We start from the raw sequence: 130404 nt of genomic DNA on the forward strand, positions 1-130404 counted from the left end.
ATATGTTTTGGACAAAAGGTTAGAGAGAGCAGACTTCGATGGTTTGGACTTGTTCAGAGGAAGACCAAAGAAAAGGTTGATGGATGTTGTGAGGGAGGACATGAGTACAGTGGTGTTCGAGAAGAAGATGCACAAGATAGGCTTAGATGGAAAAACCCTAATGGCACAAGCCGAAAGGAAAAGTTCAAGATATATATATATATATATATATATATATTAAACTTTATACTTTATAACTTTATACATATATATATATATATATATATATATATATATATATATATATATATATATATATATAGAGAGAGAGAGAGAGAGAGAGAGAGAGAGAGAGAGAGAGAGAGACACAGAGAGAGAGAGAGAGAGAGAGAGCTGTGTGATTGTGAGTGTCACTGTGATTGACTGGCAAACGTATCCTGCCTCCTGCCCGTTGACAGCTGGGATAGGGTCCAGGACTCCTGCAACCCCTTGTGAGGATAAGCGGATGGGGATATATATATATATATATATATATATATATATATATATATATATGTATATATATATATATATATATATATATGAAGAAGAAAGATGAAGAAAAAAGAAGAGAAAATGAGAATTTAAACACCCTGCTCTATTGCAGGTTCTCCCTGTCACGTCCCATCGGAAACGGGGGTAGGACCCAAATGCAGGAACTCGGAAGACGCAAGGTAGTTCAAGAAGAGACACGTTTATTGTATGCAGAGGTCGGGGATCGAGCAGGCAGTCCGGTGCAGCAGCGGTAGTTGTGACGTCGGGCGAAGAGAACAGATGAGCGGACAGGCAGGAGTCGGTACACGGGGAAACAATCAACGCAGGCAGAAGTATCAAGGAGTCAGGCTTACAAGGTTGGTCGGAGAACGAACGAAGGTCGGTACACACAGGTTCTATCAGGAATACGAGAGTGCTGGAACGGGACATAAAGCTCAACGAACTGGCGGAGGACCAGTCGTCACCGGGTCCTATATATACAGGGGATGATCAGCCCGCAGGAGGCGCAGGTGTGTGCCTCCCAATTAGCGCAGCCGCGCGGGCACCCGCACAGCTCGTGCTGAAGTGGCAGGATCATGACAGTACCCCCCCTCAAAGGCACGGCTCCCAGACGTGCCTAAACGAAAAAACAGACACTAATTAACACAGGCAGGGGTGGGCGGAAGAGGGTCCGGAGGAGGGCACGCCCCCCGCTGAACCCCAGACTGGTGGCCATCCAGGCCACCAAACACGAGGCGTCCGGGTGGACAGGTCAGGAGGACGACCCGGACGCCAAGCACCAGGGTCCCCACGGGGCGATTCGGGCGGACGACCTCTGTGAGGAACCAAACGGCAAGGTAGGAACCAGAACGAGGCAGCCAACTGCTCTGGATGAGAACCTCCCACGCCGTGGTTGCGAGACGACCAGGGACTGGTCGCCACCGAGGCTTGGTCAGGAAGCGGCTGGAAGCCATCTGGAGCGAATAGGATGATGGAGAGAAGGACCAGAGCAATGACCACCACCCTCCCATAGTCTCTCCAGCTCCAGGGTGGCTCCACAGAACTCCCCAGCTCCTCCTGGACAGGAACGTGAGAAGGCGGCGCCAGTACCGCCCCCTCCTGGACAGCAACTTGAGAAGGCGGCGCCAGTACCGCCCCCTCCTGGACAGCAACTTGAGAAGGCGGCGCCAGTACCGCCCCCTCCTGGACAGCAACGTGAGAAGGCAGCGCCAGTACCGCCCCCTCCTGGACAACAACTTGACAAGGCGGCGCCAGTACCGCCCCCTCCTGGACAGCAACTTGACAAGGCGGTGCCCCCCCCAGTACCGCCCCCTCCTGGACAGCAACTTGAGAAGGCGGCGCCAGTACCGCCCCCTCCTGGACAGCAACGTGAGAGGAAGGCATCCGGGCCCCCCAGTACCACCCCCTCCTGGACAGCAACTTGACAAGGCGGTGCCAGTACCGCCCCCTCCTGGACAGCAACTGAGAAGGCGGCGCCAGTACCGCCCCCTCCTGGACAGCAACGTGAGAAGGCGGCGCCAGTACCGCCCCCTCCTGGACAGCAACGTGAGAAGGCGGCGCCATACCGCCCCCTCCTGGACAGCAACTTGAGAAGGCGGCGCCAGTACCGCCCCCTCCTGGACAGCAACGTGAGAAGGCGGCGCCAGTACCGCCCCCTCCTGGACAGCAACTTGACAAGGCGGCGCCATACCGCCCCCTCCTGGACAGCAACTTGAGAAGGCGGCGCCAGTACCGCCCCCTCCTGGACAGCAACGTGAGAAGGCGGCACCAGTACCGCCCCCTCCTGGACAGCAACGTGAGAAGGCGGCGCCAGCACCGCCCCCTCCTGGACAGCAACTTGTGAAGGCAGCGACCCCGTCGCCGCCTCCTGGACAGGAACGTGAGAAGGCGACAGCAGCATCACCAACTCCACCTCCTCCAGGACGGGAGCGTGAGGCGGCTGGGGAACTGTCGCCACCTCCTGGACAGGAACGTATGGGCGTGCCCATCGCCGACAGAGCAGGAACGGGGAGTGACCGCGGGCCGGTCGCCGACAGAGCAGGAGTGTGGAGCGTCCGCGGGCCGGTCGCCACTGCCACTCCAGAGCACGGCCGAGAAGAGGCTGTGGAGACGTCGCCACCTCCTGGACAGCAACGTGAGGCGGCATCGGGTCGGTCCCCACTGCCACGTGAGCTTGCAGTGCATCCGTTGAAACAGCAACGTGGGCGTGGCGCGGTGGCGAATCCGTTTCCAGGGCAACGTGAACCTGAGTAGGCAGAGAGTCAGTCGAAACTGACACGTGGGCGTGTCTCGGGAGCGGGTCAGTTCCGACTGCCGCGTGAACTCTGCTCAGAACAGCCAAAACTGCGACGTGCACTTGAGGTGGCGAGTCCGTTCCCACTGCAGCGTTCACTTGAGATGGCGAGTCCGTTCCCACTGCGGCGTGCACTTGGCAAGGGGGCGGGTCGGTTTCCATGGCAACGTGAACCTGAGTCAGCAGTGAGTCCGTCGCCGTTGCGACGTCAGCGTAGCTCGGCTGGTTCGCCAATCCTTGCCGGACCTGGGCAGTGAGAGCCCCCAATTCGGCGCTCTGCCGCTCTATCTCTGCCCGCATTTCGCGGCAGAATGCCTCGTGATTTGGCGGCACCTCCTCCCTCTGGGCTGGAAGCTTCGCCACCAGCTGCGGGTCTGCGGGTTTCGCCGTTGCCGGCGAGGAGTGGGAGGACGGTGTCTTTGTTGCCGCGCAGGGGGAGGCGTCTCCTCTGGCCGCCACGCGGAGGTCCCGGGTAGATGGCCAAGCGGGTTCCCTCATACGGATTGGTGTACTTAAAACTATCGGGTGAAGACTTTCGGGTGCTTGAAACGCGGGGAGGTGAAACAAACTGACTGGGATGAAAGATCGGACGAGCAGATTCATAGTCAGAATAATCGGAGTCGTACTCCGCCAGCCGGTCATACAAATCACGGTCCTCCTCAAAAGTCAGAGTCCAGAAGAATACGAGGAGCCGGACGGGTCGTGTTCGGGACGTATTCATACCTCGCTGGCGGAGCGTAAGACATGGAAGTGGAGGACGTCAGGGAGCCTACCCGGATTGGACAGGCTTGGTCCTCCAGCAGACGGTCTACCTTCCGTCGGTCCCAGCGACGCCGGGTCTTTCCTGCTGGGTCCTGTATTGGCCAGTTCGTTCTGTCACATCCCATCGGAAACGAGAGTAGGACCCAAATGCAGGAACTCGGAAGACGCAAGGTAGTTCAAGAAGAGACACGTTTATTGTATGCAGAGGTCGGGGATCGAGCAGGCAGTCCGGTGCAGCAGCGGTAGTTGTGACGTCGGGCGAAGAGAACAGATGAGCGGACAGGCAGGAGTCGGTACACGGGGAAACAATCAACGCAGACAGAAGTATCAAGGAGTCAGGCTTACAAGGTTGGTCGGAGAACGGACGAAGGTCGGTACACACAGGTTCAATCAGGAATACGAGAGTGCTGGAATGGGACATAAAGCTCAACGAACTGGCGGAGGACCAGTCGTCACCGGGTCCTATATATACAGGGGATGATCAGCCCGCAGGAGGCGCAGGTGTGTGCCTCCCAATTAGCGCAGCCGCGCGGGCACCCGCACAGCTCGTGCTGACGCGGCAGGATCATGACACTCCCACTTAGAAATCATGGAGGGGTCTGAAATTTTCATCATAGATTAATGTCCACTTATAAATAATCTTAAAAGGAATATCCAGAAGTCCCAATGTATGATTTTTTTAAGGATTTTTGTGTGATACAGCTGCAAATAAGTATTTGAAGACCTGTCTATTAGCTAGAGTTCTGATCCTCAAAGACCTGTTAGTCCGCCTTTAAAAGTGTACCTCCACTCCATATATTATCCTGAACCAGATGAAGACACCTGTCCACCCCATACAATCAGTAAGACTCAAACTTGTAACATGGCCAAGACCGAAGAGCTGTCCAAAGACACCAGAGACAAAATTGTACAACTCCACACGGCTGGAAAGGGCTACTTGCCAAGCAGCTTGGTGAAAAAAGGTGTGCATTTGGAGCAATCATTCGAAAATGGAAGAAGGTAAACTTGACGGTCAATCTCAATCGGAATTCTCAATGTTTTTCGGCTTATGTGTCATGAGGCATGTTCGTTCCTCAAGAGGAAACCCTGGAAAAGGAATTCAACCTGCACTCTGCTGTGTATGAAATGCATTTTCTTTTCCTTTCAGCTTGTCCTGTTGGGGGTTGCCAATGTGCATCTTTGTCCATGCAAGCCCATCTCCTGCATCCTCTCTAAGACCAACAGCACCGATGTCTGCCCTCACAACATCCATCAACCTTCTCTTTGGTCTTCCTCTCGCTCTTTTGCGGACAGCTCCATCCTCAGCACCCTTCAACCAATATACTCAGTCTCTCGCCTCTGGACGTGTCCAAACTATTGAAGTCTTCTCTCTCGAACATTATCTCCTAAACATCTAACTTTGCTCTTCCTCTAATGAGCTCATTCCTAATCCTATCCAACATGTTCACTCCGGGACAGAACCTCAATATCTTCATTTCAGTCACCTCCAGCTCTGCTTCCTGTTGTCTTTTCAGTCCCACTGTCTCTAATGTGTACATCATGGCTGGCCTCATCCCGAATTTAGAAACTTGGCCCTTCATTCTAGCAGAAACTGACATGTCACAAAACACACCTGACACTTTCCGCCAGCTGTTCCAATCTGCTTACACCCATTTCTTAACTTCCTTACCACACTCACCATGGTTGACGAAGTATTTGAAGTCCTCCACCCTTGCTATCCCTTCTCCTAGCAGCTTCACTCTTCCACTTAGCCACTATCATTAATGCACATATATTATGTTTTACTTCAGCTAATCTTTGCTCCTCTCCTTTCCAGTACATGCCTACATCATTCTAACTGTTCCTTTACCTGCTCCCTGCTTTCACTCCAGATTACAATGTCATCTGCGAACATAATGGCCCAAGGGAATTTCCAGTCTAATCTCATTTGTCACGCTATCCTTTACCACTGCAAACAGGAAGGGGCTCAGAGCTGAACCCTGATGCAGTCCACCTCCACCTTAATTTCTTCTGTCACACCTACGGCAGACTTCACCACTGTCCTGCTCCCCTCATACAGTGAAGAAAATAAGTATTTGAACACTATGCTATATTGCAAGTTCTCCCACTTAGAAATCATGGAGGGGTCTGAAATTTTAATCGTAGGTGCATGTCCACTGTAAGGGAGATAATCTAAAAAGAAAAATCCAGAAATCACAATGTATGATTTTTTTAACGATTTGTATGGTACAGCTTCAAATAAGTATTTGAACAGCTGTCTATCACCTAGAATTCTGACCCTCAAAGACCTGTTAGTCTGCCTTTAAAAGTCCAGCTCCACTACATGTATTATCCTGAATCAGATGCACCTGTGTGTGGTCGTTAGCTGCATAAGGACACCTGTCCACCCCATACAATCAGTAAGACTCAAACTTGTAACATGGCCAAGACCAAAGAGCTGTCCAAAGACACCAGAAGAAGCTAAACACGACGGTCAGTTTCAATCGGTGTGGACCCCCATGCAAGATATCACCTTGTGGGGTCTCAAGGATCCTGACAAAGGTGACGAATCAGCCCAGAACTACACGACAGTACTTGATCAATGACCTGAAAAGAGCTGGGGACCGCCATTTCCAAGGTGACTGTTGGTAATACAAAAAGACGTCATGGTTTGAAATCATGCATGGCACGGAAGGTTCCCCTGCTGAAACCAGCACATGTCAAGGCCCGTCTTAAATTTGCCAATGACCATTTTGTTGATACAGAGGAGTCATAGGAGAAGGTTTTGTGGTCAGATGAGACCAAAATTGAACTTTTTGGTCATAATTCCACTAACTGTTTGGAGGAAGACGAAAGACAAGTTCCATCCCAAGAACACCATCCCTACTATGAAGCATGGTGGTGGTAGTATCATGCTTTGGGGGTGTTTTTCTGCACATGGGACAGGACGTCTGTACTGTATTAAGGAGAGGATGACAGCAGCCATGTATTTTGAGATTTTGGGGAACAACCTTAATTCCCTCAGTCGGAGCATTGAAGATGTGGCGTGGCTGTGTCTTTCAACGTGGTTTTCTCAGGTGTTCAAATACTTATTTACAGCTGTATCATACAAACAAAACATTTAAAAAATCATACATTGTGAATTCTGGATTTTTCTTTTTAGATTATCTCTCTCACAGTGGACATGCACCTACGATGAAAATTTCAGACCCCTCCATGATTTCTAACTGGGAGAACTTGCAATATAGCAGCGTGTCCAAATACTTATTTTCTTCACCGTATATATGACTTTGTCTTAAGATAACTTTTCAAGCTATGTATTATTATTCTCGAATAAGTATTGGTGGGTGTGTTTGTCTCGGAAAGCAGCAGTATTGCTAGGCCTGACAAGAAGATTCTTATCCTTCATGCACTGAACAGCCATGTCATTTGACCTCACTGTTGACTTTGTTCTTGCGCCTTGCCTTGTATTGTTGCACAATAATTTATGGCCCAGTGACGCATGCCACTCACACATTGCAGTCAAACTTCACAGAATTATCCTAAACAGTCCATCACAGCTTTGTTGACAGTCTTTCAGTTGTACTCAAGAGGAACTTGAACCAGATGTGTTCCTCACATCCACATAGATACAGAGGGCATGCCATATTGTCCATATGCTGGTCCCATTGTATTACAGCAGTAACAGTTCGTGTTACCTCCTGATTGTTACTTCCCATTGTGACGGCGTGATGGAGTGTTACTAATGAAGTGTCATTGTCCATGCTCCCTTGCAGTGGAGCATCCTCTGTAGACTCTTCTGTCTCCACACCAGCCTCAAGCTAATGCACAAGCTCAGGAGTGACTGGAGGTGCAACATCTGGCTCCTGCAAATGGTGATGGTATCTTAGCCCTTGAGTCCAGTAATGTTCTTCCTCATCTGAACTCTCTGACTCATCTGATGCTTGATGTGTTCTTGTCTCAGTTTGTCTTTTCCTTTGTTGACTCTGGGGTTTTTGTCCTCCCTAATCCACTACCCTCAACAGGTTGCTCCAGTAACAAACCATGGCAAGGCATCAACATGTTGCAATGGAGAATTCTTCCCCTCCCTGTTCCCCGTTCAGGTTTTACCTCATACACTGGTCTTTTCTTCTCCCTTTTGCGAGACAACATTGTGGATATGCTCTTCCTAGTGTGAGTGCAACTTCCCAGAGCCCCCACACTTTGACATATTTCTAACAAGAACCCTGTCTCCCAGAAAAAGCAATAAGGTTTGCCACTTTTGGTCATAGTTCATCTTTCCTTTTGCCGTAGTCCTGTTGATTGTTTTTGTTGCAATGTCATATGCTTCTTGTTTGTTTTTGCCATTTTTAAGCGTATTGTTTTTGTGACTTATATCTATCCTCGTCATTTATCCCAAAAATTAGATCAGTAGGAAAACGGGTATGTCTTCCAAAAAGAAAATTGAAGGGAGAAAACCCTGCTGCTTCACTAGTTGTGCAGTTGTAAGCATGTACCACTTTATTCACATAGTCACTCCAGTTTTTCTTTTTCTCTTCATCCAGGGTCCTCAGCATTGATAACAGGGTACGACTAAATTTTTCGAGTGGGTTCCCCTGTGGTTGGTAGAAACTGGTTCTTGAGTTGGCAATGCTACTGATCTTTTGTAACTGCCGAACAACTGATTCTCAAATTCAAAACCAAATTTCAAAGCAAAATCATCAAAAATCTTTGTTGCAGCAGTTTGGCTGATTTGTTACAGGTTGGGTAGGTTTGTGCAAACTTAGTGAAGTTATCAATGATCCCCACAATTTACTTATACCCTCCTCTGCTTTTTTCAAGGTGAAGATACTCTATAAAATCCATCTCAAATGGTGCTGTTGCAGGTACATGACACACGAGTACTTTACTTTGCACTGCAGTATTTTTGGGATGTTACATTTACAAACCTGAGTGATGAAAAATGCAATATCATTTTCCATTCCTAGCACAATAAAACCTGTTTCTAGTTAAATGCGAAACCTGTTTCACCTCCAGGTAACCCATTTCACAGTGAACATACTTGTACATCAGGTCTTTCTACTGATCATGTAGCACAACTTGAGTACAGGTCGCAGTTTTACGTTTCAACAGATCCTCTTGAGATATGAAAAATCTTTTCCATTCGTGCAACAGCTGCCTGACTTTTGCCATTTTTGTATTCATGACCATTTTTTTTGTTTGTTTTTTCGCCTCGCTTCTTCAATTCAATTGCATGAGATATGGCAGGATCTTGCAGTTGTGCAGTAGCTCATGAGGTGTTACTTGTATATCTGGCTGAGTATCTAGAGCTATTTCCTGGGCAAGTGGGCGACAGCTAATAGCTCAAATCCAACCCACTTCACAATGCTGTTGGTTTTCGACTGCACTGAATATTGCACCAAGCACCATCAGACACTGCTCTGTGCAGTCTTATGAAGGACTCTATGCTTACTGGTGTGCGGGATAGAAAGTCTGATTTTCGTTTGATTTTCCTGGACGATATTTCTGGGTGATGTTGAAATTAGCCAGCTCTGACACCCAGCATCGTCCTATATTCAGTTTAGCTGTGCTTAACACCTAAATGACAGGATTGTGATCACTGTATAATGTCACGGAGCGAGCTTAAAATCTCAAAACCTTTCTGTGACAGCCCACTTTAGCACTAGAAACTCTAGCTTCAATGAATGGAATCTTGAGATTTTTTTGTGCTTGTGTCAAAGTTCGCGAGCCGTGAGGGGCGCGGCGAGACCACTGCTCTGGGTGGTCCTACCTCTGACACCTGTCACAGGTGTTTCACATTCGGCACTCTAATTGACTAGGCCAGGGATGCTCAATCCGTCAATCGTGATCGATTGGCCGATCGCGGGGAAGTCTTGGTTGTTCGCGGGACGGCGTGCCAAAAAAAAAAAAGACAGAGTCGCCGCCGAGCCATGCCCATGAAGACCACATCTTGATGGTGACCAACTCCCAGCCGCCTTCTGTCCCTCTTTCGGCGGCAACCGACTCCCAGCCCCCTAATGACCACACCTCGGCAGCCACCAATCCATGGCCGCCTCACAACCATGCCTCGGCGGTGACCAATCCTCGGCTGCCCAATGACCACGTTCATGCTTCAGCGGCAACCGATCCTAAGCCGCCCGATGACCACGTTCACGCCTCATCGACGACCGATCCTCGGCTGCCCGATGACCACGTTCATGCCTCATCGGCGACCGATTCACAGCCGCCTCATGATCACGCCTCAGTGTCGACCGATCCTGGGCTGTCCGGTGACAACTAAACGTCCTGGGAGGTCTTCGTTGGTCACCTGCTCCCATTTGGTTCCTGCTATGCCTCCTCGAGGACGTCCACCCAAGTCGCCCCGCGGGGACCCTGGTGCTCCGCGTCCTGGCCGAACTCCTGACCTGCTCGGCTGGACGCCTCGCTTTGGGTGGCCTGGACAGCCACAAGACAGACTGGGGTAGTGGGGGGGGGGGGACTGAACTGTACAGAAATCCATTTTATTGGACAGTGCAAATATAAATGGGGATACACTCATACTGACCAGATGAGACGAATTTAACCCTTTGGGGCCTCACTATGGATGAGGAGGAATTATTAAAAGGTGTGCCTGATAATTTGTGGTCACAGGAACCATCATATGTAGGACTCATAATAGGAGCATTACTGCTGCAAATCAGACACAAAACCAAGTACAGACCCTGTGTGCGACAATATCCATTGAAACAGATGCACTCGAGGGAGTAAAACCAGTCCTCAATGTGTTGGTGAAGTGTAATGATTCACCATGCAGCACACCCATATTTCTTGTAAAAAAGGCCCCTCCTTCGGTGGGATGGAGGATGGTTAAGGATTTACAAGCAGTAAATTCAGCAGTAATACAAACAGCTCTCTGTGTCCCTGACCCACACACGTTGTTGAACAATCTGAGACCAGACGCTGCTGTATTCACAGTGGTAGATATAAGCGATGCCTTTTTCTCAGTCCTAGAAGACAAAGACAGACAGGTTTGGTTTACATTCACATTTGGAGGGAAAAAAATATACATTCCCAAGATTGCCCCAAGGGTATTGTGAAAGTCCAACATCCACTCACAAGTTATGACAGCAAGCACGTCCACGTTTCAGCCTTCAGGGGGCAGTCAAATCATAGTCTACGTAGATGATGTGCTTAGACAATATACAATAGCATTACTCAAGCATTTGGCAGAAGAAGGTCACAAATTAAGCAAGAGGAAACTGCAAATGTGTAGTGAATCAGTGAAGTATCGAGGTCACAGTTTGTGTTAGGGGGAAGAACAATTTTGAAATATAGACAACCATTCTACAAGCTCCAAGACCATTAAAAAAGAAGCAAATTATGTCATTTTAGGCCTCATAAATTATTGTAGGGCCTGGATACCAAATTTTGCAGATATAACGGTACCATAATCAAAAATAATGTATGAGGAAAATTTTAAAATGAGATCTCAAACAAAATGGATAGCTGGGGCAGAGCAGACTTTTTATGATATAAAACAAATCTTGGTGTCAAGTACAGCCTTAGCATTACCTGACTGTTCAAAACCCTTTGTACAAATGGTAGATTGCAAAGGAGAACATATGACATCAGTGTTGATTCAAGCGTTTGGAGAAAAAAAACAGTGACCAGTGGCATATTTCTCATCCAAATTGGCAAGTGTAGCATGTGCACTTCCTCATTGTGTTGGGGCTGTGGTTGCAGCCTCAATGACTCAGAGTAGTTCCTCTTGTGTACTCTTTCACCCGCTCAGACTAAGGGTGTCACATGCAGTTTAGTCCCAGCTCCTCCTGTATGGAATTGCATGTTCCCCCAATGCCTGTGTAGGTTTCCTTCGAGTGCTCCAGTTTCCTCCCGTGTCCCAGGAGCGTGCAACATTGATCGGACACTCTGGAGTGTCCCTCCGTATGATTGTGAGTGTGACTGCCATCTGTCTCGATGTGCCCTGCGATTGGCTGGCAGCCAGTTCAGGGTGTACCCTGCCTCCTGCCCGATGACAGCTGGGGTTGGCTCTGGCACTCCCGCGACCTTTATGAGGGTAAGCGGCTAAGAAAATTGAACTTATGAGAGGAACGGTACCTGATAATGAAGGAAAAAATGGGATTCTGTGTATACACTAACTTCTTATGAAAAACAAAACATTGTTTTCTAATGATTTACATCAAATTTATTGGAACCGCAAACAAATTGGGAAATTTATCAGCATTGATGTGTAAAACCATTTTTGTGATTGATAATTCATTTAAGTCATTGCCACATACAGACATCTGATGATGATGCGGGGGTATAAATTGGAAAAAAAAAATCAACAGGTTACTGTGCTTCAATAAGTTAATTATTGCCATTTGTCTGTTCATCCTATGTCTGTTTATGAATTTACATCTACTGTACATGCAGTTTTACCCTTGGTCGGAAGTGAAGCGGTATGGGAACGACAAGTGTTTTAACATACATCGACGCCACTGATGTTCCAAGTGAGTATAAATTGGCTGATCAATTTGGGAGCAGGATTTGAGTCCTCGGGCTGTTGGCGTGCAACCAACAAAAAGGTAGACAGAATCAACTCCATTCATCACAATGTACATGATTTGGGCAATTGGACACAGAGAGGGTTTGAACAGTTATCTGCTCATTTATGGCTTTCCGAAGCGGAGTTGCTGTTGACAGGTTGGCTGAGAGAGAAGAAATCTGTGCTATGTTCGGAGAACAATGTTGCACAGTGAAGGCCAACAGACAGCTATGGAGTCATGCCATGGAGGTGCTTTGAACATCGAACGGCTCGATCTGGTATTGACACCTCCGTGTGTGAGACCTGGATGAATGCCTTTGGAAGATGCACAGCCCTGCTGTCCTCAAATTTGGTAAATAGTGGATGTATTTCTGCCAATTTTGAATTTCTCGGGGCAATGTCAGTGGTTATAAGTCGATTAAGTGATGCCCTTATGCAAGCAATACAACAACATCCACACAATGTAAGAATAGCTGCAAACAAAGCTATAGAAACTCAGACAGAGAGTTTTTATTTTTACCAAACATTTTTTCCCACCAGTCAGACCAGGCGGATGTGTTCACACCAGAGAGCCCCTTCATCTTGTGGTTCTGGGTGCGGAGGCCTTCAATGGCCCTTGTGAGGGACCCGCCAGGTGCTGTGTTATTTGGAATAAACATACAACACTGGTCATGTTTTGGAGACAAGATTCGAGAGAGCAGACTTCGATGGTTTGGACATGTTCAGAGGCGAGAGAGTGAGTATATTGGTAGAAGGATGCTGAGGATGGAGCTCCCAGGCAAAAGAGCAAGAGGAAGACCAAAGAGAAGGTTTATGGATGTGGTGAGGGAAGACATGAGGGCAGTTGGGGTTAGAGAGGAAGATGCAGGAGATAGGCTAAGATGGCAAAAGATGACACGCTGTGGCGACCCCTAACGGGACAAGCCGAAAGGAAAAGAAGAGAAGAAGATTCAACACTGGTCACCAAACTTTTAACAGACGCCACCCTTTTCGGCCAGGAGCATGTCGACCACTATGCGGTTCTGGAACGCCATGAGTGAGGTTGCAGCTAGTTGTTCTCTTATCGCAATAAAACCTGCTTCCGTATAGTTACCTAGTTTCTGTACATTGTAATATATTCAGTTGATTCTGTCAAAATTTTAATTCGGGGTTATCCATAACAAGATGGGTTCCCATCCTGCAGCAATCTGGTTAACCAACTTATACTCATCTGGTACGCCTCGTGGGATGCCGATTGCATCAATGTATGCCGGATCTCCATCTTTCCAAGAGGACCTTCGCCTTCGGGAAAATACAAGTGGAGGTCCAAAGATGGGTGCACCCAATTGTATATCCTCTGGTGTGGATGGAAACACAGTCACAGGTAGGAGCAGTGATACCAGTGCACATGTTCCTGCTGCATTTATCAGTGTCTCTTCTTCTTTTCCTTTCGGCTTGTCCCGTTAGGGGTCGCCACAGCGTGTCATCTTTTGCCATCTTAGCCTATCTCCTGCATCTTCCTCTCTAACCCCAACTGCCCTCATGTCTTCCCTCACCACATCCATAAACCTTCTCTTTGGTCTTCCTCTCGCTCTTTTGCCTGGGAGCTCCATCCTCAGCATCCTTCTACCAATATACTCACTCTCTCGCCTCTGAACATGTCCAAACCATCGAAGTCTTCTCTCTCGAATCTTGTCTCCAAAACATCCAGCTTTGGCTGTCCCTCTAATGAGCTCATTTCTAATCCTATCCAACCTGGTCACTCCGAGCGAGAACCTAACCATCTTCATTTCTGCCACCTCCAGTTCAGATTCCTGTTGTTTCTTCAGTGCCACCGTCTCTAATCCGTACATCATGGCCGGCCTCACCACTGTTTTGTAAACTTTGCCCTTCATCCTAGCAGACACTCTTCTGTCACATAACACACCAGACACCTTTCGCCAGCTGTTCCAACCTGCTTGGACCCGTTTCTTCACTTCCTGACCACACTCTCCATTGCTCTGTATTGTTGACCCCAAGTATTTGAAGTCATCCACCCTCGCTATCTCTTCTCCCTGTAGCCTCACTCTTCCCCCTCTACTTTTCTCATTCACACACATATATTCTGTTTTACTTCGGCTAATCTTCATTCCTCTCCTTTCCAGTGCATGTCTCCATCTTTCCAATTGTTCCTCTGCATGCTCCCTGCTTTCACTGCATATGACAATATCATCTGCGAACATCATGGTCCAAGGGGATTCCAGTCTAACCTCATCTGTCAGCCTATCCATTACCACTGCAAACAGGAAGGGGCTCAGAGCTGATCCCTGATGCAGTCCCACCTCCACCTTAAATTCCTCTGTCACACCTAAGGCACACCTCACCATTGTTCTGCTGCCATCATACATGTCCTGTACTATTTTAACATACTTCTCTGCCACACCAGACTTACGCATGCAGTACCACAGTTCCTCTCTTGGTACTCTGTCATAGGCTTTCTCTAGATCCACAAAGACAAAATGTAGCTCCTTCTGACCTTCTCTGTACTTTTCCACGAGCATCCTCAAGGCAAATAATGCATCTGTGGTACTCTTTCTAGGCATGAAACCATACTGTTGCTCGCAGATACTTACTTCTGTCCTGAGTCTAGCCTCCACTACTCTTTCCCATAACTTCATTGTGTGGCTCATCAACTTTATTCCTCTATAGTTCCCACATCTCTGAACATCCCCTTTGTTCTTAAAAATGGGAACTAGAACACTTTTCCTCCATTCTTCAGGCATCTTTTCGCCCACTAGTATTCTGTTGAATAAGTTGGTCAAAAACTCCACAGCCATCTCTCCAAATTGCTTCCATACCTCTACCGGTATGTCATCAGGACCAACTGCCTTCCCATTTTTCATCCTATGTAATGCCTTTCTGACTTCCCCCTTAGTAATCATTTCCACTCCCTGGTCCTTCACTCTTGCCTCTTCAACTCTTCCTTCTCTCTCATTTTCTTCATTCATCAACTTCTCAAAGTATTCTTTCCATCTATTTAGCACACTACCGGCACCAGTCAACACATTTCCATCTCTATCCTTAATCACCCTAACCTTCTGCACATCCTTCCCATCTCTATCCCTCTGTCTGGCCAACCTGTAGAGATCCTTTTCTCCTTCTTTCGTGTCCAACCTGGTGTACATGTCTTCATATGCCTCTTGTTTAGCCTTTGCCACCTCTACCTTTGCCCTACGTCGCATCTCGATGTACTCCTTTCGCCTCTCCTCAGTCCTCTCAGTATCCCACTTCTTCTTCGCTAATCTCTTTCCTTGTATGACTCCCTGTATTATGGGGTTCCACCACCAAGTCTCCTTCTCCCCTTTCCTACCAGATGACACACCAAGTACTCTCCTGCCTGTCTCTCTGATCACCTTGGCTGTCGTCGTCCAGTCTTCCGGGAGCTTCGGTTGTCCATCGAGAGCCTGTCTCACCTCTTTCCGGAAGGCCGCACAACATTCTTCCTTTCTCAGCTTCCACCACATGGTTCTCTGCTCTACCTTTGTCTTCTTAATCTTCCTACCCACCACCAGAATCATCCTACATACTACCATCCTATGCTGACGAGCTACACTCTCCCCTACCACTACTTTACAGTCAGTAACCTCCTTCAGATTACATCGTCTGCACAAAATATAATCTACCTGCGTGGTTCTACCGCCGCTCTTGTAGGTCACTATATGTTCCTCCCTCTTTTGGAAATAAGTGTTCACTACAGCCATCTCCATCCTTTTTGCAAAGTCCACCACCATCTGCCCTTCAAAGTTCCTTTCCTGGATGCCGTACTTACCCATCACTTCTTCATCGCCCCTGTTTCCTTTACCAATATGTCCATTACAATCTGCACCAATCACAACTCTCTCGCTGTCTGGGATGCTCAGAACTACTTCATCTAGTTCCTTCCAGAATTTCTCTTTCAACTCTAGGTCACATCCTACCTGTGGTGCATAGCCGCTAACCACATTATACATAACACCTTCAATTTCAAATTTTAGTCTCATCACTCGATCTGATACTCTTTTCACCTCCAAGACATTCTTAGCCAGCTCTTCCTTTAAAATAACCCCTACTCCATTTCTCTTCCCATCTACTCCGTGGTAGAATAATTTAAACCCTGCTCCCAAACTTCTAGCCTTACTACCTTTCCACCTGCTCTCTTGGATGCACAGAATATCAACCTTTCTCCTAATCATCATGTCAACCAACTCCTGAGCTTTTCCTGTCATAGTCCCAACATTCAAAGTCCCTACACTCAGTTGTAGGCTCTGTGCATTCCTCTTTTTCTTCTGACGCTGGATCCGGTTTCCTCCTCTTCTTTGTCTTCGACCCACAGTAGCTGAATTTCCACCGACGCCCTGCAGGTTAGCAGTGCCGGGGGCGGGCGTTGTTAACCCGGGCCACGACCGATCCGGTATGGGATTCTTTAGATGAACGCTCATATTTGTTTGGCACAGTTTTTACGCTGGATGCCCTTCCTGACGCAACCCTCTGCATTTATCCGGGCTTGGGACCGGCCTACAGATTGCACTGGTTTGTGCCCCCATAGGGCTGCATTGCTGCATTTATCAGTGTGTCATACAAATTTTGACCAACACAGCACCACCACACATCGCTGCATGGGAGCAGTGGGGCAGTTTGCAGATGGATATCATGACACCATGTTTTGTTGAGACTTCCCACCTTAGAATCTGTCCCTGTAAAGCTAACCAAGGAGAAATTAGCAAATGCAACATTAGTAGAAATTATCAGTTTATCATTTCCTACCTTAATTGTTGGATAAACACTTTTCCATTTCTGACAAGTGGTGTTAGGAGTTGTTTTAGTCATTACCTCCAGTGTACACTGTGTTGGGATTTCTGCTGGAATGACATGCCTTAGTGGCCTAGGGCCCATGCATGTGATGTAACTATAGTTTACCTTGTTAGCTGCATTCTAGATTAATAACAACCAGTTTTTTTCCTATTTGTAAAAAAAAAAAAAAAAATGATAATAATAATGAGACCGGAACCGACAAAAACAGGCCGATAGATGGAGCATCCCAGAATTGTGGCTGAACAGGCAGACTGTTAGACAATGGTACATCACAGTACATCATGTTGTGTTTTTTTTTTTTATACACAAAGCAAATACCAGTGTAATCTTATCCCAAACTGAATAAAATTCCAGCATCCTGTAAAAGTGAAAATTTCCTGTTCATGGCTCTGCGGTTCTGTTATTTCCTTTAATGCAAACACGAGCACACGACTCTTAACTTATTTCTGGTCTGTGTTGTTTCTGACCACTTGGTGTGGAAATACATCATGTGGCACAATTGCAATAGTTTGGTCATGCAGGTGCTGCATAAAAGGTTGCAGTTTAATTTGATTAATTGAATTTATTATATTTTGTTTCACTTTTTTTGTTTATAATTCTACCTATAGCCTTTTGACCTAATTCAACCAATGCAGTAGCTCCATCAAGATATCAATGTGTTTATAAAACATCCCAGAATATTTGAATAAAATGTATACAATGGTGGCATCAAACAATTGTTTGAATGACTCTGTCTAGTCATTTCTGAACAAAATTCAGAAATGTACATTACATGAAAGAGATGTAACTTTTGCAAAGTGAAGAGTTATTATCTCAGATCAACTTGGTGTCACAGTTAATGTTTACGAAAGTGAAATGTGTGACACATAACGTGATCTCTATAATACCTTCTTAGCTCAAGCCATTACTATTTTTTATCTAACCAAGTTAATTGTGTGAATGCTCTCCATTTGCACAAATGTTATTTTACAAAACATCATTCATCAATAATCCAAAGAAGCCTATAGAGTATGTGTCCAAAACTTCTCTGAGAGTACTTATTGGAACGCTTTCAAGGCAAACTTCTCCCATAATTTTGTGATCCATGCTACATAATGCTGGTTATGTAAGCGATGACTGAAGTCCAAAGGTTGCCACAAATCAGAAATGTTTATCATGGTTGCCAAGGCTATGCTGCAAGTCTGCAGCATGACTGCGATAAGAGGGAATCTCTACAGTAAATCACACTGAATACACATTTCCCCGTAGCTCAGTGGTTAGATCACTGGTTTGGTGAACCAGAGGTTGTGTGTTCGGATCCCACTGGGGCCTCCATTCCCTGAGAAGAGTTGCGTCAGGAAGGGCATCTGGTGTAAAAATTGTGCCAAACATAAATATGCGTTCATCTGAGCTGACACGCTGTTGCGACCCTGAAAGGGACAAGCCGAAAGAAACACGCACACAATCAAATTGTGCTCATCACTTTCTGAATCCCTCTTGTATGTTTCTGATGACTGACTTTTACTCCCTACATTTGAAAACAGATGGAGATACTTCTTCCTTCGTCAAAATGGGACTTTTATTTTTTTAAAACTCAGTGGATGATGACACGACATAAAAAGAAATCTCAAAAGGTACAGTTAATTGTGGTTTTGATTGTGATTGATTAAGATCATGGGGACTCACTAAGAGGAGGGAATCACTGGAATGTGAACCAAGGAGCAATCATCACAATGGCACAACAGATTCAGTGAAGCAAACCAATTCCCATCCTAATTGTTCAGAAATTCTCTGGGAAAACACATCCATCCGTTTTCTTAGTCGGTCTCTTTTTCCTCTGCGTGCTCATTTGATTTCAGGTCGTGAGAATGTTGGTTAACCAAATAGAGGCTGGAGACGATGAACAGTTTCTTCAAATTTTTTAATTTGGATGATACAGAGGAGTCATGGGAGAAAGTTTTGTGGTCAGATGAGACCAAAATGGAACTTTTTGGTCATAATTCCATGAACTGTGTTTGGAGGAAGACGAATGGCGAGTTCCATCCCAAGAACACCATCCCCACTGTGAATCATGGTGGTGGTAGCGTCATGCTTTGGGGGTGTTTTTCTGCACATGGGACAGGACGACTGTACTGTATTAAGGAGAGGATGACAGCAGCCATGTATTGTGAGATTTGGGGGAACAACCTCTTTCCCTCAGTCGGAGCATTGAAGATGTGTTGTGGCTGTGTCTTTCAACATGGTTTTCTCAGGTGTTCAAATACTAATTTGCAGCTGTATCACACAAACAGATCGTTAAAAAAAATCATACATTGTGATTTCTGGATTTTTCTTTTTAGACTATTTCTCTCACAGTGGACATGCACCTACGATGAAAATTTCAGACCGCTCCATGACTTCTAAGAGGGAGAACTTGCAATATAGCAGCGTGTTCAAATACTTATTTTCTTCACCGTATATATGACTTTGTCTTAAAATAACTTTTGAATCTATGTATTATTATTCTCGAATAAGTGTTGGTGGGTGTGTTTGTCACGGAAAGCAGCAGTGTTGCTCGGCCTGACAAAAAGATTTTTATCCGTGCACTGAACAGCAATGTCGTTTGACCTCACTGTTAACTTTGTTCCTATACAATGGCTTGCCTTGTATTGTTGCACAGTAATTTATGGCCCAGTGACGCATGCCACCCACACGTTGCAGTCCAAACGCAGTTTGTATATAAAGGAGTGACGGTGCAGAAGCGCGAATTTAATTCACTAGCCCAACTCTGGGCAGATTGGATATCTCTGGGGGTTTTGGTGGAGCTTTGTTTGCTTTTACCTTTCACTTACTATTTTCCACCGACGTAGTGACTGCAGCAGTCGTGGTTGGACACAGGGGACAAACAGGTAAAGTGACAATCCAAACAAAAATGGCAAGAGTGCGAGATAAAACTTGACATTGTTGTGTGTTCAACATAGATGCCATCATTATTCATGTAGTGTGCCTCATTACAATGTGTTATTTACTCTATGTACAAAATGAAGTTTTTACAAACCCAGAAAACAAATTTACAAAGAATGAATCTGAGCGAAAGTGTCGATAGAAGAAGTGGTTGTATGACGCTGTGTAAATCTAATAGCCTTATTTTTTGTGAAAGCAGATATATCAAGAAGACGAGATATACCAAAGAGCTACTGCTTACAGAGTGGCTATTTTGGGGGGCTACATTTCCATGGCAATGGATGAACATGGAAAAAAGTTATATTGTAACTTGCTCATTTCTCAGTCCATTTTCATGAGCTTTACATTTACTTTTTGAGGTTTACTAAAGTGTCTAATATCAAAACAGAACATTTGAAAGAAGAACTCCAAAAATATTTTATCTGTGAAACGTTATTCCCAGTTTCCTTGTTGCTATTGACGTATTATGTGCGACTGTATGTCACACAATTCCCGCTTTATTATTTGGGTTTTCGGGTCATTCTCAACCCTGGAATATGGTTTGGTCCCTCTAGTTTTGTAATGTTGTGGGCACGCAGCTCAAAGTGTTGTCCATTGTTCATATATTTATGGTTGAAAATTGATCCATAATGCCTTCTGTCAGTGTATCTGTGTACTTATCCTCACAGGGGTCATGAGAGTGCTGGAGCCCATCCCACGTAATATGAAATAATAAATTTGTTTGTATCCATTTGACAATTTGACTGCAGATAATATTCAACTTGGATATGAACAATAGGTTTGCCGTTTGAGCTGTGTGCCTACACCTTGGTAACCTGAAATGTAGTTAGTATTGACTGACTGTCAATGATTTGTGTAAATACCATATATAATTCACTGAAGTAATGGTTTTATTAACAATGAAAAATTATATAATATAAATTTATTAATATATTATAATATTGAATTCATATTACAGATTACTTACTTCAAGCCCCCTAAATTGTTCAGCAAAGTGTTGTACTTTTGGGGTTCAAAGAAAATTCACTAACACCAAAAGAAAATCTAATTTTGTGCAAAGTCAAAGTTTTATTCTGAGGTGTTTTCAGTTCTTTTTCATTGTAGAAAAATTCTTCACCACCAACAATGGCCACCCTCAGCATCTCAAATACAACTTTTGCTCTGGAGCTGCTCCACACCCTTAGCCAAAGAAACCCTACGGGAAACATTTTTGTCTCCCCACTGAGCATCAGTTCAGCCTTAGCAATGGTCTACCTGGGAGCCAAAGGGGAAACTGCTGCACAGATGGCACGGGTAAAAAATAATTTCTTCAATTCAATGTAGTACTTTCTCATTGTTTCTGATTCAAGACAAAAGTCTATGCTGCAAAACCCTCCCCTAGGCCCTGTCATTTGGATCTAGTGAATCTGTCCATGCAGACTTCCAAGGTCTTAATGCAGATATCAATTCACCCTCTGCATCTTACATCCTGAAACTAGCCAATCGTCTTTATGGAGAAACTACTTCCCATTTCCAATCTGTGAGTTTTTGTCGTAGTTCTGGAAGTTATTGTTATTGTAGCGGAGAAAATATGCACTAAATGTATGAGCCATTATTTCTTTCCAGAAATTCATTGATAGCACACAGAAGTACTATAAAGCAGATCTGAAAACTGTTGATTTCATCGGGGCTCCAGAGGCTTCCAGGGCAGAGATTAACAGCTGGGTGGAGCAACAGACAGAGAGTAAGACCTCTGAAACAATGAATACTGTACAGTACAAATAGAGTACTAAATCATGAATGTCAAATGTATGAGGATTTCTGATTTTTCCATTCAGATAAGATTAAAGATCTTCTAAAACCAGGAACTGTCAGCAGTATGACAAGATTAGCTTTGGTCAATGCCATCTACTTCAAAGGGAACTGGAAGCACCGCTTCAATCCAGAAAACACCAAAGAGATGCTATTTAAAGTCAACCAGGTGAAAACTAATTTCTATTGTATATATCACTTATCATCATTCGTGTCTCTGGTGATCTGGTGCCAATCCCAGTTGACTTTGTGCGAGAAGCACGGCACACCATGGACTGGTCACCAGCCAGTGCACAAATCGACAAACAACTATTCACACTCATAGTCATACTTTGGGAGAATATAGAGCCTTCAACAAAGAAGTGCTGGGAATGTGGTTGGAAACTGGGAAGACCCTCAAAATGTATCCCTCAAAACTGGTGATTTCGTGTGAAGTTCTCTGTTCTCTTGATGTTTGCATACAAGCAAATCCATTGCCTTTTGACAAAATTCACTCTTTTGAACTCAAAATAGGCCATTTACCTGAATCGTGTGAGCTGATGAGTTTTTTATGGGTGGGGGCTCACCTTCATCATAGACCAGTTGTTCTCAAACTTTTTTTCCAGGGCCCCCCCTTTTGAAGATGAAATTATTTTCACACACCCCTCACACAACACACAAACACGCACACACTCACACACACATTTTTTTTTTACAAATACAGACAGGATTAGCTTCCAATAACCAATAATTACAGTAGTGGTCATTTTCAGTTGAAAAATTGGTGATTTTAGCAACCCACCAAGAATACACGGTTTCCTGCAAAAATGTAACATTTTTCATCCTTTTATTTAACATAATTTCTTTGGGTAGTGTGGGCGTATGTGCTTGGTAATAAAATTAGCAGCATCTGCTGGGTATAACTTAATAATGAAGTTTTCATGGTAGCCCCAATGCAGCCCTAAGCGAGCGCAAGCCAGTGCACTCTGTTGGCTGGTCCCAAGCCTGGATGAATGCAGAGGGTTATGCATGAGCGTTCATCGAAAGAATTCCATACTGGAAAACAACATCCGCCCCCGGCACCTCCCTGCCTGTGTGGAGTTTACATGTTCTCCTCGTTCCTGCAAGGATTTCCTCCAGGCACTCCAGTTTCCTCCCACATCCCAAAAACATGCAACATTAATTGGACACTCTAAATTACCCCCAAGTGTGAGTGTGTGTGTGTTTGTGTGTTGTGTGAGGGGTGTTTGTCTCGATGAGCCCTGGAATGGGCTGGCAACCAGTTCAGGGTGTACCCTGATTCCTACCCGTTGACAGGTGGGATAGGCTTCAGCACTCCCCGCAACCCTTGTGTGGATAAGCGGCTAAGAAAATGGATGAATGGATAGATTTGTTTAGTTTTAAACTTGCGGCACGATGGCGCAACTGTAAAGCGATGGCCTCACAGTTCTGACGTCCAAGGTTCAAACCCAGTCCTGCCTGTGTGGAGTTTGCATGTTTTCCCTGTGCTTGCAAGGGTTTTCTCTGGGGACTCCAGTTTCCTTCCACATCCCAAAAACATGCATTAATTGAACATCCTAAAATTGGCGTCTAGGTGTGATTGTGAGTGTGACTGTTGTCTCTCTTCATGTGCCCTGCGATTGGCTGCCAACCAGTGCAGGGTAGACCCTGCCTCCTCCCATTGACAGCTGGGATAGGCTCCAGCACAATGTAACCCTTGTGAGGATAATCAGCAGAAAATGGATGGATGGTTTTAAACCGAACGCAACATAGAACTCATCTCTTTGTGATATTGCAGTTAATTTATTCTGTTTGTTATTTTTGTTGTTGCCACTGTCTTGTTCCTTTCCTTTCGGCTTTTCCGGTTAGGGGTCGCCACAGCGTGTTATCATTTTCCATCTCAGATTATCTCCGACATCTTCTTCTCTAACACTAAGTGCCCTCACGTATTCCCTCACAACATCCATCAACCTGTTTTGCCTGGTAGCTCCATCCTCAGCACCCTTCTACCAATATACTCATTCTCTCGCCTCTAGACATGTCCAAACCATCGAATCCAAACCATCCTCCACCCCTGTCATTCACGCACATACAGTATATTCTGTTTTACTTCAGCTAATCTTCATTCCTCTCCTTTCCGGTGCATGCCTCCATCTTTCTAATTGTTCCTCTACCTGCTCCCTGCTTTCGCTGCATATCACAATATCATCTGCAAACATCATAGTCCGAGGGGATTCTCATCTGTCAGCCTATCCATTACCAGAGCAAACAGGAAGGGGCTCGAAGCTGATTCCTAATGCAGTCCCACCTCCACCTTAAATTCTTCTCTCACACCTACGGCACACCTCACCGCTGTTCTGCAGCCCTCATCCATGTCCTGTACTATTCTAACATATTTCTCTGTCATACCAGACCTTCACATGCAGTAACACAGTTCCTCTCTTGGTATTCTGTCATAGGGAAACATCACCTAAATCTGTATCAATTGTTTTTAAAGCCAGGTACTCTTCAAGAATACACAAGCTGCAGCTGTTTTCGTTCATCCAATATAAGCACGACAGCCATTTAAGTCTAGCTCACCAATCAAACAATACAAAAAAGTCACATGAACTCACATAACGTTTTCTTTTACGTTTCACGAGCATAGCAATTTAGACTAAATAAGACAGCCGGGTGATGGTCGTGCCCACATGGCAACCATGTTGGAAAGGTTGTCGTTATCATGAAGATACCGGCGCGCTCCTCATGTTTACATTTAGGCAAATGAAAACAACAGCTTTCATGTATTGTAATATTTTTCTTGCATCGTCTGCACAAACATGGATATTTCAGCTCACGAATAACTTGAGAAAACACAATGCAGTAAATAGCAAGTTTTTTTTGTAGTTTTGACAGTGCATATAGAAACACACATCCACGCACAAGTGAATTTGGAGGTTCACATTTTATTTTGTAATTCTTTTTTCACTAATGTTCATGCTGTAGTTAAAAAAATATCTGAAACTGCAATTTACTATGGTGGCCTGGAAGAGCAAAACAATATAAAAAAATATAAAACACTAATATTTCAGAAAGCACAAAAACAAAAGACAAAACACTAACATTTCAGTCCACACAAGTGGGACCAGGATCTGAACCCCAGTCCTAAGAGGGCAACATTCTACAGCTGCTCCACCGTGACGCCATCAATCTGTTCTTGAACGGTGTAAAAGAAAGTTTTATGGATTGGATGATTTATGTTAAAACCATTCTCAATGCCGGAAATTTTTTTTTAGGGGCGGGGGCACATTTTTCATGCATTTGGTGTTTGGATGTCTGTTTTTGTCAGAATGTGACAGCGACGGTGAATATGATGTATCTAATGAAGAAACTGCCTTACAACTACATCCCTGAGCTGGGTCTGCAAATCCTGGAGATGCCATACATAGACAATGAGCTCAGCATGGTCATCCTGCTTCCAGAGGAGACAACTGACGGAACTGACCCACTGCTGAAGGTACACAACCGAAAAGTAACTTCCACTATAATTCCGTCAACTTTGTAGCTCTCACAGGTAGTAGCATTTCGGAGGAGGGGGAGGAGGGGCCAGGCAGTGGCCCTTTAATATTGTGTCTGGACCCACTGTCCCCCCATTTACAAGGTACAATTGCAAAGGAGTACTGACATGCAAGCCCTCTGGGTGCACAAGCCAGTGCAATCTGTAGGCCGGTCCCAAGCCCATATAAATGCAGAGGGTTGCGTCAGGAAGAGCATCCGTCATAAAGCCGTGTCAAACAAATTTGAGCGTTCATCTAAAGCAGGGGTCGGGAATCTATGGTTCACGAGTCATATCTGGCTCTTTTGATATATTCATATGGCTCGTAGAGCCCTCATAATAATATACTGTACATGTCATTTTTGTTGCGTAGGCAATGTGAATGCGGCAGTGACAGTTTGTCCAAGTAGGGTTGCCATAGTTTTCTGTCCAATATGGTAGTCGATGTGTGCAGGTGCAGAGGGATCAAACACAGATCGTATCGGAACAACTAATTGTGGAAGCACTTTTGAGAAAGATCGCGCAAAGAAAAAATCTGAATCAGCTATATTGGCCAAGTGTGTAAAAACACACAAGGAAGTGAAGATATGAGTACTGCAGTTTTCTGCAAAAATGGACAGAGGAATTCATCTTTGTGGAGGAGGTTCTGCTGTGTGTCTAAATTATAATGAGAAAACTGCAACAATGAAATACTCCAATATAAAGTGCCACTTTGACATGCCGCATACTACGTTTGCATCAAAATATTCTGCGGGGGCAGCAGGAAGAAAGCATGTCAAGACCTACATTCCAGAGTCCATGTTAGTCAGCAGCAAATCCGTCTTTGGACCCAACAAGGTGAATGGAATTTGGATAGCTTTGCTGGTGCAATAGCAAATATGAGAAATAGAAAGCCATTCACAGATGGAGAGTTTGGCAAAGCATTCACGCTTGATGTTGCCAATAGACATTTTGACAAATTTGCATAAAGACAAGATAATCAAACAAGTAAAAGACATGCCTTTGTTTGTAAGAACTGTTTACCATCGTACCATCATGATGGAAATCAAATTGAATTACGTTCATGATTAACGGATGGCAGTCTCAACTCCTGCATGAAGCTTAATCTTACGACGTATGCAACAGACTATAGAGCCATCAGCAAAACCATGCAGCACCAGAAGTCGTACTAATGGTAAGAAACACTTTTGTCATCATTGGTTAGCAACAGCGTAACAATCTTATTTAAAAGAATTCAGAGACTTATTGTACTCTAAATGTGTTGGTCTTACATACAAATACACTGGCGTTTAATTTTTAAAATACTGTATGGCTCTTTTGAAACTCCATTTTCAAATATTTGGTATTCTCAGAAGAAGACTCCAGTGAGTTAGAGACAACACTACCTCAGTGTAGAGAAGGAAGCTACCGTGCTGTGAACAAGCATTGCCCCTTTCCTGATTTTTTTTTTTTTTGCATATCCATCACACACATGATCAAACCAATTTTAATACCACTAAGAGACAACCCAATGAAATACAAAATGTAGTTATCAAAGGACAATTCCATTTATTAAGGTACAAAACAATTTCCAAGCTTCTGACCCTCTGTAAAAAGGTAATTGTCCCCTTAACCTAATAACAGGTTATGCCACACTTGGCAGCAAAGGACCCTCCTTGTTAAATCACACAGTCAATGTGACTAACCACAAATTTGGAAAAGGTGAGTCTGGAAAAGACTACAAAAGGCATTTCCAAGGCTTTGGGGCTCCACCAAACCACTGCAAAGCCATTATCCAGAAATGGAGAAAACTGGCAACAGCGGTAAACCTTCCCACGAGTGGATGACCAACTATAATTTGTCCAAGTGTGCGGCGACGACTCATTCAGGAAGTCACAAAAGAACCTCAAACAAAATCTAGAGACCTGCAGGCCTCACTGGCCTCACTTAAGGTCAGTATTCATTACTCTACCATAAGAAAGACACTGGCCAAAATTGGCATCCAGAGGAAAGTTCCCAGGCGAGACTTATTGTACATAATTAATGTTGGTTCTTCATAAATGGACAAATACACTTGTATTTAGTTTTAAAAATATTCTATGGTTCTTTTGAAATTACATTTTAAAATATTTGGCCTCTCTCAGTTGAAAAGGTTCCCGACCCCTGATTTAAAGAATACCATACCAGATCTGTCGTGGCCCGAGTTAACAACGCCCGCCCCCGGCACTGTTAACCTGCAGGACGTCGATGGAAATTCAGCTACTGTAGGTCGAAGACAAAGAAGAGGAGGAAAGCAGATTCATCGACAGAAGAAGAGTCTACAACTAAGTGAAGAGACTTTGAATGTTGGGACTATGACAGGAAAAGCTCAGGAGTAGGTTGGCATGATAATTGGTAGAAAGGTTGATAGATTGTGCATCCTAGAGAGGAGATGAAGTTTAGGAGCAGGGTTGAAATTATTTTACCATGGAGTAGATGGGAGGTTTAAAGGAGTAGGGGTTATTTTAAAGGAAGAGCTAGCTAAGAATGTCTTAGAGGTAAAAAAAAAAAAAAAAAAGTGGGAACTGTAGAGGAATGAAGTTGATGACCCACACAATGAAGTTATGGGAAAGAGTAGTGGAAGCCTGACTCAGGACAGAAGTAAGTATCTGCGAGCAACAGTATGGTTTCATGCCTAGAAAGTATAACAGATGCATTATTTGCCTTGAGGATGTGAGTTGAAAAGGGTTTGGGAAGACATGAGGGCAGTGGATGCTAGAGAAGAAGATGCAGGAGAGAGGTTTAGATGGAAAAAGATGACACGCTGTGGCGACCCCTAAAGCGTTTTCGTCTGTTGTTTATTTATATGTGCCCTGCAATTGGCTAGACCCCAGTTCTTGCTGTAGCCCGCCTCCTACCTGAAGATAACTGGGATAGGCATCAGCACTCCCACACCTCTTATCAGGATAAGTGGTTCAGAAAATGGATGGATGTATTGTTTTGTTTTTTTACAAGTCAGACAGCAAGTGGTAGCTACAGGTACAATGAAAAAAATAAGTATTTGAGCACCCTGTTATATTGCAAGTTGGTCTGAAAATTTCATCGTCGGTGCATGTCCAAAGTGGGCCAAAATCCTTCCTGCAGTGTGTGCAAACCTGGTGAAAACTTCCAGGAAACATTTGACCTCTGTAATTGCAAACAGAGGCTACTGTACCAAATATTAACATTGGTTTTCTTAGGTGTTCAAATACTTATTTGCAGCTGTATCACACAAAAATCCTTAAAAAAAAATCTTACGTTGTGACTTCTGGATTTTCCTTTTAAGATTATCTCTCAAAGTGGACATGCATCTACGATGAATATTTCAGACCCTTACATGATTTCTAAGTGGGAGAACTTGCAATATAGCATGGCATTCAAATACCTATGCAACTACATACAGTTGTTGGGACAGCCACAATAAGTACCAGTTCGCAAAGCGCTCTCTACCGTTTGTGTGAGTTCTGCAAGTCACATCAGCAAATAAAATTTGTTCAATGAGAGAATTCAGACCGACAATGATGAGAGCTAACTACTTAAAACAAGTGTACTGTGACCAGTATTGTTTCCAAGTAGCACCGTTTGAGATGTTTATTCATGTATAATGTCAGCAGCCACCACCGTGCTGTAGTCCAGCTTTCATCTTTGTTAATTTCATCCTTCTACAAGACATTCTCATGCTGCTTTATTGTTTCGCAGACAATGTGCCATTTGCCATCCCACTTACCTATCTGAATTTACAGTAGATATATTAAGTTTGTACACCCCTGATCAAATGGCAAATATCTATTTGCTCAAGAACTTGTTCACCAAGAGGGGAACCACACCCCATCTTCGCTTCTGAATGACCATATACCCAAACGTATTTGATGGGAATTCCTCACTTTTCTCAGTCTTTTTTGCCACCTGTCCGATCTTATTTGGAATATGTTTTAGCATAAATACAAAAAAAAAGAAACTAAGATAAATTACAGGATTGTAAACCTTTTTTCACCATCAAAGTAACCTATAACTTTTAGAGAACTTTCTTTTTTTTTTTTTTTTTTGGGTGGCCATGTACAGAATTAACCATCACATTCAAACTCATGGTAAATGGGAATCAGCACACACCTGCCACCACTCAAAGTGTGTCTGATTAATTCCAAATATAGTTCAAACACAGTCACTTCCGCGGTTACAGTTTGCCCGGTAACTTCTCTCGGTTGTGTGGTGTTCTCCTTTTCGAAAAGAGCTTCCGTGTCAGAAGGGGCACGTTTGTCTCCTATAGTTAGGGTGCACCACGTGTTTTCATTGGCGAATGTCCGGGTGACGTTACGGACAGAGGGTGCAGCCAATATGGCGACCAGTTGGATATCGTAGAATGACACTTCTGCAACTTTGCGCATGGATGACGCGCTCTCTGCTCATATTTATTCTTTCGTATAGACATTGAAGTGAATAATGTTATATGTATTTTTCATTACAATATCTATTTTAGAATGTTTATAGGGATGGCACTTGGGCTTTAACTACATATGTTGATGCTGTATGTTGGTTTCTGCTTTTCTGTGTCACTGTATTTCAGAATATGAACTCAAGGTAAAGTCTGCATTATTTTCTTTTAGCTGGAGAAGGAGCTTACACATGCAAAGCTAGATGAGTGGACCAACAGGGAAACCATGGATGTTCGCTCTGACGTTCTTGTTCATGTGCCCAAGTTCAAACTGGAAGAGGAGTGCGAGTTGAATGAACCTTTGGCTGAATTGGGTATGCCAGATGTGTTTTGTGCTACAAAGGCCAACCTTACTGGAATGAACGGCGAGGGAGGACTTTCCCTATCCACAGTAGCACACAAGGCATCTGTCGAGGTCAACGAGGAAGGCACTGAGGCTGCTGTAGCCACTGCTGGCATTGCAGCTTTCTGTATGCTGAGGGAGGAACACTTCACAGCAGACCATCCCTTCCTCTTCTTTATAAGGCACAATAAGTCCAAGTCTATCCTTTTCCTTGGGAGATTCTCCTCTCCCCAGTAGAAACGAGTGAAATAAAATAAAATGGAAAGATGTGATGGAGGCTGTGTTTCTTGTGACTACGTTTTGCAATGCACTTGGTGAATGGTTAAAACATCTGCCTCACAGTTCAGAGGTTCCTGAATTCGAATTTCCTGGTGTTTTGTTCTCCCCATGCTTATATGGGTTTTCTCAGGGTATGCCGGTTTTATTTCACATAGCAAATATGTCCATAGAACGTGAAGACTATTTTACTTTTATTGCACTTTCATTATTTGCTTAAATATGACCTTATACATTTAATCAATGGATAAAGTGTTGTTCATTGGTCATATCTTCCTCAACTCGTGAACACACGTAGAGTCCAAACTCACAAATCCCTACAAAGGTTAATTGAAAACACACAATTGGGTGAATGTGAGTGTTGTGAATGGTTGTTTTTGTGTTTTTCTATGTATGTGTATATGTGTCTATATCTGAAGCTGGTTGGTGTCAGGTCCAGGGTATAACCTGGCTTTTCAACGGAAGTCAGCAGGGATAGGTTGCAGCACCCCAGTGACCCTAAAGATAATAAACAGTGGAGGAAATGGATTAAAACAGTCACTCTTGGACCTCTAATCATGTTTATTATTAAACCTGTATCAAAAACATTGTTACAATGGTGGCAAACAGTTTCAAAAGACTGCCCAAGAAATTTGAAACATCCTTCCAATATCGGTACTGCTTGTCATATAACATCCATCCACCCATTTTTTTGCCGCTTATCCTCACAATGGTTGTGGGAGTGGTGGAGCCTATCCCAGCTCTCATCGGGCAGGAGGCAGTGTACACCCTGAACTGGATGCCAGGCAATTGCAGGGCACATAAAGACAAACAGTCACAATTATAATCACACCTAAGGGCAATTTAGGGAACCCAATAAATGCATATTTTTGGGGGGAAGTGGGAGGAGACTGCAGTGCCCAGAGAAAACCCACACAGGCACGGGGAGAACATGCAAACTCCACACAGTCAGGGCTGGGATTCAAACCCCAGTCCCCAGAACTGTGAGGAGAATGCTCTAAACAGCTCCACACCGGGCCATCTTGCAATATATTTTCAGTTCACCTTCCGATTTAGAACGCAGGCGCCATCTTGGTTTGGTGAATTCACGTAAACAGACATAACTAATCAGGAATCATTTCAGAAAGGTGTATCAAAAGGGGCGCACTGCTATGTTGCTCAAACGGGCGTTGTAAAGCGTCTTTCTTTTGACTGCCAGCTGTGATCAAAAACCAGTGCAAGAAAACGGAGTAGTTATCAACCAAATGGCGACAACTGTGGCTGTCTCGTCGTAGCAGCCAAGCAGAATACTCGTGTGTGACTGCCATGCATGTCTCCAAAATCTGTATTTTCTGTTTTATTACAATAAGTTTGCAAAAACGAGTTACCGCACCGCTAGCTGTTTCATGAGTTGAGTTAAAAATGTAGCCGTGGAAATGGAGAAAATGGTGCGGGTCCACTTGGGACTCATCCCGATTGAACCTTTCTCCATCTTGGTAACAAAAACGAAAATAATATTCTACACCTCTTTCGTCGGTATAATCAACATAATTTAACACAACGCTGACTATAATCACGCGGTACATATTTAAATTGCATTGTGCGGTAAACTAACCTTAGGAGTGTGGGGAGACAAGTTGCTTACAATGGATACTTCCGCATGACAAACCCAGCCATTGATGAATTGGTTGTAGGCCTCCAGACCTTTGTAATTCTTTAGTGAGTCCATAATATAAGCGCTTGTCGAGAAGAGGAGATACTTGACGATGCCTGGATAGGTTACCGACGCCCACAGTTGTGTGCTCCATTTGTGTTTTTCCAAGGCATATAGGTCGATATTGTTGATCAAAGCATACTTCTTTTCGTAGCCATTTCTTGAAACAACATCTAATGAGCATCGATAACTTTCCAAAGTCTTTTTAGCCATCATGCGTCACTTTTAACAGTCGCATGAACATTTGAGTAACTCCGGTCTATATGCAAAAGCATTAGAGTGAACAGCGCGTCCGTATAGTGAGCCCATCCAACATGGCCAGGTGCCCCGGATGTAGTCACGTGGTCGAAAACAGTCTACAGACCAGTTCAGGCTGCATCCACCTCTGGCCCATAGTCAGATGGACTAGGCTCCAGCATACTCGCAACCATAGTGAGGATACGCAGTACGGAGGATTAATGAACGAAAAAGAAAATCATACGATACAAAACTATTCACAATAGCGTTGTAGCTGAGAAAGAAATCCCAATACAGCTCTTTAGATTTTTTAGTATACACCTTTTGAATGCTTCAGTGCAAAAAAGGGCAAATATTTAGTTTTTGAATATGTGAGAAATATGAGGTCACTGATCTGTAGTAGAAGTGGTACACACACCTGCCTTTGGTGCAGGCAGCATGGGAAAGATTCCCGCTCAGTGATATCTGCCCTCCGACAGCCTGCTGACGAGTTTGGGGTGTAGTCTGCCTCCGCCAGAAGTTAGCTGGTATAGGCTCCAGCTCTCTCCCCGTGTAAATGCAGAGGGGTTGCGTCAGGAAGAGCAGCCAGCATAAAAACTGTGCCAAACAAATATGAGTGTTCATCTGAGAATGACACGTTGTGGAAACCCCTAACGGGACAAGGAATACATTTGTGAGAAATGTGACATGGTGTTAATTTTTATTTTTTGGGGGGTGGGGTTACATTTTCCCTATTTTTACCTTTGGAATCTCTCTCTGGAGAGAGTTTTTTTTTTTTCACCCTACCCATCCACTGTCATCCACAGTAGATTTTTGCTCTGTGTGCACTAATTTCTTTAAAATGTTCAGTTCATTTTTTCAAGTGTTATGAAAACAACCAACAGAGATGTGAAAGTAAAAATACTTACCCATTCCAGAACCAATACTGATAAAGCATAGATAATATCCTGATGCCATATTCCACCCAATTAAGTCAATAGTATGAAATGAAGTGAATGAAGGACGTTTTTATTTACTTTTAATATTTTTTCATTTTTATTTTGTCTTACTTCTCAGGGAGTGATACAGTAAGTCAAACAGTGATTTTTACACAGATGCACAATAAAAAATAAAAAATAATAATAAAAAAAAAAAGCAGTTGGACTGAATAAATTACACATTCTCCAGTCAAAATAATTATTATTTTAAATGCATGACTTACATTTTAGTTCACTAAAATTGCACTTTTGAGGAGCGTTTTATATCTACCTTCTCAGGACAGCAACTATAAAAGTTTATTCATTGACGCATTAAAAATGTTGATTAAAGGTTTCCCAAAGCCATGCTGTATCTGCTTTGTTTTCCGTTATTTTTTTTGGGGTGGGGGGGGTATGAAAAATCCATTACCGTACTCTTTTCGTTAAAATTAAAGAATTAATATCCAAATGATCGAAGTATTGTAACCTTAACATTACCTCAAATTTTAACTTCCGTATAGGTAGTATTTTGAAGGTAGAACCGGAAGTGTTCATTTGGATAATGTGGGCACGTCGTGTCGTGTAGTTAAACTATCGGCCTCGATTGACGGTTGTGTTTTTTTAAAGCCATAATTTCTAAGCTTTTGTCTTTGCGTACATTCTTCTAGAAGAGGGTTGAAGTAATACGAGTTTCTACACCGAGGTACACATTCTATGATGTTAGATACTCACTAAAATGTCCAAATGCTCGCTAATATCTACTTTACGTGAAATTCGGCATCAGTGAAGCTGAATTTAATACTAAATCAGCTTCACTTAAATACTAAATAAATACTAGTATTTAAATCCTTAATACTGTGTTGCTCAAGTTTTTAATTCATACTTTTAAATAAACTCGATTGATTCAATTCTTAAAATATGCATTACATTTCGTTCGTCGTCCTTAAATTCCCCCTGATTAAAAATCCTGATATGGTATTCACTAACATCAAATGTTGATTCAATACCCAGCCTACTAAACTCCAACGATGTCACGTGATTTTCAAATGCATTTTATCCCCTTATACCTAATTGTGTAGTTTTGTGTTTGTCCATTGGTGCTATCCAATGAGGGTCTTGGTGACTGGAGGCTCTGGCTTGGTTGGGATGGCCATACAGCATGTGGTGAAAGAGGAAAGCGGGGGCTACGAAGGGGAAGAGTGGATCTTCCTCTCCTCCAAAGATGCCAACCTCATGTGGGCATAGACTTTTTCAAAATATATTTGCATTGTTACAACTGAAGAACACAACCTCAAGGTTGCTCTGAATTGTCCTTATTCTTGACTTTCTGGTCTTTCAGGAGCATGAAAGAGACACAGGATGTGTTTAGGAAGCACCAGCCAACCCATGTTATTCACCTGGCTGCCATGGTGGGCGGCCTTTTCAAGAACTTGAAGTGTAACCTGGACTTTTGGGTATAAATCAATGAAAATGCCCTTTTACAGTATGTACAGTAGTTTTTATTAATCACCTCTGGCTACTGTCTCTTCTTTTCAGAGGAATAACATGCATATCAATGATAATGTGCTGCAGGCAGCACATGAAGTTGGTGTGGTAAAGGTTGTTTCCTGTCTGTCCACCTGCATATTTCCAGACAAGACCACCTATCCCATTAACGAGACAATGGTAAAAGGCATTTCTGGATATGTGGTGTACTACAGTCACTTTTGGAGTTTTTACCGCTACATAGTTCTGTGACTTCTGTTTTGATTATATCGGATTGTTACAGACAGGGTGGACCTTCCAAGACCACATTCAGTTGTACAACGGTTAGTCTCATATTTTGACTATATTTAAAAGCTTTTCAATAAGAATCAAAGCAATTATTTTGTAAGGTCACTGACTTAGAATTAGATTAACATTTTCTTCTTCTCCTTTCGGCTTTTTAAGTCAAATTAATCAAATCAAAAGCCTCTAATGTCATTTTACGCAGTGCATACAATGAAACGAGTGCTTCTCCACAAGGTGTATACGTGAATAAAATAGAATAAAAATAGAACATCTTGGGTAAAAACAAACGATAAAATACATCAAGGCACAGCAATTGCTAAAATAAATAAATACACAAAAGTGCAGTTGCATAATATTACAGTCCCATTATGTCCATTGGTTTTGATTTAAAGGAGTTGTTGGGTCTGGGGAAAAAAACTGTCTTCGAATCTGGTTGTCCGTGTTTTGTTGGGACCTGTACCACCTGCCAGAGGGCAGCGGGTTAACCAGTATGTGAAGAGTCCTTTACAATATTAGTGGCTCTGCTGTGATAGCGGGAGTTGACAATGTCCTCGAGGGAGATCAGAGAGCAGCCAGTGATTTTCTGGGCACTGTTGATCACTCTTTGCCAAGCTTTCCTTTCCGCTGCTATCCATCCAGCCTACCACACTGTGATGCTGTATGTGAGGATGCTCTCCAAGGTAGTTCTGTAGAAAGCCTGCAGCAGCTTAGCTTCCCAGTTGTTCTTCCTGAACACTCTCAGGAAGTGAAGTTACTGCTGGGCCTTTTTCACCACCGCAGTGGTATTTACAGTCCAGGTGAGTTTCTCTGTGATGTAGACTCCCAGAAATTTGAAGGAGTGGACCTTCGCCACACACTCCCCATTGATGAACAGTGGGACCGGGTCGACGCCGCGCTTCAAGAAGTCCACGATGATTTCCTTAGTCTTTGTGGTGTTCAGTGTGAGGTTGTTTGCAGAACACCACTTTGACAATTTTGCAATCTCCTCTCTGTAGACAGACTCATCTTCTTTTATGACGAGCCCAATCACTGTTGCATCATCAGCAAACTTGATAATGGAGTTGCTGGGATGGGATGGTATGCAGTCACGTGTACTGAGAGAATAGCAAAGGGCTCAGCACACAGCCTTGGGGGTACCCGGTGCTGAGGGTGATTGAGGAAGAGAGGTGTGGGCCAAGTATGACAGACATTGGACGGTTTGTGAGGAAGTCAGCAGCAGACGGAAGGAGATAGTCCAAGGAGCGGGAATTTGTCAACCAAAATGCCTGGATTGTATTAAAGGCTGAACTAAAGTCTATGAAAAGCGTCTTGACATAGTTCCCTTGGGATTCCAGGTGGCTCAGTGCAGTGTGGAGAGCTATTGTGATAGCATCCTCGGTGGACCGGTTTCCCCTGTAGGCAAACTGGTAGGGGTGAAGTGAGGGAGGAAGTGAGGCCCTTATGTGGCGTGCAACCAGCCTCTCAAAGCACTTCATGATCACAGGTGTAAGTGCAACAGGCCTGTAATCATTGAGACTGTCAATGGCTGATTTTTTTGGGATGGGGATGATTGTTGCTGATTTCAGGCAGGAGGGAATGGTTTATTGTTGGAGGAATCTGTTGAAGATTTTCGTAAGCTGATCAGCACAAGCCTTCAGTACCTTCCCTGGCACTCGGTCTGGGCCAGAGGTTTTCCTGGTGTTTATGGTCCTGAGCACACCTCTCCCTTCATGTTCTTGAAGCGTCAGTGTGCTACTGATGGGAGGTGGTTGTGATGAGCCTGTGTTTGATCTGTCAATCTCAAAATAGGCAAAGAAATGGTTTAGTTCCTCTGTCAGCGAGGCGTCTGTGTTTCTGGTACACATCTTATTCTTACTGTTGTATTTTGTGATGTGTTGTAATCCCTCTCACATCTTTTTTTATTTGTTTTCTGTGAACCACTCACTATTTCATTGGTAGGCCGCCTTGGCCAACTCCGATGCCCCTCTTTAAGTTGGCTCTAACAGCACTGTACTCTGACTTGTCTCCTGACCTGAGGCCGGCGTTGGGGCGTTTCAGGAGTGCCTTAGTCTCTCGTGTCATCCTGTCGCTGATGGCGGTGAGTCTGCATATCGACCGGAAGTGGCGAGACTGGAGCTTTGGTGTAGAACACTCTCAAGACTGTAGAGATGATTGTGGACTTCAGGAGGCATCCTTCACCACAGGTGCCCCTGACGCTGTCTTGTGTCAACCGTCGAGACCTTCAAGTCCTTGGGAATTACAGTCTCAAATGGCCTGAAGTGGGAGATTAACATCAACTCCATCCTCTAAAAAGACCAGCAAACAATGTACTTCTTGCAGCTTCTGAGAAAGCACGGCCTGTCACATGATGTGCTGAGACAGTTCTACACAGCAGTCATCCAATCAGTACTGTGTACCTCCATCACAGTCTGGTTGGGGCCACCACTGAAAAGGACAAACTCTGACCGCAACGGACAATCAAAACAGCTGAACGGATTATCGGCACCACTCTACCCACTATCGAGGACTTACACACAATGCGAACTAGGTGCAGAGTGGGCAGGATCTTTTCGGATCTTCCACATCCTGGCCACCACCTTTTCCAGCTCTTTCCGCCGGGAAAGCACTACAGATCAATGCAAGTCAAAACTAGTAAGCATTCAAACTGTTTTTTCCTTGTGGCAATTAAGTCATTAAATTCTTGATCAGCAACCCTACTATTTTCTGCCTTGTGCCATAGTTGGGACACTTCCTCACATCCTGCCGGTTTAATCAGTATTGGTATTTGTAATATGTTTTGTAGACTAGCACTCGATTCATCACTTTAAGATGCCCCCTTTCCACAATTGTCATTGCTTTGGTCTATAACAGGAACCGCGAACGGGTAAAGGCACTGTGCAAGAATAGTACAATGTGGGGTGTTGACACACTCCTGAACTGGTTGCCAGCCAATCACAGGGCACACACAATCACACCTAAGAGCAATTTAGAGTGTCCAACTAATGTTGCATGTTTGGGATGTGGGAAGAAACCGGAGTACCCGGAGAAAACCCATGCTGGGACAGGGAGAACATGCAAACTACACACAGGTGTGGCCAGGATTGATCCCTGGGGCTCAGAACTGTGAGGCCAAGATTTACAGCTGCACCACTATGCCACCCCTAAAGAAACTTAAAAAATTGAAAACACAACACATTTGCCATGTTCAGGTTTTAGTAAGATTATTACCCATTTGTACTCCACTGTTGTTCAGCGAACTAAGAAACGCAAACAACAAAGTGCAGTTGCATAATTTTAGATTACAGTACAGTTTATATTGAGTGGTCTTAACTTCAAGGAGTTGTGTGCTCTAGGAAAAAAACTCTTTGATTCTGCTTGTCCTTGTTTTGTGGGACCTGTAACACCAGCCAGAGGGCAGCACGTTGAACAGGTGGTGACCAGGATGGGAAGAGTCATTAACCATGTTAGTATCTCTGCTGTGATAGCAACAGCTGGCACTGTCCTTTTGGGAAAGCGGAGGGCAGTCACTGATCGTCTGGGCGCTGTTGATCACTCATTGCAGAGCTTTCCTGTCCGATGTTGTACATCCAGTATACCACACTGTGAAGGAGTATGTGAGTACGCTCTCCATGGTGGTTCTGTAGAAAGCCAGCAAGCTGCATTAAGGCTGATGACTGTGATCTCTGCAAACTTTAGGAGTTCGACAGCCGGTTGCGTTGAGATACAGTTCATGTGGAGAGAGAACAGCAGTGGAGAGAAAATACAACTTAGAGAGACCTGGTGCTGGTGGTGTGTGTAAATGAGATGGTGTCTCCTAGCCTCACCTACTGTGCCCTGCCCGCCAGGGAGCTATAAATCCAGTGGCAAATCGCAGGCAAGATGCTGAGCTAGAGAAGCTTGGAGGAGAGGAGTTTGGCGATGATTGATTGTTTTGAACGCAGAGCTGAAGTCCCCAAACAGGATCCTCTCGTAGGTCTCTGGAATGTTGAGGTGTTCTTGGATGAAGTTGAGTCCCATGTCGACTGCATCAGCTGCAAACTGCAGAGGGTCCAGCATGAGCCATTCAAAGGACTTCATGACCACAGAGGTCAGGGCGACAGGTCTGTTGTCATTCAGACCTGAGATTGCATGTTTTTGGGGACTGGGATGATGGAGCATTGGAAACAGGATGGTACTTTGCACAGTTCAAGAGATCTATTGAATATCTATGTGAAGACTGAACCTGGTACACGTAGACTTTGAGTCAAGATGAAGGCACGAGGTGGGGGCCTGCCATTTTTTTAATCTTTTGTTGTTTGAAGATACATCTTACATCCAGTTTGTGGATGGTCAACGCAGTAATCAGAGATGTGACTGGTCAGTGGTCTTACCCTTTGAGGGTGCAGAGTGTGAAAGTCTCGTTTTTAAATCTGTAGTAGATGTTTGTTGTCGGCTAGTCTTGTATGATTCTCAGTTTGTGAGGTTTGGTCGCTCGTAAATGTTTAGTGATTGTAATGCATCCCAAACTGTTTTAAAGTTTTTAGCAGTCAACTGTTTTTCTAACTTGACTGCATAATTTCTCTTTGCAATGTTTTTTTTGTCAGTTGGTTTCTAGCATGATTATACAGGGCCCTATCCCCACTTGGATATGCACCCCCTTTAGCCTGATGAAGTTGCTGAAGTTTGGCACTGAACAACAGTTTATTAAACATGCAAAATGACTTTGTTGGTAAACACACACCTCTGAACAGAAACTGATACAGGATGTGATAATCCCCATATAGTCGTCCAGGCTGCTAACTTTTGAATTTTTAAAGAAACTCCAGTCTGTGCAGTCTAGACTTCATTTGTCAGCCTATCCATTACCACAGCAAACAGGTAGGGGCTCAGTGCTAATACCTGATGCAGTCCCACTCCCACTTTAAATTTCTACAGCACACCTCACCACTGTTCCTCTGCCCTCAGACTGGTCGTTTATTCTAACATATTTCTCTGACATACCCGACTTGTGTATGCAATACCACAGTTCCTCTCATGGTGTTCTGTCATGGGCTTTCTCTAAATCCACAAAGACACAGTGTAGCTCCTCCTGTCCTTCTCTGTACTTTTGCACGAGCATCCTCAAGGCAAATAACATACAGTGAAGAAAATAAATATTTGAAACACCCTGCTAAATTGTAAGTGCATGTCCTCTGTGAGAGTGATAATCTAAAAAGAAAATCGAGAAATCACAATTAATGTTTTTTTTTTTTTTGCGATTTATTAGTGTGATACAGCTGCAGATAAGTATTTGAACACTTGTCTGATCTAGAATTCTGACCATCAAAGACCTTTTAGTCTGCCTCCACTCCATGTATTATCCTGAATCACATGCACCTGTCTCAGGTCGTTAGCTGCATAAAGACACCTGTCCACCCCATGCACTCAGTAAGACTCAAACATCTAACATGGCCAAGACCAAAGAGCTGTCCAAAGACACCAGAGACAAAATTGTACATCCCCACATGGCTGGTAAGGGCTACGGAGAAATTGCCAAGCAGCTTGGTGGATAAAGGGTCCATGTTAGAGCAATCATTAGAAAAGAAGATAAACATAACGGTCACTCAATCGCAGTGGAGCCCCATGCAAGATATCACCTCGTGAGGACTCAATGATCCTTAGAAAGGTGAGGAATCAGCCCAGGACTACACGACAGGACTTGGTCAATCACCTGAGAAGAGCTGGGACCACCGTTTCCAAGGTGACTATTGGTAATACACTAAGACGTCATGGTTTGAAATCATGCATGGCATGGAAGGTTCCCCTGCTTCAATCAGCACATGTCAAGACCCGTCTTAAGTTTGCCAATGACCATTTGGATGATACAGAGGAGTCATGGGAAAAGGTTTTGTGGTCAGATTAGACCAAAATTGAACTTTTTGGCCATAATTGCACTGTGTTTGAAGGAAGACGAATGATGAGTTCCATCCCAAGAACACCATCCCTACTGTGAAGCATGGAAGTGGTAGCATCATGCTTTGTTTTTTTTTTTTTTTTTCTGAACATGGCAGAAGACGACTGCACTCTATTAAGGAGATGATGACCGCAGCCATGTATTGTGAGATTTTGGGGACAACCTCTTTCCCTATGTCAGAGCATTGAAGATGGGTCGTGGCTGGGTATTTCAACATGAAAATGACCCGAAGCACACAGCCAGGAAAACCAAGGAGTGGCTCCGTAAGAAGCATCTCAAAGTTCTGGCGTGGCCTAGCCAGTCTCCAGACCTAAACCCAATAGAAAATCTTTGGAAGGAGCTGAAACTCTGTGTTTCTCAGTGACAGCCCAGAAACCTCTCTGATCTGGAGATCTGTGTGGAGGAGTTGGCCAAAATCCCTCCTGCAGTGTGTGCAAACCTGGTGAATGACTACAAGAAATGTTTGATCTCTGTAATTGCAAAAAAAGGCTACTGTACCACATATTAACATTGGTTTTCTCAGGTGTTCAAATACTTATTTGCAGCTGTATCACACAAACAAATCGTTAAAAAAATCAGACATTGTGATTTCTGGATTTTTCTTTTTAAGTTATCGCTCTCACAGCGGACATGTACCTATGACGAAAATTTCAGACCCCTCCATGATTTCTAAGTGGGAGAACTTGCAATATAGCAGGTTGTTCAAATACATTTCTTCACTGTATCTGCGGTATTCTTTCTAGGCATGAACTACTCTTTCCCATAACTTCAATGCGTAGCTCATCATCTTTATTCCTCTATAGTTCCCACCGCTTTGCAAATTGTGTCTAAAATCCTCAAGGGGTTCCACTTTGAAGAGGAAAACCTCAGGTACTTTTCTGATATTTCATTCATGTAACTCTCATGTGACTCATACTTTATCTCAGGGTTGTCAAACCCATTTTAGTTCCCGGACTACATTTACTATAATTTCACCCCCTTCCATACACACTAAAACATGTGCTAGCATACATGCTACCAGTGTAAGCAGTGTTTAAGTCTACAGTGGTACCTTACGAACATCTTTAGTCACGAAAAATTCAGGTTACAAAATAACCTCTTTGGAACAATAGTGTTTCTTGTTACAAAGGAAAATTCAGGATATGAAATGCAAAAATAAGTGCTGCTATTCACAGCCCCCAAATTCCAACGAAAATAAACACTGTATATGGTTTTGAAAGTGCCGAGATAGAGGTGGTCTCTATTGGCTATTGCCCAGCATATTACTGGCATCCCGTTGGCTCAGAGGGATGTCGCTTCATTCCCATTTGACACTCAAGCATCAACGAATCACACGCTAGCATTTTTTTTATGAGTTTTTCATTTGTTTTTTGCAAGTTTGTTCATCTTTTTTCAGCATGGCCCCCAAGAAACTTTAGGGGAATGAAGTTGTGTATATGCATGCGTACATTTGTATGTACCGTAATAGAGCTCGTGCATCCACGTCACCGAAGTCACGTGACTGGCCATAATGACGGTCTAGCAAAGCATTCTTCAATGCTAAGTCGGTTGGAGACGGCACGAAAATATGTCTTATAGCACCAGAGTTTTGTCCGATACCGGTAAACATTTAGAAGGTGATAAAAAACGAAGTTACGTGGAAAAATTAGAGACACGTGGCATAGAGGACCCATATTTAATGGGAAAATCGATATTTATAGAAGAAAATAAACCGCTGGGATAGGCTTCAGTCCCCATACACGGAAGCGTGTTGCAGCCACACGTTAACCTACGTAAATATCACTGTAACCCACGGTTTATTTTCTTTTTTTTTTTTTTAAACGTATTGGACTCATTTGAGAGCAATCCATATTAAAAAGAAAAAAAAAAAAGTTTGTTGGGGAGAGGTTTACCTAAGTTTTATGTGTAGCCGCAACATCCCCCCATGCATCTTTTTTATTTTTTTTATTTTAACGCACTGTTCTCAAATGAGCCAACTTGGCATTATAAATACTTTTTGGGAATTTGAGACTTAGAGGAATAATTCCCCCCTGAAATGAAGTGATCGCGACACAGTCGTGTGTATTTGGTTGGGCACCAGCCATCACGTTTGATTGCCAAAATCCATCGATCTTTTCTCAACTTTTCTGCCGGTATTCCATAGAATGATCTCTTTGAATATCTGTCTCGTCTGTTGTATCAACCAACAGCACAACAAGTCTTGGGCGTTGTGTATATTCTGCTCTGGTTCTATGTCCCCCACACTGTCGAGCAGCTCTTTTTGACCGGCAATATGGTGCCGTGAAAAGGGTGACGGTGTAGCGCCGGAGAAAAGGAGTCGGAGGCGGAGTGTTGGACACAGGAAAAGAACTTGCTTTATTGTTCGACATCACCAAACTAATCGCATAACGGCGGGAACTCTGTTAACCTTTTACTCCGGAAGCGCAACAACAAAAACAGTCCGTGCGGAACCCCGCACCCCAACTCAAGGTCCCGCGGGTGAATTATGTAAACACCACACAAGCCCCCCCAGAATTCACCCATACTCAAAATCCTTGTGCCGTGGAGGGATGATGACCCGACCCCGGCGGGCGTGCACTGTAGGGGCCGAGGGGGGCGGGGCCGCACTGTCCATTGAGTCACGGGACAAGGGCTCAGGCGGGGTCAAGGGCACCCCGGCAGGCGCAGGGGCACAGGGCAAAGGGGGACGACCCCGGCGCGGGGGGAGGGCCAACCCCAAAGGCTGGGCAATGTCCAGCTGCGCGGGTTTGACCCTGTCCACGGAAACAGTCTCGGGTCTGCCGCCAATGTCCACGAGCAGGCTCTTATCCCCGTGCTCCAGGACCCAGAACGGCCCGTCGTATGGGGGGCGGAGAGGTCCACGCTGGGCGTCATGACGAACAAACACAAAATCCGCAGAGCGCAGGTGATGGGGCAGCCGGGCAGCTGGGGTACCATGTTGCGACGTGGGAACCGGCGCGAACCCTTTTGCGGCCTCCAGCAGGGAGGACCGTTGCCTGGCTGCGGACCAGGGCTCTGTGGCGTCCGGGATGAATTCGCCGGGGACCCGCAGTGGCTGGCCGTAGACGAGTTCGGCGGATGAGGACAACAGGTCCTCCTTGGGGGCGCACCTGAGGCCGAGCATGACCCACGGGAGCTTATCCAACCAGTTGCCGTCCGTCAAGCCGGCACGCAGGGCTGCTTTCATGGAGCGGTGGAACCGCTCGCAAAGACCGTTCGCCTAGGGGTGATAGGCGGTAGTGCGGTGCAGCTTGACCCCCAAACTCTCGGCGACTGCGTTCCAGAGTTCAGAGGTAAACTGAGGGCCACGATCTGAGGAAAGGTCGCACGGTGTCCCGAAGCGTGCAACCCATGTGCCGATGAACGCCCGGGCCACGTCTGACGACGTTGTCGAGGAGAGGGGAACGGCTTCGGGCCAGCGGGTCGTCCTGTCCACCATGGTGAGCAAGTAGGTGAATCCGTGCGAGGGAGGAAGTGGACCTACCAAGTCGACGTTGACGTGGTCAAACCTCCTCTCGGGGACAGCGAAGGGCTCCAAGGGGGCTTTTGTGTGGCGATGCACCTTAGCCCGCTGACAGGCCACGCATGAGTCGACCCAGGCCTGCACATCTTTCTTGAGACCGCGCCACACGAACTTCTGGGCCACCAGCCTCACGGACGGTTTCCTTCCGGGGTGGGAGAGGTTGTGGACCGCCTCGAAAACAGCTCTTCGCCAGTTTGCAGGGACCAGCGGCCGAGGCTGGTCAGCTGAGAGGTCGCACAGCAACCTGACGCCCGAGTCACCAACCGCGACTTCCTCCAGGCGCAAACCCGTGTCAGAAGTCTTGAGGGCCTGCACCCCGTGGTCCGAGGCCTGGTCTGCGCTCATGCGGGAGTAGTCGAGACCCAGATGCACAGTGCCGACGATCGCCCTGGAGAGGCAGTCCGCGACCACATTGGATTTGCCGGCGATGTGTTGGATGTCCGTAGTGTACTCAAAGATGAACGACAGTTGGCGTTCCTGGCGGGCGGACCACGGCTCGGCCACCTTGGACATGGCAAAAGTGAGGGGTTTATGGTGCACATATGCCGTGAACTCACGGCCTTCCAATAGGGAGCGGAAGTGGCGGATCGCCAGCCAGAGGCCGAGGAGCTCTCTATCGAACGTGCTGTATTTGCGCTCCCTGGGGACCAGCTGACGGCTGAAAAAGGCAAGCGGTTGCCCGGCGCCGCCGACCCACTGTTCGAATACGGCTCCAACAGCGTAGTCCGATGCATCGGTAGTGAGAGCGACAGGGGCCCCGTGAGTCGGGTGGGCCAGCATAGCGGCACGACTCAGTGCGGCCTTCGTAGCCTCGAAGGCTTCCATCCTCTCGGCCGTCCATTCAACGTCCCGGTTGGGGGCCTTGTCTTTAAGACCCTCATAGAGCGGGCGCATGATGTGGGCCGCCCGGCGGATGAACCGGTGGTAGAAAGTCACCATCCCCAGGAACTCCCGAGCCGAGCAAGGTCGGGGAAAAGCGGAGACGGCCTCCACCTTTGCCGGAAGGGGGGCGGCGCCGTTCTTGTCTATGAGGTGCCCGAGGAACTGGATAGAGGGCACCCCGAAAACACACTTCGCCGGGTTGATGATCAGGCCATGCTGCTCAAGTCTTGCGAAGAGGTTGCGGAGGTGCATCAGATGTTCATCCTCCGAGGAGCAGGCGACGAGGATGTCATCCAAATAGACGAACACAAATGGCAAGTCCCTGAGCACAGAATCCATTAAACGCTGGAAAGATTGTGCCGCGTTTTTAAGACCAAACGGCATCCTCAGAAACTCGAACAGTCCAAACGGAGTGATTACAGCCGTCTTGGGAACGTCTGAGGGGTGCAAGGGAACCTGGTGATACCCGCGCACCAGGTCGACCTTGGAGAACAAGATTTTACCTGCCAGGTGGGCTGAGAAGTCCTGAATGTGTGGAACAGGGTAGCGGTCGGGCGTAGTGGCGTCGTTAAGGCGGCGGTAGTCACCACACGGTCGCCACCCACCACTCGGTTTAGGGACGATGTGTAGTGGCGAGGCCCACGGGCTATCCGAGCGGCGGACGATGCCCAGACGCTCCATGTTGGCAAACTCGGACTTAGCGACTGCTAGCTTCTCGGGATCAAGCCGTCGGGCCCTCGCGTGGATCGGGGGGCCCTTGGTCTCAATGTGGTGCTCGACCCCATGTTTAGTCGTGGCAGAGGAGAAAGTGGGCCGTGTCAAGCCAGGGAACTCACCAAGGAGGAGTTGGTACTTGGTGCCGTCCGATAGCGAACTGGAGAGACCACCATAAGTCGCCTCATTGCGGACGCAGGCGACCGTGGAAAAAGTCAGTGCATCCACCAGACGGCCTCTCTTAACGTCCACCAGCAGCCCGTGGGCACAAAAAAAATCAGCGCCGAGGAGAGGGAATGAGACATCCGCAGTGACAAAGTCCCATGTGAAGCGCTGACTCCCGAAACACAAGTCCACAGTCCTCATGCCATAAGAGCGGATAGGGGAGCCATTAGCGGACAGTAGGGGTGGCCCATGAGTCCCGCCAGCGGCGTCCTCCGCAGTGGCCGTCAGGACGCTCCCCTGGGCGCCGGTGTCGCAAAGGAATTTGCGCCCGGAAAGGTTGTCCTTGACGAACAGCAGCCGGCTCTTCGCGCCCACGCTCACGGCCGCTGCGAAGCGTGGGCTTTGGCGTTTCCCGACGCGTCGTAGTCGCAAGGGGCGCGGCACCTCTTCGCTTTCGCACCGAAACGGGCATGGAAGTAGCACAAGCCTGTGCCAGCACGGCCGTCGGTGCCGAAGGGGCCCCTGCTGGATGCCACCCCCGCGCCCGAAGGTGAGTAACTGCGCGTCGCGGCCAGCGTCTCAGGGGAGAAGCGCTGGGTTGCCAGGAAGAAACGGTCGGCCTCCTCGGCCAGGGCCCGGGGCTCAGTGACAGTACTGTTCGCGAGCGCCGTCTGAACATGCGGTGGCATATGCCTGAGAAACAGTTCCATGAAAATGAAATTGGGCTCTTCCATGCCCAGCAGGTTTAGCATCATTTCCATGAGTTCGGAAGGTTTGCTGTCCCCCAGTCCATTAATAGCCAACAGACGTCAGGCACGTTTCGGCCGTGAAAGCTCAAAAACCTTGAGAAGGTGAGCCTTGATCCCAGCATACTTATCTCGGGCCGGGGGAGAGGTGATGAAGTTCACTGCTCTGGCCGCCGTTGAGCTCCCGAGTGCTGAGACAATGTGGTAGTAACGCGTGGAATCATCTGAGATCCCGCGGAGGGCGAACTGAGCCTCCGTCTGTGCGAACCACGCTGCCGCGGGCGTCTCCCAAAACTCCGGCAATTTGAGGATGGCGATTGCCATGTTCGTTTCAATCTCGAAAACGCCGGGACTGACGTCGGGGTCACCAGTGTAGCGCCGGAGAAAAGGAGTCGGAGGCGGAGTGTCGGACACAGGAAAAGAACTTGCTTTATTGTTCGACATCACCAAACTAATCGCATAACGGCGGGAACTCTGTTAACCTTTTACTCCGGAAGCGCAACAACAAAAACAGTCCGTGCGGAACCCCGCACCCCAACTCGAGGTCCCGCGGGTGAATTATGTAAACACCACACAGTCACGTGCACGAGCTCAATTCCCGGCCTACAGAGCACACCTGGTTTACAAGCTTCACCGAGTACATCTGTAAAAGAAATACCATTTGGTACATACATACGTCACAGCTGTGTAAAACCTGCAAGTGCCCACATTGAAACACGAGATATTTACAAAGATGTACGAAGAGGTTAATGCTAGCGCGGCCCTAATGCTAACAGGGCCAATGTCAGGTTTACCAATAAGACATTCATTAAACAGGACAAAAAAAGAAAGCAAGGACACTAGTTCAAGTTTGACAGCTCACAAGAAGAGAGGAGGGTAACTGTCACGTACTGCACTCTCTGATTATCCTCTCCTCAGCATGTCTATTTACGTTCAAAACACCCCTTATTTACATGAATGTTACATAAAGAAGACAGGTGAGCAAACCAGTTGGAAATAAAGTGTAGTTGTTTGTTTGTGTGTGGGTGTGGGTGTGTGTGTGTGTGGAAGATTACTGAGTACATAACAGAAACAGGCTCTCCTGGTTCTAACAGTTCTGATGATTAGATGTTTTTGTTGTTGTGCTATCTCCTGCTAAGTGGCTGCCACGTTCTCTCAAGCAGGGCAAAGCATTTCTTTATTGGAAGCAGATGTATGATAATTATATTCACAATTATTCCTTCAGCCGGTTAAAATAAAAGTTTTACCGGTAAATATCACTGAGACACGCCAGTAACACAGCAGCAACACGCTAGAACAGCGCTAACGCTAGTGCAGCGCTAACAGGGCCGGTTAAAGTCACTTCCTCAGCACATATATTCCACCGGTCTAATTCTTACCTTTTCCGCTCGAGTCCCCTTGCGGCTGTTAGGAAAAAATGCACAAATTAGCCACATCAGTGCACAAACAGCAGGGTTGAAAGTGTGTGGAAAAAAGGTCGCGGCTTGTAGGCTGGAAATTACGGTGTTTTCTCTCAGCTCAGTCAAACATTTGCCTGTCCTCCGTCCTCCACGATGCAATTTGTATCTGACACTCACCCTTCTCTTCGTATAGCTGCCCAATGCCAAAGTTGAATGAACATCATTTTTATTCTTCTTTCCATTATGTACTTTTATGTACTTTTGGAGGGGGGGGAGCATGGAACAGATTTACATGACTATTTACTTGTGAAACGCACTTTTACTTGTGAAAAAAAAAGTCACATTACGAAACAACTTCTGGAACGAATTCATTTCGTAATTAGAGGTACCAAATTGCAAATGTTGGAACTCAGTATGCACATGATGTGCACCTCATTGTCTATTTAAAAGAGAATTTAAGACCTTTATGATCATGAAAATACAGTACATTTATAACTTAAAAAAAAAACAAGGAAAATCGGCAAATATGCAGGGCAGCAAACAGTGAACATCATGGCCGCCCTCACCACTTTTTTATAAACTTTGTCCTTCATCCTAGCGGATACTCTTGTCACATAGAACAGCAGACACCTTCCGTCAATTGTTCCATCCCGCTTGGACCCGTTTCTTCACTTCCTTACCACACTCACCATTGTTCTGTACTGTTGACCCCAAGTATTTGAAGTTGTCCACCCTTGCTATCTCTTCTCCCTGGAGCTTCACTTTTCCTCCTCTGCCCCTCTCATTCACGCACATATATTCTTTTTTACGTCAGCTAATTTTCATTCCTCTCCTTTCCAGTGCATACCTCCGTCTTTCTAATTCTTCCTCAGCCTGCTCCCTGCTTTCACTGCAGATCACAATATCTGCAAACATCATGGTCCAAGGGGATTCCAGTCTAAACTAGTCAGCCGATCCATCACTACTGCAAACAGGAAGGAGCTCAGCACGGAACCCTGATGCAGTCCGACCTCCACCTTAATTCTTCTGACACACCAACGTTCACTGTTCTTCTGCCCTCATACATGTCCTATACTATTCTAACATATTTCTCCGCCACACCAGACTTGCGCATGCAGTACCACAGTTCCTCTCTTGGTACTCTGTCATAGGCTTTCTCGAGGTCTACAAAGATACAATTTAGCTCCTTCTGACCTTCTCTGTACTTTTCCACTTGCATCCTCAAGGCAAATAGTGCATCTGTGGTACTCTTTCTTGGCATGAAACCATACTGTTGCTCGCATATACTTATTTCTGTCCTGAGTCTAGCTTCCACTGCTCTTTCCCATAATTTCATTGTGTGGCTCCTCATCTTTATTCCTCTGTAGTTTCCATAGTTCTGAAAATCGCCTTTGTTTTTAAAAATGGGAACTAGCACAATTTTCCTCCATTCTTCTTGCATCTTCTCTCCCGCGAATGTTCTATTGAATAAGTTGGTCAAAAACTCCACAGCCACCTCACCAAATTGCTTCCATACCTCCTGGTATGTCATCAGGACCAACTTTCTTTCCATTTTTCAATCTGTTCAGTGCGTTTCTAACTTCTCCCTTACTAATCAATGCTACTTCCCGGCAAATGTGTTTACTAAATACATCAAACGTCCCTCATGCTCAGTTGCCAAAATTGCACATAGATAACGCCATAAGCATCAACATTCGGCAATGACAACACAGAACAAAAATGCATAAATAATAAGAATTATAAATCACTTTATGTTAGCGGAACATGAGAATAACCTTGTTATTATCTCTTATTTACAATATTTAGACCTTACAAGTGGTCTATCTTTGCTCTGGCTGTAGTTTGGATTTACGGCTGCAGTTTAGCCAATCAGTTCTTGATACTGCACACGTATTGGTAGACATAGAATATGTATCAGATTATTTTCCACATTTAGAAGAGGTCAGATTCTGATATATCCCATGTGTTTGGCTCTCCTGTCAAGATGCATATGTACATACAGTAAATTGTCACTTGAACAATGCAGTTTAATTCAACTTAAATGTTTTTTGTTTTCCCCACCAATATTTTCCACAGATCCATAACGGTCCACCGCATGATTCCAACTTTGGATACGCCTATGCAAAAAGAATGTTAGATGTTCATAACAGGTAAGATAATCAGGCTTACATTCTTGTTGACTTCATAACTGGACTTGAGGACAATGACTTGGCACCATTGCAGGTTTGTTGTCAGAGCTCATAGTGTTGACCTTCAATTTCAGAAGTATTTATCATGTTGTCTGAACCAAGACCGTCTGATATCCTATCGAAGACAATTTGTGCCTGCTCTTTTTGGGGCTCAGAATAATATCTTTCAGCCATTTTTCTGCAATTTTCCTTTGCCAATTACCGTATTTTCTCGTGTATAATACATCCTGAAGTATAATGTGCACCCCTCCAGAAAAATCAGGAAAACCGTTCTACCAATGTACAAACCGTTCTACCAATGTACAATGCGCACCACCAATTTGCTGCTATCGACATGTTCAAAATATCGGGAATTATCTGTATTTCTCTTTTTCTAGGTTTGTTTTTTTCTTGTTTGTAATTGGATTGTTTTTTTAAAAAAATATATTTGCAACAATCATTGATAGTAATCTTTGTATCTGTACTGATGTTGCGGTAATATATATCTTGGGACAGGCCACAGGACATGTTTGTCGTGGTCTCTAATTTTCAGAACATAGTCCCTCAACCAACTAAAATATAAATGCTCAATGATGGCATAACATTTTGTTGACAGTGTTAAACACGTATTATATTCTTAAATAAACAATTTAGTACTGTTTAACTTGAACTTTGTGGAGAAACATTTTTTTTGCATTAAATATTTGTGCAGGAAACATTTGTGCAAAGTGAAGGGTGGGGAACCTTTTCGACTGAGAGAGCCATAAATGCCATATATTTTAGAATGTAATTTCAAAAAGCCATACAGTATTTTAAAAACTAAATACAGGTGTATTTGCGCATTCATGTAAGACCAATACTTTGAAAGTAAAATAAGTTTCTGCATTCTTTTAAATAACATTGGTACGCTGTTGCTAGCCAATGATGACAAAAGTACTTCTTACTATTCATGCGACTTCTAGTGCTGCATGGTTTTAATGATGGCTTTATAGCAGGGGTCGGGAAGCTATGGCTGGCGAGCCATACCTGGCTGTTTTGGTGATTGCGTATGGCTCGCAGAACCCTCAAAACGACATACTGTATACAGCAGGGGTGTGTGTCCATCGCGATCGAAGTTTTGGTCAATCCAGTGACGCCCAACCCAAAAAAAGTTATTTTTCACTTTTTTTTTCAATTTGTTTTTTTCTTTTTTTGAACATTTTAACAGTCTACATAACTTTCTCTAACAACGACCTGCTGACTTCCAGAAGTGCGGCATTGACCCGGTCCCACTGTTTATCAATGGGGAGTGTGTGGAGAGTGTCCACTCCTTCAAATTTCTGGGAGTCTACATCATGGACAAACTCACTTGGACTGTAAATACCACTGCGGTGGTGAAAAAGACCCAGCAGTGACTCCACTTCCTGAGAGTGCTCAGGAAGAACAACTTGGAAGCTAAGCTGCAGCAGGCCTTCTGGAGAACCACTGCAAAGCGTCCTCATATACTGCATCACAGTGTGGTATGCTGGATGCACAGCAGCGGACAGGAGAGCTCTGCAAAGAGATAACTGGCTGCTCTCTGCCCTCCCAAGAGGAGATTGCCAACTCCCGTTATCACAGCAGAGCCACTAAAATTGTAAAGGACTCTTCATATCCTGGTTATCACCTGTTTAACCTGCTGCCCTCTGTGAGGCGGTAGAGGTCCCACAAAACATGGACAACCAGATTCAAGGACAGTTTTTTTTTCCCCCAGAGCCATCAACTCCTTGAACTCAAACTACTGAAATAACAGGACTGTATTGTGTATTTATTTATTTATTTTACCAAAAACTTCCTTGATGTTTTATCTATTGTTTTTATCAACGAGGTTCTTCGATTTTTTATTTTTTTTTTTGTTTAATTCTATTTTCTTGCATCTTGTGGAGAAGCACTCATCATTTCGTTGTATGGACAGCATATAATGACATCAATGTCTTTTGATTGATTTGATTAAATGGGTACACTTATAAATACAAATGTGACAGCCATTACACAGCCTAGCAATGTGGTTTATCATGACACAACTGGACATTTTTTTACATAAAGACATGCCTCTGTCGGCAAGCATTTGTTGGCGAGTGGACATAAGTGGGGAGTAATTAAAAAAATTAAACCTGCAGACCAGCTGATTATGAAAACTTGGAACGCACTTCCCGTCACATACCACACACTGCGGCGCAGGAGTATTGCTGTACTGACAATGTTTGGTTCCATCTATGTATATGAAAAGTGTTTCTCACATTTAAAAACCAAAAACATTAAGACCAACCTATGTTCATGAATAACGGATGGAAGTCTCAAATGCTGCATGAAGTTTAATTGATTGACGTATGAAATGAATCACAAAGCCATCAGTAAAAAAGTCGCATTAGTGTTAAGTAGTACTTTTGTCATCATTGGTGAGCAACAGCATAATGTTTTTTAAACGCTTTAGAGACTTATTGTACTCTTAAAGTGTTGGTCTATAAAATGCACGAATACACTTATATTTAGTTTTAAAAATATTGTCTGGCTCTTTTGGAATTACATTTTTAAATATTTGACATTAATGGCTCTCTGCCTCAAAGGTTCCCGACCCCTGCTTTATAGTCTGTTTCATACGTCGTTAGATTATGCGTCATACAGTCTTTGAGACTTCCATCCGTTAATCGTGAATGTAATTCAATTTGATTTTCCATCATGATGGTCTGACAGTGAACAGTTCTTGCCAACAAAGGCATGTCTTTTATCTGTTTGATTAGCTTGTCTTTATGCGAACTTGTCAAAAGGTTTATTGGCAACATCAAGTATGAATGTTTTGGCATAGTCTTCATCTGTGAATTTAGACACACAGGAGAATCCTCTCTCTCCACAAAGTCTGTCCATTGTTGTTGACAACTTAAGTACTCCTCATCATTTTTCTTTGACCGACCTTTGTTAAAAGCGTTTCCATAGTTCTTCCGACCCGGTCTGCGTTTGACGCTTCTGCGCCTGCACACATTGACTGCCACAGCAAACAATGGCACCCCCACTAGGATAAACTGTCTCTGCGTCATTTTCGTTGCCTGCATGACAGAAATCACATGTATAGTATGTCGTTATGAGGGTTCTCGGAGCCATATGCAGCCGTCAAAAGACCCAGGTATGGCTCGTGAGCCAGAGGGTCCCGACCCTTGCACTAAATCAAACATCCTTGTCCAAGCCTTCAAAAGAAAGATCTGACTTGTCTCCAATCGGGAAAAACATCCAAAGTAGCTAGCCTTGGTGTATCTCTGTGGAACTCATCATTGATGACTTGGTCCAGTTCCTGTGCCTCCTGCCTTGCATCATTCTCTGTGCCATCCATGCCATTTATGAGGAAACATTTTTTTTAATCCCAAGAGACTTGGTTCCCTTTATTCCTCATTATTGTCAGCGCTTTAAGGCAAAGCTCCACAGTACCAATAGCGCATCCTTTTGCCCTCCAGTTCGTCACAGCTCTTCTATACCGTCAGGTCGCTATCAAAACAACGAGAGCTCAAACTATGGAGAAACAAGCATCGTCTGTTTCTTTTCCTTTCGGCTTGTCCCCCTAGGGGTCGCCACAGGGTGTCATCTTTTTCCATCCAAGCCTATCTCATGCATCCTCCTCTCTAACACCCATTGTCCTCATGTCCTCCCTCACAACATCCATGAACCTCGCTCTTTTGCCTGGCACCTCCATCCTCAGCACCCTTCTACCATTATACCCACTCTCCCGCCTCTGGACATGTTCAAACCATTGAAGTCTGCTCTTTCAAACTTTGTCTCCAAAACATCCAACTTTGGCTGTTCTTCCAATGGGCTAATTTCTAATCCTATCCAACCTACTCAGTCCTAGAAAAAACCTCAACATCTTCATTTCTGCCACCTCCAGCTCTGCTACCTGTTCCCTCTCGGTGCCACCATCTCTAATCCGTACATCATGGCCTCACCACTGTTTTATAAACTTTGGCCTTCTAGCAGAGACGCTAATGTCACATAACACACCAGGCACCTTCCGCCAGCTGTCCCAACCTGCTTGGACCCGTTTCTTCACTTCCTGACCACACTCACTATTGCTCTGGATTGTTGACCCCAAGTATTTGAAGTCATCCACCCTTGCTATCTCTTCTCCCAGTAGCCTCACTCTTCCCCCTCCGCCCCTCTCATTCACGCACATATTCTGTTTTACTTCATTCCTCTCCTTTCCAATGCACGCCTCCACCTTTCTAATTGTTCCTCCACCTGCTCCCTGCTTTCTCTGCAGATCACAATGTCATCTGCGAACATCATGGTCTAAGGGGATTCCATTCTAACCATCTGTCAGCCTATCCATTACGACCGCAAACAGGAAGGGGGTCAGAGCTGACCCCTGATGCAGTCCCACCTCCACCTTCTTCTTTTCTTCTTCTTCTTTTCCTTTCGGCTTGTCCCGTTAGGGGTCGCCACAGCGTGTCATCTTTTGCCATCTTAGCCTATCTCCTGCATCTTCCTCTCTAACCCCAACTGCCCTCATGTCTTCCCTCACCACATCCATAAACCTTCTCTTTGGTCTTCCTCTCGCTCTTTTGCCTGGGAGCGCCATCCTCAGCATCCTTCTACCAATATACTCACTCTCTCGCCTCTGAACATGTCCAAACCATCGAAGTCTGCTCTCTCGAATCTTGTCTCCAAAACATCCAGCTTTGGCCGTCCCTCGAATGAGCTCATTTCTAATCCTATCCAACCTGGTCACTCCGAGCGAGAACCTCCCACCTCCACCTTAAATTCTTCTATCACACCTGCCGCACACCTCACCACTGTCCTGCTGCCTTCATACATGTCCTGTACTATTCTAACATACTTCTCTGCCACACCAGACTTACACATGCAGTACCACAGTTCCTCTCTTGGATGTTATGTCATAGGCTTTCTCTGGATCCACAAAGACACAATGTAGCACCTTCTGACCTTCTCTGTACTTTTCCACAAGCATCCTCAAGGCGAATAATGCATCTGTGGTACTCTTTCTTGGCATGAAACCATATTGTTGCTCGCAAATACTTACTTCTGGCCTGAGTCACTCCTCCACAACTCTTTCCCATAACCTTATTGTGTCGCTCATCAACTTTGTTCTTCTATAATTCACACAGCTCTGCAAATCACCTTTGTTCTCAAAAACGGGAACTGGCACACTTTTCCTCCATTCTTCGAGCATCTTCTCGCCTGCTAGTATTCTGTTGAATAAGTTGGTCAAAAACTCCACACTATTTTGAAGAACGGTCACATTTGTTTGGCAAAGTTTTACGCCGGATGCTCCTCCTGACACGACCCTCTGCATTTATCTGGGCTTGTTACTGGCCTCCAGATGGCACTGGCTTTTGCCCCCATACGCCTGCATTTTACATAAGACATTGAATATCAAAAATGTATACCTTTTTTTAACAATCTATGTACCTGTATACAACTATACAATGTGATTTTGCACATTATTTATGAGAAATTACAATAATTTTCTTCATTACTAATCAATTATTGCTCAGTGGAACTATACACTGTTACATTGCCTAATTAACTGCTCTGTTGTTGCACAGGGCCTATTTCGAGCAGCATGGACATTGCTACACTGCTGTGATTCCCACAAATGTGTTTGGTCCCCATGACAACTTCAATATTGATGAAGGTCATGTGTTGCCAGGCTTAATTCATAAAACCTACATTGCCAAAAGTAAGTAATCTTTTTTTTTTGTTGGTAACAAGGGATACACAGGTTCAGCACTTGTCTTGATCTGAAATTCATGTTTTTTACAGTAACATTTTCACCAAGAAGTACCATCCACTTTAAGCCTGTTATGATTTGGGATAAAAGCTTTGATCTGGCCTGGTCTTTTTTTTTCTTCTTCTTTTCATTGCAGGGTTGGTAGAGGTGGCTGGCTCCCTTTTTTTCACCTTTGCAAACCTGCTTGAATCAATAAATACAATAAAGTACAGAACAGAGAGGGAGGTGCATACAGGCATGGAAAGCCATGACAATGGCGAAAACCTGTCAATAATCAAATAACAATCCGACGCCCTGTCGGTGCAAATGAATCTCAATTGGTTCAGTTGGAATTGATGGCCTAAAACAAAAACAAATCAGGGCTTCAAAAGACCTAGAATTAGAAGGTACTCTTGTCACAAAGAAAACTTGGTAATATATTCTGCCACCATGGACTGTATGCATGCTCAAATGCAAGACCCCATTGCTGAAAAAATAAAAACATGTCAACGCTCATTTAAGGTTTGCTGAACAACATTTGGACAAGCCATACAATATTGAAGTCTTTGGATGCCACCATAATACCCACCATGTTTGGAGGAGAAATGGTACTACACATCACCCAAAAAATACCATACCAAAAGTGAAGTTTGGAGGTGGTAATATGATGTTCAGAAAATGGTGCTGGAAAACCTGATATTACTGATGGATGAATGGGCAAATGTACAGAGAAATTCTTGACAAATTTTTGCTGCCATCTATGAGGATGTTTCCAATGACGTCAACATTTCAGCAGCCAAAACATACTGCCACGGAAACTCTCAATTGGTTTCAAAGAAGAAGAAAAAAGCTCCAAGAATGGCTCAGTTCACCAATTGATTCCTGACTTAATCCAATTGAAAATCTATGGAAAGAACTGAAACTCAAGGGCCACAAAAGAAGCCCCCTGAACCTTCAAAATTTGAAGACTTATGTGAAGGAATGGGTCAAATTCACAGTGCAATTCATGCAGCTAGTTTCTCCATACATGTGGCATCTTGAAGCTGTCATTGCAAACAAAAGGTTTTATACAAAGTATTAAATAAATTCCAGTTGGTGTGCTCAATTTTTTTCCATGTAAAATTTCACACTTCACACAATTTCGTTTCTGATCCTATTTGTTGTACTTTGTCCGTATGCATAGATAACTTTGGTGAAATTTTCTCCTCAGTCAAGTCTTTGGAAATATAGTTGAGAAAAATTGTTAAATCGTTCAGCCGGTGTATAAACAATTCACACTCATATTCATACCTACGAATGCAAATGACAGTTTTCAATTAACCTACGACACATCTTTTGGGGATGTGTGACAAAACCAGAGTACCACGAGAAAACCTCCACAGCCACAAGGAGACTACGCAATCTCCACACATGCAGTTTTAACCTAGATTTGTCCCACAGATTCTTCTTTGGAAAAAAAAAAAAAGAGGGTTTATGAAAAGGAAGTGAAAGAATTTTCCTTTAATTTACCATTTCTAACCTTTGTAAAAATATCAGTTTATGAAGTAAAAAAAAAATGATATCTTTATACATATTTCAATGTTCTGTCTGTGTAGTCAACTCACTAAACTGTTAGAAATTAAAATTTGTACTCATGGAAACCTATAAAACCATTTTTTAAATTATTGCTTAGCCATGACAGGATATTTTTTTCATTTTGCCTTCCTTTTGATGGTAAGGCCCCAAATATTGTTTTAACTCATATTTAGTTGATTTATACATTTCATATACAATGCGGACCTAGAGAGGGCACAAGCCAATGCAATCTATAGGTCTGTCCCAGGCCCAGATAAAAGCAGAAGCTTGTGTCAGGAAGGGTATCCATCTTAACTTTGGCAAACAAATATGAGCGTTCATCTAAAGAATCCCAAACCAGACCGCTCGTGGCCTGGGTTAATGTCCACGTCCGGCACCATTAACCTGCAGGACGCCAGTGGAAATTCACCTACTCTGGGTAGAAGACGAAGAAGAGGTGTAAAGCATGTTCTTTGGCAGAGAAAGGAGAGGAAGACACAGAGCATACAAGTGAGTGTGGGATGAACAGCAGTTTAGGGAGATTAAGGATAGAGATGGAAATGTGTTGACTTTCGCGTTGAAGCTGCTCGGCCTAAGTTAGCTTAGCCTAGATCGCTAAAAACAAAATGCATCTTTATTCTAACATTTAACTGAGCTGAACTAATATTTAACATCAAACGTCAGTACTTACACGACCGGCAAACCTACGTTTCGTTTACATTGAAGAACGTGAGTAGTTGGTAGGAAGTTTGGAAAGTAGAAACGTCAACTTAAACTTGCTTATAAGGCCAGACCACCTTAGCTTTGCTGGCTAACAACGAGATGTGTTTGCGATCAAACCATGCTGTTGAGAAACATCGAACATGAGTAACTTCATAACTTGTATGACGAGGGCCATGAGGACTTATAGGAAATTTAACAAGTCTTATCTTAGTACAACTTAGTACCCAAATTGGTGCCGTTTCGTCCGCGTTGAAGCTGCTCAGCTTAAGTTAGCCTAGCGCACCAACCGAGGCGTAGAGTATACAAGAAGGACCAAACATAAAACGTGGACTCAACGTTCAACTACTAGTGTGAGGGCCATTGTGGTTTGAATTCTTTCCATCCACATATCCTTTATATTTTCACACAGGCAGTGTGTGATTTGTGTACCTTCTGTGCTGACTGTGTTTATTTGATTGCTTCTATCTGACTTTAACTTCAACATAGATTAGGTAGTATGTGAATTGTGTATCTTATGTGCTGACTTTGTTTATTTGATTGCTTGTTTTTACAATCTGCAACCCAAAGGGGGGCATAATTTCTGTGCGTCCTGTTGGCCGCCCCCAAGCCCGGATAAATCCAGAGGGTTGCGGCAGGAAGGGCATCCGGCATAAAACTGTGCCAAACATACATGAGCCTTCATCAAACGAATTCCACAATGGATAGGTCGTGGCCTGGGCTAACAACGGCCGCACCCGGCACTGTTAATCTTCAAGGCGTAGGAAGAATTTCTGATAATGTAGGTCGAAAACAAAAAAGAGGTGGAAAGAGGCTTAGTTGGCAGAAGAAGAGGCTTGCACAGACCCTACAACTGTGTGTAGGGACTTTGAATGTTGGGACTATGACAGAAAAAGCTCAAGAGTTAGTTGACATGATGATTAGGAGAAAGGTTGATGTACTGTGCATCCCAGAGAGCAAGTAGGAAGGGAGTAAAGCTAGAAGCTTAGGAGCAGGTTTTAAATTATTTTACCATGGAGTAGATGGGTAGAGAAATGGAGTCGGGGTTATTTTAAAGGAAGAGTTGGCTAAGAATGTCTTTGAGGTTAGATCGAGTGATGAGGCTGAAATTTGAAATTGAGGGTATTGTGCATAATGTGATGAGCGGCTATGCCCCACAGGTAGGATGTGACCTCAAGTTGAAAGAGAAATTCTAGAAGGGAGTTGTGATTGGTGCAGATTTCATGGACATGTTGGCGAAGAAAACCGGGGCGATGAAGAAGTGTTGGGTAAGTACGGCATTCAGCAAAGGAACTTGGAGGGTCAGATGGTTGTGGACTTTGCGAAAAGGATGGAATTAGCAGCGGTAAACTCTTATTTCCAGAAGAGACAGTATTATAGAGTGACCTACGAGAGCGGAGGTAGAAGCACGCAAGTGGATGATATTTTTTGCGGACGATGTAATCTGAAGGAGGTTACTGATTGTAAGGTAGTGGTGGGGGAAAGTGCAGCGTGACAACATAGGATGGTGGTGTGTAGGATGACTCTGGTAGCGGGCAGGAAGATTAAGAAGACAAAGGTAGAGCAGAGAATCAGGTGGTGGAAGTTGAGAAAGGAAGAATGTTGTATGGCCTTACGGAAAATGGTGAGACAGGCTCTAGATCGACAGGAAGAGCACGTGGAAGACTGGAATACTACTGCCAAGGTACTCAGAGAGGCAGGCAGGAGAGTACTTGGGGTGCCTTCTGGGAGGAAAGGGGAGAAGGCGACTTGGTGGTGGAACCCCAAAATACAGGAAGTCATCCAAGGAAAGAGAATAGTGGAGAAGTGAGACATGGAGAGAACTGAGGAAAGGCAGAAGGAATACATTGACATGCGACGTCGGGAAAAGGTAGAGGTGGCGAAGGCTAAACAAGAGGCATATGACGACATGTACACCAGGTTGAATACGACAGGATAAAAGGATCTCTACAGGTTGGCCAGACAAAGGGATAGAGATGGGAAGGATGTGCAGCAACTAAAGGTGATTAAGGTTAGCGATGGAAATATGTTGACTGGTGCCAGTCGTGTGCTAAGTAGATGGAAAGAGTATTTTGAGAAGTTAATGAATGAAGAGAATGGGAGAGAAAGTAGAGTTGAAGAGGCAAGTGTGAATGACCAGGAAGTGGCAATGATTAGTATGGGGGAAGTTAGAAAGGCACTGAACAGAATGAATGAAAAGATAGTTGGTCCTGATGACATAACAGTGGAGGTATGGAAGCAATTTGGAGAGCTGGCTGTGAAGTTTTGGACCAACTTATTCAATAGAATACTAGCGGGAGAGAAGATGCCAGAAGAATGGAGGAAAAGTGTGCTAGTCCCCATTTTTAAGAACAAAGGCGATGTTCAGAGCTGTGGAAACTAGAGGAATAAAGATGATGAGCCACACAATTAAGTGATGTGAAAGAGTAATGGAGGCTAGACTCATAACAGGCATATATGCGAGCAACAGTATGGTTTCATGCCTAGAAAGAGTACCACAGATGCATTATTTGCCTTCAGGATGCTTGTGGAAAAGTACAGAGAAGGTCAGAAGGAGTTACATTGTGTCTTTGTAGACCTAGAGAAAGCCTATGACAGCGTACCAAGAGAGGAACTGTGGTACTGCATGCGCAAGTCTGGTGTGGTTGAGAAATATGTTAGAATAGTACAGGACATGTATGAGGGCAGCAGAACAGCGGTGAGATGTGCCGTAGGCGTTTCAGAACATTTTAAGGTGGAGGTGGGGCTTTATCAAGGATCTGCGCTGAGCACCTTCCTGTTTGCGGTAGTAATGGATAGCTGACAGACAGGTTAGACTGGAATCCCCTTGGACCATGATGTTCGCAGATGATATTGTGATCTGTAGTGAAAGCAGGAAGCAAGCGGAGAAACGATTAGAAAGATGGAGGCACACACTGGAAAGGAGAGGAATGAAGATTAGCCGAAGTAAAACAATATATGTGCATGAACGTGAGGAGAGGAGGAGGAAGAGTGAAGTTCCAGAGAGAAGAGATTGCGAGGGTGGACGACTTCAAATACTTGGGGACAACAATACAGAGCAATGGAGAGTGTGGTAAGGAAGTGAAGAAACGGGTCCAAACAGGGTGGAACAGTTGGCGGAAGGTGTCTGGTCTTCTATATGACAGATTATTCTTCGCTAAAATGAAGGGCAAAGTTTATAAAACAGTGGTGAGGCCGTAGAGACGGTGGCACTCAAGAAGCAAAAGGGAGGAGAACTGGAGGTAGCATAAATGAAGATGCTGAGCTTCTCGCTTGGAGTGAACAGGTTGGATAGGATTGGAAATGACCTCAGTAAAGGGACAGCCAAAGTTGGATGTTTTGGAGACAAGGTTAGAGAGAGCACACTTAGATGCTTTGGACACATTCAGAGGCGAGAGAGTGAGTATATTGCGAGAAGGGTGCTGAGGATGGAGCTGCCAGACAAAAGAGTGAGAGGAAGACCAAAGAAAAGTTTGTATATTGTGAGAGAGGACATGAGGACAGTGGGTGTTAGAGAGGAAGATGCACAAGATAGGCTTAAATGAAAAAAGTTGATACGCTGAGGCGATCCCTAACGGGACAAGCCGAAAGGAAAAGAAGAAGAAGAAGAAGATGTAAATGTGTTGACCAGTGTTAGTCATGTGTTAGATAGATGTAAAGGATACTTTGAGGAGTCGATAAATGAAGAAAATGAGACAGAGGGAAGAGTACAAGAGGCAAGTGTGGTTGACCAGGAAGTGCCAATGATTACTAAGGGGGAAGTTAGGGACGAAAGAGGATATAAAATTGAAAGGCAGTAGGTTCGGATTACATACATTTGGAGTAATTGAAGCATTTTGGTGAGGTGGCTCTGGAGTTTTTAACCAACAGAATTCTAGCAAGTGAGAAGATAACCACGAATGGAGGAAATGTGTGCTATTGCCCTTTTTTAAGAAGAAAGTTAATGTGCAGAGCTGTGGGCACAATAGAGAAATAAAGTTGATAAGCCACACAATGAAGTTCTGGGAAAGAGTTAGTCGAGGCTAAAGTCGGGATATAAGTGAGTATCTCTGAGCAACAGTATGGGTTCATGCCAAGAAAGACTACCACAGATGCATTATTTGCCTCGAGGATGTGACTGGAAAAGTACAGAGAACTTGAAAAAGAGCTACATTTTGTCTTTGTGGATCTAAAGAAAGCCCATGAGTACCGAGAGGAACTGTGGTACTGCATCCGGAGGTCTGGTGTAACAGAAAAGTATGTTAGAATAGTACAAGATATGTACAATGAAGAAAATAGGTATTTGAACACGCTGCTGTATTGCAAGTTCTCCCACTTAGAAATCAAGGAGGGGTCTGAAATTTTCAGCGTAGGTGCATGTCCACTGTGAAAGAGATAATCTAAAAGAAAAATTCAGAAATCACAATTGTGATTTTTTTTTTAACGATTTATTTGTGTGATACAGCTGCAAATAAGTATTTGAACACGTGAGAAAACTAATGTTAATAGTTTGTACAGTAGCCTGTGTTTGCATTTACAGAGATCAAACATTTCCTGTAGTTGTTCACCAGGTTTGCACAAACTGCAGGAGGGATTTTGGAGCACTCCTCCCCACAGATCTTCTTTCGATTATACAGGTTTCTGTGCTGTCACTGAGAAACAGAGAGTTTCAGCTCCCTTCAAAGATGTTCGATTGGGTTTAGGTCTGGAGACTGGCTAGGCCACGGTAGAACCTTGATATGCTTCCCATGGAGCCACTTCTTTGTTTTCCTGGCTGTGTGGGTCGGGTCATTGTCATGTTGAAAGACACAGCCACGTCCCATCTTCCATGCTCTGACTGAGGAAAAGAAGTTGTTCCCAAAATCTCACAATACATGGCCGCGGTCATCCTCTCCTTAAATACAGTGCAGTCGTCCTGTCCCATGTCCAGAGAAACACCCCCAAAGCATGATGCTACCACCCCCATGCTTCACAGTAGGGAAGGTGTTCTTGGGATGGAACTCATCATTCGTCTTCGTCCAAACACAGTTAGTGGAATGATGACCAAAAAGTTCCATTTTGATCTCATCTGACCACAAAACCTTCTCCACTGACTCCTCTGTATCATCCAAATGGTCATTGGCAAAGTTAAGAAGGGCCTTGACATGTGCTGGTTTAACCAGTGGAACCTTACGTGCCATGCATGATTTCAAACCATGACGTCTTAGTGTATTACCAACAGTCACCTTGGAAATGGTAGTCCCAACTCTTTTCAGGTTATTGACCAAGTCCTGTCGTATAGTCCTGGGCTGATTCCTCACCTTTCTAAGGATCATTGAGACCCCACGAGGTGATATTTTGCATGGGGGTCCACACCGATTGAAACTGACCGTCGTGTTTAGCTTCTTCTGGTGTCTTTGGACAGTTCTTTGGTCTTGGCCATGTTACAAGTTTGAGTCTTACTGATTGTATGGGGTGGACAGGTGTCCTTATGCAGCTAACGACCACACACAGGTGCAACTGATTCAGGATAATACATGTAGTGGAGCTGGACTTTTAAAGGCAGACTAACAGGTCTTTGAGGGTCAGAATTCTAGGTGATAGACAGCTGTTCAAATACTTATTTGAAGCTGTACCACACAAATCGTTAAAAAATCATACATTGTGATTTCTGGATTTTTCTTTTTAGATTATCTCTCTTACAGTGGACATGCACCTACGATTAAAATTTCAGACCCCTCCATGATTTCTAAGTGGGAGAACTTGCAATATAGCATAGTGTTCAAATACTTATTTTCTTCACTGTATGAGAGGAGCAGGTCAGTGGTGAAGTCTGCCGTAGGTGTGACAGAAGAAATTAAGGTGGAGGTGGACTGCATCAGGGTTCAGCTCTGAGCCCCTTCCTGTTTGCAGTGGTAATGGATAGCGTGACAAATGAGATTAGACTGGAAATTCCCTTGGGCCATTATGTTCGCAGATGACATTGTAATCTGGAGTGAAAGCAGGGAGCAGGTAAAGGAACAGTTAGAATGATGTAGGCATGTACTGGAAAGGAGAGGAATAAAGATTAGCTGAAGTAAAACATAATATATGTGCATTAATGATAGTGGCTAAGTGGAAGAGTGAAGCTGCTAGGAGAAGGGATAGCAAGGGTGGAGGACTTCAAATACTTCGTCAACCATGGTGAGTGTGGTAAGGAAGTTAAGAAATGGGTGTAAGCAGATTGGAACAGCTGGCGGAAAGTGTCAGGTGTGTTTTGTGACATGTCAGTTTATGCTAGAATGAAGGGCCAAGTTTCTAAATTCGGGATGAGGCCAGCCATGATGTACACATTAGAGACAGTGGGACTGAAAAGACAACAGGAAGCAGAGCTGGAGGTGACTGAAATGAAGATATTGAGGTTCTGTCCCGGAGTGAACATGTTGGATAGGATTAGGAATGAGCTCATTAGAGGAAGAGCAAAGTTAGATGTTTAGGAGATAATGTTCGAGAGAGAAGACTTCAATAGTTTGGACACGTCCAGAGGCGAGAGACCGAGTATATTGGTTGAAGGGTGCTGAGGATGGAGCTGTCCGCAAAAGAGCGAGAGGAAGACCAAAGAGAAGGTTGATGGATGTTGTGAGGGCAGACATCGGTGCTGTTGGTCTTAGAGAGGATGCAGGAGATGGGCTTGCATGGACAAAGATGCACATTGGCAACCCCCAACAGGACAAGCTGAAAGGAAAAGAAAATGCATTTCATACACAGCAGAGTGCAGGTTGAATTCCTTTTCCAGGGTTTCCTCTTGAGGAACGAACATGCCTCATGACACGTAAACCGAAAAACATTGAGAATTCTAAAACTTTTAAAGCCAAAACCTGTTATCTGGATGCTCGTAAAAAAATTTTTTTTGCAAACCAACCGATGATTCTGATTCATAAAAAGTGAACTTCAGGTGTGAAAGATTTACTCATGATGATGAGCTTATTTTCTCAAGTCCTTGTAAACTTTTGACTACTTTATGTGACATACTATATCATGTCAAAAGACACTTTAGGCCATTTTACCACAAATTAAAACCAGTCCTCAGGGTTTCTATGGTTTCTGGCATGCAATTTTCAAAATATTGTAATGTGTCACTGACACAAAAACAGGAAAATTAGTGTATTTTTTTTCCCCCAAAAATCGGAATGGAATCATGTTTGTTCACAGAACAACGGAATATTGCCGTATATAGATTTTTTTTTTTTAATCTCATGCCATGAAAAATCTGTGGACTGTGGGGAGGTTGAAGAAGAAGCCAGAAATGACGTATTAAGCAGACAACTTCAACTGCAAAATCAAGTGTATTTATCTCTTGTGCAGGTGAGAAATGAGCTGATTTGTTTCTGCGTTTTTGCCAAAGTGCCGGCTCGTTGCGTTGCCGGCTTCTGCCCAGATACACACATTTCCAAAAGAACCAATTCGTCGTGAAAAATGGATTGTACACGTGCATAGGACAAGAGCTTTGTGGGTTCAAAATGACAGGTGGTATAGAGCTAGTAAAAAAAAAAATAACGGGGGGGACGAATTTGTCTCACAGTTTATCACATATGTTATGTGTGAATTTAGAATAAATTCCCTTGCTCAAACAAGCAAAATATAACAAAGAAGTTGTATTGCGTTTAAGACAATTTAATCACACAAAATACAATACAACACAAAGTAACACGAGCTAACTAGCCAAACGTCGTATAGTCAACAAAGTCGAACGAATGTTCTAAATGGGCGAATTTTATTTCCAGCGAATGTTCCGGAAATGTCCAAAAGACGAAAGGCGAGTGTGGTGTCCGTGTACTTGTCCAAAAGCAGAAGTGTCCGTAAGAAGCTCCGTAGACAGCCATCCTCGCCCTTAAATAGGCACTTCCCGGCTAATCCAGACATCCGCGTCCGACAACGTAATGGAGTCCTCTCAGAATGTACGTAACAAAAGATCCATGTCATAATAACTTAATAAAGTATGTAAGTAATAAAGTATGTAAGAAAGGAAAATAGAGAGAAGAATAAAGAATGAATAACTAAAATGAGAATATAGACATTCAGACACATAGCTCGAGATTAATTTCGATGACGTCCATGGTATTCACTTCGCCCGGCACGGCCTGAGTACGCTAAATACACAAGACTTGTCAATTGGTTAGGAAATCAAACAATTATGGGCCAGTCATTTACAATATTTCATCAGGTCCCTCATCCTCCTCGTCTGCCTACTCGCCTGTGTCTGTGGGGAAGTCAGGTGTCAGAGTCAGAGTGACGCAACTTTGCGCTTTTATAAACTGCTCCTAGCTCACTTTTCCCGACTGTTATTCTCATCAAAGTGATGAATATTATTTGTAGTTTTGATAGCAATACCTATTTTAAGGTTTGATTTTTGTGTCAGCTGCACTTTAAGGATCAATAATAACATCAATCACACTTGCACTCTTTTAAACATCCCTACAGTTTAGTTTCATACATCTGTTGCCATAGACTGATCCATGCAAACGGATTTATGTGTACTGAACAATACGTATCTACACTGTTGTTATGCTGTTTAGAGGAAGGGAAGCCCCTAGTCGTCTGGGGCTCTGGCACTCCCAAAAGGCAGTTCATTTACTCTTTGGATTTGGCTCGTCTCTTCCTCTGGGTCTTGAGGGAATATCCAGAAGTTGACCCCATCATCCTTTCTGGTAAGTCCTGTTGCATGTACTGTGTGATTAAACAGGAGAACTCAAAAGGCTGAAGTCCAATTATTTTGTATTGTTGACTTCAGTAGGTGAGGAAGATGAAGTATCAATCAAAGAAGCAGCAGACGCACTTGTGCAAGCACTGGATTTTAAAGGTGAAGTGGTTGTATCCTAAACTATGTGCAAAGATTTGTCATAACAACACATTTTTAAACCCACAACAGGTGTCTGTATATTAGGGATATCAGACTCAGTAGGTCAGGGTGGTGAGGCCGGCCATGATGTATGGATTAGAGACTGTGGCACTGAAGAAAGAATAGGAAACAGAACCGGAGGTAGCAGAAATGAAGATGCTGAGGTTCTCACTTGGAGTGAACAGGTTGGATAGGATTAGAAACGAGCTCATTAGAGGGACAGCCAAAATTGGATGTTTTGGAGACAAGGTAAGCGAGAGCAGACTTAGATGGTTTGGACATGTTGAGAGATGAGAGAGTGAGTACAATGGTAGAAGGGTGCTGAGGATGGAGCTGCCAGGCAAAAGAGTGAGAGGAAGACCAAAAAAGAGGTTGGGGAATGTTGAGAGGGAGGACATGAGGACAGTGGGTGTTAGAGAGGAGGATGACGAGATAGGCTTAGATGGAAAAAGATGACACGCTGTGGCGACCTCTAACGGGACAAGCCGAAAGGAAAAGAAGACTCAGTAGGTCAGGGGCCATACTAAGCTGAATTTCATATCAAAGGGGTGGAACCACAAAACTCTCATTTGATAAGTTTTTTTCCCATTTGTTTTAATGCAAAACAAATCAAAGACATTACAAATCTTTTTAACCATTTTACAAACTAATCTCAGATTTCTTTTACATGTATTTGTGCATTATAAACTGATAGTGATTGTATTTTAATTCACACGTATTTGGAACTGTAAAATATTGCATTGCACAACCTGAACCACCTTATGGAGGACAGATTTATAATTTTTTTTTGTACAGGATTTTAATATTTCCGTTATCCTTAGTTCCCACCACTACATCTTTTTTTCCACTTTCAAGTTGATTGTACCCCCCAAACAGACTGGGTTTTTTTCGACCATATGCTTGACACCGCTGCTTTCCATTATTCCTCAGCAAATGTATTTTTTCTTCATGTCACTCAATAAACCAGCTTCCTGAAACAGGTCTATAAAAACATTCTTGAAAATTTATGGACAAGGCAAAAGTTAACAATAATACAGCACAATCCAGTTTCACTTAGTCCTTCCACTGGAAGGGTCGGCAACCAGCAGCTCGATAGAACTACCCTAGTGTCTTCCTGGAGCTTTTTCAAACATGTATGAAAATGGTAAAAGGTGGGGTAGAAAATTATATTTTTGGTTTTAAAAAGGTTTCCGTTTGAGGAGAAACATGACACGAACATTAATGTTTTCCAATGCTGTAAAAACATGTGGAATAAATGTTAAAATTTAAAATTTCTGTCCATGAAGTTTTTCATCACAGCCTGTTATACGTGCTTTTTGAGCTCAGCATGGAAGATGGCTGTCGCAAACAAATCGGGGGGTATGTGAATGGCTATGGATCACAAAGAGAAAAAGAGATCTGAGGAGAACAGCAGAGTCCAAAGTTCTTGGACTGAATAATTTGCTTTCATTGACAAAGCGGAAGAATTGGCTATATGTCTGCTTTGCAATGAGAAATCGTCCAATAAGAATAAGGCGGAAAGATATTTCAAGGGAAGGCATGCTCCATCTGCAGTCGAGTAACCACTTGGGAGTGAAAAAGTCACTCACCAGAAAGCGCAGCTTGCACAACCCCACTAATGGAGCGAAACCGAAAGCATCACAACACCCGAGAAAGTTGTTTGAAACATGGAATGCTTCTCTAGACAGTTATAGGAATATGAAGAAATATGCATTTGGAGTACTGTATTATCCGTCTTTGGATCAACATACCTGTGCGAGCAGATGTTCTCAAACATGAACTACAGGTACCTCAAATCCAAAATTCCGCAACTGACTCACAGATGAGAGACGGTGGCCCTGAAGAGACAACAGGAAGCAGAAATGAAGATGCTGAAGTTCTCGCTTGGTGTGAACGGGTTAGATAGGATTAGAAATGAGCTTGTTTGAGAGACAGCCAAAGTTGGATGTTTAGGAGACAAGGTGAGAGAGAGCAGACTTTAATGGTTTGGACATGTTCAGAGGCGAGAGAGTGAGTATGTTGGTAGAAGGGTGCTGAGGATGGAGCTGCCAGGCAAAAGAGCGAGAGGAAGACTAAAGAAAAGGTTGATGGATGATGTGAGGGAGGACATGAGGACAGTGGGTGCGAGAGAGGAGGATGCACGAGATAGGCTTAGATGGAAAAAGATGACACACTGTGGACCCCTAATCGGGACAAGCCGAAAGGAAAAGAAGAAGACTCACAGATGAGAGCTTAGACCCATGTTTTAAAATTAATCTTACATGCCCAATGATGAGACACTGTCCACAGATGTCCGAAAACAGAAGTCACATTTATTTACCAGGTAAGAATACAATTCTGTATTGTGCATGACAAAAGAGAAGCTGATGCTGTTTTTTTACCTTCCACTGAGTTACTTATTTGTTGAAAACTATGAGAGGATAGTGCACAGAAATCAAACAAACTATTATTTTAATTTTATATACTTTACCTTTTCAAAGGGCTGCTGTGTTATTATTTAACAAGGTTGCATTTCAGTGGCAGACTGTTATTTATTGTGCATGTGCAATTGTAGCCTATTCATTTGTGTTTGTTGCCCCACATTATGTTAAGTTTGTACAGAGTGCCTTACTCGTTCGCAGTTCAGGTTCCGGACAATGACAATTGTGCAAAAGGAGCAATTTAAAGTGACGAATTGTGCAATAGTCTACAGTATACAGTATATTACTATTAAGGATTGGACCAGCAGGGTATGAGAGTGTGTCCCAACAACAGCACAAGGCAGAAAATAGTAGAGTCGCTGATCAAGAATTTAATTACTTAATTACCAGAGGGCAAAAACAGTTTTAATGCCTGTTAGTTTTGACTTGCATTGATCAGTAATGCTTACCCGACAAAAGGAGTTGGAAGAGCTGGTGGCCAGGATGTGGTGGGTCCGAAAGGATCTTGCCCGCTCTGCACATAGTTTGAGTGGCATGCAAGTCTTGAAGGGTGGATAGGGTGGTGCCGACAATTTGTTTAGTGGTTTTGATTGTCTGTTGCAGTCAGAGTATATCCTTTTTTGTGGCAGCCCTAAACCAGACTGTGATGGAGAAACACAGTACTGATTCGATGACTGCTGCATAGAACTGTCTCAGGAGCTCTTGTGACAGGCCGTGCTTTCTGAGAAGCCACATGAAGTACATCCTTTGCTGGGCTTTTTTGAGGATGGAGTTGATGTTTGCCCCCACTTACGGAACAAGTGCTTTATTTAGAGTGGATGTCAATGGTTTCTCTGTTGGTCTACTCATCTAGCGATTCATATGTAAACTCCTTCTCCAGCTAAAACAAAATTCAGACTTTATCTTGAGTTCAGTTTCGGAAATACAGTAACAGAAAAGGTGAAACCAACATAGATTATAATCACAAGTTAAAGTGTCAAAAAAGCCTTGCCAGTAAACTTGGCAACATTTTGACCAACACGTAATCTGTAGTAAAAACAGGTAACTTTGTACTTTCTTTTCACATTAGTTCCATTAAAACAAATGTTTTTGGGAACTGTAGAATGGGAACTCAAAAGACTCATGTACCTGTGTGTGGATCACTATGAATTTGAAATAAATTTCTGCTCACTTGTACAAACCCAATTCCAATGAAGTTGCGATGTTGTGTTCAACATAAAAACAGAATAAAATCATTAGCAAATCGTGTTCAACCTACTTAATTGAATATACTGCAAAGACATTTAATCTTCAAACTGATACTTTGTTTTTAGCAATTAATTATTAACCTAAAAATTATGAGTGCACCACATCCCCAAAAAGATTGGAGGGGTGAAAAAGAAATGTGAGAAAGTTGAGGAATTCTCATCAAACACCTGTTTGAAACATCCCACAGGTGAACAGGCTAATTCAGAACAGGGGAGTGCTATGATTGGCCGAAAAACAACATTGTGTACCCATGACTGTCAATCCCTCAGGCGGTACTACATCAAAAACTGACAATGTGAAAAGGATATCACCACATGAGCTTGAGAAAATTCAGAAAAACAATGTCAGGAAATACAGTTCAGCGCTTCATCTGTAACTGGAACTTAAAACTCTGATCTGGAAAGGAATCAACAACACTCAAATGCCCCCGGCTACCCCAGGCCTGAGCCCATCTAAGATGGACTGATGCAAAGTGGAAAAGTGTTCTGTGGTCCAAATATTCCCCATTTCTAATTATTTTTGGAAACTGGATGTTGTGTCTTCCGGGCCAAAGAGCAAAAGATTCATCCGGACTGTTATGGACACAAAGTTTAAAAACGCAGTACAGGGTCCGCACGTGGCCCTAAAGGTCCCTAAAAAACCCTAAATTTTCGAAGGTGCATTTAGGGGCCCCTAAAAGTCCTTAAAAATCCGCGAAAACCGGTCAAGCCCCTAAAAAGGCCTTAAATGTAAAAAAATCAAACGGGGACCTCTACTGCCAAAATTCTGCCGAAAAAAAAATTATCTTTTATTTAAAAAAAAATAGCAATCCGCCTGGCGTCCAAAACAGCCGGAAATTGTCAACGGAAGTCACCTTGTTCACAACTAGTGGCCAACTTGTCGTCGATATTCAATTGTTCGTTTCCGTGAGTACGCATTTCACTTCGTCTTCGTTACAACGTAGCGTAGTTCTTTCATCGATCCAATTTGTATCATGGGGAAGTGCAAGTTTCAAGATGCCTGGGTTGAAAGTAAGGAGTTTGGGAGCTGGGTTCGTCGAGATCCAAAAGATCGGCACATGTTTTACTGCTATCTGTGCAAGCAGAGTTACCAGCTTGGAAAGATGGGCGTCAAAGTGCTGGAGTCGCACCGGAAAAACAGGAGACACGCTGATTTGGCAAAGACTCTCTCATCTTCCGTTGGTATGAATCTGTTTCTAAAATATCGAGATAGTGAAGCGTCAACTTTAGGCAGTGGTATTGGCAGTGCATGCATGGGGACCTACAGTTGTCCAGTCATCGACTTCAACCTGCCAGAAGTCAGGCTTTATGAACGTAGTTCAATACACGAAGGCGGACTTGTTAAAGGCAGAGATCGTGTAGACTTTAAAAGTGATCTGCAGCCATTACAGTTACAAATCTTGTGAAAATAATTGGAAAGTGCTGGAAATTGCTAAAAACTACCACTGTGGGGAAAGGAAGACTTTGTACCTGGCTACATTTGGCATCGCTGCCCACTTTTCATCTCTACTGAGGCAGAAAGTGAAGGCTGAGTCAGAGTATGTCCTCCTCTTTGATGAGTCTCTAAATCATGAGATGCAAGAGAAATAGCTGGACATTCATGTGTGATTGTGGATTGATGACCGGGTCCGTACTTGCAACCTCACCTCTGAATTCCTGTGACGTTCAGCAGTAACTGATCTTCAGGAGCGTCTGGGCCCTATCGTGTGTGACTTCGGTCACCAAAAGCTGCTCCAGCTCTTGATGGATGGCCCCAATATTAATTGGAAGCTGTACGAATCAATTCAAGAACAAATAGAAAAGATGACCACCCGCCGTATGCTGCAGACTGCCAGCTGCGGTCTACACATTCTCCATAATGCATTTCGAATCGGTTACGGGGCAGCTGGATGGGGGGTGGAAGATTTTCTGTCAAGCCTCTACAACTTGTTTCGCGATGCACCTGCCAGGCGTGAGGACTTTAAACAAGTCACTGGATCCGACACTCTCCCTCTCATGTTCTGCAAGCACAGATGGCTTGAAAACATTAATGTGGCAGAGAGAGCCATCACCCTGATGCAACACGTGCGAGATTATTGCGAGGCCGCAAGGACGAAGAAGGTGACCTGCCCAACCAACAGCTCCTTCACTGTTGTTCAGAAAGCAGCACAGGACCCCATCTTTGTTGCCAAGCTTCACTTCTTTCTAATGTGCGCCAGGCTGGTGGAACCATTCCTGAAATTGTACCAGACTGACAAGCCTATGCTTCCCTTCATTGCAAAGGACATGGGCACCCTCATCAAGACTCTGATGGAAAAGTTCATCAAGCCTGAAGTCCTTAAAGGAAAGGCAGCCTCCCTCACCAGCCTTGTCAAGATTAATGTGGGTGACAAGTCACACTGCTTCTGAAATCTGGCATTGCAACTGACCGTGTAAAGCAGGAATTTAGAATGAGCTGCCAAACTTTCCTGGTAAACATGATAGAAAAGTTGCTGGAGAAGGCCCCCATCGTATAGAGTTTAGTCCGCCAACTAAGCCGGATGGACCCTCGGCAGATTGCCATGATAGATGAGAAGGAGAACAACAACAAAAAACTCCAAAAAACCTTAAACATCATGGTGGATCACAGATGGGTGGAGGAAAGCAATTGTGACAGGATTCTGTTCCAGTATTCCAGACGAATTGAAAAGATCCGAGGGAGATTAGGGTCGCTTTCTCTGACTTCAACATCTCTAAGGACAGGCTGGACACGCTCTTCCACTCCACTCTGGATCAGCAGGAAAGCCAGCCGTTCCAGGAGCTATGGGGCGCCGTAAAGCAGCTGCTGCTCCTGTCTCATGGACAGGCATCTGTGGAAATTATTGAGAAGACTGACAGGCAGTGTGAGGAGGCAGAAGAAAAGAGGAATCTGAGGTTTATCACCGAGGCCAATGCATTCAGAGGCAGAGCAAAGGGCAAGAGAGCCACTTTGGCACCTCTGCAGCAACAAATAGAGGAGGCACTGGGTAGGCTCAAGGAGCTACAGTAGGGGTGCTGAGACAGACATCAGTAGAAGACATTTGTGTATATAGTTGCAATTGTAGTTATAATCTGTTTTTCTGTAGACTGTTATGTGAAGTAATTATGTGAAGACATTGACAATGGTCATATCAATGAGAACTACCACAAGGGGCGACAGGTGATCACTCTCACAGGTACTGAGGTACTGGAACCTTTGATGAACCAAGAACAGCCGATGGCACCATTGGGTGAGTCTTTTTTCCTTACTCTTGATTTCCCACAGTGGCCCTAAATTTTTCATGTCGGCCCAAAATTTTTTCCATGTCAGCCCTAAATTTTTTTCGTGTCTGCCCCTAAGAATGCCCCTAAAAAGCCCTTAAATTTTTTGGGTCAGACTGAGTATGAACCCTGCAGTATCTCTAATTGTATGGGACTGTGTTTGTGGCAATGCGATGGGTAACAGAGACATCTGTAAAGGCACCATTAAAGCTGAAAGTTACATACAGGTTTTGGAGAAACATGCTGACCTCCAAGCAAAATCTTTTTCAATGACACCCCTACTTATTTCAGCAAGACAATGCCAAACCACATTGTGGACATGTTACAACAGGTGGCTTCACAGTAAAAGAATGCTGCTACTAGATTGGCCAGCCTGTTGTCCAGACCTGTCTCCCATTGAAAATGTGTGGAGTGAACTGTTGAACAGTTGAAGCTGTACATCAAGCAAGAATTGGAAAGAATTCCACCAACAAACCTTCAACAATTAGTGTCATTAGTTCTCAAATTTTTATTGAATGTTGTTAAAAGAAAAGGCGATGTAGCAAACATGACCCTGTCCCAACTTTTTTGGAACATGTTGCAGCCATAAAATAATAATAATGAGTTTATTTGCAAAAAAAAAAAAAAGGATCAGTTTAAACATTAAATATCTTTAGTGTATTCAATTAAATATAGGTTGAATAAGATTTGCAGATCATTGTATTCTGATTTTAACACAACACCCCAACTTCATTGGAATTGGGTTTGTAAATTCAGTTATTGTTTGCAATACCTGTTTATTTTGGGGCTAGTGGGAAAAATACCCTTCATGCTTCTACAATAAGGTCATTTCAAGAATTATGCGAAATCTATAAATGCATTACTATAGCATTGCATTTGAAATCTTTACGTACTATTCACCAAATAGTTACACTTTATAGACAAATGCTTAACAACTGACCATTAAACCTACAAAAACTAAAAAATAAGAAGCTTGGAGTTGGTCACACTTTTGCAGTTTATTAGTAAGAACTGTCCAAAAAAAAAAAAAAGTGTGTGAATTACATAATGAATAGTTTTTGAGATTATTAGGGTTAAGGTCAGTTATTTGCACCTAAGTTAAATTTTTCCAGACCAAACTCCTCTCTGTATTGACCTTGCTGTGTATACATGTGGGCAGGCGTTTATTAGGGGAGATTCAGTCATGATGGATCAGAAATGTGTTGACCAAACTTTTGCTTCAAATGGGACCACCAGTCCTTTTGGTTCGGTAGCATACAAATCTATCTGAAATCAAAAGATAAGAATCCAATGGACTGCAGTTGTCTTGCCCTACCCAAAATTTATTTATAGTTCTGAAAAAATAGGTTGTTCATATGGTTTCTTTGCCACGGATCCATGTCTCCATATCCTTGTCCTCTGTCTGTCACAGAAATATCCTCTTTCTTCCACCAATATACTCATAAAATGTTCATTTCCAAAATAATCTGAAATTTTCTCTGATTTCCTTGACCATCACTCGCCAGTATGATACCAGTAAATCAGATGGACAGTTTAAAAAGACAGCCAGTAATGCAAAGCTGTGCAGTTATCTACCAGATTTCTCCTTCACACCCTTCAAACAAGGTGAGACTATACAATGCACCCCCCCCCTTTTTTTTTTTTTTTTTTTTTTTTTCAAACAAAGGCTGCCTGCTGACTTATTTTCTCTTACAGCTCTCAAGGAAACCTGTGACTGGTTTGTTGCTAATTATGACACAGCACGCAAGTGAAAACAGTCATCAAGTGGAGACAAAAACAACCAGGTTGACAATCTGTTACTTTGGTGGGATGGACACCAGAGAGGTGATGTGCTGGCCCAGCTGTTAAAGGAGCCCAGAATTTTACAAAGACGTTGCATTTTTTTCCAGTCTACAACATCATTCTGTGAAGATCAAATCACCTAGTCTTCGCGGTTCACTACATTTATGTAATAAAAGGATGTGGTTAACTAAAATATATTGGTCATGTGCATAAATCCTTTATACTTGGAAAGTGTGACATCTAACTCAAACACAATGAATGTTTTCATTTCATTTATTTCAAGGCTCCATGGAGGAAATTTAATCAAAAACAAACGAAAAAAACCCCATGCTAATTTAAAAAAGTAACAAAGCTAGTGTGAAAGTAGGGGGTGGGGCCGCATTCATGCTTTCGCCACGTTATTGTTACACATCTTACCGGTTTTGGTAATTGTATTGCATAGTTGACGTTCTGACAAAGAGCTGAAAAGACCATGACTTAAACTTCTCAAGTCATTCACTAAATCATGATAGTTATTCAAAGTGTCAAAAAAAAACCAAGATTTCTTGTAGAAATATCTTTTAAATCATTCCAAAGGAAAAAAAATACGTATAACGTGATTTAAACTTGACCTCAATATGCTCACTGTGGAAAGGAGAGGCTGGAGTAGAAGTTCAGTGCAGTGATTGGGTGTACCATTTCCTGAGAGGAGACACTACAGACATTCCAAGGTTACTTGTATGTAAAGAACAAAAAAAAAAAAAAAAGACATTGCGATAACCTTGACTATTTTGAATCTACAAACCAATACCAATGAAGTTAAGATGTTCATTAAAAAATGTGCAAATCATTAAACCTACTGTCAGAGAAGTTTTTACAAAACAACCAAGACAAGCCCGGAGGACTGTATTGAAAATGAACTAACACCAACCAAGATTGTCTTTCTGAGCAGGAGGACACAAGACACTGGCCAGTTCGTCTCTAACCACGTCCTGAACCTATCTCTCGCACACTCTTTTTATTTCCGAAAACACAAGGTCAAAAGGAGGGGTGAGTAAGCAAGTGAACAAAGGCACATTCAAAAATAATGTGCGTGCGTTGATGAAGTTGTCCTCGGCCACTTCTCTGAAGATAAGAAGTTGGCCTATGTACGTGCGTGTGTGTGTGTGTCTTTGTGCAAGGAATCTTCTAACATTTTGAGTAAGAATGAAACCTACCAGTTATAGTTTGAGAGAAAATAAAACCATTACCTATAATAGTAAGATGATAGCTATAAAAGTAACTAATTGTTTCACATTTCCCCCTGGTCATCATGATTAAAATTAAACAAGACATCATTCAAAGCTAAAGGTGAGAGCAGGGACTAAAGCCATTTTTGGTCCACTATACGTATAACAAGGTCAACCTGGAAACATCAAACACTCACAACTGTGTTGCTTTTCTGTGAAGTCGTCAAAAAAGGTTTACGTAATAGTAGTATCATCGTTCCCGTTCTGTCCATCAGGAGCTGTAGGTTTCCCAGGATGGACGTAGACAACAGGCTGACTGGGCAACTGTTCTATGTTGGTGCTTTCCTGGCCACGAGGTTGTGCACCACATGCCATCAGGCACAGCCCTGCAAGAAAGTAAACAGCATATTTGGTCAACAGGACTGCGGTCAGCCACTGTCCAGTGGTCCGCTCAATCTTACAAAAAGAGGGTTGTGTTTCCCACGGAAAACCCTCTCTCCAATTATGGTCTTTCATCGGTAGACTGGGGTGTAGGTGATGGAGATCCTACCCCGAGGGAGTGGCGTCGCTAGGCCCATCAACAAGGAATCGGAGGAGCTTGCACTGTGGGTGGTACACGCAATGACACTTTAAGTAAATTTTCAGCAGCTTTTGTCACAGTGTCATTTACAAAATGTGTGCCATTGTCACTTCGACTCACACTTGGAATGCCAAATATTGGAATAATGCGATTACACAGTGCTTTTATAACTGTCTTTGCATCATCACCTGCTGTTGGGGAAACATCAATTATCACCAAGCAATATTGCATCCCTAATGCTTTGTTTCATGTAATGTTTTATGTAATCCATATGGATTGTGTGAAACGGTTCTGGAGGTAAAGAAAATGTTCCTCTTCGTGGTCATAAATACCCTTGTGCATTGTTTTTTAAACAGATAACACATTGTTTGCAAAAAAATTTTGAAAAGTGTGTAAACCCATGAGTGTGATAATATTTTCGTGTCAATGCCACCATCCCCCCTGTTGACGCATGACTCAACCAACGTGTCAATATTGTTACCCATTCAAACAATGATTTCGGTAGCCAAGGTTTTCCGTCGGCCAATTTGCTGACCTTGTCTTGTCAATTTTTTAACCTTTGTTCTCCCAATGTGTGAGTTCAGGTAAAAGTAAGTTTCTTTTGCCTTGTCCCATTAGAGGTCGCCACAGCGGGATATCTCAGATGAACGTTCATAATTGTTTGGGACAGTTTTTACGCCTATCTGCTGCTGTGGGCATAAGTGACGCTGAGTTGAGTGCCACAAATCTTAAAATTGTGATGTATTCCTGTGACAAAAATTTCATGGTGCAATGTAAGTGTTGTGGAGGTGACAAAAATTTTGTATTTGTTTCCAGCGGAAGGACTGAAACTGCGTGTGGCACTTTCATTGTTAACTGGTGGAACAAGACGTCTTCCTTGTTCAGTCAATATGTCCTCTATAGGTCACTTCCTGTTTCCATAACTGCATTTTGTCTTTCGAAACTTTGTTTCCTGTGCCATGTAAATATTGCAGTAACGTCAATGTATAAATTTTGCATTGTTCTTGGGTGTTTGAGCCCACTAAAATGTTATCCACATATGCCAAACTTTGGCTTTTGTGTGGGGCATTAAAGGACGCCAAACACCTTGCGATTGCTTCTGAAAAAATTGTTGGGGGGGTCACAAAATCCTTGGGAAAACCTTGTCAAAGTTCATTTTTCGCATTTGAACGTAAACGTAAACCAGTATTGGCTTTCGGGGTGTACAGGAATGCTCCAAAAGCATTACTGAAGTCAACCACCGAGAACCACCTGGTTCCGGGTTGTAATGAGTTCAAACGTGTTTGTGGATTAGAAACATTTGGCGGACACGATTGCACTGCTTGGTTTATTGCACGCAAATCCTGAATTAATCTCCATTTGTTGGTCTGTGCTTTTCGGAATGGGAATATAGGCGTATTGCATGGTAAGTCTGGGCACGTGTGTAAAATTCCTGCCTTTTTTTAGTTCGTCAATTAGGGGTTGGGTGCCTATTTCAGCGGGTATTGTCAAATTATCAGTCATTATTCTGTTTTTCCCTGTATAACTACTGGCGGTGTGTTTGTCATGAGTCCAACGTCAGATCCACAGTCCGGATTGGAGATGACAAATGGCATCTTCCCTAACAGGGGTGAGCACGTAAAGTTCGGTTAGTTAGCTATGGTGGACTTGTGCAAACGTATCATAATTCCATCAAACATGTAATCAAACCATCCTGATTCTGTTTCTTCAACGTCAGTGAATTTTTGTGATGGGACCCAAACTTCGTGTGAAATCGTTCCGGCCAAATCGTTTGTGTCCCTCCATTCTTGTTGCTTTGGCTTTGCAAGTGAAATGTGTGGATGTTGCTCAGGAGAAAGCAGCATTTTCACTTCTGCTGTGAGTCTGACAGTGGCGAAACACTACTTCCCTTTCCAGTAAAGGTAATTGACCTGCGCTTGTTGTTCAGCCAATTCCAAAAACAATTTGGTGTAATCTGTATCAGGGTTTAAGTCTCGTGAGGAGAGAGGAGAGGAACTGTCTCGTACAATTCACCACTGCACTCTCTGATTATCCTCTCCTCAGCACCTCTATTTATTTAGTTTTTCGGCGCCCCTTATTTACATGGATGTTACAAAAAGGAGACAGCAAGCAAAACAGTTGGAAACAAAGTGTACATGTTTGTTCATGTGCGTGTGCATGTGTGGAAGATTGCTCAGTATATGTGTGGTCATCATTTCTTTAACAGGCAGAAGTTCTAATAGTTCTGATGATTAGATGTTTTTGTTCTTGCTATCGCCTGCTAGGCGGCTGCCAACATTATCTAGAGAAGAGCAAAGCATTTCTTTATTGGAAACAGATGTATGATAATTATAATCACAATTATTCCTACATTTCCCCCCTGTTCATCCTTCATTTGCTACCACGTTTTCTAGAGCAGAGCAAAGTATTCTTCATTGCAGGCAGGAACAGTAACTGAATTGGAGCAGAGCAAAGCATTTCTTCATTGCAGGCAGAAACAGCTACTGAATTGGAGCAGAGCAAAGCATTTCTTCACTGCAGGCAGGAACAGTTACTGAATTGAAGCAGAGCAAAGCATTTCTTCTTTGCAGGCAGGAACAGTTACTAAATTGGAGCAGAGCAAAGCATTTCTTCATTGCAGGTTGAAACAGTAACTGAATTGGAGCAGAGCAAAGCATTTCTTCTTTGCAGGCAGGAACAGTTACTGAATTGGAGCAGAGCAAATCATTTCTTCATTGCAGGCAGGAACAGTTACTGAATTGGAGCAGAGCAAATCATTTCTTCATTGCAGGCAGGAACAGTTAATGAATTATATTTACAATTATTTCCACATTATCCTCCTGTTTATCCTACATTTGCTCAAATCCTCACATCATCCAATAGATCACCCTTTCAGCTTTATTCTACAGAATCATATTGATGAAAACCAACAGTTACACTCGGAGGAAAATATAGCTCTAATTATTTGTAATCTTCTGGATCAGAGAACAGGCCTAGAAGAGAAGTCATCAGGTCATCACCGTGATAAAAAATATCACTGTCATTACCCTGTTGTGCAAATAGTGTCTATTTATCTATCTAATAGTCTATTTCTGCCAATTTTGAATTTGTCGGGGCAATAGCAGTCGTTATAAGTTAGTTAAGTGATGCCTTTATGCAGGGAATCCAACAACATCCACATAATGCAAGAATAGCTGCAAACAGCTATAAAAACTAGGACAGATAACACCAAGTTTTTAGATTTGCCAAACTTTTTCTTTCCCACTACTCAGACCAGGCTGATGTGTTCACACCAGAGTGCTCCTTCATCTTGTGGTTCAGGGTGCGGAGGCCTTCAATGGCCCTTGTGAGTGACCCATCATATTTGGAATAAACAACACTGGTCACCGAACACTGAGCAGTCGCCACCCTTCTCGGCCAGGACCATGTTGACCACTATGCAGTTCTGGAACCCCATGAGTGAGGTTGCAGCTGGTTGTTCCCTTATGGCAATAAAGCCTGCTTCCATATAATTACCTAGTTTCTGTCATTTGTAATGTATGTAGTTGATTCTGTCAATGTTTTTATACTGGGTTATCCAAAACAAGATGGATTCCCATCCTGCAGCAATCTGGTTAGCCAACTTATATTCATCTGGTACGCCTTGTGGGATGCCAATTGCATCAATGTATGTCGGATCTCCATCTTTCCAAGAGGACCTTTGCCTTCGAAAGAAACCAAGAGGAGGTCCAAAGATGGATGTGGCCAATGGTATCTCCTCTGTTTTGGCTGGAAACGCAGTCACAGATAAGAGCAGTGATACCAGTGCACACGTTCCTGCTGCATTTATTAATGTGTCATACAACTTTTGACCAACACACCACCACCACACATCGCTGCTTGTGAGCAGTGGGGGTTGGCCGATGGATATCATGACACCATGTTTTGTTGAGACTTCCCACCTTAACACCTGTCCTTGTTAAGCTAACACAGGAGAAGCTGGCCAACATTAGTAGAAAATATCAGTTTATCATTTACTTAGTTGTTGGATAAACACTATTCCATTTCTGACAAGTGCTGTTAGGAGTTGTTTTAGTCATTACCTCCAGGGTACACTGTGTTGGGATTTCTGCTGGAATGACATGTAGTAGTGGCCTAGGGCCCATGCATGTGATACAAAAATAGTTTACCCAGTTAGCTACATTCTACATTAACAACCAGTGGTTTCCTATTTGTAAAATGATAAAAATTAAAAAAAAAAAATTCCTCACACTTTTTCAGTTAAAATACATTGTTTACGTACTCTTTTGTATGGCATTTGGGTTCAAGGTAGCATTAAATTGGCAAATGGTGAGAGGAAAATGGGGGTTTCCTTTAGCATAAGCCCATAGATGGAATGCCCAGCAATTAGACTCGGCCAAGGAATTGAAATAGTGCTTAACTGATTTATTGGGAGAAACACAAGGGGTCCTCCCCTCATGCCTCAGTGACTGCCGCATAGTTGTTTATCAATGTTATTTGAAATGAGGTTGCGCTTCTTTATCTTATGTGTGGTAGGCATAGTTGACTGAGTATAATTATTGGTTCTGTTTTTATGTAATTTTGTCAGCTTTACAGGTGTCCAAAAGTAGCATATGAACAAAAATATAATTACGGCTGTCAATGTTGCAGGCCAACATGCTGTTATATTATTTAACTTTTTTGAAGTCATGTCGACCAAGTCACGCCTAAATGACTGAGGCGTCTTTTAAACCTTCACCACCCTTCAGGTATTTTCAGATACTATAAATCTGCACCCACCGTATGCTGGACTTGGCTCACCTTTCCCTTTGGGTGACTCAGATGACATGACCTTTTACAGTGTGTAAGGTGTATCCACGTGTTTCTTTCTACGATTTTGTCCATGTCATTCAGCTCTTCCTCAGTTTATGCCAGTGTTTGGTTAAAACTGCATGTAGAGTAGATGTTAATTCATAAAAAGACATTGGATGAATAGACAAATGGCAATAATAAAGTTATTAAAGCACAGTAACTTGTTACTTTTTTCTGATGGTGTAATGCAAGGGTGTCAAACTCATTTCTCTTGCGGGCCACGTTGTAGTTCGGGTTTTCCTCAGAGGGACATTTTGAATGAAGGCAGCGTGGGATCGATTCCTGCTCAGTGATAGTGTCGACATCTGCACTGCGACTGGCTGGCGACCAGTTCGGGGTGTAGTCTGACGCTACCGGAAGTAAATTGGGATTGACTCCAGCTCTCTCTCTGAATAAATGCAAAAGGGTTGCGTCAGGAAAGGCATCCGGCGTAAAAAAAAATCAAAAAGACAGTTACCGCTGCACCACCATGACAATGACACAAAAATGGTTTTACACATCAATGCTGATCGATTTCCTAATTTGTTTCCAGTCCTATCAATTTGATGCATGTGTAATTCCCAAGTGACACGCCATTAGAAAACAATGTTTTATGTTTTTCGAAAGAAGTTAAGTTAATGGATGCACAGAATCCCCCAACTTTTTTTTTTTTTTTTTTGCATTCGTTTCTCTCTCATTGTGTGGAAAATATTGATAATTTGTATGGTCTCCCAAACAGTGTTTTGAATGGAATGAGACCTGTCATGCTTGTAATGTTTGTATCGTTTGACTAAATCTATCCATTGTGTCCATTCAGCATTCCAAGTGTGTTTCTTCCATGCATTTATTCAGTCCGTCTTCATTGTACTATTCATTCTCTCACTTTTTGGATGGTAAGAAGAGTGGTGTTTCAAGTTAATGTGGAACATGAGTCCATTTTGTCGACCACTTTGTTTACAAAGTGTGTTCCATTGGTATGATGTCTTTGCATACTGTTTCAGCTACAGTTAGTGCTTCAGGTTGTTTAGCTGGGAATATTTCTCCCCATTTTGAAAGAGTGTCGATGATGACTAAGCTATTGTTTTCCCTTACTTTTGTTTAGTACAATGAAATCCATGTGTATTTTCTGAAATAGATATGTTGCCTGAGGAAACTGACCACGTTTTGGATCCACATTCCCTTGTGGATTATGTCGTGCACAGGTCAAACAAGCCTGACAAAAAAATGTTTGCATACATGTTAAATCCATGGGTCATGTAATCCTTCTGTACCAGGGCTACCATTGCCCCTGTTGAGACCTGAGACACTTCCCATGGCTCAATATTGCTGCCCACTTAAGATTTTTTGTAGAATGGATTTTGTATCTGTGCTGACATAAATCCCATTTTGTAGTATAGCACCTTTATTTTTCCACATTTTTAGTTCTGCTCATAAGCTTTGTTGTTGCATTTTGTTTAACACATCATCTGAAAGTATGTCTTCATTTCTTGCATGGTCAGCTAATCCCATAAAGGTTTTGGCTGCTACTTCTTTTGCTGTTTTATCTGTAAATCCATTTCCTAATGATACTTTGTATTTAATGTGTGTACTGCACATTTACATGGCTATTTCTTTTGCTAATTGAACTGCAATGAGCAAATTTTGTATTAGCTCTGCATGTGCCACTGTTTTCCCAGTAGTCGTCACCATTCATCACCATATTTTTCCAGTATTGTCTGTGTAGATTTTGATACCACTGTGAATACACCAGCATCTGGTCTCAGATTGTTTAACACTGTCCAATAAGGTATTGTCTGTACAGTTCAGTCGTCCCAATCCAAATCAGGTTCTTTTTCTGTCCCATCAGGAACATTTCGTGCTACCAATACAAATTGTCCCAAACTCTTCCACTCCTGTTGAGTTTGTTTGTGAAATGACGTGTATGGTAGTGTCCTTTCCTTGTGTAATGCATTTAGTTTGTCAGTCTAGCTCCTGCCACTACAACTGATATACCATTTTAGTACAGATAATCATGATTTGGGCTGGTGTGGCCTGTTGTAAGTTTACAGTATCTTATACTACATAGTCACATGCAATGAGTTCTTATGTCATTTTGTGGTTTTTCAATCATGTCTCGAGCTGTTTGCAGGAAGAAATCTCCTGTTCTTGTTGGAGGTTTGTTTGGAATATCTAAGGTGTAATAATAGAGTGCTGGGTTCCTATTTTATAAGATATTTAACCGTCCTCCCAGTAATTCCTTTTTTTCTTATTCTATATTTCCTGTCAAAGAGGGAATTAAAAAGTTACATTTTGGGAGCATTAGTTGTGACATTTTTAATGGGGAGATGGCTGCTCTAATTATGCGGTGGAGGGTGTTTTGTTTTTAGGGCAGTCACATGAAATGTGACCTTTTTCTCCACAACAGCAGCAAATAATTTCTTTCTGAGCAAATTTGCATCCGCTCCCCATTACTCTTCCCCTGCCTCTTCCTCATCGGCGGCCACAATTATTAAATGTTTCGCATAAAGCTCCATAAAATTCTCCTTCCTCTGTCAGAAAGGTGTCAACTTTCTTTTTATTTTGTAGCACTCTGCGTGTAGTGCTTGGTTAATGTATTGTTACGGGCTGCCAGTCAGTTTGTCAACTCAATGTTTTTCAATCCATTGTTTTGTAGGATTATTTGAATTCGCATGTAGAACATTTTTTAATTGCTCTTGATACACACTCCCTGGATTGTGATCTTCAGGAATGCCGCTGTTTGCTTTAAACCATGCAGTCATTCCGATTCTATATTCTTCAAATGTTTCATCGTCTTTTTGTTTTGCTCTTCCAATGGCTGTATAATTTGCTCGTTGTCTAAATCTAGCAGAAGGGCATTCTATTAGCCCTTTAACGCGATGATTAAGTTCCCTGCTGTGGTGAGAAAGTACTTCTTTCTTATCTTTTGGGTTCTAATCTCGTCTGATATTGTGCCAATCTCCCTTCATTGCTGTCATTGAAATTTGTTGTACTTCCACACCATTTAAGTGGTAAGACTTTCCTAAGTCTTCCATTCCCTGGACGAATTCTGTTACATCAACTTTATGAGATGTGATACCTTTTATGGCCGTTTTCACTTCATCTTGAGTCCAGTTTTGTCTGTGTGTGTGTGTGTGTGTGTGTGTGTTCCTCTTATTTTATCCTGCAGGTTAACTATACATATATTTTTGTGTGTGTTGAGCTGGCCACCAAAGCCATATTGTGTTATCCAAAAATTTAGATGTTTTATTTTAGTAGGATATTGGCTTTCAACAAACTTCTGGTCCTTACACATTTTTTTTTTTCAGATGTTCTGTATCAACTATTTTGATATTTCTCAACTATTTTGCTATTTGTTTTTCCCCTGTTGGAGTCAGTGGTTCACCTAGGGTGACAATTACATTCTGTTTGAGGTAATTCCCAAGCTTCTACCACAAGTGGCGGAGAATCGTTACCGCTGCATACTCAAACAGTTGTCACTCAATTACCTGTTCAAATGAGGTAACGAACCGCCACTCAAACATTTACACATGCACACATTTCATGGAGCTCACGTACAGGACACACATTGCCCTTTTCTGAGTTTTATAGACTCCTCAGTCTACTCGATAGGGACTAGTATTCTCGAGGTATGGTTCTACTACAGTCACCCAGACCCCCATTCACTCATTCCTGAGTGTGGGAGTTTCCTACTCACCAGAGATGTCTTTACGTCCTTCGGCTTCTCGTCAAACCTCAGCGTCCAGACGCAAAGTCGAGGCCCAGTCCCGGAAAGGGTCTCAAGTGCCGTGACCACAGTCTTTGCCTGGACGTCGACTCAGCCCCTGGAAACCTCAGGTATCTTGAGATCCGGCTCGAAGGACCAAGTAATTGTCAGGTTTACCAATTAGACGTTCATTAAACTGGACAAAAAGGAAGCAAAGACACCAGTTTAAGTCTCGCGAGGAGAGAGGAGTGGAACTGTCTTGTACAATTCACCACTGCACTCTCTGATTATCCTCTCCTCAGCACCTCTATTTATTTAGTTTTTCGACGCCCCTTATTTACATGAATGTTACAAAAAGGAGACGGCAAGCAAAACAGTTGGAAACAAAGTTTACGTGTTTGTTTATGTGCGTGTGCATGTGCGTAAGATTGCTGAGTAAATGTGTGGTCATCAATTCTTTAACAGGCAGCAGTTCTAACAGTTCTGATGATTAGATGTTTTTGTTCTTGCTATCGCCTGTTATGTTATCTAGAGCAGAGCAAAGCATTTCTTTATTGGAAGCAGATGTATGATAATTATAATCCCAATTATTCCTACAATAGGGAATGAACTGTCCGTCATTTCGTCTTGGATCAAACTGTTGGAATATGGCGCCATATTTTGACCCTGTTGTTAATGGCAATAGCTTAAAAACTTCTGCATTTACACGTTGACTATGAACTGTGTGTGTCACTTCGTTAACGAATGCATCCGAGTCGTTATTTGGATTCGGAAGTGATCTCGCAATGTCTCTATATTCACTTGGTGTCCATGGTCTTGACACAAAGATGGGATCATCACCCTGGACAGGCATTTCTAGCATAGGGTAGGCCTGAACTTCATAATTTTCGTAGGGGTGATGACTCATGTCTGGGACTAGGGTGGTCGAATTAATGGCTCGTCTCCACTGGCCCACTCCCTTAGATCGGGTCTGATAAGGGCTGATGTTAAGATTTGGTTCTTATGGTTTATTGTATTCTATTTGCCCGTCAGTCAGTTTACCTGTCGCCTGAGAATATGATGGCAAAGACGGTTTTAAATTTTGTTTGGCTATCATATTGTCAGTTTGCGCGATTGTGGTTGGAGTGTGACATGGTGACGTTTGTGCCAGTCTGGTCTTGGTTGGTCATGTTAGTGACGGTGGTGGTCAAGTTGTCGTTCATTTTCTTTGACTTTTCTGCAGTCTTACAACTTTGAATTTGTCTGGCCCTATCAAGAAGGGCCTTACAACAAAACCACTGTTTACCCTCTTCTGTGTGTCTTTCAGAGATGATTTGCTGAGAAGTTTGTCCTATTCTTCACAGTTGTCTACATTTCCAGAAAATCTGTACTTTTTATGCCACTTCCCGGTGAATTGTGTTGTTTGTAATCAATTCCGGCCAAACGGCATTTTTCCTTTACTTCAGCCTCAGAAAGTGGACAATTGGATTTCTTGGTCAACTTTGCCGCCATTTCTCATGGTCTTAGTTCTTATAGGCATCTAGTATGGTTCCTCAGTTTTGGGGAAAATTCAAAGTACCTGACTTCGGGTCGAATACCAAGCTTCTACTCCCAATTTGGAGCGGGTATTCCTGGGTGTTTTCACTAATAACGCTTGGTCAGTTTTAGATTTCCCAAACTTTGGACATTCACTCTGTACACATTCACACCCACAGACTGATCAATTTCTGTGTCCTGAAACCTAAAAGTTTCTCTTCGGAAGTAGTGATCTTCCTACTATCTTGTTCTTTTGAAAATAGTTATTTTGTGCTATTTTCTATGTGAAAAATAGTAAGTATACTAGTTGCTCGACAATAGTTATTCTGTGATATTTTCCCTGTGAGAAATAGGAAATATACTAGTCATTCGACTAGATATTCTGTGCTATTTTCTCTGTGTTATACAAACACTGACCTGTGACAATGTCTACGTTGGTTGAGACACATGCAATTCGTAGGATGACGTTTGTGTTCTCCCGACAGAGGATGTTCGAGGATTGGCCTCATGGAAAGGAGGACTTTCCGGGTCTCCTAGAAACTCCAACGGTGCACCAATTTCAGTCATCGTCGATCCTCCACCGAAAAGAAGGTGCTGCTATCCGGCTCGAGGACCAAGTTTTAGAATGTCAGAGAAGTTTTTACAAAACAACCAAGACAAGCCCGGAGGACTGTATTGAAAATGAGCTCACACCAACTAAGATTGTCTTTCTGATCGGGAGGATGCAAGACACCGACCAGGTACAGTCTCCAACCACGTCGCGTACTTTTTTTTTTTTTTTTTAAACACACAAGGTCAAAAGTAGGGGTGAGTTAGCAAGTGAACAAAGGCACATTCAAAAATAATAATGATGTGTGTGCATTGATGAAGTTGTCTTTGGCCACTTCTCAGAAGATAAGTTGGATGATGCACATGTGTGTGTGTCTAACATTTTGAGTAAGAATGAAAATAAACCAGTTTATTCTCCAATATGTAGGTACTCACAAACTTACTGAGGGGTGCAATCCCAAAATCATGTGTCCAGAGGTTGCGTTTTTCTAGGACCACTGAATTTCTCCAATCCACACATGGCTTTTTTTTAACCTCACAAGGCAAAAAAATAAAGCGTGTTTGATAGTTGCCCCAAGGTGGAAAATGTGCCAAAAATTTTACATGCACATTGAGTATTCTGGTGAGCAAAAAGCCTCAAATCGTTTACCAAATAGCTCCAGTGTGCAACAGGCTCTATGAATATGGTTTTTGTTCCTGGTTTGATTTTGAAAAGAATATGCAGTGTTCAAAATGCATTTGTATATGTAATAAACTCTGTGAAGAATTGAGCTTTGTTCACCATCCCACTGGTATTTTAAACTGAACACTACACAATAAATCAATGAATCTTACATTTTTATCTATGCAGAACGTTTAATAATTGTGTAGCCATTAAAAAGAACAAAAAATAGGCCAACACTGACCCCTGTTCACCTCTGGCCTTGATAAAGCTGCACAGAAGAAATGGGGCAAAAGATGAATGAACTCTCACTCATTCCATCTGTATCTCCCCGGATGAACTGGGCTACAAATTCTTGTCCAGAAGCACGGGGGGATTTCTCCTGACCCAGAGGCTCAAGTTTTGTCTCAAAGAACTTTCCATTTGACTCTGGCCTTCACACATCTTGACCTACTGAGTATGCAGAGCAGTGTTATCCTGCAGTCGAACAATGCTGCAGTTATCACTCTAAAGTCCAATTGGCCATCCTGTCACAAAACATCAAATTAGTATTGGATTTGGGGAAGCTAGACAAGCATGGTCTCAATTTACTTCATTGTCTAAGATAGTGTTGCTCAAAATGTGGCACCAGTACCACGAGTGATACTCTAGTGGTATGTGGGGAATTTTTATTTATATATTTATTTTTTACAATTTTCAAACTATACAACTCTATTGAATTTTTAAAGTTCCATCAGGGAAATTTCTTTTGTAAAAAAAAAAAAAAAAAGTAAGGTCTTCTTTACGTCAGTAAGGGGTGACAACATGTAAGACTTGTACCTTTTCCTCTCTTACCTAAGAACTTTCTTTCTTTCTGTAATAAAAATCCACAAAGATAAGATTGCTTCCTTACTTATGGTGTGATAAAAAGATTTTGCCAAAACAGTGTATGTCAACAAGCCAGAGCAATGGTGAGTGTGGTAAAGAAGTGAAGAAATGGGTCCAAGCAGGTTGGAACAGCTGGGGGAAGATCTCTGGAGTGTTATGTGACAGAAGAGTCTCTGCTAGGATAAAGGGCAAGGTTTATAAAATAGTGGTGAGGCCGGCCATGATTTAAGGATTAGAGACGGTGGCACTGAAGAAACAACAGGAAGCAGAACTGGAGATGGCAGAAATGAAGATGTTGAGGTTCTCGCTCAGAGTGAGCAGGTTGGATAGGATTAGAAATGAGCTAATTAGAGGCAAAGCCAAAATTGGTTGTTTTGGAGACAATGTTTGAGAGAGCAGACTTCGATGGTTTGGACATGTCCAGAGGCGAGAGTGAGTATATTGGTAGAAGGGTTCTGAGGATGGTGCTGCCAGGCAAAAGAGCGAGAGGAAGACCAAAGAAAAGGTTGATGGGTGTTGTGAGGGAAAACATGAGGACAGTGGGTGTTAGAGAGGAAGATGCACGAGATAGGCTTAGATGGAAAAAGATGACATGCTGTGGCGACCCCTAACGGGACAAGTCGAAAGGCAAAGAAGAAGTAGTCTATGTCAGAAGTACCGCATTTTTGGGACTTAGTCGCACCAGCCATAAAATCCATAGAAAAGAACAAAAACATTTACAAGTCACACTGGAGCATAAGTCGCATTTACGGGGAAATTTATTTGTTAAAATCCAACACTAAGAACTGATATGTCATTTAAAATTTAAATGACAAACAATTTAAAATAAAAATAGAATAGAGGCAAAAACAGGCCGAACTGTATGCTTACGTTACATGACACAACTGAGAACGTTCCTGGTATGTTAACATAACATATTGAGAGTTTTTCCGATAACTATAGCATAAATAACATACTAAGAAGTTTATCAAAACCATTCATGTCACTCCAAATACCTGGTAACTAAAGTCCAATGAAGTCTTCATCCTCTGTGTCACTTCTAAACAAGTCTGCCAACTCTAGAGGTAAACGACGCACCGCTTCCTCTTCGATGTCGCTTTTGTCAGATTCGTCAGTTGCAGTTACAACTAGCATATCCGGCCTTTCTCAAACCCGACAGGATGGTTTTGGTTGTCACGGAAGCCCAAACTTTGTCGAGCCATCCAATGACTTTTCGGCAAGTTGCATGGCACACGGAAACTGTCCTCTCGCAACGATGCAGAGACAGTTTGTCCTACTGAGGTTGCCGTAGTTCACAGGCTTCGGGTCGAATGCCAATCGTGTCAAAACAACTACGTAATTATGGAAACGATTTTGACAAAGGTCGCTTAAAGAAAAAAATATGAGTACCGAAGTTTTCAACAAGAATGGACAGCCTTTGTGGAGAGGGAGGTTTCTCCTGTGTGTCTTCATTCACAGATGGGGAGTATGCGAAAGCATTCATTCTCGATGTTGCCAATAACATTTTGCCAACTTCGCATAAAAACAAGATAATCAAACGAATAAAAGACATGCCTTTATCGGCAAAAAACGTTCACCATCTCACCATCATGATGGCAAATCAAGTTGAATTATGCTCACGATAAACGGACGGAAGTCTCAACACCTGCATGAAGCTTAATCTAACAACGTATGACAAGTCACATTCATGGTAAGACGTTTTTTTTGCCATAATTGTTAAATCTCTGAAGGAGGTCCTTTTGGGGCCCTTCCACGTGTTCGTCCAATTCCAGGATCGGTCAATATCTGGACTCCAGAGGCGTGAAATGTGACAAACACTTTGAAGTTTAATGACCAGAGCGCTCTGTGACACACAGTGTGACACAGACAAAGGTTTTGGTCCGACACCAAGTGTGTGTGTGTGCGTGTGTGTGTGTGCGTGTGTGTTTGTGTGTGTGAAAGCAGAACAAAGATTATATAGGCAATGTTGGAAAGCTGCCGTTGGCGGACAAGTCTCAAAACAGGATCTAACTGATGTGACTAGACAGCTAAGGCAGTTGAGTCTGCTGAGAACCACCTCTATGTTGGTTGGACACTCAAAGCAGGTGCCTGCAGAAAAAACAACTCCGTTTTGGCTGGTCACACAAGACTGCTGAAAATCAACTCAATTTAAGGCAGTTCTCGGAACCAGGTATTAGACCAGGTTACTGTCCTAACATAACTTTTCAGTCCCTCTTTTGGACTCGTCAGAGTCCAACACAAAAAAACACAAAAATTAGATTTGGGAAAAATATCCAATTTGTACAATCTGGTAATGAAAGCAATGACGATAACCCAATAGCAAAATTTTAGAATCCCCCTTTTGAGTTTGAAAGAACTCAACAACTTAACAGATCAATAAAGGTTGATTGACAGGAGTGGGGCAGTTGTCTTTTGCAGTTGAGGGTGTGACAATGGCAAGCAACAAAAAGGGAAAAGTGTGGGGTACATTTTATTAAAGAAATGTGGCATGTTGGGGTAAGTGTGTGTGGAGGTGAGATGGTGACAGGAGTCAAGGGACTGGGGCAGGAACGGCTGGTGATGTGGGGGTGGAGTCGGGCAGATCCAGAGGCTCTCCGGTCGGGGTACAAGTAGGGCGGGTCGATGAAAGATGGTACCACGTGTCCCCCTTTACCTCCAATCGAACAGTGGATGAAGTTCGTTCCACCACCTTGTAGGGACCGTTCCACCTGGGTTCAGACCACCGCTTCAGCACCTTGAGCCACACAAAAACACAATCATTAAGCACATAGGGAGCATCGGTTTGTGTTTCGGTGAGACGTGAAAACTCAAATGTTATTTGTTTTAGCTCGGGTGGCCCTTCAAGTGATCGTGCTGGTAAAGGACTTGAGGTCACTGGGAATGGTCGGTTGGTATGGCACTTAAAGGGACTCCACCTTTTTGATGAATTTCGAGACATTCGAACGTTCATTAAGGCAATTGGACGTGCTTGTACCCAATTCAATTTGGCTGAGGCCAGTGCCTTAGCTAATTTTTCTTTGTTTCGGTTCATGCGTTCGCCTTGGCCTTGGGATTGGGTGGTGGTACACACAACCGAATGTATGTTTTAATCCCAGTGCTCTTTCTTTGTTTTTGAAATTGATTCCACTGTCTGATCTTATCTTTTTCAGGAACCCATGGGAAGGAATGTAATGATTGACTAGATGTTTGACCACAGTACTTGCTGTTTCAGATCTGCAGGGATACGCCTCAGGCCAGCCAGAGAAGGCGTCCACTATGACAAGCAAGTGTCAGTGCAACCATCTCCATCGAGTGGGGTATTTCTCTCGTCAACTTGATCCAGTGCATTAGGTCTTCCTGCGTGCCTTCGTGCGGTCACAGCCTACGTACAGTTTGTACTTGCTACATGTGACTATGTGGGGTACACGCCACTCACTCTGTATGTTCCCCAATGTGTAAGTTGTATTTTGCAATAGCAATGCTCATCATACTTGTCTGCTGCACGTTAGCTCAAATACAAACACAGTGTTGTTGGGTCTTCCTCATCAGCACTCTCAACTCTCAATCCCACAAAGCATGCAATCGGCATCCACAGTGGCGAAAGCATTGTTGACTGAAATTATTGTGATATCGGAAATTCCTGAAAAACTCTCTTCTGAAAACAGGAAACACTTTGTAAATGAAGTGATGATTCAGCTTTTGGTTAGTGTACAATTTGACCTCAAAACACATTGGAATTGCCATCCTCAGTCTGGCGGTGCAGTAGAAAAAGAAAACTGGATTCTGAAAGCTAAATTGAGTAAATGTTGTCTGCCAATTGTCTTCATGAAAATGAGGATACGTGTGCGCCCTAGCACAATATGTCCCCGCTTGAGATCCTATTTGCAGGCCATCTGAATGTTCAACTGCATCCTCCAGGCTTGCTAATGGACACACACCTTTGCAAGGAACACATGATCAGGTTTTGCACATATGTGACTAACCTACTCTCTGATGTCAGGAAACGGGTTCATGCATCACGACTGAGGGAGGCAAACAAAACCTTGCATGACATCAAACCCAGTGACTTTGTACTGATCAAGAACAAGAACATGAGCATCTTTTCCCAACTGGTGGGTGGGTCAAGAACCAAAAGTGGGTGGCGGACTCGTAGTCAGCTACAATGAATGGAGTTCGCTGTTTACCACAGTGCCGAATAGCGCTCAATTAATTAGTTTGCATACAAACTCACTACGTCGTAACGTGGCACAATAACACTATTGTTTATCGTTTGATTTTCATGACTAGAAGTGTTTTGAGTCAAAATATTTACTATAAGTACTTTCCTACCGGGTGTGAGTGGTTCCGGTTACGTCGCCTTACTTGGAATGGAACTGTTGTAAACAGTCCACGTAATCCCCTGTAAAGTGAGCTGTTTTACGTGCATCCCAGGTTGTAAAACGAATGTATCAGAAACGCTCTGACCAAGGATATGGGTTGTTTTCACTGACATCACATTTTGTGCTTAATTATCCATACACCACCGTACGCCACCATTTAACTTCCCTACCTAAAGCCTACCAGTGTGGCAGCCTCCGGAATGCTCTCCCTGTTACTGTTTGTGTTTTTGTGTTTCACGGGCGTCTTGGGACTCAAGTACACAAGAGAGGACTTGCTGACCATCAGAGGGTCTTCTTCTGACTTGTCTTTTGACTTTTTTCAACAACTCTCGCCTATTCGCTGAAGCTTTTTCCAGAATTGCTTGTCGCAACGAAGAGGCTCGCGATACGGGATACAAGTTCGCCTTGGAAAGCGGGGACATCGTCTAATGCTTCCGATGATCCATCTTGCCAACCTATACTCCCTAGTCAATAAAACTGATGAACTTAAGCTTCTGATTAAAACCTGCAAAAACTTTGGACGTTCTGCGGCTCTGTGCTTCACGGACATTTGGCTGTGTGGATGAATGCCCGATGCTGCTATCACGCTCCCCAGCTTCAACCTCCATCCTGCTGATCATGTCGCCGAGCTGACAAGCTTAATTGATACTCTTTTCAGAAGGCTAACATTCCAGTTAAGATCCTTTTTTGTTAGTCACTTGAAAGATTCGAGAATTTTGTGAAATACTGGATCTGTTTATTCTTTTGTCTTTCTGCCATTGTCATCAAATTTTAAACAATAAACATTTCGCTTTGCTTGTGGTGAACTAAAATACAGGTTTTACTTTTTGAAAAAAAAAATTGAATAAATCGAGTTTGCCTTGATATGAAAAAATATACATCTGGGCACTTACCTGTATGCTAACACAAACGAAAACGATAGGGCGGTGGAATATGCTTTTATTTCAACGAGGAATGGTGCACGGACGTTACAGAGCTCAGCACACACTGCAGCATGCTTTTAGTCTGTTTTTGAATTGTAAGCTGTTTTATTCCCCACGTGAGTTCACATCTTTTATTGTAGTTAGTGTTTACATTCCACCTCAAGCTAATCAAGCCAGCATGACCGCTGTGCTGATAACGCTCCCCGAGAAGATAAACGAGATTGGGGAAAAAAAACAGCCAGATTTGCCACTCATTATTCTAGGAGATTTTAACAGCTAAACTTAACCAAGTCCCTAAATATGGGTTTTTTTCATGTGACGTCACCTGTTGTGCTGTCGTGGGCAAATAGCTTACGAAATACCATCAAGACCCCAATTTTCGGTGGCTACAACAACCTAACCATAAAAAATAAGACTGAACTAACCATTTACGAAGTGTCTTGAGCAGACAAATGTCCGATTCCACTGTTCCTCCATCATGATGTCTTTACGATAGATCACATTTTTCCATAACCTTTGTCTGTGTTCACTGAGAATTTGCGCTTCATCACCTTGATTAGTGATCATTTTAGGCGTTTTGTAATAACTAAGATCTTTGTTCACCCCAGACCTGTTTGAGCAACCCACGGCACCGCAAATAGGCATCTTATTAAAAGTTCTTTTACTCAATGTACGAGTAATGAGCTCAAGGAAATAAAATGGCCGCCATTAGCTATTTGCCCGAGGCAGCACAACGGGTGACATCATTTGAAAACAACTCATTGTGGTAATGGAATTGTATTGTGATTTTTTTTGTTTTTTGTATTTGTTTTTGGGTACTAAATAGAGGAGTATACTGAGTGACAGAACATTCTACTGTATTTGGCGAGAAGCGTATCTCTTAGATCCTCTTAACTAACTCTAACGCTCTAAGTTACAATCATAACAAATACAAGGCAGCTCAACATTTGGTTAGTGAAGCTCATGGCTTACAATATGCTTTAGGTGGGATGGCAAACTCATTTGAAATAGCGTCTTGGGAATATCACTACGGTATGAAAGAAATGTCATGCTTTAAAAATGTAACGTGTAATCGGCGGTTATTTTTAAATATACCTTTTTCTTCGTATTAAATATTGTAAAAGTAGGATTCCAGACTGCAACATTAGGGAAATGTGGGTCCCTTGGTAAAAACGGAGGACCACTCATTGGTCAGTTGGGGGAGGGGAATTGATTCAGTATCATATCCAGAAGTGAATTTTGTGTGACAGTATTATATAAATTAAAGACCCATATTATTGTATAATATCAGCATATAATGCATGTAGTCTGTTTGTATTTGTACATATACAAATGATATACTAACAGATATTGTTACTCCTCTGTTAATGAAAGAAAAATAAATGAGATAAAATAGAAATGTACTGCAAAATATAACAATAGTATAGCAATATGAGCATATCAAAATCATCAAATTATGGCTAGTATCGTCACGGAATTGCATCATCGGGAAACAGTATTTTATTTGACTTGTAACATTTTCAGATTGCAACAAAATTGCATTATACTATGGTAACACTCTACATAATTTAATTGTCGATTAATTGTGCTTACTTCTGTTTCTGTTTTAATAGATTGATGCCACAGTCATTGCCTTCATAAATGACAGCAGTCAGGCTGACTGCATCCCAACATATGGAGATCGGTCAGTCGCAAAACACCTTTGTTTGGAAAACAAAGGTGCTTATAAAAGAAGAGAATCATATATAAATTCACTACTTGAAAAGATAAAGAAAAAGATGAGTGTTTGGAATGGGGATAATGAAAGTGACCATGAGGAGACTACAACTGCAAAGCTGAAAGAACAAAAAAAACACACACAAACAGGTATGTCTGCTCTCAAGAAAAGATACAGCTAAATGACCTTTTTGAAATTTTCTGTCATAAGGCAGCACAAGTTGAATACAGTCTCATCACAAGGATATGGTCCTCTCTGTTGACATTCTTGTTTACCAGCCTACAGTGGCTCGGGAGTGACCTGTTGTAATTTATCTTGCCCTCCAAAGAGATGAGAGATGGTGTACAACAACATTGGACGTCCACTTGGAGCTACTGCATTTTTGCTGTTGCGGATAATGTGGGTATCCCACAAATGAGGAACTTGCTGCAGTTCTTCCAACAGAAGAAAAAATACATTACCAGTGAAAACAACAAATAATAAATGCTTTATATTTTGAGTCAATAATATACAGGCTTGCAAATGAACTGTTAACTGTACTGTCTTTTTGATAGTGAGGGAGGTAGAAGTGTAGAGAAGGTAAGGAAGACAGGAAGGAGATATTGACTGACTTATCTTTAAAAATAGAGCATTGAAATAAAAAAAGAAAATATATATATATTTTTAAAAGGGAAAGGGGATATAAAAGACACGTAACAAGAAGCCATGTTGTCCACCTTTCTCATCCTTATATGGGTAATACTTGAAACAGTTCAGACCCAAGAGCATTAGAGGAAACCACGTCACATCATAAGGACTTAAAAGTATGAAAGGAAACAGTGTCATTACGATCTGCATTATAGCAACTTAAAAGCATAAAAGGAAAATAAAGAGAACAGAGAATAAAAATACACACGTAACTCTCTCCCCCTTAAGGAAAAGAAAGTTACAGAGAAACTTTCTGTTGTAATATAATTAAGTAACACTTAAAACATGTTAAAACAAAAGATACACAGACGAAAACACAAAAATACAACAGAAGTATCAAACATCAGACACAAATTTACACCCTGGAGAGTGCATCAGTGCATGCAATAGCCTCCACCTAAGTACCACCTGGTTGTACCCGGCCATCCCCTACACCATGCCCCAATAATTTAACCTGGGCCTTTCCAAACTCGCACTTTGCAAGATGGACAGTCAGTTTCTCTGCCAACAGTCTCTCGAAGAACTCCTGCATCCTCTTTTCCATGATGTAAATGATGACATCATCCATGTCGGCTTTGACACCTTCCAGACCCGATGTCACGTTGTTGACGAGCCGTTGGAACGTTGCTGGGGCATTCATCACACCGAACGGCATCACTTTGTACTAATACAGTCCGTCGGGTGTAGCGAATGCCACAATCTTCTTAGCACAGTGTCAGATTTAAGCAGCCTAGGACATTTAAAGTAGAATTTTCAAGGAAGGAAGGCAAGAGGAACTTCTGGCTCGCAAGGAGAACGTAGGATGTGCCTCTTTCAGAATCTCCAATCCGTTCTAATCACATCTCCACGTCTTCATTTTTTTATTCCTTAGCGTGGTTTGTATCACAACAAAGCAAATGTGACAAACCAACCATGACAAAAATAGTCCATGTGAGTCTTTGCGATGTCTTCACCATCCTCTTGAGATCGTCAGTCTTTGTTGTCTTCCGCATCTGTCTGGTGTTTCCACGGCACCCAATGTAACTTGATTGCATCACATTTGTTTAAGTATATCATAGCAAAGTTTCCATGGCACCCAATGGACCTCTCGATTACATCACATAAGCAATGAAGCATTAAAAACCAAGAACCCAAATATGAGAACTTTATATCCAATTAATCCAACACACAGTCCATGAGCGGAACCTGCCAGAAGCCCTTCAGAGGGTCAAACTTACTCACGTACATAGCTTGACTGACGTGATCAATGGAGTCATCGGCTCTTGGCAGAGGGTAGGAGTCAGTTCGTGACAGTGCATTGACATTTTTCGTCTTAGCGCAGCAGCGCCAACCACCACCACCACTCTTATGCACAAGTACACTTGGTGAACTCCATGGACTGTCATTGGGTTCTATAATGTCATTGTCCAGCGTGTACTGCACCTCCTTCCGCAGAATCTCACTCTTCGTAGGATTCATTTGATATGGGTGTAGTTTCACAGGCACGGCATCACCCACATCTATACCATGACTAATTAGGCATGTCCGACCAGGCACATCTGGAAACGGGTCAGAAAACTCGACGAGCAAATGTGAAATTTCAGCTTCCTGGTCAGTTGACAAATGTGTCACTTTCTCATCAAGCTGAGCTAACACATCAGAATTGAACAACTTTGGTGAAGCATGATTAGTCACATCGTCAAACTTCACATTGCTAACAACATCATCAACATTGTCATTGACGCTTGCATCATCATCAACTGTACAATCAGTAACTGGGGAGGAGAGTGTTGTTGCAATACAACTGACTTGTTTTTTTTTCTATAACATATTTTCAGATTTATCAGTAGGACCTGAGGAGTTTCTAGATAAGTCATCAGCCTCTGAGGCTACAGAATGAACCATGAATATATCTGATAAATCACAAATAGAATCATGAGGCAAAGAAGTCTTGGAAAAAATGTCTTTTGACATCAAAAGAGTCACTGCATAAGATGGAAAAATACCCAGGATATCATACTCTAATTGCTCTGTATTGGGCAAACACTCTGGAGAAACAGTGACAATAGGATCAGCGCCAACTTGAGCCCCCATAAGGTCGTTGCTGATCAAAAAATCAACACGCTGAACTGGAAGAGAGTCAAGAACACCAATCTCGATGGTGTCAGAAATCAAATCTGAACTCAAATTCACGATATGCATAGGAGCAAGAGAACAGCCACTTATACCCTTAATAACAATATCTGAGTTAGGTGAAGGCTCTGCAGAAAATTAGAAAACATCCTTCAAAATCAGAGAATGCAGAGCTCCAGAATAGTAACGAGCCTTGGGGTAGAATTATCTCCCATAAGTGAAACCGAACCATTGTGATTAAAAGGCAAAAACTTCACCGGAACTTAAGAATCTGAAAGTTCATTGTCGGAAACAAAACTGTCCTCAGAACCACCTGGCAAGGAAGGCTGAGGTGTGATAAGTGCACAGGCATTTGGAGAAATAGTGGACTGATTTTTGTATTTGAGCTTTTTGCAAACAGAAAGTGACCGGGCTTCTTACAAAAGGCACAGACAGATTCTTGAATCTGAGAATTTAAATTTTAATCTGCCTTACTGTTAGATTTATTATTTTATCATGCATTTGTTTATATGATCCTTGCCCGAATCATTCTCTTTGCGAGTGGTTGTGTGACCTGAAGTGTGACCCAGCCACATCTTGGGGGGTGATGCACCCTCTTGATGACTTCAGAGCAGATACTCCTCAAACACCATTGTTATAAATGTTTATCTTTTGTCTTTGTGTTGGTACTGCAATCTGTTCCTCCATTTGTTTTGTTATCTTGTGACCCTTTGTTTAAAAAATCATAAAATCTGCGCGAAGTCACTGTCGCACTCTACACGAAGCCACTGTGTACATGAAATCTGCGCAAAGGCACTGTGTAGGAGAAGGCTTGTTGATACTAGTCAATGGCAAGCTGTGATGGACGGCGGAGTCCAACAAATTCCGTGCAAATAGGCGAGGGGGGACTCGAGTGGCGCACTTAAATTCCGCACTGGCAAGATTTCTCCACCCTGCTGGGTAGAAGCTTGAGAAATACGAAGCGAGAATATTTAACAGTCACCCTGTCTAATACAAAAGCCGACCTTAGTACACATTAGGTTGGCTCCAAATTCTCCAAATGGGGAATAATAGCATGATGACAATACCCAATTGTGATCACAAAAGGAAAATAAATAGAGAGAGAGAGATATTTAAAAGTAGTATTGTTATTGGTTCACTGTGCTCCTGAATTTAGCAAATAGATTAAAAAGGGTTCCCTAACACATAATGTGTTAAAGGGATTAAATTTGATGGGGGAAAAGAAAACTGATCATTTGAATTGGAAGAAAAGTGTCTAGGGCAGAGAGAATACTAGCAAAATATAAATGACAAATATCTCTCTCAGCATGTGGAGCAGGGGTTGCTGCCCTTGCAAACACTCGCTTTGTCCACGGGAGAGACTTGAGCCATGTAGTAGAACAGAACAGTGAGATAACAAAATGTTAAGAAGGAGTCAAAAAAAGAAAGCTCAAGAAAGTAGACAGGAAGAACAAACAGTTGGGCAGAAAGATCTATTGTTCCATAGAAAGGAAGATGATGAGTCAGGACCAGTGTAAAGGACACCAGACACAAAAAGACAAGAGGTAGTCAAGAAAAAAAAAAAAACATGGACTTACTACTACCTTCATTATGAGACAACACCACACAGAATGACTAGATCAGACGGGACTGACTTGAAATGGCGCTGACTCGACTATTTTAGTGTATAAGACTTGAACTAAGAATTATGTTAAAAATGGTGTGGAAGTTATTACTTCACACAAAGCCGATAAAAATCAATCTGCAGTAAATTTGAAAATTTAGAGCGCAACCAAGCATTTTAGACATAGAGCAAATTAAACAAAAAGAGTAAAACAAAATGATGAGCCTTTTGAGGAATACAGAGTGTAAATGACAACTGTATTCAAGACTAACAGTGGGTGGGAGGAAGATAAAGATGCAAATGGACCTCTTCAACAGCAGTTGAAGGGTGCTCTCCAGGTTCAAAAGATGCAATTCGCAGCTAAGTTAACAAACATTACATCGGCCTGTCCACAGGCACATTGGAGGAGTATGTAAATCACATCCTGCGTACTAAAAAGAGAAAAATAAGCAAAATAAAAAAAGATGAAAATAATAAGAGAAACAGAAGTCTACAGATACCTTTTATTAAGATGAAGGATACGAGGGGATTACCAAGGGGCATTCTCAGCAAAAATGAGACTTAACGATCACTGAGGATAAGTAGCATAATTAAAACATTTGGTTGAAAAAGGGCATAAAGTGAGTGAAAATAAATGACAAATTTGTATATAACAAGTTAAGAACTTAGGACACAACCTTAGCGCAGGTAGAACAATTTTAGATGATTGGAAAAAAAATACCTGTAGTTGTACTTAATGCACCAAAACCACAAACAAATTATGCAACAATAACTGCACCTTTGTCCAAATTAATGTATGAGGAAGATCTCAAAATGACATCATTGTTAAAATGTACAGAAGAATCAGAAAAAGCTTTCTGTGAGATAAAGAATAAACTTGTGTCAGATTAAAGCAAATCCTTTATGCAGATACTAGATTGTAAAGATCATTTTATGACCTACGTTGCACTAACATAGAGACTCAGCGTAGCATGTGCATTACCCCAGTGTGTAAGAGCAGTTATTGTGACATCTATTGCTGTAAGAAACAACTTCAACCATAGTCTTGTTCCATCCTCTGACCACGTCATGATGATGAAGCAAAACATGATTGTCAAAGTTAGCACAAATATGAGCCAAAAGCAGAAGTGGCCTGAGAGAACAGCTTTTAGAAAGAAGAGAAGTGTTATTTGTAGATGGCTCATCTAAGAAAATGCATGGTATAGACAGTGAATATGCATTTGCAACACTACATGTTTTTGCGCAGTACTGGAACAAATAGGGGGATGATTTCATTCACAGCCAAAGTAACACATGCAAAATTGTTAGTTTATTTACTAAATGCAATACAACTGCCCAAAAAAAACTTACTGTATGCAAATGCTTAGCTCATGCATAAAAATATATATATATGATTTCATTGGGAAAGGCTTTTCCTGATAGAATACTCAAGGAAGCTGCATAGAAAAAAAAAAAAAATCTGATGTCATTTTTGGGCCTAACAAGTTATTTCAGAATCTGTGTTTTCAAATTATGTGTTGAGTTTAATAATATGTGAGATGGATTTTAAACTGATCATTGTTGAAATAAACAGTTTTAGTATCAAATACAACATGAGCCTTGACAGATAACAGCAAACACCTTATCTAGATGGTGGGTTGTAAAGGTAAATTTATGACCTCAGCAAATAGTTAATATGCATTTGCCACAGTACACACCTTTGCATTTGTTTATATCATCCTTGCCCGAATTATTCTCTTTGCGACTGCCTGTGTGACCTGAAGTGTGACCCGAAGTGTGACCCAGCCACATCTGGGGGGGTGATGCAAACCTTCCTGACTTCAAAGCAGATACTCTTAAACATCATCAACAGATGCACCCCCTTGCTGACTTCAGAGCAGATACTCCTCAAAGACCATTGTTATAAATGTTTATCTTAGTATTCGTCTTTATGTTGGTACTGCCATCTTTTTCTCTGTTTTGTTACCTTGTGATCCTTTGTTTTGAGAAACTAATAAAAAGGGGGACAGTGGTAAGACTGACTTAGAACGGGTGTTGGTTTTGCAGCTGGTCAGTCAAACTCGTTTCTCCATTAGAGCCTAATTGAAGACCTCACTTGTCCCTTCATTTGCATAATTTGTCCAGCGGTTGGGTTTAAACTCAACATTTACCATCACTTGACTCTGTATTAGAAACAGTCTTTCGGCGAAAAAACTTGGAATTGCCAGGAGATTGAAAAGAACTCCTATGAGTCAACAAATAATTATCTGGTAGCACCGCTGCATCATGTAAGGTTTTACATTTTGTTCATCCAAATAACTCCTGAGATTGGAATGAACACACTGCTTAAATTCCTCCATCAAAACTAACTGCCTCAAACTCTGCCAATCTGAAATCCTCTTTGAACTACACCACCTATAAAACAAAGTTTCCTTTTCCCTCACAAACTCTACAAAGCTCTCATTGTTTATTATTATATTATTTATTTTCCTTTCATGCTTTTCTGATGCAGAACCTTCTGAAAGTATGAGAATGCTGTAAGTCCTCCGTATCTTGGCACCTGTGATCTGCTACAGCCATTGTCTGTAACTCATTTGTGCCCGGAATATTCTGTAAGTAAAAGCTTTGAAGAAACTGTTCATCATCTCCAGCCTGTATTTGGATAATCAACATTCTCACTATCCAAAATTAAACAAACATCCTGAGGAAAAAGCGTCCTACAACAATTGGTGACCTCGACGTGATTTCGGACTGAGGTGTTGGTTGACAGACAAGGGCATCGGCCAACAATTGACAAGGTGAAAGGACATTTATCCTCCAAAAGTGATCTTCTGTTTGTTAACTGGTGTTGAGGCCCGTGTCACGTTTGAATTTGTGACAGTGTGAAATTGTAGTTTCTGGCTGGTTGAACAGTAGGGGAAATTGTGGGTGGTATTGTCCTGGGTTCAAGGCCCTGGTGGGAAACCGTTGTGTCCGACCTAAATGGTTGAGAAGCCGTGGAGTGCGTGGGCGTACCACTCTAAAAAGGGTTTAGAAGTGTTCGGAGGTTGTGCCGACACAAAAAGGTTGTAAATCCCATGACTGGGAGACAGACGTGTTGGTTGAAGCCAGTCCAAAACTTTCTGAACCGGGAGGTTGTCTCATTCTTTTCGGAGAATCCTAGAGACTTGAATTCCTCATTTGAAATCAAAGGACGAAGTGTACATTATAAATATAAGTTGAGAAGAATAACCCGGATGAACAGTGAAATCTGCAATTGTAATTTTACTTTAGGAGAGGTTGTTTCGTTCTTTCAAGAATCCTAGAAACTAGAAATCCTCAAATAAAATAAGATTATTTTAAGAGTACTTTGGGGGGGAAAAAAAGATTTGAGTGCTTTTGCTAAATCAAGGTTCAAGTACTTTTTTTGGGAGTGGTATCGAGTTTATTTTGAGAAAATAAAAAGAAAAAACAATTTAAACCAAAATGCAGGGAGAGTTTAATAGGGAAAGTGAATGGTTCGATTTGCGGCAAATAACAAACCATTCTGAACAAGTGGTGCTAAGTGAACAAGTGAGGAATGCATGTGATGTGTGTGTTGGAGGGTTGCCTGAAAAAGAACGAGAGAATGAGAAAGAACAACTTATCCTGGAATTTCCAGATGGTAACACCTACTGCTACTCTGCCGCCTCTGCCTCCGGTCCCACCTCCCAGTTTCCGCTTGTTGAACAACGCCCTGTGGCATACGTCACTGCCGACATCTATTGGGCAAGAGTGGATATTGATTCCAGTGGTTGGCTCAAAGCTGAGCACTTTTGGACTCTGGTCACCTTGGGTCCGTAACCTCAGATCCGACTCCGCCCCTGACGTCGCTGGTGCTTAGCATTACAGACCATTCGTTCTAGCTAAGCCAAGATGCCGAGATGCAAGATGTGCAACAAAACTGAAAAAACGCACCCAAATTTCTCCTTCTTTAACCTGCCATGGTGTTAACGTGACAGGATAAAGTTGTTGCTGTCACAATTGAGGCTCATTAACGCATTTGCACGCATCTAATCATTACTGGTTATTAGCTGCTTAGTTATAGCCTTTCGTGCTAAAACTGTATAAGCAACAACATATTTTATGAGAGGGCTCAGTGGTGCAGCTGTTCAATCCCAGACTTCCGTGTGTGGAGTTTGCATGTTTTTCCCGTGTCTGCGCGTGTGTAAACTTGCCTCCTGCCCGGTGACAGCTGGGATATGCTCCAGCATTCCTGCGACTATCGTGCAGCTAAGAAAATGGATGGATGGATATATACATGTAAGCACACAACCCTTCCTTTTTACTATTTACGACGATGCGCGCATGCAAACCCCTCTGTCTCCCCTCCCGCCATCCCCACCACAGTCGAACACGAGAAGCTGGGTGCTTGAAAAGTACAACTTGGGGAAGAAAAAAAAAAGTCTGGTCACGCCTGCTGTATATTCTCTACATTGAAACCAACTCCTCAGAAAAGCATCAAATCTCCACGTCCCATTTCATGGGACTGTTATTGTTCGTCGTCAGCATCACATCCCTCCCAACACGTCGAACATTGTACATTGTTATTTTTGTTTGCTTTGCTCAATGGCGGGAGTAGTAATAGCACAGAGCATCGACTCATTGTTATACCCGCTTTGTTGGCTCGAGAACACAACACTTCCTGGTTACAAATACGAGCAAAGACATCACATTGTTCTCCATCACCCGCTGACTGTGCGAACATCACACAGTACAGTCCAGTACGTCACAATTCAAGCTTTCACCATAACCGGAGGAAGACAGAGGAAAATTGAGGCGATTTTAACACAACCACATATTCTTTTTACTCATGAAGGAGTAAACATGGCTGCAGGTCTGCTCGAAGGAGAACTACATTGTTGTGTACAAAGAATAACGGAAGAAGACTCACTTCGCACTGAACTCTATGAGACAACCCTTGACAACCCAGACGTGACTCTTTTCACAGACGGATGTTGCTTCAAGGGCAACGATGGCCTACAATCTGGATTTGCAGTAACCCAACCCACAGAAACAAGTTTTGAAGAAGTCCAAGCAGTAAGAATTTCAGGTTCCCATTCAGCACAAAGAGCGGAAATTTTGGCATTGACAGCAGCTCTCAGTAAACATTTACACAGATTCGGCATATGCACACATGACCGTTCATGTTGCATTAAAAGAACAGCAGCGAAACTATTTCCAAACTGCAACTGGTACACCCATTAAACATCAGTACGACATTCTCAAATTGTGAGATGCATTCCTGCTCCCAACAGTGGTGGCAGTAATAAAATACAAAGGTTCCTCTCGAACTAATGATTTTGTATCGGCAGGAAACGAATAAGCATATCAATCAGCAAAAAAGGTTGCAGTGTACACTCCAAGTAAATGTAAGTGAGTCTGAATGTGACAATCAACAGGAGGTGACAGTAGAAACAGTTAAGTTGTGGCAGGAAAAGGCAAGTCCAGAAGAGAAGAGGGTAAATGCATTCCATCTCAGACACAATTGAATGTAATTTCTGAAACCCATGGAACATGTCATGTAGGTGTGGATGAAACACTGAGACAACTCCACTCCTGGTGGCATCCTTTTATGAGACAAATTGTTAAAGGTGAACTGCAGGACTGGAGCGTTTGTAGTCGGTATAACAGTATGCCTACAACAAAACCACCGCAGGGAGTACACGATCTGGAGATGGACACCCCTGGTCAGGTGATTTCAATGGATTTCACTGACATGATTAAAACAGTGTCAAGTTACTGGTATTTGCTGGTTATAGTAGATTCCTTTTCAGGATGGCCAGAAGCACATCCCTGCAAATCTGAAACAGCAAGCATAGTGGTAAAACATTTGGTTAATCACCACATTCCAACGCACGGGTTTCCTAGAAAAATTATGTCAGACAATGGAACTCATTTCAAAAACAAACATCTCCAGCCTGTGAAACATAATTTTGGGTCTGTGTATCATCTACAATCGCAAGGTCAGGTTGAGCGTATGAACAGGAACATTAAGGAAAATATAGCTCAGGCTTTAGCATCATCCACACTCAATTGGTTGCAAGCTCTTCCATTGGCATTCATGAACATTTGAATGTTATTAAATTCTTCTAAAGGTTGGACTTCATTCGAGTGTCATACTGAGAGACCGTTTCCTGCACCCACTGCTCCACTAAACCTATCTTGTGCATCTTCTTCTCTAACACCCACTGTCCTCATGGCCTCCCTCACAACATCCATCAACCTTTTATTTGGTCTTCCTCTCGCTCTTTTGCCTGGCAGCTCCATCCTCAGCACCCTTCTACCAATATAATCATTCTCTCGTCTCTGACCATGTCCAAATCATGTAAGTTTCCCCATTGCTCTGTATTGTTGACCCCAAGTATTTGAAGTCATCCACCCTCACTATCTCTTCTCCCTGGAGCTTCACTCCTCCTCCTCCACCCCTCACATTCATGCACATATAGTGGTTTCTATTTGACTCTGGCTAATCTTCATTCCGCACCTTTCCAGTGCATGCCTCCATCTTTCTAATTGTTCCTTCGCTTCCTCCCTGCTTTCACTGAAGATCACAATATCATCTGCGAACATCATAGTCCAAGGGGATTCCAGTCTAACCTCATCTGTCAGTCTATCTATTATTACCGCAAACTGGAAGGGACTCAGCGCTGATTGTATTATCCAACATGAGGTCTCGGAACCAGCTCCCTCATTTGGGCAAGCCAAACATCTACTACTTAACTGAAGTGTACATACAACGAGGCTGCAATGTACACTTACGGATACAATAAACATACTGTCGAATAGTGGCAGGGTGTGGTCGATGAAGTTTCTCTCACAGAAACTGATAGGCCTTTGAGCTGTAAAAATGTAAAGTTGTTGCTCACTGCTTCTGATCTTCAGAATACTCGTGAGCAGGTCTCTTGAACAACTTCACAGGGATGTGTAGAATTTGAAGAGAATATAAATAGACAATAAAGCAAACCATAATGCAGTAGGTCTGTTTTGATTATAAAAGCAATACAGTTAAACATTGGAAAAAATCCTAAAAGAAGTATCTTTTATTTTTCAAAATTCTATTATACCTATCACTTTTTAGGGAAATAATACCTCTGTAGACCTCCAGCATCTGGAGATTATCATCAGACAGCTTCTTCTGCTCTGCCAGCTCGGCACAAATCTCCCGATGCTTTATGTTGTGGAGATCAATCTACATCTCCTGTAGCTTATGGAGGGTGTCATTGTACTTCTACTTGAGGGTATCAGGCTGGAAGACGTAACTGTGCTCTGAAGTTACAACCTCCACACAAGCACCGACGTCTGCTGGGGCTGGTTGCTCTTTCATGGATTCCAAAGATGAAGTACACATTCTGTGACAAGCTGGCCTGCACTGGTTCTTCAGAATATAAAAACACACTCTAAAATACCTACCTTATATGAGTCTATGGTAAGCTTGAAATCTAGCACAATATACTGTACCTGTATACAAAATTTAAAAAAAAAACATCTAATCTTAGAAAACCCTCAATTTGTGTGCAAATTAATTAATGGCTCCTTAAAGGTTCCTACTCTTGCTTCCAAGAAAAAACATGGCATCGCAGCCTTCTTGAGCAGCTTCAAATGCCTGTGCTTGGAGAGATATAAGTCCTCTTCCCTGAAGTGTTTAGAACAAACAACATATCTTGACGGCACCCATTGCTTCTTTGTCAATCCATCAATAGGGTTGATGGCTTGCACTCATAATTGCCTACGATGCTTATCTGATGGTATTCTGTAGTAATATAAAAAGTTGTCAAGATATAATTTCTGTAGGTTTCTGTAGCAATGTTGGATACATTAATATATTAGCCCTATCCAATAACTGTTACTAGTTACACTGGGGCTAAAAATAAAGCTGGGGCTGATAATAATTAGTAATTCATAAATATCAGGATAAGTAATGTTACTTAAAGGTCCATTGACAGCCATATATACATTTTAAAATAGATATTATGAAAACTACATATAATGTTATTTACTTCAATGTCTATATGGAAAAAAAAAACAGCGGAGAGCATGTCATTAATACGCAAAGTTGAGGACAACGCCATGGCCAGCGGCGAACGTCAGCAACGCTGTGGGCGCCGGCAAACGACAACAGATCCGGGCTGCAGAAATCGACAATATTTAGCACACCTGATTTACGTACTTTGTGAAGTTATTAAAATGCGGCTCTTTTGTTACGTTCTGAGAGAAGGATTATGTCATCGGACGTGGACGGACATTTTTATTATTGCTGCTTTTGGAAAAATTGAGTTTGGTAACTCTACGTCTTGTTAGCTAATTAACTTGTTTTACATGCTACTAAACTGTCTTTGTACTTATATTTTGTTATTCTTTTGTGTTGTATTGCATTGTGCGTGATTAAAATGTCTCAAACGCAACACAAGTGCTTTGTTATATTTTGCCGGTTTGACCAAGGGGATTTATTAAAAATTCACACGTAACATTTGCTATAAACTGTGAGACAAATTAGTCCTCCACAATTATTTTAATAGCTCGATACACAAATACCTGTCATTGAAAACCCATAAAGCTCTCGTTTTTTGCACCTGTGTAATAAATTTTTCACAATGAACCGGGTGTTTTGGAAAAGTGTGAAGAGTCAATCCATCCTCCCAAGTGTTCGAGCAAAATCCAGCAATACAACGAGCCAGTATTTTGGCTAACACGCAGAAAAAAACCAGCAACTTTCCTGCTGGTAAAACAAAGAAACTTATGGAAGTTCGCATTTCACATAATGATGTGTAACGTTTCACATAATGTGTAACTAATCATATGAATCAAGTGAATTGTTTCACATCATTATGTGAAATGATTCACATAATGATGTGAAACGTTACACGTGACTTTTTTTTTTTTTTTTGGTATGGCAGTAATACGCTTCCGCCAGTGTGGGCGTCTGCAAAAGACATCACTTCCTTGTTCTGCATCAAAAATGCCTCAGAGGATTTTCATGGCGGGAGATACAAAAATCCATATACGACAACATCCCGAAGTGTGGTGAAAAAAACAGACAAGTCCATTCCGGCTGAGTTTTTTTTTTTTTTTTTTTTAAATTAAAAGCATACTGAAAATAATGTTTTACGTGCGTTATGTTTTTCTGTGGACCTTTAAGCTTCAAGTTCAAGCCTACGGCCAAATGAAGGTTCAACTGAAACACACTTAGCAGTGAAAAGTAATTTCTTTGGAACCATCTGCACGGTTTTGACAGCCAACAGCGCAACAATCAAACTAAACCTAACGTACCCAAAGCAATGTTTTGCCCTGACCGAAAGTTGAAGGCGGCTTACCACATGAAAGGGGCCTTTACGCGGTCCAGTTTTTATTCTGCATCATTGTAGACAACAGTCACACTCACAATCACACCTAGGGGCAATTTAGAGTGTCCAATTAATGCTATATGTTTTGGGGGTATGGGAGGAAACCGGAGTGCCCGGCAAAAACCCACGGAGGCACAGGGAGAACATACAAACTCACACAAGTGGGCCCGGATATGAACCCCGATCCTCAGAACTGTGAGGCCAACAATCCACAGCTGCTTCACCATGCCGCCCATGTATGTAGATTTCATATAAATTTTATTTTATGAATGCATCTCAAGATTCAAGTTAACCTTGTTGGTTGCAACTTTGGGACAGCACTTTCTCTCAGAAGCTAACTGGTTGCGTCGCAACAGAGATCTCATATAATTATTTCAAATCCGAAGTGTTCACCTCCGTGTTGGTCTCTTTAGCTTTTATTTTGAAACTACTTTTCTCTGCTCGTTGGCGGTTATTACCGTAAAGGCCTGTAGGATGAACAAAATTAGAGGGGATGGCTGACTTGACGAGAAAAAAAAAATAATAATTATTTGGATGAATGCGTAAATAGATGCAGCGCCCATTTTGTGCACTGCCCCAGGTGTGAGGTTTAAATCAAAGCATCCTCGCTTACCGGGTCGCACGAACCTTATTGTTTGGAAACCATATGGTGAGTTGACTTAATCAAGAATCATAATTTCAATCTAAACGTTACAGTGCTGGAGTCACCCTCAATTCGAAATGAAAATATCAAGCAAAACAAGGAGATGAGCGTTTGGCTACATTGTACAGTGCTTCGCTTCACATCACGGGTTGTCACTCTGTAGTACTTTATTATTTGACCATCCAGTTAACACGTACTGTCAATGCAACAACCACAGATCTCGAGTTAAACTTTACGTGCACTATATAATGTGTCTTCAATTTTTGCCTGTGTTTGCATTTCATCGCCTGACGATTGAATTTGTACGTTGTGTGTTTTTCAATGAAACTGTTAAAATAACCACATAGATATGAAAATTCGACATGTTAGCCTCGTGTTGTACCCATGTTATGAGACGTGCGTACGTGGTAGCCATGTTGAAACGGTCGGTGTGTCTATCAATGTAGTGTGTGTGCGTGGTTTTTTTTTTTTTTTTGGGTGTTAATTTATTTTGGGGGGACACCGCCAAGTGTAGTAATTCCGATATTTTTTAACACAAGAATTAAGTCCCAAATACATGATATGTGGTTATCTTGGAAAGGTGAGTCCCAGTTCCCTTAAGTTCTTGTAATTGTATGATGTACTTTGCAGCAGTGTGTCCGCCATCCGTGGTCTTTTGGTTTTATTTCTCTCCACGTGGAATGCGCTGAGGACTTTGACTCTCCGAGTTTAGCGTATCGTATCTGTGCAGTGACATGTCTGTGGTGGGGACGACCACTGATCTTAAAAAAAAAAAATAAATAAAATAATAAAAAAGACTGGATAGCCCATACACATCGAGTGGTATGCCGATTGATTGACGCCATTGGCCGCCATCTTGGTATTCCCAAAACGTGTGGAGGACATGGTTTACACGTTGGATTATGACGGGAGATTTCTCAAAGTTTGTCATGTAGAATTAAAACTGGTCGTGTGAGCTTGACATTTTTTCAGTTCTGGGAACATCAACTATTTTTAATTCGACTTAGTAAGCCAAAAAAGGCTAAGTGCAAAGGAATGACAACAAACACAACCATGACTACCAAGAAACCTTGCATATTACCGAGGGCCCAATTTCCGTGACATGTTAACTTTTCCCAAAATACGCTGTGAAGCACTATCATCATAACATAGTAAAAAACTAAGAATTATTTTTTTGTCAGAAGAACATTAAAGGTCAAGTGTCATGAAATGGATGAATTTTAGCATGTTATTAATTAAAAAACAGCAGTCGGTATGGATCCATTCGTTTTTTCACCACAAAACATGATTTTGACGTATATGGCTTTTTGTAACTCCCGCCATGAAAATCCTCTCGAGGGATTTGTTTTGGAGAAGAAGCAGGAAGTGACATATCGGGCAGGTGCGCCCTCCAGCGGACTCGTTTGTCTCTATTAGTTTTACCTGCGGGAATGTAGCTCGTTGTTCCTTCGTGTTAGCCAAAATGCCGTCTCGTTGCAGTGCTGGTTATTGTTCAAGCACTCGGGAGGATGGATTTACCCTCCATAAGTATCCAAGAGACCCGGTTCGTCGTGAAAAATGGATTGCACAGGTGCAAAGGACAAGAGCTTCATGGGTCCCAAACGACAGTTGGGTGTGAATACAGCTACTAAAAAAAAGACCACGTAATCCGTCTCTCATAACGTAACAAAAGATCCGCGTACGTATGACAGGGGTGCTAAATGTGCCAGTGTGTGTTGGACCGCTGCCGCCTCGGCTCGTCAGCCTCGCGGACGGCGGCGGCTATGAACAATGCTGCGGACGGTAGCGGCTACGAACAACCCTACCGGAAATGGCGCACTCAGCCGCGTGCGACGACAACGCCATAAAGCGGCCCAGCTTGACGCCGTGATAAGCCACCTTGGCTTGGAAAATGAGCCACCCCGGCTGACAAGGCTTGTCGACTGGGGTGGCTCGACGCAGCCAGCCTTTTTGGCCGGGGTGGCTTGTCACGGCGCCGGGCCACAATGGCTTATCTCCGCCGCGGAAGTGGAATAGACAGGCGGTTTGACCATGATCCGCACGTCATCTAAATATGGGTTGAAACAATAGGGTAATATTGCCCCAGTAACTTCATTCGGTTGTGAGATGTTCGCTTCTTCGAAAAGAGCTTCCGTGTCAGAAGGGGCGTGTTCGTCTCCCACAGTAGTCCCACAGTCGGACAGGAGTTGCAGTTTGCAGTTGAATGACACTTCCGCAACTTTGGGCATGGATGATGCGCTCTCCGCTCATATTTATTTTTTTGAATAGACATTGAAATGAATAATGTTATGTATTTTTCATTACAATATCTATTTTAGAATGTTTATAGGCATGACACTTGACCTTTAAATTTTAAGTCAATCTGTTAGATATATTTTTGGAAATAAGGACTCGCAATGGCAAAATGCATGCTAAATGCATTGTTCATTTGTCTCTCTGATGTCCTATTTCAGACAGAAAATTGAAACATTTCCTCGTATTTGGAAATCTAATTCAATTTGCAGAGTTCTGTATTATGAAATTCATCAAAATGTTCACAGAAAAAAATGTTTTTGTCAGCCTATTTACAACTGGAAACAAAACTTTGTTCAAGTGACTTAATCTCATCAGAAAATAAAAAAACCTTTACAAACAAACTTTAACAGTGTCAACGTAACTTTCTAACTTACCTGTGGAATGTTTTCTCATAGCCACGAAACTGTCGCTGTACAGGTCAGCATGGTTGTTTTGGGAGTATCAACATGGCGGATGGTGACTTCAGTTTTGGTGGCCAATGAGCCATCCAGTCTTATTTTTTATTTATTTTTTTTAGATCAGCGGGGACGACGACATATTAATTGAAGCAGTTGGACTTGTTACCTCATGCACTTTTTGTAATACTGTACTCCTACATGGAAATTTTGGAAACCCTTCTGTCAATGTACAATGCACACTAACAATTTGCTGCTCCCCATATGCTTAAAATATTAAGCATTATCTGTAATTCTATTTTGCTAGGTTTGTACTTTTATTGTTTTTACTTGTATTGTTTTCAAAAAATTGTTTGTGCAACAATTATTAATAATAATCTTTGTGCATGTGTTGATGTAGCGGTAATATATAACTTGGGACCTAGTAATTGTCTGAAAAAACATCCCTCAACCAACTAAAATAAATGCTCAATTATGGCATATCATTTTAAGAATACTGTTGATAGCACATTTTATAGTTTTAAATTCTCTATTTAACTTTAAAAAAAATTGCATAAAATATTTGTGCATAAAACGTTTGTCCATAGTGCAGTTTATCCACTACATTATAAATCTTTGGCCAAGCCTTCAAAAGAAGCATCTGACTCATCTCCAATCTGAAAAATATCCATCATAGCTACCCTTGGTGCATCACTGTCAAACTCCTTGATGACCTGTTCCAGTTCCGGTGCGTCGTGCATTGCATCATGAACATCCCCACAGCATGTGCCTCTGTGCCATCCATGGCATTTGTGAGGAAACATTTTTTGAATTGCAAGAGTTTTGGTTCTGCAGTGCAGCCTCTCACCCTCCATTCGGCTACAATCTGTAGCAGCTTTCCTATGGCGTCAGGTGGCTATCAAAATAACGTGAGCTCAAACTACGTAGAAACGAGCGTCATGTGCAAATTTGGAAAAAAGCGAGCATTTCAATTGTGTGCGCTCTTTGTTTATTTATTTATTTTATGTGCCCATGACGCTTGTACTACTTGTACTACGTAGTTTGAGCTCATGTTTTTTGAGAGCCACCTGAAGCTATTGATCTCTCGTTGTTTTAGAGTGCCGCGCTGCTTCCAGGTTGGCCGCGTCATCGGCAGGAATGTGATGACATATTTCTTTTAAAAGCAGCTGCACAACTAGCCCTTGTAGTTGACATTTTTTGGTTTGGTTTAAATTAAACCAAACTCACGGGGACTAATTTCTGATGTTTGGTGCAGTAGCAACAATTATGCTATGCTAACTGTCACGGACGAGACTCGGGGGTGGACCCAAATGCACGACTCAGGTGAGAGGTAAGCAGTGCGGAATAAGCCTTTATTCGTTCCAATGTCGGTTACCAGGGAGTCAGTCCAAACAAGCAGCAAGATCAGTAACGGCAGGCTTACGGGGTAGGTCGGAAGACAGGCGTTGGTCGGTACACGGGAGGTAGACGTCAGGAGTACGGTAGTGCAGGAACGAGGCATGAGAGGCAATGATCTAGCAGAGTCTCTGTTGTCCCCCGGGTCCTATATGTACTGGGTCTAATCGGAGGTCATGAGGCGCAGGTGTGACCCTTCCGATTAGACGGCCACGCCCAGCCCTGGCTGGAATCCAGGATCATGACAGTACCCCCCCCTCAACGGCCGGCTCTGGACGGCCCAGGCGCATCAGGGTGAGCCGCGTGAAAGTCCCTGATGAGGGAGCGGTCCACGACGAAGCGGGAGGGGATCCAAGAGCGCTCCTCCGGGCCATATCCCTCCCAGTCCACCAGGTACTGGACCCCCCTCCCTCTGCGGCGGGAAGACAGCAACCGGCGCACGGTGTACACCAACCCACCGTCGACCCTGCGGGGGGGACTTGAGCGGAGGAGCCAGCGACGACGTGCGATTCGGGCGAAGTCTGCTGACGTGGAACGTAGGGTGCACCCTCATCGACCTGGGCAGTTTCAACGAGACGGCGACCGGGTTAATAACCTTGGAAACAGGGAACGGGCCAACGAACCTGGGAGCAAGTTTGCGGGATTCCGTCCGCAGCGGGAGATCTTTGGTGGAGAGCCACACTCGCTGTCCCACTCTGAGCTCTGGTGCGGCCCTCCTCTTGCGGTCTGCTGCGGCCTTGTAGGCGCTGCTCATGCGCAGCAGTGTCCTCCGAGCTGCTTCCCAGGTCCGTTTGCACCGTCGCACCACGGCCAGGGCCGACGGAACTGTGGATTCTGTGACCAGTGGAGGAAACAGGGACGGAGGATACCCATGCACGACATGGAGTGGAGCCATACCTGTTGAAGCGGAGGGTAGGGAATTGTGGGCATACTCCACCCACTTGATGTGCTGGCTCCACGTGCTCTGGTCCCTGGATACCAGACATCGAAGACCGGTCTCTAATTCCTGGTTAATCCTCTCAGTCTGGCCATTAGACTCTGGGTGATGACCCGATGTCCGACTTGCTGAAGCGCCAATGAGGTTGCAGAACTCCTTCCAGAAACGGGCGCTGAATTGCGGACCCCTGTCCGAAACGAAGTCCTGGGGTAGACCGTGGTAACGGACGACCTCGTCTAATACCAACTGGGCTGTCTGCTTGGCCGACGGGATCTTCGGGAGCGGCACGAATTGGACCATCTTGGAGAAACGGTCCACTATGGACAGCACCACTGTGTTCCCTTGTGAAGGCGGCAGGCCCGTAACGAAGTCCATCGCGATGTGTGACCACGGACGAAAGGGGATGGACAGGGGTTACAACTCACCAACGGGCCGTAGGCGGGAAGTTTTATTGGCAGCACACACCGGGCAGGCGTTGACAAACTCCCTTACATCCTTGCTGAGGTTAGGCCACCAGAACCATTGTTCGACCACTGACCGTGTCTTCGCCATACCCGGGTGGCAGACCGTCTTGTTGGTATGGGCCCAGTTGATGACGTCTCCCCGCAGAGATGGGATGACGAAAAGACGGCCCGACGGACAATCCGCGGGCGGCGGTGTCTCTTCCAAGGCCTCCTTCACCCGCTACTCGATCGACCAGGTGAACCCGGACACGAAGCACCCCGCTGGCAGGATAGTAGCGGCGTCTGAATCAGTGCGCCCTCCCTCGTGGATCCGCGAGAGTGCATCCGGCTTGCCGTTTTTGGGGCCTGGGCGGTAAAACACCTTAAAGTGGAAGCGGGTGAAAAATAGAGCCCACCTGGCCTGACGGGCGTTCAACCTCTTCGCGGACTTCAGGTATTCAAGGTTCTTATGGTCCGTGAAGACAACGAACGGTACTTGCGAGCCCTCCAGCCAGTGCCGCCACTCCTCCAACGCGCTCTTGACCGCCAGCAGTTCCTTATCTCCCACGTCGTAGTTCCTCTCTGCCGGGGTCAACTTTCTAGACAGGAACGCGCACGGGTGAATCCTTCCATCCCTGGGACTCCTCTGCGACAAGACTGCTCCGATTCCTGAATTCGATGCATCCACCTCCACCACAAACTGGTTATCGGGATCCGGAATAATGAGAACGGGCGCAGTAGTGAAACTTGCCTTGAGCCTGCCGAAGGCCTCCTGGCAGGTCCCGGACCAGTCGAAGGTGGTATTTGGCGAAGTGAGCGAATGCAGAGGAGCGGCCACGGAACTGAAGTTCCTTATGAATTTCCTATAGAAATTGGCAAATCCCAAGAACCTCTGCACGTCCCTCCTGTTGGTGGGGGTAGGCCACCGCAGCGACCTTCCCGGGATCCATCCGTATCTCTCCCTCAGCCAGGACGAAGCCCAGGAAGGACACGGATGCCTGATGGAACTCACACTTATCCATATTCACGTATAATTGGTGCTGCTGCAGATGCCGGAGCACCTCTCGGACTTGTTGAATGTGAGAGGCTAGGTCTGCTGAAAAGATGAGAATGTCATCCAGGTAAACAAAGACAGATCTGTTCAGGAACTCCCGGAGCACGTCGTTAATGAAGTTCTGAAAGACGGCGTTTGTCAGTCCAAAGGGCATCACAAGATACTCATAGTGCCCTGTGGGGGTGTTGAACGCCGTCTTCCACTCATCCCCTTCCCGAATCCGCACCAGATGGTAAGCGGTGCGCAAGTCGAGCTTGGTGAAGATCCGGGCTCCCTGGAGGAGTTCGAATGCTGTAGAGATAAGCGGCAAAGGGTACCTGTTCTTGACTGTGATGTCATTCAGTCCTCGGTAGTCGATGCAGGGTCGCAGCGTGGAGTCCTTCTTCTTGACAAAAAAAAACCCCGCACCGGCTGGTGAAGATGAGGGGCGAATGAGTCCGGCTGCCAGCCAGTCCTCGATGTAGTCCCTCATGGCTTGATGCTCTGGTCCTGTTAAAGAGAACAGTTTCCCTCTGGTAGGAAAGGTGCCTGGCAGGAGTTCAATCGCGCAGTCGTATGACCGATGAGGCGGTAGAGACTTTGCCTTAGATTCAGAGAAGACCTCCCGTAGGTCATGATAGCAGGACGGCACTGCGGTCAGGTCCAGGGCGGTACCAGGTTCTGTTAGCCGAACCGGCGCGACTTGAATACCCCTGTCTCTCCGGACAGCGAAACAACGACTGAGACAGTCCTCACCCCAAGTCTTGATCTGACCCGTGGTCCAATCTATGTGCGGATTATGTTCTTTGAGCCACGGACTGCCCAAGATGATGTCGCTACTACATGCGTCGAAGACATGAAAGCTAATTCGCTCCGAGTGAGCGTCCGGAAAGCTCATACGTAGCGTCTGAGTACGATGTGTAACCCGACAAAGGAACTTGCCGTTGGCGGCATAGGCGTGACGAAACCGTTGCGTGGGGAAGGTTGCCGCCCCCAGCTCCTCGACCACGCGGGGATTTATCAGGTTTGCTTCCGACCCAGAATCTATGAAAGCCGTCACAGAGCATGAACGGGAGTCCGTTCCCAAGGTGAGGTGAAGAAGGGACCTCCCTGACCCCGTCGCGGTGTACCGCACGCTCACCGGAGTAGCGATCCTGATGTCAGAATGCCCTGGTCGAGTCGGGCAACGGGCGATCAAGTGTCCCAAACGCCCGCAGTAAAAACAGCGTCCCTCTCGTCGCCGACGTAAGCGCTCCTCCGCTGAGCTGCCGAGCCCCTCCACTTGCATGGCTTCCGGTGAAGCTGACAACACGGGTGGCCGGGAAGCGGAAACAACCGGACTGCGACTCTCCCTCTCCTCCTCCCTCAGGCCCTCCATCTGTCTCTGCACGGTGAGGCGCTGGTCCACCTTGAGGGCCAATGCGATGAGGGAGTTAAGCGAAGGCGGAAGATCCATGGTCACGAGGTGACCACGGATCTGTGGGGACAGTCCCTCGTAAAACGCGTCATGGAGGGCTTCCTCATTCCAGCGGCTCTCGGCAGCCCGAATCCGGAACTCAATGGCGTAGTCGGACACGCGGCGACGCCCCTGGCGAATTGTCATGAGTGACGACGCCGCCTGGCGTTCCGGAGCCGCATACTGGAACACCTGGGTGACCGCGCAGACGAAGCTCGCCCATGAGCGGCAGGTCTCCGAGTTACGGCTCCACTCGGCCTCCGTCCTCCCTGTCATGTGGGAAATGACGAAGGCGATCCGGGAGCGGTCCGTGGGAAAAGCGGAAGCTTGCAGCTCAAAGTGGAGATCGCACTGCGGCAGGAAGGGCTTGACGTTACCGGAGTCGCCTGAGAACCGCTCTGGTCGAGAGAGCGGAGTGATGGTGGCACGGGAAGGCACAGGAGCGGCCGGGCTAGCTTGGGAGGCTAGCCACGGTTGCAGCTGGGTGCAGAGCTCCTGGATCTGGTGAGTCATACCCTGGAGAGCAGCCTCTTGCTCACCCAGGCGTTTGCCCTGCACTTGCAGCGCACGGCGAATGGCTTCAGAGTCGGCTGGGTCCATGTTCTTGGCTAGATCGTTCTGTCACGGACGAGACTCGGGGGTGGACCCAAATGCACGACTCAGGTGAGAGGTAAGCAGTGCGGAATAAGCCTTTATTCGTTCCAATGTCGGTTACCAGGGAGTCAGTCCAAACAAGCAGCAAGATCAGTAACGGCAGGCTTACGGGGTAGGTCGGAAGACAGGCGTTGGTCGGTACACGGGAGGTAGACGTCAGGAGTACGGTAGTGCAGAAAGGAGGCATGAGAGGCAACGATCTAGCAGAGTCTCTGTCGTCCCCCGGGTCCTATATGTACTGGGTCTAATCGGAGGTCATGAGGCGCAGGTGTGACCCTTCCGATTAGACGGCCACGCCCAGCCCTGGCTGGAATCCAGGATCATGACACTAACGATCATAAAATGTGAAGCTCCCACGAGGAGGTCAGAGAGCTCAGGTGTTTTAAAACATTTCTGATACCTCGCTCAGGAGTTCGGTATCAAATTTTAATAGGTTCGTCGGAGATAGGCACTCAGAAATGAAGACAAGACACACTTCTGGCTACCAACAATTGGCACTTTATTGGTCCTACACAGAAATGGTAACACAAGCACAAATCACGTGGTATGAAGCTAAGTAATATCCAACCAGCTCTTAGAAGAATATCCAGCTCTTACCGTGTGCCAATAGGAGGGAGAGCCAACACCCCAGGTAGAGAGGAGCTTCAATACCGGCTGGGCGTCCGTACGCAACCCGCAGCAGACTCTACCGAGAGTATCCAAAGTTCTCCTTTTATACTCTAAGCGTGTGCGGAAGGAGGGGTGAGTGGCCAATTCATCCCGCCTGACGCCACACTATTCTTTGTTACCAACAGATGGCGTTGCACGACATATAACACAAAAACATCTTTTTATGACATTGCTGGTTATCCAAACATCCTTTTATGACATTGCTGGTTATTCAAAGCTATTGCGATCGTCTTTTAGGTTATACAAAGCTATTGCGAAACATATACGAAGCTATTGCGAAACATCTTTTAATTATGGAAAAACAACACAATAAAATTATTCTTACTTCATCAGGTTGGGGGCGCACATTACTGTAATATATCTAGATGTGGAACATAAGACAGCGAATATCATATCAAAATGGATATGTATACATTTTTTTTTTTTAACCACTCTATACCTGTATACGACTATACAATGTGAGTTGTATTTTTTGTTTTTCATACATACCTCAAGTCAATACGCTATATTGACTTTTTGAAAATATTTTGGGAAAAAATTTGCGCTTTATCGATAAGAAATTACAGTAACTGAGCACATTGGTGACAGCATTCATGGCATTTGTGATTTTCGAGGTGAAATGGTCCAAAGTTCATCAACTGTCTCAGCATTCACAGTCTGTGGCACAGCCACAGTCTCCATACACTTAGTGGCAGCACTCTTGTTTATGTACCTTTTCCTAATAGAGATAGAGGTTGTCTGAACTTTTGGAAGAATCTGTAATTAAAAAAATACACAAAAATGGTCAGAAAAAGCCATATCCTCAATATCAGTCTATAGAATTTCAACATCCCTAGAGATGACCTGGTCTAAGATGTGACATTGAGTGTGAGTTGGACTCCTAATATTGTTGAGAGAGGTCAAATGTATCTAGTATTGCAGAAAGTTCTTTGGATTTTTTTTCATGTTGACAATATGTTGTCATGTTATGACAAAATAGTTCTACTCAGTACAAATAACTGACAGCAGTTCTGAAAAATTCTCCATAAATTTTCCATTGTATCTTGGAGTTCTATAAATGATTAAAATGATAACCTTTGGGGTCACCCTTAACTAAAAAACACAGATATTCAAAAGAGCTAAAATCACCCAATAAAATTTCTGTACATTGAAATAATGATTTAAAATAACAGCAATATCACCACCTTTTTCCCCTGTACGACACTTGTTCTTAAAATTAAAATCTGCTGGTGTAGCCTCATTTATAATATTACAGCTACTTTCTGTTAACCACGTTTCATTTAATAAAAAGTCCAGACCATAGGTTGTAATAATGTCATTGATTTGTTACCCAGTGACCTGATATTAAAAAGAGCCAGTCTCGCAGAGATGGCTTGAGAGAATGGTTCGATAGACTCACATTTTATCCTCTCTAAGTTGGAAGTTCTACTTTTTTGGTGCCATATCTTAGTGACCAACTTTATGTCCCCTGTAATTACAGGGATGAAAAATGCCTGATCTCCATAGGGGTCTTGGTTATTCTGGAAAAAAACTGGTAAATATCAGTCAGATTTACAGATAGTCTTCATGGGTGAAGGAGGGCCTTTTTTCTTAGTGGACGAGGGGGGATGGGAGGAAGATCTTGGCATAGTATGGGCTGTCCATCCTTGACAATAGTCTTCATCTTATCCATCAGACCCAACATTGCATTCAGGCTGGAAGAGGGGTAGCCAACATCTACTCCGGGTTGTATGGTTCTTGTAGTCCTAGAGGGGAGATTCTGAAGTGTGGATGTCTCCAATGGGGCAGGAAAAGGTGCGGGAGAAAAGTGCTAGCACATTCCATTTGTCATTTGCTCATCAGATTGTTTGGATGACGCAAATGCATCTGTGTGCACCTTGTCTCGCCTTATCTCTTGTTCCTCTGATTGTTTGGGAACAACTGGATCCTTTTGTCCTTGGTTTTTGTAAACATTTTCTTTACAGGGTGGTGAATAACACACACAAGTAGAAAATGTTGGCAGCTGATAACTTAACCCCTTGTCTATTTAGACAGAAACCATCTGCTTTGTAAGGATTTTTACACTCCCAAAAAAGGCAGAAATTGTCAATGAAACTCACGGGTAGTGCAGTGCACAAGTTGCCTAACCACCCATTCAATTGATGGAGTCTCGAGAAACGTTCATCTCCAGATCGTACAAGTGAGAGAGGTCTGCTTATAAAAACCTCAGCATCCATCCCTTGCACTTTTGTTAGGAGATCAATGAAATCTCGCTTCAGTACCTCTGATTGCTGCTTGAGAACATCCAGGGCCCCTGCGTGTATAGTGACAGATTTCACAGTCGGGTGCTGATCAGTGATCTCCCGGTTTTTTTTTTTTTTTTTTGAGATATCAGACACCATGTCATCCGTAAAACAGTACTTTGGTGTTCCTTTCACTGCAAAAGCGTTTCACATCCTTGATGGCTCCATCACCACCCATTAATGTTTGGGGTGCCAATTTTTTCTTGGATAATTTACCTTTCAGTGGTGGTGGAGGATGAGCATTCTTGACCTGGGTCTTGTAAGAGTGCCTCAAATCTATTTGTAAGTCTGATGTAAATATTTTGCACTGAATCACATTCTTTTTTCTTGCTCTTCACTGTAATGACTGTCCTTGGGCCCTCACTTGGTGTTGAGGCGAACCGCAACGCAGGCTAGCCAGATTTTTCGGTAATCTCCCGGTGCTTTTGTGTCTTCCTTTTTAAATGTCCCACATGTTTGGGCTTTGCTCCCAGTAAATTCCAGGAAGAACTGCTGGGATGTCCGTTATCCTTTCCACAGTTCACGTCAGTCCTCATTGTTGAGCTCAATCTCAAGCTTAACATCACAGAAGAAAAAAAAAAAAACAAAAAGGATTAACACAGCCCGATATGACGGACATGAAGACAAGGGATTCAGTCGGATGACTGTGTCGATTATTATTAAGGAGAAAGCCCGTATTTTAGCGCACGCCAAGGGTTTCACCCCAATGAGGAATACAGTGATTACGAAGGAACGTTTTTTTGTGAAGACCAGGTTTCAGATGCTGGCCTTCACCCTGTGTGGCGTTTACATGTTCTCCCCATGCCTGCGTGGGTTTACTCCAGGCACACCGGTTTCCTCCCACATCCCAAAAACATGCCTTGATTGGTGACTCTAAATTGCCCCTAGGTGTGATTGTGAGTATGACTAGTACTGGTCCGTGGATAGATTGGTACCGGGCCACCGAAGAAATAATGCATTTTCTGTTGTATTCATTATCCGAGTCTGAACAATCTTTTATTTTGAAAAATGACCGGATTCTCTTGGTCATATCTCGGTCACCTGAGTGCCAAACATTTACCCCACAAGCTAGCAAAACGAGTAAAAAAAAAACATGAACGTGAACAGAGGCATATTTGACATGTTTCAAACATTAGCAGAAATTTTGTATAAGACTGACCATTCATTCTCACAGCGTTTCCACGATTTGCACGTCTTTGCGATTAAAAGAGTTCTAGCACTACTTCCCAACAAAAAAGGGCCCACAAACTGCCAAGGAATGGATCTGTGACCCATTTATCAACAAACCAGGTGAACCCAGCATGTCTGTGCAAGAAGATGATCAACTGCTGGAGATCGCAAACGACGGTGGTTTCAAAAGTATTTTAGAGATGACTCTGGGATCAAAGGCATGGCAGAATACCCAGCGATCTCTACCAAGGCACTAAAAACCCTGTCATTTCCGACATCCTATTTGTGTGAAGCAGGGTTTTCTGCAGTGGGAGCAACCAAACAAACAAAACAACAGAATAGACTGGACATAAGCAATACATTTCGGGTGTCATTGTCTCCAATTAACCTGAGATAGGACAATTTCGTTGCAGAGAAACAAGCTCAGGGCTCCCATTAATTTAGAGTTATGGTGAGTTAAAATATTCATGCAATTTTTTTGTGGCCTATCTGAATTTAATTTTGAAGGCATGTTTAAACGTTAAGATAGCACAACAGAGAGTCAGAGAGCGTGAGGGTTGTGGTCACCAACCGAGGGAGATGAGGCAGAGGGCAGAGGAGAGGGGATGGTTCAAGCTGAAAAATAACATTTATGAAGTGTTTAATAATAATAAATGGTACTGTGTAGGTATATTTAGATACAAGAGAAATGTGGAATTGTTGGTTCTTGTTTATTTTTCAACGTGTATTTTGTATTTAATTTTTTCATTATCCAGCCATTTTCTTAGCCGCTTATCCTCACAAGGTTCCAAGGGGTGCTGTGGCCTATCCCAGTTTTCCTTGGGCAGGAGGCAGGGTACACCCTGAACTGATTGCTACCCAATCGCAGGGCACATAGAGACAAACACCGCCCTCACAATCACACCTAGGGGCAATTGAGTTTCCAATTAATTTTGCATGTTTTGGGGATGTGTGAGGAAACCATAGTGTACAGAGAAAACCCACACAGGCATGGGGAGAAAATACAAACTCCACAGAGCCGGGCCTGTGATTTGAATCCCGGTCCTCAGAACTGTGAGGACAACACTCTAACCAGTTGCGCTACTGTGCCATCTGCCTAAACTGCTTCCTCATTGGAAGGCAAGTCAGTTGGATTGAGGTCTTCACAGTAGTCCCTCCACCAACTCACAACGTCCCTGGTTGAGGTCAGCAGCATGCCACCCCCTCGAATCACAGTGTTGATGGCACACTGCTTTCCCCTCCTTGAAATGTCAGATGGGGGACGAAAACTTCCTCGGAGCCGTCCGGAAGTCTTTTCCGATGGCCTCACCAGACTCCCATGCCTACGGTTTTGCATCAGTGACCACCAAAGCTCCATTCGGCTTGGCCAGCCGGTACCCATCAGCTGCCTCAGGAGTCCCACAGGTCAAAGTTGACCGATAGGACTCCTTCCTCAGCTTGACGATATCCTTCACCGTTGGTGTCCACCAACCCCCACAGGACTCCCCAAGGGATATGGTCGAACACCTCCAAGTCAACAAAACACTAGTAAACTGATTAGACGAACTCCCATGGACCCTCAGTGAACGTGCTGAGCTTGTGTGTAGAGCTGGTCCACTGTTCCACGGCAAGGATGAAAACACCTTGCTTCTCCTGAATCTGAGATTTGACTTCCCGGCGGACACCACTCTCTAGCACCCCTGAATAGAGCAGGGAGGACTGTGATCTCCCTGTAGTTGGAACACACGTTCCAGTATGTATTTATTTTAACTACATATAAAACTGTGTACAGTGCAAGTGCAGTGGAAATTTTTGATAATGCATGACAACTTCTTCTTCTTTTCCTTTCGGCTTGTCCCATTAGTCATCTTTTTCCATCTAAGCCTATCTCGCGCATCTTCCTCTCTTAACACCCACTGTCCTCATGTCCTCCCTCACAACATTCATCAACCTTTTTTTGGGGCTTCCTTTCGCTCTTTTGCCTGGGAGTTCCATCCTCAGCACCTTTCTGTCAATAGACTCACTAGGTCGCCTCTGAACGTATCCAAACCATCGAAGTCTGTTCTCTCTAACCTTGTCTCCAAAACATCCAACTTTGGCTGTCCCTCTAATGAACTAATTTCTAATCCTATCCAACCTGCTCACTCCAAGTGAGAGCCTCAGCATCTTCATTTCTGCTACCTCCAGTTTTGCTTCCTGTCGTTTCTTCAGTGCCACCTTCTCTAATCCATACATTATGACCGCCCTCACCACTGTTTTATAAACTTTGCCCTTCATCCTAGCAGAGACTCTTCTGTCACATAGAACACCAGACACCTTCCACCAACTGTTCCACCCCACTTGGACCGTTTCTTCACTTGCTTACCACACTCACCATTGCTCTGTATTGTTGACCCCAAGTATTTGAAGTCATCCACCCTCTCCCTTAGAGGTTCACTATTCCTCATCTGCCCGTCTCATTCACGCACAGATATTCTGTTTTACTTCGGCTAATCTTCATTCCTCTCCTTTCCAGTGTAAGCATGTTCAGAAGTGATGCAAAAAACACGTTCCGAGCTGCTTGACGTACTACAAGCGCATTTACGTCAAAAGTCATCAACATAATGAGCCATGTCAAAGGAAATTCTGTTACACCAGGGGTGCTCAATGTGTCGATCGCAAAGCAGTTTTGGTTTATCATGTAACAGCCTCAACCCAAGCATGAAATAGAACTTAATCAAACCTTTTCAATGAGCCAAACTATTCATCCTGTAGAAACTGTTTCGAAACAATTACTTCCGGTTCAGGTCGCTGGCACAGTCAATTCGGAGAAGCCCGATGAATGTGCATCTTCTTTTTCAATATTAAATCATTTTTTAGTAAAGATGGACGGTTATTGAAGATCTGGGTAGATATACAGGAAAGTATATGTTTGATATGTAACGCTTAAAGGTCTCCACCCACCCAAAACGGAAGTCTTTTGGGGGTAACATTTCACATTATTATGTGAAACGTGACTTTTTTTTATTTTTTTTGGTGTGGCAGTAATACGCTCCGTAGGTAACAACTCCATACTCTGGTATAACAACTCAGTAAGTTATTTTAAGGCCTTGAGATTCCATCCCTAATCACACCTGCAAGTTTATATCTGCGAGCATGACTGGTGGACCACACCCGTAACTTTATATCTGCAGGCATGACTGACCACACCTTTACAATTTTCAAATGTGAGTGACCGCAACCAGCAAGTGGCAGTGTTGAATTGAGCTTCTTAAATCATTCTGTAGTCAGTGCCTCACCAATCATGAACCTCACTGGATGTTATTGTTTCGGAAAGGAAAGTAAAAACGGCTACCGGAAATGACCAAAACATGCCGAGGAAATTCCACCCTACTACATCCTAGTCAATACCGCCCGGAGTGACACCTCTAATTTGGAGAAGAACTGCAGCACAATTTCAAAACTACACGTGTGGTTTGCGTTTGAGTATAAAGGCAAAGTATGCTCAGGAGAGTCGCAGTGATGTCAGCTGGGTTGCCACACGCGTGAGTATAGAAACAGCTTAAGACTTGATCATTTGATGATCAATGCTCATAAACCATCTATTTGGCACAGGTGGTTGTCATGATTGTGTGTAATGGAAGCTTCCATGCTGAGTCATCCAGACAAACCGTAACTGCTTAAAGGTACATACAGGTTTTGGAGAAATATATACTGCCATCCAGGCAATGTCTTTTTCTTGATAATGTGTGCATTATGAAGAGTAAAATACGACAACGGAGACCCCGGACTGTTGATTAGCTGAAGCTAACAAGAATGAGAGAGAATTCCCCCTGCAAAGCTTCAAAAATTTGCTTCCTTAGTTCTTTCGCTCCCAAACCTTAGTAAAATGTTGTTAAAAGAAAAGGTGTTGTCATACAGTAGCACACATAACCCTGTCGCAGCATTTTGGGAAGGTGTTGCAGCCAGAACATTCTAAGTTCATGATTATTTGCGAAAAACAATAAAGTTCATCAGTTTTAACGTTAAATATATTGTCTTTGTAGTGTAATCCAGTTAAATATTGGTTGAAGATTATTTGTTTGACACAAACACTCCCAACTATTTTGGAATTAAGGTTGCATTACACTTGGTGTCTTCAGGTTCCCATTGAAATATACTGTATTTTTACTGAGCTTTTTGATCATTAAAAATATGGAAGACTCAAGCACTTTTGTACAGTGAATAAGTTTATGTACCTATTTCTTTCTGTGCTTCGCATTGTTTTTTAATTTCATAAACCCAGGAAAGGTCCTTGGACATCTGAGTTTACTGATGCTCCTTTTCCAAAAATTGCAGATTAAAAGTGAACCAAAGATGGACTCACAGTTTCGGATTGGTTTCATTGGTGCAGGGAACATTGCTTTCGGCATTGCGAAGGGCATCTTGTCTGGTTGGTAGTAATGAAAAGCTGACATAACTCAGCTGTTAAATGCAAGACTTAATAATGTTATTTTGTCATTAAAGGTAGTGTTCTTCCTACAAATGTCAAAGTGAGTGCACCATCTCCCAGGAACCTAGGACGCTTTCAGGTAACATTTTCCTCACAACCAATATAATCTTTTTGCTTGTTTCTCACTGGCTCAATGAATTACATATCTTCCAACCACTACGGTTTTGCCATATTGAGTGGAGTTTTGTATACGTACCCAATTTTGAATTTCAGCTGCATAGATAGGAAAATATGGTGTTTCATAGGGGACACAAGATCAGAGATTCCAATCAATTGCCTGTTAATCTCAGTGATCACCTGTGTGTACAGTATTTCCTCATGGTGGGAATGTGCATGACAACAGCCAAAGTTGTCATTTTTCTGCCCCACTTCCATTTGCAAGTTGCCATCAGTTGCCATAAATCAGTCCCTTTTCAGCAGAATTTGTGGTTTTGAGCTCAAAATGTTTTTCCTCGAGTGGTGAGGAGCATCACCCCCATTGCTGATGTCATTGGCTGTTTGGTACTCCTTTAACCTGGCAGTTATATGCATTCCACATATTACCCACCGTTGAAAAAAATTGTACCCACACCTGCTCGACGCTTCTCACCATGGCCAACTCCAGAGTGTAACAAATTACAACCATTCTAAAGAGGACTGGTAGCAGAGCCCAAGGGGTGTCTGGAGGCGTGTTCGACTATGTAGTCAGAACTTCTCAACCTCAGACACCAGCTCAGTTCCTTGCCTGCCAGAATGATAATATTCAACGTCCCTAAAGCCAGTTTCTGTAGCCAGGGATTGGATTGCCAAGGTCCCAGCCTTTGGCCACCACCCAGCTCACACTGCACCTGACCCCTGTGTCCCCTCCCACAGGTGGTGCGCATTTAGTCTTGTCGACCAGAAAAGCCAGTGGAAGTGTACAACGGAGCGTGGTTTGTATAGTGCCACAACCACAGTCACACTTGACGGGCGTGTCATCGCACTCGCAAATCTGCACAGTCGAGCGCAAAAAATCACGTGCATAAAATTTGTTACGAGTAGGAAAAATTGATATTGAAAGATGTTGCTTATTTTGTGTAGTTTTGACATTAATGTACGTTTATAAACGTTGGTAACAAAACCTAGCCTGATCCTCAACAATCAGTATTCACCCGGAAACAGGAAATGCAAGTTAACCACACTGAGCATGTTCGGAATTGATGTCAAAAGCACATGTTCCGAGCTGCTTCACGTACTGCGAGCGCTTTTACGTCAAAAGTCATCAACATAATGTATATGTACCATAATGTAGTGTAAAGTAGGAAACAGTGTGGCAGAGCAGAGGTCGTTGTTAGAGAAAGCTCCTTGTGATGCCTAAAGAAAGCAGTGGCTTCCTCTTTTAATTTTTTACAGTACATATGTGAATTGTGCCATTGGATTTAACAACCAGTACTCCCTCACTCACATTGCAAAATGCCACAAACTGAATAGCTGTATGTTATACTTTCAATTTGCATTGGATTTTTTTTTTTTTGCACGCAACGCAGAATATGTGAAGAGACTGCATCAGCGATGCACAGTTGCGCACGTGCGCAGTTGAGAGGGAATATTGGCTGACATTTTTCTCTTTTGCACACTCTCCCGCGATCGACAAAGACTGCCTCACGATCGACCTGTCGATTGTTCACCTCCCACAATACCTCTTCGACTATACAGTGAAGAAAATAAGTATTTGAACACCTTGCTATATTGCAAGTTCTCACATTTAGAAATCATGGAGGGGTCTGAAATTTTCATCTTAGGTGCATGTCCACTGTGAGAGAGATAATCTAAAAAGAAAAATCCAGAAATCACAATGTATGATTTTTTTATTTTTTTTTTAACAATTTATTTGTGTGCCGCTTGGTCAAAAAAGATGTTTCTGTTTGAGTAATTATTACACAATGGAAGAGGCTCAACATGACGGTCAATCTCAATCAGAGTGGAGCCCCATGCAAGATATAACCTCGTGGGGTCTCAATGATCCTTAGAAAGGTGAGGAATCAGCCCAGGACTACACAACAGGACTTGGTCAATCACCTGAAAAGAGCTGGGACCACCGTTTCTAAGGTGACTGT

At 43.3% G+C, this 130404-nt stretch overlaps 3 protein-coding genes and 1 long non-coding RNA gene across 8 annotated transcripts in view; 3 read left to right on the forward strand and 1 right to left on the reverse strand.

Annotated features, from left to right (window-relative positions):
• Positions 1-13344: 13344 nt before the first annotated feature.
• serpinb1 (serpin peptidase inhibitor, clade B (ovalbumin), member 1) lies at positions 13345-30154 on the forward strand. Its single transcript, XM_061824200.1, has 8 exons — positions 13345-13437; positions 18407-18496; positions 20910-21098; positions 21187-21324; positions 21411-21528; positions 21623-21765; positions 24904-25071; positions 29712-30154. Exons 1-8 carry the CDS (start codon positions 13420-13422, stop codon positions 30117-30119), a joined length of 1272 nt encoding a protein of 423 aa, XP_061680184.1. The 5' UTR covers positions 13345-13419; the 3' UTR covers positions 30120-30154.
• A 3408-nt stretch (positions 30155-33562) lies between these two features.
• LOC133503069 (GDP-L-fucose synthase-like) lies at positions 33563-75993 on the forward strand. Of its 2 annotated transcripts, none has more exons than XM_061824202.1 (10): positions 33563-33747; positions 34124-34279; positions 34384-34498; positions 34581-34709; positions 50232-50305; positions 55894-56027; positions 66845-66976; positions 67063-67139; positions 75598-75697; positions 75788-75993. In XM_061824202.1, the coding sequence occupies exons 2-10, from the start codon at positions 34152-34154 to the stop codon at positions 75841-75843; spliced, it is 945 nt and encodes a 314-aa protein (XP_061680186.1). In that variant the 5' UTR covers positions 33563-33747; positions 34124-34151; the 3' UTR covers positions 75844-75993. The 2 variants fall into 2 exon arrangements, with proteins under 2 accessions (XP_061680186.1, XP_061680185.1); XM_061824201.1 differs by having other exon boundaries at positions 33564-33747; positions 67060-67139.
• A 16226-nt stretch (positions 75994-92219) lies between these two features.
• LOC133503580 (uncharacterized) lies at positions 92220-110614 on the reverse strand. Its single transcript, XR_009795767.1, has 2 exons — positions 110478-110614; positions 92220-92500 (listed from the first exon to the last, which is right to left on the reverse strand). It is a non-coding gene; the product is annotated as an uncharacterized LOC133503580 (long non-coding RNA).
• Positions 110588-130404, forward strand: part of pycr3 (pyrroline-5-carboxylate reductase 3) — a 38219-nt gene continuing 18402 nt past the window's right edge. For 2 of the 4 annotated variants that reach the window (XM_061825297.1, XM_061825300.1), the window contains exons 1-3: positions 110588-110743; positions 128176-128269; positions 128344-128408. In XM_061825297.1, the coding sequence (XP_061681281.1) occupies positions 110588-110743; positions 128176-128269; positions 128344-128408 (315 nt within the window). Of the gene's footprint in view, positions 110744-110930; positions 111157-111587; positions 111731-128175; positions 128270-128343; positions 128409-130404 lie in introns of those variants that run through there. The other 2 variants (XM_061825299.1, XM_061825298.1) reach the window with 2 other exon arrangements.

Source organism: Syngnathoides biaculeatus, chromosome 7, assembly GCF_019802595.1.
Source record: "Syngnathoides biaculeatus isolate LvHL_M chromosome 7, ASM1980259v1, whole genome shotgun sequence".
In the NCBI taxonomy this organism is placed as follows: Eukaryota; Metazoa; Chordata; class Actinopteri; order Syngnathiformes; family Syngnathidae; genus Syngnathoides; species Syngnathoides biaculeatus.

Bases quoted from the DNA above. Each gene is read 5' to 3' on its own strand.
- serpinb1 (XM_061824200.1), top strand. The intron at 21,099-21,186 runs GTAAAAAATAAT...ACCCTCCCCTAG, and splicing joins CTGCTGCACAGATGGCACGG to GCCCTGTCATTTGGATCTAG. The intron at 25,072-29,711 runs GTACACAACCGA...ATTTTCTTTTAG, and splicing joins GAACTGACCCACTGCTGAAG to CTGGAGAAGGAGCTTACACA.
- LOC133503069 (XM_061824201.1), top strand. From the start codon at position 34,152: ATGAGGGTCTTGGTGACTGGAGGCTCTGGCTTGGTTGGGATGGCCATA. The intron at 34,499-34,580 runs GTATAAATCAAT...TCTTCTTTTCAG, and splicing joins AGTGTAACCTGGACTTTTGG to AGGAATAACATGCATATCAA. The intron at 67,140-75,597 runs GTATCCTAAACT...ATCACTCGCCAG, and splicing joins ATTTTAAAGGTGAAGTGGTT to TATGATACCAGTAAATCAGA.